Genomic DNA, 121400 nt, shown 5'->3' on the forward strand with positions numbered 1-121400 from the left:
AATCAGAATCAATCGATAATCAGAATCGGCAAATCGGTCACGTCAATCGAAATCAATCGATAATCAGAATCGACAAATCGGTCACGTCGATCGGAATCGGCAATCGGTCACGTCAATCGAAATCAATCGATAATCAGAATCGGTAAATCGGTCACGTCAATCGGAATCAATTGATAATCAGAATCGGTAAATCAGTCACATCGATCATAATCAATCGATAATCAGAATCGGCAAATTAGTCACGTCGATCGGAATCGGCAATCGATCAGGTCGATCGGAATCGGCAAATCGGTCACGTCAGTAAATCGGTCACGTCAATCGGAATCAATCGATAATTAGAATTGGCAAATCGGTCATGTCGATCGAAATCAATCGATAATCAGAATGGAGAATCGGTCACGTCGATCGGAATCAATACCTGGCCTCGGCAACTGGCTTATATACACGGTGGGATCCATGTATGAACGGCCGATCAAACCATAAAGATCGGCCATCAGCCATGGTTATATCAAATCCGATAGCACGGAGTCATCCATGTATAGTGAATGAGGCCCACTGATTAAGGTTAACCCACTAAGAGAATGATGAGAATGGGCCTAACATGACCTAAGGGAAGGTCACAATGAGGACATCTAACCATCATTGCCTATTAATGTGGGCATCTAACCAACATTGCTTCCAAGGAGTGGCCCATATAAGGGATTCATACACAATGTAGCGGCCACACATCCATCACATTGGGCCTCATTCATGGGCCTCACATACATCACATCGGGCTTCATATATAGGCCTCAAGTGTATGACAATGGGTCACGCCCACAAGCCTCAAATACATCACAATGGCCTCACCCATGGGCCTTGAATACATCACAATGGGCCGCGCTCATAGGCCTCGGATATATCACAATAGGCCTCGTCCCATGGGCTTCCAACCTATCGTAATGGGCTTCATTAAATGGGACATAAATGCATCACCATGGGCCTCATATGTGGGCCTTGTATACAACAAGTGGGCCGCATTGCTTGGGCCTCACCATCTATGCCATTCAACCATATGTTAATGATCATTTTAGAGCATTTTACAAAATAGCAAAAAAAAAAACATATCAAAAGATTACTTGGACCGCACACCAAGTAACAGTGGTGATAATGATTTCCACCATTAAAACCTCACGGTGCCACCAAAATATTTATGTTCCATCCAATCTGTTCATAAGGTTGCAATGACCTAATTTAAGAGGGAAAAACAAATAAATTTCATGTTGTTTCGAACTTTCGTGACACTCAATACTATTTTCTACGGTGTGGCCCACCTGATCATCAGCTCTGCCTCATTTATAGTCCCAAGCCTTAAATGAGCTTGCCAAAAAGGATGGACCATTTGGATAGAACACATTTATTAGGGGTGGGCTCCACGTACGTGGCTCATCAGATAGTTGAATCTGCTCCATGAAGTCTCAGCAGGTGAGTCCCACATGGGGCCCACAACCTACATATATATATATATATATATATATATATATATATATATATATATATATATATATAAATGCTTAATTTAATATAACATAATATACTATATTATATTTATTATCATTTATTTATTTATTTTGAAGATTAACTAACGTCCAGATTAATGGACCGCTGGATAGAATACATACATTGGTGTAGCCCACCGTCCAAGTAATGGATGGTGAGGATCCACACGTACTTCATGGTGTGGTCCACCATGAAATGGACGGTGTGAATATAAACCATACATCATGGGGTGGTGCCACGTAGATGGCCCACCAGCGTCCAACATACGTCCAGCAGATGATGGACGGTTGGATATAAAACATACTTCACGGTGGGTACCATAGATCTTGCTGACTTCAAATGGCAGATGGGTCCCATCATCTGGACGGATGAATATCACTTGGGACCCACGGAACTTGCTGATGTTAAATGGCAGTGGGTCCCACCATTTGGCAAATGGATGGTGTGGATTTAAAGTTGATGGACGGTGTGTATATAACACAGACCTCGCGATCAGACCCACCGTCCTAGCCCATGGACGGTGGGGATATACAACAAATGTCAAGGTGGGTCCCACGTTGCTCGGTAACGTCAGTACAAAGGTGGGTCTCACGTTGCTGGGTAACATCAGTACAACAGCTATACAGCTGCTGTACACGTACACCAGCCCATCCCCTATCATGAAACAGGTGGGTCCCATATGGGGCCCACACGTACAGATGTGTATCTGTAAGCATATATATATATATATATATATGTACATGTGTATATATGAGTATATATGTATATATATATATATATATATATATATATATGTGTATATATATATATATATATATATATATATATATATATATATATATATATGGATTTATAATATTGTAATGTATCCATATCATATATATATCCATATCTTTATATATTTATATAATATATATCTAGCATCCAGCCACCGTCCAGCAGGCTCGACATGCTAGATGATGTACATGCATCATGGTGGCCCCATGTAGTGGGCCACTAGTTTTGGATCCAGCTGATATTTATTTTTCCCTTTCATCCGGGCTTGTATGACCATCTGGTCATGTGGACCCCGAATCGGGATCAAGGTGGCCCACTAGTTGGACGGCATGGATAAAATACACACATCATAGGTGGACCATTTATCATAGAGAGAGAGAGAAGGAGAGAGATCGGCAATGACGGAGGGGACCCGCCACTATGGGCCCTCCCAATATGATACATACATCAAGATGGGTCCCACCATAAGTGGACCCTCAAATAATCAAAATCAAATCATAAATCACCCACCGTTAGATCTTGGACTCTTTCTTCCACCGATGTGATCTAGAGCTCCAAGGGCGCATTTTTAAAGGTTGAGATGATCTTTCGATGGTGGAGATGGGAGCTAAGAGGTGGGCCACACCAAGCTTTCTCTCATGGAGGGGTTGAGACGTTGGAGTTGCTTGGAGAATGAGAGAGAATGAGAGAGATGTTGTAAGAGAGAGAGGGATGGGTGTGAGTGATGGAGTGATGGGGAGTGAGTGATGGGTGATGAGCATGTACTTGGCATGTAAGAGAGAGTTGACATGGGGAATGACTTGTGTACTTGGGGATGGGATGGAGTGATGGGTTGTACTTTGATTGATTAATGGGATTGATTTGACATGTTGTAGAAATTCTCTTGAGATTGCAAACGTGCGGCGTTTCCTCGAACTGAATGCGGGCCCACATCTCCTAGCCTGGGTATCGCCTCGGTGCGCGAGATGCGGCGTTAGAACCGCGGTGACGACGCGGTCGCACTAGTAAAGTATCGGGTCGAGCCGATTCTGGAATACGGGATATGACTCGGGGTCACGCGCAACTTCGATAAGAGTTCGCGGGTCGCCGAAATTCGACCGGGAGGACCGCGAAAGCTTATGGAACTGTACGAGTTAGGATACGGGTCTTACAACATGGACCTGGATGAAAAGGAAAAATAAATTTCGTAATGATCCAAAGCTTCTGTGAACCGAAAATAGGTTTCAATGGCCGTCATTCAATCACCATTGTTTCCTATGATGTGGGCCACCTGAGCCACGTATATGGTTGAAATTTGGAAGGTAGCCCACTGCCCTAAGGGCTTACAAAATGAACGGCGTGGATATTGAAAACGCATCACGGTGGGGCCCACGGCTGGGACCCGTGGTCCTTGCCTGTCCGTCCACGGCCAGCGCAGGACGCTGCTGCGCCCTTGGGTTGTCAGCGACAGCAGCGCCTGCTGCTGTTGTATTATATATATATTTTTTGAAAAACAGAAATTTTGTGGTTTTTCGTAAGCTGGGCCTGTATCAGGTGAATCCACTCCAACCATTGGTTCCTATGAGTCGAGACGGACCAAACAAGCCCAATATTCAATATATTTTGGTGTATAAAACCATCAGGGTAGGTTTCAATGGTAAAAACCACCATTTGTTATACTATGGCCTGCCAGAAGCTAGGATTGACTCCATTTTTTGGCTCAACACCTAAAATGTGCTGGGGAGTGGAATAGACGGTGTGGATTTGACCAATACATCAAGGTGGGGCCTGCATAGGTGGCCCTTCCCAAAAGCCTTAAAACCCTTCCCTTTTCCTTTTTCTTTTGCAGAGAGTGCACCTCACCGTCTGTTCACTCTTCAGTGAAGACGTCCAGGGACGCTGGACGGACCGAGTACCCACATTAATTAAGGTGGGTCCCACCTAAAAGTGGCCACCCCACACGGCAGGGATGAAATACATCAATCATGGTGGGGTCCACACGGACCAAGTCGATATTTATTATTTCCGTCCATCCTAGCTGGCCTAAACGAGCAGCAAGACGGGCCCCATTCGCTGGACGTCTAGAAAATCTGGATAGTCCAGATTGTCGATCAGGTGGGTCATACACACATATCATCATATCATAAAAAGAAATAAAGAGAGGAGAGAGAGAGAGAGAGAGAGAGAGAGAGAGGGATCTAACCATAAAAGACACCCACCTTAGATCTTCTTGGACTTTTTCTTCCATCAATGCATGCTAAAGATCTAATGGATGGACTTCAATGGTTGAGATCGACTTAGGATAGTGGAGATGGGAGATAGGAAGGTGGGTCACACTAGCTCCCTCATGGGGAGCTTGGACGTGGGTTGTTTGGGAGGAAAAATGAGAGAGAGAATGAAAGAGAGAGAGAGAGAGAGATGATGGGAGAGGAGTGATGAGGTGTATAAGAGATGGGATGGAAAAGTTGACTTTAGGGATAGTGTAGTATACTTGGGGGATGAGATAGGGTACTTGACTTGATGGGTGTACTTTGACAAGTGAAGTGATTGATGTGATGGATTCTCTACGGATTGCAACGCGCGACGTTCTTCCTCGAATTGAATGCGGGCCCACATATCCTGGCACGGGTATCGCCTCGGCGAGCGAGATGCGGCGTCGGAACCGCGGCGACGGCGCAATCGCAAGATTATAGGTTTCGGGTCGAGCCGACTCTGGAAAATGGGATATAACTCAGGGTCGCACGCAACTACCGATTACAAATCGCGAGTCGCCAGAATTCGACCGGGAGGACCGCGTAAGCCAACGGAATAATACGGGCTAGGATACGGGCCTTACAACATGCGGTCCAAGCCATGTAAGGCAAGGCGCAATCCAAGCCATGTAAGGCAACCATGGACCGTAAGATGGCCAGACCTTAACATGTCCCATTCAGTCCATAAGATAATCACAAACGACTACATTTAATTAATTAACAAGCCCTACAACTTAAGATAGCACCTTGCAACCGATTCATTCATGTTTGCTAACATTAAAGAGACAGCAATTATTCATTACATGAGTCAGTCATATGACATGTTGGTAAAATTATATAATAAGATAAGTAAACTATAAGCTAATTTAGAGCTACTAACTTCATGGAATTAAAACATCATTTATGTCCAGATTGATGAATTTAAGTGGAAAGCTCAAAGAGTGAGTCCTCACCTTTGCTTCAACTAAGAGCTCAAGACCTTCAGGCTTAATTATAGAAGCTACAACGAAATATGGGAATCAGCTTTTAGAACAATTTAAACAACCTAGAACTTAATAACTCAATGAATTGATTAGATTTTACCTAAACTCAAACAAGCTTAATTCCCATAAGCCCCGAACTTGGCAGCTACAAGGCTCGAGTGGACCAACCCAAACTCAGCCCAACTCCACCGAGTTGACTCGGCGGGTGCAACCAAAATCCCAAATCTCTCTCTCTCTCTCTCTCTCTCTCTCTCTCTCTCTCTCTCTCTCTCCCTTTTTCTCTCTTTCTTCTCTTTTTCTTTGTTTTCTTATTTTTTTATATATATTTTTTCCTTTGCTGGAATCCCAGCTGGACTAGGCCACTCGACCCAGTCAACTCAGTTCCAAAACCGAGTCGGCTCGGTTTTTTACCAGACAGCAGCTCCAAGACTCTAGGCGCTCTCCAACCCTCTCCTTCTCCTCTCTTTTCTTCTCCCTCAGCTGGTTCGACCCGAACTCAGTTGCTGAGTCGGCGGTACACCAGCAGCAGGCGCACCTCTCCTTCCTCACGTTCATCTTCCTTTCTTCTTCTTCTCCTTTCTCAGGCTACTAAGCCAGCAAGAAAAATCGGACAGGAACCGATCTCAAGTTCGAGTGAACTTAGCTTGTCTCAACAGCGTTACAGTTAGAGGCGCAGGCAGCTCGCACCCGACCTTCGTGCACTGATCTCATTGAGTTTCATCCTAGTACGCATGGGATGGATATAGGGTTGGTTACATGGTGGAATGCTACCCAAACAGGCCATCTAATGATCTTTTCTGATCTCAGAATGGGGTCCTCATTGGTTGCACGGACTCGACCATCAAGCGAGGAAGAAGAAGGATGTTCATGGCAGATTCCATATCGTCGTGTTTTCCTTCGATCTGGTTATCATGGAGTGTGTGGATGAGGCCAAGGGAGCTCGGAGAATGCTTGGATAGAAGCTTCAGAGAGGTTTCTTCGGTGGGTTCAAAACTCAAAGGGGTGCGGCTATTTTTTCTAAGGTTTTTGAAAGAACTGGAGGGTGGAGAGATGTTCGATCCTCCCTCTCTTACTGTTTGCCCTAGCCCTTTAGAGTCATCGGATGAGGGATGGATGGCCTGGATTCGATCCTGCTATCCAGTTTCTAGAAACAGCTAGTAGGTAGTGGTTTTCTTGCACCAGTTTTCTACCAAAAGCCTAATCCATGTGGGTGAAAACGAATGGCTAAGATCAGCCTAAATGAAAGGCTAGGATGGACGGACGCACAGGCACACGGATTGCCAGCGTGGAAGAAAACCAGACTTTCCGTTTTTGGAAGGAAAAGAAGCACAAACTGCCCCCTTGTGCTGGCATTTGTGGTCACTTGAGTGCGATCTATGGGTGAACCAAACAAGGTTTCGATAGGTCTAGAGTTCCCTGTAAGATGGACGGATCAGATCATAGGACCGATCCATGATGGTGGGCCAAATCGCATTCAGACAGACACCATCCGTTTTAAAACATGCTGAAGCGGGAATACGGGAGAAGTACCCTTTTTTCGGACGAGCGCGGGTCGGCGCTCTTCTGGCCACGTTAGAGGTCTGGTGCACCTTGGGTGCGCCCCAACTGTGTTCACACACTTCTCATGTGGGGTCCACCATGATGATCCTAGCAATCTACTCCGTCCATTTGTCTGTTTAGCTCGAATCATGGCCCAGCCCAAAGAATGGGGTAGATCCATGGCTTGGGTGGGCCATACATGCCAAATTTATGTTCGATTGGTGGTTTGCGTGGCCCATGGTAATCTTAAGTGAAATCTAGCCCATCCATTAGTTTCAACCTTAGTATAAAAATAATATATATTAAATAATAATAATTACATTAGTATATATTATAACATATTTTATCAACATATATACAACTTATATTACATTTATATTTTATATTAATAATTATTTATCACTTAGTAATGTAATTAATTTTGAAATATTATAATATATATATATATATATATATATAAATATTAATTATTCAAAGTGTACTATAATTAATTAATACAATATTATTATATATACATTATAATAAATATTAGTAATTAATATTTTAGATTATATAATAAAAATACATTCACATGTTTGTTTAGCATAATACATTAATAGTTACAGATAAGTATTTATTTACAATCATTAATATTTATAATGTATTTTTTTTGTATGTGATTATATATGCATTTGTTAGTATAGCAAAATTTATGTTAAGTGATGTATATTTTATATATATAATATAATACAATAATATATGGTTAAAATTAAAAATGTAAATATTAGTCGATGTACATCAATTATATGATAATGTGTTGGCATACAATTTATTTTATATATAGTTTAAATAATATACATAATTTGAATAATTCAAGTAACATATGTATTATTACGTATAATTATAAAATTACTTTGTATTATAATATATATATACAATTACATCATATTTGAAATGAAATATTAGGGTATCAACTTAAGATAGGCCATTCATTTGACTTTGAGGTAGATCTATAGCTCTAGATCTGATGATCACCCCTACAATTAAGTTCCCCTACATCTCAGTTGGACAGTATTCTCAAATCTCGTAGTCGCTCTACCATCTCGACGGTTGGATTTTAATGACTTATTGATGAAACTGTTTCAGCTTCCTCCCTTCATAGTTCTAGATGTCCTAATGACAGTACAAGTAGAGATCTAACCGTTAATCCCATGTTTAGAGGGTCGGATGGCCCGATCTACGAATGCAAGTCACCCCTAACGGTTGGATTTAGGCCAGAGTGTGAATGTTCACATAAATCGGGATTGTATTTGTACTAAGTTAGGTTCTCATGGTAACACCCGAGTACAGAAAAGTACGAGGTGTTACAATCTACCCCCCTTAAAGAGAATTTTGTCCCAAAAAATTAATACTTTTACCTTAAATGGGAATGAGGATAATGTATTCTACCATGTCTCTCACCATTCACCACCTTCCTCGTGATGCATGTTTATATGCTCAAGGGTTCGTGATTAACTACTAGGACTGGGGTTGTTACAGTAACGTAACTGGATCAAAAGTTACCATCAATTTACGGTCCACCTTCTTTTGGTCCAATCATATTAGGAATGTATATGTGATACGTTCTACATCAGACCCCTCTGCTTGGAAAAAACTCATCCTCGAGTTACTCGGGGGACTTATTTTATGATTCTGAGACAACTTTTGATGCTTATGTTTATTAGCCCTTTTCTTGTACTTGACATTAAGCTCTTGAGTTGACACAATACATATACTCATGCTCTCCTTAACTTGGTTGGTATAGATCAGTTCCTTCACTTTTGCCTTCAAGATCTCACATTCCTTCTGATGATGCGGGTAATTAGGCAGACTTATCCCTGTGACGAGATCAATGTGGTTTTGTATATCTTGTATGGGAGGCAATTTACTAGGGAGTTCATAGAGCACAATTGTCTTGAACTCCTGCAACATTGGTTTCAAATTCCCTGGGATGTTCACAGGCTCCATATATTCTTTCTTTTCAACTAATACATATATATCTATTATTTCCTCATATCGTTTAACAAAAGTCTGTTCAGTTGTGAGAGACTGTTCCTCAACTTTAGAAGTCTTGGGTTGGTTCTCCGTTTCCATAGAGACAAGGCCAATCTTTCTACCATCTTTAGTAAATATAAATGCATTATCCCAACCTTTATGCTTAGTAATAGCATCAATATTATTTTGTCATGGTCAACTAAGTAACATATGACAAACTTCCATGTCGACTACGTCACAAAGTACTTGATCCTTATAATTTTTATTAATTGAAAATGAGACAGTGCATCGTTCGGTTATCTTTGTTTTGTTGACCTCCTTGATCCATCCAATCATGTACGGAGATTGATGTTTTTCTGTTTTCAGTTGCATCTTTTCCACCATTATTTTCGACACGAGATTCTCACTGCTCCTGACATTGATAATCACATTATAGACTTTTTGGCTTATAGTGTACTTCATTCGAAAGATGTTGTCTTGCTATAATTCTATTTCTACCTTTGGCATGTATAACGGCTTCCTCACGATTAAAGTGGTGGCCTGCGACTTACCATCATCTGATGGTGCTTTATACAAATCGGGTTGTGTCATAAAGCAACCACGGGCAGTTGAGCATCACGTTGAACTTGGGGTGGAATTAGCGCATTTGCAATATGGTTAAGGGCTGCCTGCAGCCCTTGCATGGTCAACTGACTCTCCCAGTGAAAAGTTTCCATTCTTTTTTAAAGATAACGAATCCATAGATCACCGTCCATAAGATTTTTGTTCATACATTTGTTATTTGCCATCAGCCCGAGGGGAGTCCTCACTCTGGTACCAATTGACGCAGGGATGAACATGATGAGGTCGATCATCGTCTTCCTCAAGGATAACTACTCCGAATCCACGGAGCTTCTCTAGACTCCTCATAGAGACTTCTCGAATTCACAAGGAAAGAAAGCAAGAATAATATAAATAAATTCTAATAAATTTGTAAATTAATTGATAGATAATAAAAACAAATTTACAACCCTTTAAATAGGATACCAAGACTTAGAATAAGTTTAGGAATTAAACTATAACTAAAACTCCCTACAATTTGTAACTTACTATATATCGTAAATTTACTATTTATAGTAAGTGTCCTATGTGGTTTAACATGTTATTCTCCTAATCTCGCAAATTCAACGTGGATAACCTGGCATGGTTCGCTAAAGTAGCTCGTCCTACCCCAAAATCATATATGGTACATCGAGTAACTCATTCCAATTTGCGAGATATGCCTGTTTTAAAGTTCTAACGGTCTTGATGACTTCAGCCTCTCATCTGGCATTCTCTTATCCATCATGGACATGAAAGTGTCCGCGACCCACTCTACATCACATGAAATAAAAATTTTAAAAAAAAAAAGGCAGATCCAACGTTAAAATGGACCACAACACATATGACTATTGCGTTTAATACAACTTGCTTTTAATTCTAGGTGCATTTAATGCAACCAAACTTATTATTCGATGTGGTCCACTTGAGCGTTGGATCCGACTCATTTTTGTGTTCATGCCTTAAAATGATCTGAGAAAAGGGATAGACGGCTTGGATAAACAGATACATCATAGTGGGCCTGCCCACAGAACTACCTGTTCAGGGCTAGAGACGGGCGAGGGTAGGACATACTCGAATGCGGATTGTGTCCTATCCCCTCCCGGATGGTAATTTGTCTAGGCAGAGCTCCGTGGGGCCCACCGTGATGTAAGTTTTTTATCCACGCGGTTCATCGCTTTTATAATATCATTTTAAGGTTTGATCCTAAAAATTAAGCAGGTCCACAGCTCCAATGGACCACACCAAAAGAAGCTACAGTGATAATGACACTCATCGTTGAAACCTTTCTAAGGGCCACCATGATGTTTTTTTACCATCCAACCTATTCATAAGGTCATGTAGACGTTGATTAAGTGAAAACACAAATATCAGCTTGATCCGAAACTTCTCCAACTCCTATAAAGTTTTTAATGGTGGAGGTTCAATCCCCACTTTGTGGTTCACTCGGGCCCTGGACCTGCCTCATTTTTTGTATAATAACTTTAATTGATCTAAGGAAAATGATGAACGACGTGGATAAAAAACTTACGTCACGGTGGGCCCCATAGAGCCCTGCCGGAACGGATTACCGTCCGAGCGAGGGTAGGACGCAATCCTCGTCCGACGTAATCTGCGTCTGAAATCCGCGTCCACTTACCACTGGATCTTTTGGAGACGGATTGGATACTCACCCTGCCACCAGCAAATGGCTGATGGTCAGTGCTTTATGGGACCCTCCATGATGTATGTGTTTCATCCATGCCGTCCATTTATTTTTATAGATCATTTTAGGGTATTAGACAAAAAACGAAGTATATCCCAATCTCAAGTGGACCACATTAAAGGAAACAACGTTGAATGAACTTCGACCATTAAAAACATTTTGGGGCGCATAAAAGTTTTGGATCAAGCTGATATTTGTATTTTACCTTCATCTAGCTCTATATGACCTAATCAACAAATGGGATGTCAAATAAACAGTACAGTGGGCCTTAGGGGGATTTTAATGGTGGATATCCAATCACCGTTGTGTTTCCTATAGTGTGGTCCGCTTGAGATTTATACCCCTCTAATTTTTGGGTTAAATCCCTAAAATGATTTGTAAAAATGGATGAACGGCATGGATGAAACACACACATCATGGTGGGACCACAGAGCACCGACCATCAGCCACCAGGCTAGTGGTAGGGGGAGCAGCCAATCTGTTTCGTACAGGCAACCTGTCAAGTGGAAGGTCTTTCCGCTCACGAAGGGTATAACTTATTAGAAGGTCCACGGGAGCACTCTAAAATGTGACTCGCCCTAATAGATAATGAACAAGGCCTTGTTCATGGTGTGAATGGCCTGCAAATGAACGGTCAAATTTGTTTGCATCACACCGTATGCACGTCTGCGCCCACATGATGAATTCTTCTCCCTGCCACGTGCTTGTGTTTTAAGATGGGAACACCTTTCAGATGCTCCCGCCTGACATATTATCAGTTCTCTTTATTTTCAAAGTCTCACATGTTCCCCTCATCAATGCTCACGGGGTAGGTATTATCTTTACCAAGGAGTAGTGTACATGCACTTGGGCTTCAAAGATGTCAGGTTACAATAATACCACCATTTGTCTCGAAATTACGTTTTTATTTTATGCTTCAACGGGGAATGACCTTAATACTCAGTCACTCTGAAATTGTACACATGGCATATGCTAAACCGCATTAAATGCAGTAAATCGTGGAACCTACTCCTAATTCATTATTGGTTGAGCAATTCCAACCATTTGATCAAGGACACTTTTAATATTGAAATTGAAATGGGACCTATTGTATTTTTTTGTTTCATTTTTAACCGTACAATAAATTGGAGAGTTACGCTAACTGTCATGACTGGATGGGATTAAGTTAATGATTTACACATTGAAACTAGATGAAATATTTATCGTGTAAATATTAAAGTCATGGGATGAGTGTAATAAAACTATAAATTTGGATTTGTGTTTGATAAATTGAAACAGAAAAAGCTTTAAAAATTAATTTAAGTGCTGAAAATTTAAAGTATTGAATTATAATTTCGAAATAATTTTAGAAATATTTTAGTCAAAAACGAAAAGATATCTTCAAGCGCTAGCATTTTCAGCATTCAACTTTAAGCACTTAATGAGTTGGATTTGCCAAATGATCTTTATCAATGAAAATCACTTAAATATCACATTTTAATAATAAGAGTTAAAAATAAGTTGTACGAGCAATATTGAATATTGAGATAAAAGAAAAGACCTCTACATGGTCTTTATTTGTTGTTGTGGGACTTATAAAGCTAATGCATTAATATTAATCATTGATTTGATGATTTTGACTATAGATCATAATAACCATTGTCTAGTATATGTATATTGTTAATATCATAACTAGTATACTAATATACTAATCTATTTGCTAATCAAGTGGTTCACATGTTTAAAATAATAATGATAATAAAATTATTGATTTGTATTCAATGTGCATTGGTTGCATGAATTAGAATAAATTTTACAAGATATAAGATGTGCGTATGAAGTTGTGTTGGGTCTAGTTAGGCTGGCTAAGTTGGGCTAAAATGACTTAGCCCAAGCTCATTTTGAAAATTTGATTAGGCCATGCTTGTTAGCCTAAGCTGTGCATAGAGGCCAAAATAATAAGTCCAATGCTAGTCTCGCATTGGGCTACTTAGCTATGGTAGAAGGTGCACCACATGTTGTGTACACTGGATCATTGTAGGGCCAGATAGGGTCGCATTTATTGGTTGAGATTTATCATCGTGAGGAAAGAAGGGTTATATTTGACTGAAGTCATCACTAGTCAATTACTTCGTTCCCACGGTCGGCTAGACCCTGTATAAATAATAAGAATGAGAATCCAAAGATTCCTTGTCTTAAAATAATTCCTTGATATGTGACTGAAGATTTTGTTTAAGGGACCACGGTTATAGAGATGAAACCTGTTAAGCACCTACTTTGTCCATACAAATATGCAATCTCTACTTCACATGATCAAATAAACTATCGAGGATCGAGATTAGTTCTGTTGTGCTAATAATATTATATGTGTGCAATGTCGTGTTAAATTCAAGGCCTGTGATAAGCTGCAGTCTCAGTTGGATAAATTCGCTTTGACTCTCTCACTTGTCGAATCTATCAACAAATCAACCTAAATTTATGATGGACAAGATCTAACTATATTGGCAAGTCACATAGAATACGTTTAGACATATTGGGTATTGAGTGCTATATATATGCTACGTAATAAAAGTTATGCATGTAAAACTATAAGTGTGATGCGGTGTTAAATGCACTGCCTATGACAAGTTGCAGCTCAACTGAATATATTCACCTTGACTCTCCCACTTGTTAAAGTGTAAATTAATTGACTATGGTTTCAATGGCCAGGATCCAATTATATCAGTAAGCCGTAGAGCATACGCCCAAGTTAATTAGGTACACAATGCTATACAATTCAATATGTATAACATGAGCAAGGGATTGAGGAGAGAATAAATGCTACACAATGCTAATATAAGTATTAGATAAAGCTGATCAAAGTTGATAGATGAGTATACGGGTTTATCGCAGGGATAGACTTGAGTGCCTGGATTAGGGTCTTGGTGACTCAGGGGACTAGAGGTTCGATTGGACTAGGCTAACCTGGGTTGAACTCATTTCCCACTATTCTTCTCTTTATTAGTGGAGGGATGGAATGGGAGATGGATGAGAAGATGGGAGGGGCTTCGTAGAGATGTGTTGGATGTTAAGGATGGTTTAAAATAGGAAATAAGGGGCTATTTATAGTGTTTAAGGCTGGGTTTTCAATAATTTTAGAGAAGTTCAGAGTTAAACAAGGGTTCAATGGCTGAGATTTAGGATTGACACATGGCATAATGTGGATGGTTGGATTAATGGCATAGATTGTAATTTGGGTAAAAGGGAGAGGACCAGGTGGTCTTTTCCTTGCCCACACGTTTTTATGTGAACATGAGCAACTCCACCTGTTGTGCACCCTCTCCTGCCAAAGCAAGAAAGTTGCCACGTGGCCAGTGGCGCCCTAGGCGGTGCCCACCACATGAAGTGACGTGGGTGGTGTCATTACCCCAATTGACCTCCCTTCAAAATTTGGAGAGATTCCATGTGGCATGCAGCACCCTGGTCGCCATTGAGATCATGGATTGACCCCAAATTTTGCAAGGACGCTCCTAAGGTGGTGTATTGCATCTAATTCACTTGAATTTACTTTATTGTGGTCCTAAATACTAATAGGCTTAAATTTGGGCTTCAACTGGGTCTTGTTTCAGTCTTGAAATTAGACTTTGTTTTGGATCAATTTGGTCGACTGGATTGATTGGGATTAACCGGGTTAGCCAAGTTTGACTCAATTTGATTGAGTTGACTGGGTTGACTGGGATTACTCTGATTAGCTTATTGATCCATCCTGGGTGGGGTATCTACACATGTATCCATGTAATTACGCCCATGGTTACATCTTATCCCATCCACTTTTCATTCTACATAATATGGTTATATGTGTGGATAACTACACCTTACTTTAATTTAACTTGCTAGTTCTAGTTGATATGTTCAATATACCTGCTAAGCTTAAAAGCTCATACCATAATTATTATCTTTTTAAAGTAAAAGCTAACTAAATGAGGCGAGATGAGTTTTACACTTAAAATTACATTTTCATGATGATGTTAAAAATTTTCTTTTAATAAGAAAATATAATAATAAATTAGTATAAACTTTTGAGCTAAGTAAATTTATATATCATATTTTGAACATTCTTTCATGCCTTGCTTGGATGCCTTGTGATGTCTTAGATGATCTAACGGGGTTAATAACTACACATCTTAAACTAATGTATTGCATGTGCGTACATCTTTATTTATTATTATTATTTTTATTTTTATTTACCATCATATATCAAACTCAAAACCTAAGAAATAACTTTTCAGGTTGCTGAACTTGAAGTGTGACGGTTCCACCCCTACTCATAACCATACATGAGAAATACACGAGTCAAAATTAAATAACCTAAATGACCTCACTTCATATAGATGATAAACTAAAGCCATGAGAAATATGTAACTCAGATTAAACCGTTCAATAGGTAGGCCTCACTTTAAATGGATCATAAATCAACATAAACTATATTTTAGCTGTTAGATTAATATACCTGTGATTAAAGTTACTTTGTATATTTAATTTCAATTCTAGAATTATATAATTGCATGTTATTTTCAAACAAAGTTTAAAGTTACTACTTATTAATATAATTAATTTACCAAATTGAGATAAAAAATTTATCAAAAATAAAACTTAATTATCATTTTTAGTTTTGTCTAAAAAAAAAAAACCGAGACAAAAAAAATCTTACCATATCCAAATAGTCCCGTGGAATTTTGGTCTACATTTTAAAGGAGGGGCCATTTTCATCATTAAAGTATAAACTCTCTTACACTTCTCTCTTGGCAACATTACTCCTCCAGTACCGTTACAACTTACAACGAGCCTGTCTATTTTTTAAATCTAACGGAGCAGCGCGCATGGTCATCTATGCATGCCTACAACTACGTGATCGCCACACGAGTGAATATGTCCACGAGATCTACGCCGTCCATAAGATTTTCTAGCTCATTTTCACCGAAGGAATAGGAAATTAGGTTGTTCTATGAATATCAGTCAGTGCAACCCATTAGGAAGAGTTGTGATGAGATGCTCACGGTTAGCGGTTTATAGGGCTCACTGACGTCTATATCCCCATCCAATCCATTCATATGATTTTAATAACTAAAATCAGGGTACCCAAAAAACATAAATCTATTATCAAACACAGGTGGACCCACATCGAGAGAATTATATGTTCAGGAAGATTTTGTTCCTTTTCCTACGGTGAGGTCCACCTGAATTTCTGATCACCGTGATGTTTGGTAATAAGGCATAAAATGAGATGATTTACCTGATGGACGTGGTAGATCTCAACTAAATGAAGCCTTACATCCACTTCAGCGAATAGTCAAGCTACTCGCATGACTTCATGCAATCATGCAAGTTCTTTCCGAACTCCAATATTGTCACGCCCCAAACTCGGAAATCGGGCTCACAAAATTCCCGATCGTCAAATCCGGTACCGACAGCCTCCGTAAAACCCCATTCTCGGCTTCCAACGCCCATTCGCCAGGTTCCGATCCTAGGATGCTACGAGGAGGATTTTCAACATCAGTTTGATTCGTAATAAGCATAACCAAAGGCATAACCCACAAACAACAACAAAAAACTCGATCACATTTCCACTATGATCAAAAACTTTACAAGTACAATGAGCATAAAAGGAAAATACAATGATGATGAACAAAACTCCAAAATAATCAGCCACGTGCCCAAGCCTCAGCGCTGCTGCGATCCAACGTCACCTGCACGCAACGGTCGTGCATAAGCTTATAGAAAGCTTAGAGGGTGGTGAAAGTATGTGCTCAAGGTGGTAATGCAGTTGTGCAGTATCAGAGTAATGCGAAATATGCTGATGAAAGCCAAGAATACCATTAGCCGTACCAAGGCCATGCGGTGTAAAGCATGAATGATGTCGGCCATACCAAGGCCATGCAATGCGAAATGTAACTCAAGCATACAAATCCTCATCTAAGTCCACATATCAATACAGCTCAAAATCTGAAATATCACCGGGGTCTAGTACACCCCAACCAGATTGCCGCCCCATCGCGCGCAATAAGGTGAGTGGAAGAGACCTCACTATCCGCCTGCCAATATCGGGCTCGACTCGTCAATAGCGGACCCATTCCTCGAGCTGGTCAGACTCAGCTTAGCATTGCCCCATACTCTCGGGCGGGTAAGGCTACACCCCCTTCCAACCGACCACGACACAGTGAAAAGCGCAACCGTCTGGTAATCAGCACTCGGCGCTCATGCACCCATTCGGTCTAGACGTTGGAGCAACATCTTGGTATCATAAGGGTTTAAGGACTTTCACCCAGGGATATCTATAGCACCCCATGTAGAACAAGATTTTCAGTATCCAATCTTGTCAACTACGATACGCCTGTGAAGGCTACGACCCTAATGTCGCTAGGGCATACGGTAACCATGTCACACAATGCGAATGCATGAATCACACTATCCAGTTATGCAGAAATTCTGCGCGTGTCGCGCGCTCATGTAGGGCAACACCGCCTATCCATGAGCCTCTAAACAATCTGCCCGAAGGCATATGCTATGATCAGTCATTTCTCATATCAAGCATACATATGATGTGTATGATCATGAATCATGGAACTATACTAATCATGTTATGAAGTAATGCATTATCCTTACAACGCAGATGGCCTAGACGGCCTACACACAACGAGTACAGGCCTATCAATGGGCCCTAGGAAGAGTCGTAATGTGGACGTTTAACCAACATTTAAACGTGCAATGTGGACGTCAAACCAACATTGCTCCCAAGGCACGATGTCATAAACATCATTACATAAACCATGTTGGGATCACATATTGCAGGGATCACACATTGCAATGGACCTTAGGTACATCCCATTCGGCCTTAAATACATCAAATGGGCAAAATCACATGGGCCTTATATTCATCAAGTGTGCCACATCAATGGGCCGCACCAATGGGCCTTATGTACATTGCAATGGGCCATAACCCGTGGGCCTTAGAATGCATCAAATGGGCCATAACCCGTTGGCCTTAGAATGCATCAAATGGGCCACACCAATTGGGCCCCATATGTACATCAAATGGGCCTCAACCCATAGGCCTCAATACATTGAATGGGCCTCATAACATGGGCCTTACATCCACATCAAAGTGGGCCCCAATGGACTACCACAGATAAATTAAGATGGGCCCCATCCACATACCAAGGTGGGGTCCACTTGAGCTATGGATCTGGCTCATTCTTTATGCCCATGCCATAAAATAAACTTTTTAAAATAGATGGACAGGTTGGATGCAACACCTGCCTCATGATGGGGGTCCACATGAAGGCCAACCATCAAATATTTTATATTTATATTATAATATATAATCTATATAATATCTACATACACACACACACACACACACACACACACACACATACACACACCCGTTGTCCCACACGTGGGGGATGGGTCCCACTATCCAACCCTGGACGGTGTGGTGAAGACACATCTACCATGGTGGTTCCACCGTCCATGGTGGACGGTGTGAATAAAACAAATAAATCACTGTGGGTCCCATGTGGGGCCCACCATAATGCTTATATGCCATCCATTCTGTCCATAAGGTCACGCAGACCTAAATGAAGAGTAAAAACAAATTTCAGCTTGATCCAAAACTTCTGTGGACCCCAAAAAAAGGGTTTCAATGGTAGAGTTCAATTCACATTATTTCCTATAATGTGGGCCACCTGAGTCTTGGATGGACCTGAATTTTTTGTTCTCAAGCGCGGCATGTGCCATTGTGCACATCGCATGTTTCAAATTGTACACGCAATGCATGTGCCACTGTACACCATCAGGCCCTTGTGCTACTGCACATCTTGAAACAGTGCATGTTTATATGCGTGCCATTATATATTTATATATATATATATATATTTTTATTTCAAGCCTTTTTTTGTGGTTTTCACAGGTGGGGTCCACATCTAGAGAATCCACTCCGTCCAATAGCCCTCCATGGCTCCAGACAAGCAAAATAAGCCCAATATTGGGCATATTTCGGCGTATAAAAATATTAGGGAAGGTTTCAATGGTGAAAACTACCATTTGCTACGGTATGCCCCGCCAGGACCTTGGGTTGATACCATTTTTCGGTTCAATGCCTAAAATGAGGTTGGGAAAGGAATGGACGGCGTGGATTGAAGACATACATCAAGGTGGGGCCAAAATAAGTGGGCCACCCCCATTGGCTTGGAACCAAGCTAATATTTGTGTTTTCCATGCACGTCCAGCGTCCCTGGACACTGGACGGTCTGGGCCTCACATGCACAAGGTGGGCCCTGTTTAGGTGGGCCACCTAAGGGTAGGTGGTGTGGGTGCAATACATATAAGGTGGGCTCCACTTGAAGATGGTTTAGATAAAATATATGTTTCAGGTGGGGTCCATCCAAGTAGGTCATACAACCCTATTATGATCACATAAAAAAATGAAATAGAGAGGGAGAGAGAGAGATAGAGAGTGGGACACGCATGATGGAGGGACCCCGACACTATGGGCCCTCCCTTGCAACCAAACATACATCAAGTGGGTCCCATTAAATCAAAATCCAACGGTGGAGATCCCTTCTCCACTAAAATAGACGGTCTAGATGACCCTAGGTGTGCAAGGAAAATAAACATCATGATGGGGTCTATGGAGAATGACCCCATCATGGAATGATCATGATGATCCAAGTGGGCCATTGGCCACATCTTAGGGTCCAAAGTGAGATCCAAACCATTGATCAGTTGGCCTCACTTGGCCCATCTTAAAAAAATAATTAAAACTACCCTATCAAAGCACCCACCGCTTGATCTTCTTGCTTTCTTAGCTTCCTTAGCTCCTTGTGCTTCTCTTTGATGGAGGAAGATGAGAAATGGATGACTGAGATGAGAGATCTAGGTATGGAAAGGTGGGCCTCACACATGCATTTTTCTCTCCATGGGAGGGCTTGGACGTGTGGAGTTTTTTCTTGCTTACTTGGGAAGTGAGTTGAGAAAAGAGAGAGAGAGTTGTAAAGAGAGATGGGTGATGTGTGATGGAGTAATGGATGGGAAGAGAGGGATGGGTGAGTAAGGCTTCTTTTGACTTTTGTGGTTGCTTGGTGTAAGAAAGGCATGGGTGAGTAATGACTTTTTGACTTTGGGGTTGCTTGGGGATGGGTGAAAGGTGATGTGTACTTGACGTGTACTTGACATGATGGGATAGATTGATTGAGGTGACATCTCGTAGAGATTCTTTCGGAATTCGCATGCGTGATATTTTCCTTGCACCGAACGCTGGCCCACATCTCCTAACCAGGGTATCGCCTCGGCGCACGAATCGCGGCATCGGAACCGCGACGACGGCGCGGTCGCTATGGTAAAGGTCTTGAGTTGAATCGACTCGGGTTGACGGCATGAGAATCAAGGTCGTGCGCAAATACCGGTTAATGGTTGAAGGTTGCCGGAATTCGACCGGAAAGACCGCGGAAGTCTATGGAACGGTACGGTCTAGGATACGAGGCTTAAAGATATAGAAGAAAAAAAAGACAAAAAAGAACAAAATCCTAAAATCCAAAGTGACGTAATTTCTTCCGCCATTACTCTCTTCCCAACTCATTGGATCCAAATGCATTTCCATCCGATCTCAAAACCGTATCTATATATCCCCCAAACAGACTCCTCCCTCCCTTAGATCCCTAATACCTAAAATCCCAATCCCTTTTTCCCCTCTCAATACCCTAAGGGCCTGTTTGGATGCCTGCAAGTTCTTTTAAGCTGTAAGTGACTTAACAGGTGAAAGTTACTTACAGGTAACTTGTTTGGATGTAAGTTGTAAGCCACTTACATATAAGTTAGTTTTTCTCTTTGGGTATCCTGTAAGTTATTTATAGGCAAAAAATTGTATATTCACATCGAGCAAAACTTGAATTAGGAAATTGTTTCAAAATGTTATAATCATATAAAAATGCATGGGATCAAATATGTAATTTTATTAAGCCCATCAAAATGAATATTTAAGCTAATTTTTAGGTTAAATTAATTATCAAGTGGGCCCATGAATTCAAAATATCTATAATATGGAGCAATAACACAATTTAAGCATTGATAAGAAACTTAAAAACATTAATAAGTTAAGAAACATTAATTCATCTTGAAATCCGAATTCATTTCGCAAATAAATCTAGAAATTAGGGAATTAATAAGTCAAGAAATACATACCATTAATTATAAATGGTCCATATATAACAAAATCATAATTATCATTACCGTCCAAATTTTAGAATCCCAATGCATGAAAATAATTAATTTTTTTTTTTTTTTTTATAAATGCATTAAAAGAATCCAAGGGAGTATATTAGGATAAGATTTGTGTGGCCCACCTTAATATATTAATAAATAAATGCATAAAAAGAATCCATAAATGGCCCACCTTAATATATTAATAAATAAATGTATAAAAAAGAATCCATCTTAGGTGGACCTCACCATTGGAAATACGCAAACAGCCCATGGGTTCATTAAACTAGTCACAACTGTTTCTGTGGTGGGGTCCACATGAGATTTGGATTGTCCTAAAATAATCATACACTCGTTTACTTGTAAAAAAACATGTAAATATTTTAAGGTAAATTGGAAGTTTGTTCTTAAATGATAGCAGCAACACAACATGTAACTAGCATACGATGTTGGTGCACCCACCATCTAGTGATCCAGATTATATTTCTGGTGCGACCAACTAAAGAATGGATCGTGAATAAAGGTAACCTCCTTCAAACAAACCAGCCTTTTGATGAGTGTACATTGTACCATTGTACATGGACTACTGGACATTTTTTAATTTAAACCATCCACAGACTTCACTATTAAAATTAACTATTAAAATGGATGGACGGGGTGGATCAAAAATATAAATTTCGGTGGATCAATCCTTTCCCTCAAAATGCTAGCTGCGCACAAGTTGGCAAAAGTTCTTGTGAGAACTTTTTGAAAACTCGTAATATGTGATGTTCCATGTGATGAAGCAACCCATGAAACTCCCGGGGCTTAACTTTTACATTGACCCAAAACTTTTGTAGGAAATGCCAAAAGAAAACAATTTTCTCTCTTGATTTTCATCTCACTTTTCTATGGCCCACAAGAGTTTTAGATCTGGGTGGAAATTAGTCCCTGGAGGTTTAATGGGGTGTTTTATCACATGGACCGTTCGGATTAGAGGCCCATGACACGTGTCGAAAAGTGCTCACGTGCGCACGTGAGCATACCTATGTACCTATGTACGAGTAACACCTAATCCACTCCCATTTTTAAAGCAGAAAAAAAAGGAAATATTGCGATCAAACCCTACCGTTTGGGAGGAGTAGAGAGGGAGGGCGGTCGTTGCAGACAGAGAGGTTGCAGAGACGGAGGGCGGCCGTTGCAGACAGAGAGAGATTGCAGAGAGGGAGAGAGAGAGATTGCAGAGAGGCAGAGTGCGTTTCTCCATCTTCCCTTCTTTTTAAAAATCTGACCGTTGAGCCTGTAAGTGGCTTACAGGGAAGTGACTTCTCACCCCCATTGCCCTGCAGTTTTTGGGTAGATTTGCGTGTAAGTGACTTACAGGTGAATTTTCTCCCCTAAACACCAACTGGAAGTGACTTCCCTGTAAGTCACTTCCCACTTAACCCAACTTACAGGCATCCAAACAGGCCCTAATAAATCAAATCCCAATCCATTCGAATTGAGGAAAAACCCTCACAAAAAGCCTTTTTTTTCTAGGGTTTCAAGCTCCTTCAGTTTCTTTCGAGATGTCATCGTCGGGTGGTGGGCCACTGGAGTGGGTGCTGATGGTGACCGCTCGATCGCCGACGAACATCGCAGTCATCAAGTACTGGGGCAAGCGCGACGAAACCCTAATCCTCCCTATCAACGATAGCATCAGCGTCACCCTCGATCCTGATCACCTCTGCACCACCACCACTGTCACCGTCAGCCCTTCCTTCACGTCCGATCGCATGTGGCTCAATGGAAAGGTAATGGTCGATAGGGTGGGATCGTAGTTCTTTCGTCAATTTTGGTTATTTTTGTACATTTTCTGGTTTTAAAGTCAACGATTTTGCTGCGGGGAAGAATGTTGTAGTGTGACTTGAACAGTATCTGTTGTGTAAAGTTGGCCATGGTTCGGTGATCCAGACCGTTGATCTGATGGTCCTCAGGTTGGCGGGTATGCTGAAATCCCCCTGATTGGAGGATCGTAACCCTTAAACCACTAACAAATAGATTGTCGGTTGAGGAGTACCTGCCATGATAACCCGTGATAATGAGTTGGAAATAAGGTCAAAGATTCGATGGCTTGGATCTCCTAGCATGAAGAACTTCTGCCACGTACCCGTTTGCGGGGTTGCCCATCAGATCAATGGTCTGGATTACTGAAAGTTTGGTGACCACACTTGGACGGATTGGGTTTATTGGGTACTTTCTGCACTTTAATGCATCAGGGACCTTTTGATACTTCTTATTTAGGCTTCCTAGGCAATCAGGTCCTGATGATTTGAGGAAGCGAAGCTTCATTATGTGTCCACTCCATACAAGTGGGGACCATGGTTTGGTGATCCACACCATTGATAAGGTGGGCCTAATCATAGATTGGGAATTCCTAAAAAAAATCGGGGATTGAAAGACTGTAGCCTTCCAATCTTTGGTCCTTTTTTACTGGTTGTTGCTCTATTTTTTTTTAATTGATTGTTTGGAGTCCACTAATGAAGGTTAAGAGACTTAGATTCTCCCAATCTAGGAGATTTTTAGGGGTATCCACTGTCCATGGTAGGGACCGATGGTCAGGGGGTGGCCAAAGATGAGTGGAGTTCACTGTAAAAAATATGACAGTTCATCTGTTTAACATGCACAATACTAATTGATATATTGTCATTATAAAGATGACCAGAGTTTGTCTCTGCTTTGATTTGTCTAATGATTCTCGAATCTTGTTTTTTGATCTGAAGCCTAGTCTAGTTGAAAATGACTTCATACCCTTCCTCTATGCTTGAAATAAAGAAAATACAAGAAAATGTGGGTGAAAGAGTGAAAAATTGGAAAAAAAGGGCCTTGTACAGGTGTATCACCCATGTTGGAAAAAAGTAGGGGTTGTATTGGCTCCGATATGGCTAGCATCGGCTGGTACTAGGGCTGGGAATGGGTGCCCGGACCATGGTTACCTGACGTACCCATCCGGTTTAACAGGCATGGGTCCTATTTTCAGATCTGTTTAAAAAATCAAGCTTGGTTCAGGTCCACCACCCTTTGACCCAGTTATAAATGGAGTTAGGTTGGGTCTAGGTCAAATACCTAGTTCACTTTAAGTGTGATGCATGCATATAACTTATTCTAAGCATTCAATGATATTTGCCAAGCCCAAAGGAAATACAAGAACCCATCTACATGCCAACCAATGTGTCGTTGTGGTAGATGAGTGCAATGTTTTAAATATCGACGATATCGGCCCGATATATCCCACGAGGCCACGATATATCTTGTATCCCACCTGTGCAATATGAAACGCACAGGTAGTGCCGATATATCTCACATGTTCGATCCGGTGAACATTTCCGATCCCCTTTTTTTTGTTGTTGAAATTATGTTAAATCAGTGTCAAATGGTTACAAATCTATTGGTTCTTCATGTTTTGCATGAAAAATCATGGAGTTGGAGCTTTGATTCGATATCCATTGGTTCTTCATGTTCTCCTTATTATTATTATATTTTTTTTTTCCAAAATTTTCCTTCAACCAGCTATCTATTGAGACTAATTTCGAAGTATTAGGAGCATTTGATGAAATGATCATCACATGCACTCTAATTTCGAAATTTGAGTGTGGATGGTCCGATTTGGGAAAAATTGAGGAAATTTCCAAATTTCCCCAATTTCTCCCAAATTGCTTGCAATGTTGCACTCCAAACATGAAATCAAGCATGTATGAGGGTTGATATACCGATTTGTTAAGTTCTTGTCAATTTTTGAAAAATAAAAATCAATTTTAATTAAAATTTAATAAAATATTATTTTTTCAAAATTTTTCTTCAACAAACTATCAATTGAGAGTAATTTAGAAGTATTTAGGAGTGTTTGATGAAATGATCATCACATACACTCTAAATGTTATGCATTCAATTTGAATATAATTGCATTAGTTCAGACAAACAATGCATAGCTTAGGACCTTATACAAAAGAAACCTATTATGTGCACTTTTTTTTTGAGATGATATGATTTAAAAGTGTGTATTAAGGTCTTTTTTAACAATCCCTGAAGTTGCATTGAAAAATTCAGCCATTTTCCATTGTTTCCCCATGTTTATCAAAAAGTGTGATAAATTACCTAATACAAACGATATATCACGTGCGATAACCGATACGTATCTGTATCCCAAGGATGCGATACGTAAAGCGATACCGATATTTCGAACACTGGATAACTGTAAGATCCAATCTATCCAATGGATGGGTCTGATAATGTAGATGGGCCTATTCAACCTGGACAAAGCCAAGGTCCAAAGACCCATCGGGTACTTGAACTTCATATGTTTGAAAGATGTAGGAATTGCTCCCACTATGGCTTCGCACCACTTCCCTTCACAGGAGAAATAAGCTTCTTCACAAAGCAAAGACTAAAAACTCAAATCTAAACAAAATCAGGGTTCGGGTTGGATGTTACCCCAATTCTCTATTTATAAGGTAATTTATGGAAAATTACAACCAACCCCCTACTCCTTAACAAAGTTACAAATAGCCCCCTACTCCTTAACAAAGTTACAAATAACCTCCTTATTTTTAGCAAAAGTCAAATTAAATGCTTCAAAGTTCCAAATCTAACAAATAAACACCCAAACATCCATAAATCTCCAAAAATTAATAAATAAAGCAAATAATAAATCCTACGACTACGATCTTATGATCAAGGGTCCACGTGATCCATTCATCCAATTGATGTGTAATAGCATGTGATCTAATGGTTTGATCAATGTGATATTCGACATGATCTAACGGTAGGAGCCGTGTGTGACAACTTGCTTTACGGTCCAAAGCTCCTTTGGGGTCCTCAACGTCCATTTGTCTTGTCTCCAAGCCAAAGAGAAACTAGGGCCGATCTCCTCCTTTGGTACACTATGTGATGGTCTGATGTCCTCATCAAATCTTCTTTCTGGTGAAGTGACAATTGACCTCGATATGCTTGGTTCTTTCATGATAGTCATGATTTGTTGGCAATGCGGGAAGCTGCTTGATTATCACAATACACCTTTGTAGGCGTATCCACTACAAATCCAGGCGAGCCCATTAATGCCTTTAGCCACATGAGTTCATACGTTGCATGAGCCATATCCCTATACACCTCTTTAGCACTTGAATGAGCCACCATAGTTTTTTTATTTTTTATTTTTACTTTTCTAGGTAATAAGATTATTCCCCATAAAAGTACAATAGTCAATAATCGATCACCTATCAAATGAAGAGCCAACCCAATCTACATCTGAATATCCTTTTACATGGAGATGACTATTCCTCTTATGTAGTATACCATGGCTAGGCATTTCTACACTCAACTTCTGACTTTGCATCCGTAGGACTTTCAACGGGTTAGCTCTTAGAAGACCTGTCTCCTCCAATAAATCCATTACATATTTTCTTTATGATAGATTAATTTCCAACTTGGACACTTCAGTTCTAAGAAGTACCAAAGACAACCTAATTCCTTTGTATAGAAGTGTTTCGACAAGAAACTCTTTTCCTTTTCAATTCCTGTACAACCACCGCCTATGATAACAATATTATCCACTTACACTACTAACGCAATAGTGCCTCCCTCACTCTTCCTTACAAACACAGAATGATCCACCTCACTCTTGGAGATTGCTTCAAATAATAAATCGATTTTTTAAGATGGCATACCTTTTTTGACTCTCCTTGAGCAACAAATCTGGGTGGTTACTCCATATATACTTTTTCAACCAAATCGCCATGAAAAAAATGAAAATTTTTCTCATTAAGCTGATATGCAGGTTAGTCCAAATTCTTAGTAATAGACACAATCACATGTACAAAATTGAGCTTCACAACTGGAAATTAGGTTCTTAATAGTCAACTCTAAGAGTATCCCTTAGCAATGAACTGAGCTTTCAATTGTTTAATTGAACCATTAGGGTTATGCTTCATTGTATACACTCATCTGCATTCCACAACACTCTTTCTAGTAGGAAGATAAGCTAATATCCAAGTTTGATTTTGACAAAGTGGAGCCATTTATTCTTCCATAACTTGTTTCCACCCATCACAATTCAGAGCTTCCTAGAAAGAATGAGGGATAGACATAGACAATAAGGACAAGGCAAATCTATGAAACGAAGGCAATAGGCCAATAAATGAAACGAAGTAAATGATCTTCATCAGGTGATGTAAAGAGAGACTCTGAAGGGTGATAATTTGATGACAGATAAGGAGGTTGGTAGAAGACATGCTTGAATATACTCCATCTCTATGGTTGGAAAGTCTAGAGTAAACCTATAAAGGTTTATCCATATGTTGCGCATGTATCTCTCTAACACCAGTTGAAACATCTGATATAACAGGTAGAGTAGTGGTGGAATTCTCTTTTAGTTGTAAAAACTTTCCTCCCTTAGAGAATTACAGAGTTTGTTTGAAAAATGTGATATCAATTGACACACCTTTTGCAGAAAATAGGATTGTAACACTTGCATAAGTATGAGAATACCTAAGAAAGATACATTTGATTGCCATTCGTTCAAACTTGTCATGAGCATGATCAAGTTGATGCACAAAAAACACAAGCAAATACTTTTGGAGGGGCAAAAAAAGTAGGGATGTGATGAAACAAAACAAAAATGGGGGATTTTCCATCTAAGACAAATGAAGGCATCTTACTTATTAAGTAACATGCGGTTAAATCTGCATTACTCCAAAATATTTTAAGAACCTTCATATTTAATAACAATGCACTGACAATTTCAAGCAAGTGATGATTCTTATGCTTGGCTACCTTATTTTGCTGTGGTGTGTGCACATGATGTTTGGTGGATGATGCCATGTGATGAAAGATTTGAATTAAAGTCATTGGATATATGTTCTCCGGCATTATTAGAATGTAAAACACACACATTAGAATTAAATTGTGTTTGACCTTCCATATGAAAATTTTTAAAACAAGAAAGCACTTCTGATATATCTTTCATCAAATATAACTAGGTCATTCAAAGTAATCATCCACAAATATAAGAAGTAATCGAAATCTGATAAACTAGTAAATGAACTGGACCTTGAATATCTGAATGTACTAAATAAAAAGGTTTATCACTCCTTTTTGTCAATGCGAGGAATAAATGACACTCCATGGTACTTGCTCAACTCACAAGCCTCACACTGTAACTTAGACACATGTGATAATGAAGAGACTAGACATTTCAAACTATATAAAGATGGATGACCAAGCCTAAAATAGCACTAACGTGGAGAGAATTCTGCTTGCACGACAGCTCCAATTAGACCATAATCAAGGTAGTAGAGTGTATTTGCTTTATGCCCTCCACCAATCATTCTCTCTGTATTTGGCTCTTGAAATTGATAATAAGAGGGATAGAACATGACAGAACAATTTAGAGACTTGGCTAGTTTACCAACTGATAATAAACTTAAAAGAAATTTAGGAAAGTAAAGTATTGTTTTTAGTGAAAGTGATGGGGTAGGACATGCAATTCTTAACCCAGAAACATGGTTTGATGTACTATCTGCTAATGTAATAGAAGAAATAGACGACAATTTGACTAACTGAGACAATGCATTTTGTTTACCAGTCATGTGATCAAAAGCATTTGAATCAATAACCTAGGGGGTACTATCAGTTGACGCAAGACATCGTATCTTACTGAGCAAAAGTTGCCAAGGATGATGATGCAAGAGTGGAACGATCCTTCAGGAGTCTGGCATATTCTTTTCTGGATAAAATAACCGTCTCACTTGAGGTATTTGGCTCAGAAACAGAGGGAATAATCTTAGGAGCATAATTTTTAGTGCCACCATTGATGTAGGATGTGACACAGATACATTCCTAGCATGGCTCGACCAAAAGAAGGCCAAATGGAAGCGGAAGTAATCCATCATTTCCGGGCCCAGTCCTATGTAGGGCATGATGTAGCCGGGCCCCAAGCGTGTTCGGTCGAAGAAATTCATTTTGGAAAGGGAAAAATTGCCGTTTGAAGTGTGAACTCGGCCATAACTTTTGATTTGGGTATTGTGACGGGACGCATGAGCTACCGATCTTTATGTAGTGGGCCATCCGGGGTCAATCGACTCATATGGTGTCACATTTATCCATTTCGCAAGAAAATGCATGCTTCCTATTCAAAATTGTAATTTTTAGAAAAATTACTATTTTTGGTATTTTCAATTTTTGTTGTATCTCCTTAATTTTAGAGTTTCGGATTTCTGTCTTTTTTAGCGATAGATTGTAGTCATGCTAGGAATGCTCTAGTAAAGTTAATTAAGGACTTTCTATTGTTGAAAAACTTACTATTTCTGGAAGGTTCTATTCTAGTTGAATTAGGACTTCTATTAGGGTAAGTTTTGTTATTTTGGGTAATTTCGAATTAAAGTTTTGTTTTTTCTTTATGAGTGACATAATTGGGAAGTTTAGGGATTATTGAATAATAAAACTTTGAATTTAATGCAAGGTCATTTTCACACCGGGCTCGATTGGGGTTGCCCGTGGGATGCAGGGGCACACTCGGGGTGGGCGGGCCCCACGGGCGAGGTCTCGTGTTCGAGACTCCTCACCGGGGGTGATTAATGCGCGTTTCACACCGGGCTCGAGTAGGGTATCCTGTGAGATGCGGGGACACACTCGGGGTGGGCGGCCCGTGTGAGGAGGTACCCATGTGATTTAGGGCCCACGAGGGGGGTTTGATCGAGGTCCTAATCCATGAGATGTAGGGCCTGGGCTATATGAGATAAAGGGATTAATTCGCCATGCTCTAACAGTTCGAGCTTTTAGAACAAGTGGTTAAGTGTCCTGCATCAAATTGGTATCAGAGCGGGAGGTCTCGTGTTCGAGACTCCTCATCGGGGGTGATTAATGTAGGGACATTTTCACACTGGGCTCAAGTGGGGTCGCTTGTGGGATGCAGGGGCACACTCGGGGTGGGCGAGGTCCAGAGGGGAGGTCTCGTGTTCGAGACTCCTCACCGGGGTTGATTAATGCGCATTTCACACTGGGCTCGAGTGGGGTAGCCCGTGGGATGCGGGGACACACTCGGGGTGGGCGGCCCATGTGATTTGAGGCCCACGAAGGGGGTTCGGCAGATGTCCTAACCCATTAGATGTAGGGCCTGGGCTATGAGATAAAGAGATTAATTCGCCATAATCTAACAGTTCGAGCTTTTAGAGTAATTGGTTAATTGTCTTGCATCAAATATTAATGCAGGGGCATTTTCACACCGGGCTCGAGTGGGGCCTGTGGGATGCAGGGGCACACTCGGGGTGGGCGGGCCCACGGGGGAGGTCTTGTGTTCGAGGCTCTTCATTGGGGGTGATTAATGTGCATTTCACATCGGGCTTGAGTGGGGTAGCCTGTGGGATGCGGGGACACGCTCGGGGTGGGTAGCCCGTGTGAGGCGGTGCCCATATGATTTGGGGCCCACGAGGGTGGTTTGGCCGAGGTCCTAACCCATGAGATGTGGGGCCTGGGCTATATGAGATAAATGGATTAATTCGCCATGCTCTAACAGTTTGAGCTTTTAGAGCAAGTGGTTAATTGTCCTGCATCAGAATTTCCCTATTTTTCTTGTGGATTCAAGAATAACTTTGTAGATTTAAGGTTTTGCCAACTTGAGGAAGACGGTGATCTTCTTCTCATTGTTTCACGCTCTTTCTTGCGACAGTTGGTATCAAAGCAAGGCTTTTCCTCGGTTCGATGGTATCTAACGATAGTGCAGGCAACAATCCCATGGACGACCCTCTAGGGAACAATCTTATGACAGTGGTGCCGTTTGAAGCTTTCCAGCGGAAGAATTTGCGAGCTATTGCGAGCCATGCAAGGACTGTAGACAATGATCAACCATTTGACGAAAGCCTTGGGACAGACCCGTGTTCATAATAATGAGCAACATGAGATCGGTGATGGAGCTCGCGATCATCATGCTTGTGGTGCGACATTGGTGATGAATCACAAGCCATCATCTAATAATGGTGAATCACAGGCCACCACTCTAATCGTGAGGAAACTGTTGTACATGCCGAAGGAGGAGATAGATCCATAGTGGCACAACATCTTTTGAACAAGGCGCACTGTGAACGAAAAGATCTATGTTCTGATCATAGATGGCAGGAGTAGTGAGAACATTGTGTCGAAGACTGGTTGAAAAGTTGCAATTGAAGGCAGAAAAAACACTCCTCCCCATACACGATTGGATGGATCAAGGAGGTCAGTGAAACAATGGCAACTAAGCAATGTCATATTCCCTTCTCCATTGGTAAATATTAGAAGGACAAAGTAGTGTGTGGCATGGTTGATATGGAGGCTTGTCACATGCTACTTGGTCGACCATGGCAATACGATGTTGATGCCATGCATAGAGGCCGGGATAACATATTTATATTTGTTAAAGATGGTAAAAAGATTATCCTCATCCCTATGAGAACGGAGAACCAACTCAAGACTTGTAAAGTGGAGGAGCAGTCTCTCATAACCATACTGGATTTTGTCAAAGAATCTGAGGAGACGGAGGATATTAATGCATTGGTTGTAAAAGGGAAAAGAAGTAGAACCCATAAACATCCTAGATAAGTTGAAACTGGTGTTTCAGGAGTTCAAGGGGATTATGCTCGGGGAACTTCCCAACAAGTTGCTCCCCATGTGGGATATTGCTCTTGCTCAGGTAGAGTTTGCCTTCAACAACATGCACTGTTTGAGACTTACGCTAAACATTGGGAAGCCCGCTATCCACCTTTAGGACAAGGTGTTGGAGAGAGTCGAAAGGAGGTTATCCAAGTGGAAGAGTCGTTATCTCTCCTTGGGTGGCTGATTGACTCTCCTTAAAGCTGTCCTATCCAACATGTTGATTTACTTTATGTCATTATTTTTGTGCCCCGAATCAATGCGGGATAAGCTAGAGAAGTTCTTATGGCAAGGCCCGGGGGATGGGTTCAAATTTCATTTGCTGAAATGGGAAGAGGTGTGCATGCCGAAGGATCTAGGTGGTGCAGGAATTTGATTATTGAGCCTAATGAACGAAGCTCTTCTTTATGATTAGGGTATTGTTACGATTATTTGAAGTGCGAACTGTAAATTGACCATACTTTTTTATTAGGGTATCGTGACGGGTTTTAAAACCTATCGATCTTTATGTACGGGCCATCTGGGGTCAACTGACCCACATAGTGGGCCGCGCCCATCTATTTCGCGAGAAAACGCATTCTTCTTGTTCAAAACTGTGATTTTCAGAAAAGAAAATACTATTTTTAGTAATTCCAATTTTTGATGTATCTCCTTATTTTTAGAGTTTTAGATTTTCGTCTTTTTTTAGAAATTGATTGTAATCATGTTAGGAATGTTTTAGTAAAGTTAATTTAGAACTCTCTATTTTTTGAAAAACTTACTATTTCAGGTAAGTTCTACTCTAGTTGAATTAGGACTTCTATTAGGGCTAGAATTGTGCTATTTTAGGTAATTTTAAATTAGGGTTTTGTTTTTTTTTTTTCCCCCTTTATAAGTGATGTAATCAGGAAGTCTTAAGGATTATTGAATAATAAAATTTCAAATTTCCCTTTTTTTCTTATGGATTCAGGAATAACCTTGTGGATTCAAGGTTTTGCCTACTTGAGGAAGATGGTGATCTTCTTCTCACCGTTCAATGTTCTTTCCTGTGTTAGTTCACATTAGTATTAGAAAGTCCTAACAATGGCGCAGGGAAGACACACGACCTATTGATCTTTATGTAATGGGCCATTTGGGGTCAACTGACTTGCAAAGCAAGTTGCGTCAATCCTTTTCACGAGAAAATGCACGCTTCCAGTTCAAAACTCGAGATTTTAGGAAAAAATTACTATTTTTAGTAATTTCGATTTTAGTCGTATTTCCTTATTTTTGGAGTTTTAGATTTTCATCGTTTTTAGAGATTCATTGTAATCATGCTAGGAATCCTCTCCTAAAGTTAATTTAGGACTTTCTATTTTTGGCAAAACTTACTATTTCAGGTAAGTTTTATTCCAGTTGAATTAGGACTTCTATTAGGGTTAGAACTTTGCTATTTTGGGTAATTTCAAATTAGGGTTTTATTTTTTCTTTATTAGTGGTGTAATCGAGAAAATATACACATTACACAATTATTCAATAAAAATATTCACGTTTTCTCTCTTTGTTCTTGTGGATTCAAGGAACTACCTTGTGGATTCAAAGCTACTACTAGAGAAAAATGGTGATCTTTCTCATTATTATTTCATGCTCTTCCCTGCGTCAGTTACAAAAGCAGGAATATTCAACATGCATAGGCTAAATAAGGAGAGCTAAACACATAAATGGGCTGAGTGATGGTCTGTAACAAACTTGATTGGATAGTCAGGGACCCAGCAGTTTCTCTAGTTAGAATAGGTGTTTCTATGTGAAGGTAAAGGCCTGTTTGGTTGCCAGGTGTTTTATTTTATCTTTTGTTCCTGCCATTTGGTTGCATGGTAGAGAGAAAAACAACCCTTCCCTTATTTTTTAGAAAAATAGTTGGAGATGCTTCTAATTCTACACCCTGAAGCCAAGGTCCAGATACCCAGTGGGGACTTGGACTTGTTTGGATCATCAGGGACCCTGTAATTCCTCTAGTTAGAGTAGGTGTTTTTCTAATTTCTATGGAAAGCTAAGGGCCTGTTTGGTTGCTTTTTTTTTGTTCCTGCCATTTGGTTGCCTGGTAAGGGCCTGTTTAGAAAACAACCCCAATCTGAACTGAAGCCAAGGTCTGGAGCCGCTGTGGGTACTCGAACTTGATTGCTCCTCTGATTCCTCCAGTTAGAGTAGGTATTTTTCTATGGAAAGTTAAGGGCCTGTTTGGATGCTGGGTGTTTTATTTTATCTTTTGTTCCTGCCATTTGGTTGCGTGGTAGAGACAGAACAATCCTCCCCTTATTTTTTTTAAAGAAAAAATAGTTGGAGATGCTTCTAATTATACACCCTCTCAAACTTGTCCATACATGGCACGTATGACTGATAAGAAAGGACCATTGAAGAGATCTCATTGGGACATGTTAGGCCCATATAAAGTTCTAAACCATACTCGCTATTTGGGCCAAAAAGTGCGGTCCATTTTTCACTGTTGAATGGCCATTTGAAGCTCACCTGACAGCCTGCTGACATCTTTGCAGACTGTCATCACCTGGTCAGGATGCAATTAGGGTGGGAACAAAAAATAAAACAAAACTCCTCGCAACCAAACAAGCTAAGATTAAGGGTTTCTGATGGTGTTGGATCGTAATTTTTTTAGTTTTGTTGGGTTGTTTCGTGTGTTCTGTTAGAGTAGGAGATTTCTCTGTGTGGAGGCCGGTACCAGAGCTGTCTGAGGGAGATCCGAATGCGAGCAGGCGATGTTGAGGATGAGGAGAAGGGTATTCATTTAAGGAAAGAGGACTGGGAGAGGTTGCATGTGCATATTGCTTCATATAATAATTTCCCTACTGCAGCTGGGTTGGCTTCTTCTGCTGCGGGGTTTGCTTGTCTTGGTATGACTGCTTTCAGTTTTTATGTGTTGTTTTTTGTTCTTTTTTCTTTTGTCAGTTTTATGGTAGCTGCAATTGGAGTTCATATGTGAATTTAGTATGGATTGGATGAAAATCCAATAAAATCTTGCTTTCTTTTAAATAAAATTTTTTCATCCAATAAAATCTTGCTTTCTTTTAAATAAAATTTCCATCATATACTTTAAAAAGGATGAAGATCCAACCATGGGATCTTGGTGATCTCCCAATTTGGTGAAGACCATATATAGGATCACGTAAAATGATCAACCTACAATATAGATCTATTGGTAATTACAAAAAATAAATGAATGTTGCAAGACTAGTATAAAGAGGAAGCTTCAATAGCTTTCCCAAGGACTAAAGCTCCAGTATGGTCACAAAATCCACAAATGAAAAGAGAGTTCCATAGCCACCTAAAGCATGAACAAACCATACAATTCACTGCTACTGCAGCTTGTTTATTTTTTATATATATATTTTGAATAGTAATTGGGTTATATTCATTAGAATATGTACAAAAATATACAATGGTGAAAGACATGAACTGACAAACAGTCAGTCTGATATCCAGCTAGACTAGGATTGACTGATGTGCAGAGTTCTATGTCGTCCATGTTTCAGCCATTAAAACAAGGAACCCCATATCCCAGAATAGCATATATTCTTTTGCTTTCTGAAACTCCAAAGATTTGGCTTCATGTTAAACACTCTGCTGTTTCACTCTTTCCATAAGTCCACAATGCTAAGATCACGAATCTCCATAACATCAATTTCTTCTTGCTGAAAAGGATCTCTCTCCCTGGCTGCAGGAGCTCCAGAACCAAAGCTGGCAACAACAATTAGATCCTGAATAGACTAAAAATCTTCCACCAAACAATAGTTGAGAACTCACTGTGTATGAGCAAATGGTTGGATATTTCTTCGTCTTTTAGGCATTGGGGGGAACAATTTGTGTGTTAAATCATCCTTTCCTGGAGCTGGTTAATTGTGAGCATTTTTTGTTTCGCTGACGACCTACTACGCACATAACTTTTGGTGGCCCCAAGGGGCTCCAGCTTTATGCCTTTGGTTTCATGCTCCTTGCATTCCCTCCCCCCTTTTGATGCGGAAGTAAAAAGTTCTAATTATAAATGGCCCATTAGAATTTAGCTTTGTTTCAATCTCTGTCCCTGTCGTCTTTGGTGCTATATTGTGTACCTTTTTTTGTAACCTGATAAAATTCTCTGTTTCCACCTCCAATAGAATTGTTGGGCCCATACCCAATATTCAGCAACCAGCGCATAAATCATAGATGCTTAATTCCTTATCCAATGCTACTTTGTAGAGGTTGGCCATAAATATCCACAAACGGGGTGTCCTTGAACCATCAATTCTATGAAAACCTAATCTTTCAACCATCTCCCAATACATAGGAAATGGTATTATTGTTGTCTTTCTTGCATCTTTGCTTCTAATAAGCTTGACTACCCAGTGTAGATTGGAATCCTTTGTGAACCATCCCCCCACTTCCAACCCGTACTTCACACTAATCTCTCTCCATAACGGATCATGGCTGCCATTGTATTAAAAAAATGTTACATAACAGCCGTTTTGTAATGGTAATGCTGGGGGGGTACCATACATGATACGGGTTTGAAACGTCCTGTTCTAAGAAAATTGACAAAAAAAGTTATTGTAACCATCCCCATGATCGTAATGGTGCCGTTGTAACACGTGTATTGCCCATGGGGCCATGGCTATTCCGTGTATATAAAGCTCCCAATGGGGGCTGCTTTCCGAAGATTCACATTTTTCCTTCTCCTTTCCTCATTTCACTATTGTGGATATTATAAATCCATTTTTGATTAGATTTACGCCTATTTGCCATATCAAAACACAAGATTTGAGCTCTAATCAATGAATTGAAGCTTTGGAGCTGGTTATGAGGAAAAATAAAAAAGAGGTAAAATCTTTTTTTTTTTTCTTGCTACTGATGTAGGAAATGAAAATTAGATATGATGTGCAAGATTTCAGGCTTTAGATCATAATAATTTAGAAACAATCACAATAATTTTACATCCCACATAAAGTCAAGCATTCAACAAGGGGAATCTACGAGGATCCAAGCCTACACATGTTAGGGCTGAATCAATTAAAAATTATAGACCAACAATGCTCAAAGGATAGTAGATTCATCCACACATGCAAAGGATCATTTCCCAATCCAAGGGATTCTTACGTTTCAATTCGGGAAAACCTAGGGTTTCAAAAGTGGAATAAAACTTGAGGATTTGAGATGATCTAGGGTACGGGTTATGGAAACAACGCGAAAGAGGAGTGAACTAGAGACGAGAGGGAACCTGTGATCAGCCCTCACGTGTGCACAACAAGCTGGCCTGACGCACGTGCGTGGATGGCGGCCCGCACATGTGTGGAGCCCACGAATCTGGAATCGGCAAGGTAGGGCCCGGTCGGCCAGGGATGGGCCACCTTCCCTCCAAATTTCAGGCCAAACAGATGATCGGTTTGAACACGGTGCTCCGCCGAAGTTTCAGCCCTTCTGTAGGGCCATATTTTGGAAATCTGGGGGAAAGATTAGCTGCAAACGTGGATGGATTTGATGAGGGGATGGCTGTAGGAGATGAGGAATATGGAGGGTAGGAGATGGGGGCGATTTGGGATGGGTGTGGCTTCTCACCATGGTAGTTAGCCCTTTGAAGAAGGGAGGGTTTTGCGCCCAATTAGGTTTCCACAACTCAAAGAATTAGAGAAGTAGGAAAATGCGGAATTTTATTAATCATCTTCAATGAGAAAAAAGACTACAAGGGGTATTACTTAGAGATGAAGTAACCACAAATAACAACTAATCAAAGCAATCTAAACCGTCTATGATGTTCTTAATAACAAAAATAACCAAAACTCAAAGTACTAGATCGTTTAGAATAGTGGGCCACAATCATGAGAACCCATAGTGGGATTCACATGACAATCGGGTCCACTCCAAGGGACCAAAACACAGTCCTCTAGCTAGGAAGCCCTCCTTAGACGTTGTTATCGATCCAGATCGATGGTGGGGCCCTCCTCCTTGCATACGTGCGTAGGGGCGTGCGTGTATGTGTGATGTCTCCATCAACTCTCCCCGGCTGCAAAGATTTCGCCACTGGCGAAACAAAACTCCTAAACTGCTCCAAGATGTCAGGATTAAGTCTTTGAAGCCCCTCAGTGAATTTCATGCGTTTCTCAGTGAGCCACGTACTGTCTGAAGCTGGGCGTGACTTCTACGTAACCAGGTACTTCTGAAATTCACTGTCTGACGTCGATATTATCTGATGGTCCAGAATATCCTTCATCTCCTCTCTGGGTGTGGGAAGGGTAGGTATGAGAGTTAGAGGCTGGGAAGATGGGTTGGGAGGGGGCCATAGATCAAGGGAAAGGTCTGGGAAAACAGGATGATTAGGTGATAGGCTGGACAATGTATCAGTGGTCTCCTGAAATGCAACTAAATCCTCTACATTGAATGTAGAACTAATTCCCATGGACGGTGGAAGATCTACTACACATGCATTGAGACCGTTTCGTTTTATAATTTTGAATGGTCTAGTGCTACGCGTGTGTAATTTATGAACGACTCCTTGAGGGTACCGCTCTGGCCTGGTGCATATCATCACAGAGTCCCCTACATTGAATTCCTTGAATCGTTTATGTTGGTCAGCAGAAATTTTGTAATGTTCATTACTAGTATTGATCTTTCGCCTGATTTCTTGATGCAATAAATGAATGTGATGTGCAAATGACTCTGGAGACTCTGATGACCTATGGAATAGGGACATAGGGACAAGATCAATAGGCTTCCTAGGTTTATAATCAGTAATGACTTCTAGGTAGTGCAATGTCCCACGTCTCGGTGTGCTCCCCCACTAAACACCTGAGCAAATTTCCCAGACTTCTATTGACTTCCTCAAACAGGTTTGGTAGAGTTGCCCCAGGGACTAAATCAATGGCGTTCTGTATATCCCTCACAGGGGGAAGCTCATTTGGTAGATCATCGGGGAAGACATCACGAAACTCATCCACTATCGGAATTGCCTCAGTGGGTAACTCTGCATTAGCCTCTGGTGTACTTTCCTTAGCCACAAGGGCGTACACCATCGAGTCCGACTCAGCCTCTCGCTTAAAGTCTTTGGTATTTAGAATATGGAGAGGCTTAGACTTAGACTTCGATTCCTCAACTAACTTCAAGTGATAAGAGAAAGTGAAGTATTTTTCCTTAAGAGTTCTTTCATTTCTCCCCAATGAACTATTGGGGGTTCCCTCAACTTCTCTTTCTTTCGCTCTATAGTTGCCCAAAACCTCTTTGCTTGGCCCACAAGTTTCATCTTGGCAAATCGGACTCGATGAGCATCCGACATGTCGTACCATTCAAAATTGTGGTCCATATCCGCCAACCAATTTAGAAAAGCTTTAGGGCCCAAGTGGCCATTAAACGTAGGGGGTCTTTACTCTGACTCCCTTGAGGAGTTGCATATCTGGGTCATAATGATCATGATGCCCCCGCGGGGTGGGTGTACGGGTGCGCGCCCATGTTTGTTTCTTTGGCCACCCCTATTCCCTTGTCTATCCTCCTGACCGCCTGCCTGAGATTGGGCATCTTCCCTAATGGTGGGGTTTGTCCAGGTGGAGGTTTGTAGTTGGGTAACATGCACATTAAGTTGATCCCAACGTTAGTCAATACGTTGTTCTAAACGCCTACCCAAAGACTCAAACTGCCAGGTTATGTTGTCTATTGACTCTTGTAATTGCTCCATGTTTAGTGCAGGGTGCAACCTAAAACTGCGACCAGTATGTGTGGGCATACAACTACTCCCCAACTCAAAGACCCTCTAATACAAATATATGTGTCTAAATAAAACTAAATCTGCAAGACTCTATGATGAGAATTAATGCAAACTAAACATGAATAGACCAAACCCTAAACATGCAATGCATTCTCCTATGAAAAACTTAAGCTCTGATACCAAATTTGATGCAGGACATGAAAATTAGATATGATGTGCAAGATTTTAGGCTTTACATCATAGTAATTTAGAAACAATCATAATAATTTCACATCCCACATAAAGTCAAGCATTCAACAAGGGGAATCTACGAGGGTCCAAGCCTACACTTGTTAGGGCTGAATCAATTAAACATTATAGACCAAACAATGATTAAAGGATAGTAGATTCATCCACACATGCAAAGGATCATTTCCCAATCCAAGGGATTCTCACGTTTTAATTCGGGAAAACATAGGGTTTTAAAAGTGGAATAAAACTTGAGGCTTTGAGATGATCTAGGGTAAGGGTTATGGAAACAAGGCGAAAGAGGAGTGAACTAGAGATGAGAGGGAACCAGTGATCAGCCCGCACGTGTGGACAACAAACTGGCTTGACGAACGTGCGTGGATGGTGGCCTGCATGTGTGTGGGGCCCACGAATTTGGAATCGGCCAGCTAGGGCCTGTTTGGCTAGGGATGGGTCACCTTCCCTCCAAATTTCAAGCCAAACGGGTGATCGGTTTGAACACGGTGCTCCGCCTAAGTTTCAGCCCTCCTACAGGGTCAGATTCTGGAAATTTGCTGTAGGGGAAAGATTAGTTGCAAACGTGGGTGGATTTGATGAGGGGATGGTTGTAGGAGATGAAGAATATGAAGGGTAAAAGATGGAGGCGATTTGGGATGAGTGTGGCTTTGCATTACGGTAGTTAGCTCTTCGAAGAAGGGAGGGTTTCACACCCAATTGGGTTTTCACAACTCAGAGAATTAGAAAAGTAAGAAAACACACTTTTATTAATCATCTTTAATGAGAAAAAAAAACTACAAGGGGTGCCTATTTATAATAAAATCCTATACTCCAAAACTTGCGCCATGTGCGCAACCTATTACTTAGAGATGAAGTAACCATAAATAACAACTAATCAAAGTAATCTAAATCGTCCATGATGTTCCTAATACCAAAAATAACCAAAACTCAAAGTACTAGATCGTTTAGAATAGTGGGCTACGATCATGAGAACCCATAATGGGATTCACATGACGATCGGGTCCAATCGAAGGGACCAAACGTAGTCCTCTAGCTAGGATGCCCTCCTTAGACGTCGTCATCGATACAGATCGATGGTGGGGCCCTGCTCCTTGCGTACATGTGTAGGGGCGTGGGTGTGCGCATGATGTCCCCATCAGCTACATTTGTCGATTCAACATGTTATGATCAAATTGGCCTTATCTTGCTGGATTTGTGTTCGATTTGAACTTTTTTGCATTTTTTTTTCTAAAATTTTCGATTTCAATTGTGACTTTCCGACTTAGTAGAATTCGGTGACCTTGTCCGCCTCGCCTTTCTGACTTAATAGAATTTGGTGACCTTGTCCACCGCCCAAGCGAGGAGCCCCATGAGTGTCGGTGCCATTGCTTGCCTACTTAGCACAACGCCCTTGCTTGTCGCTATAGCAGTGTCCTTGTCTGCCACCTAGGCACGATGCCCACGTTGTTGCTCCGTGCACACGACGCCCTTGCCCGTGCACATTGCCTCAAGGATATGTATGAGTGGAGAGACAAGTGAGTTGCCAATTACTGTAGGCTTGCACTAGGGGTCGGCATTGAGCTTGTAGCCTCTTGCATTGGTTATAGAGTGAGTTGGTACATGTTGAAGGCTCTAGAAGGGTAAGGAAAAGGTCTAAAAGGACTTAGGTGGAGGTAGTAAGAAAAGACTTAATGAATTATGGTCTAATTGAAGTTATGGCCCTGCTGGGGACATCACGCGCACACGCGCACGCACACCCCCCCCTACGTACATACGCAAGGAGAGAGAGGGCCCTATCGTCGATCTGGCTCGATGACGACGTCCCGGGAGGGCCTCCTAGTTAGAAGACGGAGTTTTGGTTCATTAGAGTGGGCCCGATAATCAAGTAAAGCTCATCATGGGATCTCATGATTGGGGCCTGCTAGTCGGATTGATTTCATATTTTAGGTTTTGATTAGTTATATTATTTACAATATTATGAACGTTTTAGATTTCTTTGATTAGTTTTTATTTTAGTTTACTTCATCGCCAAGTAATAGGTTGCGCACATGGTGCGAGTTTTGGGATATAGGGTTTTCCCAATAAATAGGCACCCCTTGTAGTTCTTTTGATTTATTGAAGTTTAATAAAAATTTGTTCAAGTTTTTTTCTATTATCTGAGTTTCTGAGTTGTGGAAAAATTCAAGTGGGTGCAAAGCCCTCCCCTTTCGAAGGGCTAACTACCGTGGTGCGAAGCCACATCTATCCCCATCCGTCTTTACCCTCTTCCATCCATATATCTTACCTTCTACAGCCGTCCTCGCCTTGAATCCATTAGTTTTGTAGTGGATCTTCTCCCTACAGTCAGTTTCTAGAATCTGGCTTTGTAGGAGGGCTGAAACTTCGGCGGAGCACCGCGCACAGCCCGTAGCTCGGATCGCCCTGAAACTTTGGGGGTTTGGAGCCCACCCCTGGCCGACCAGGGTCAAGGAATCGGTTTCCGAGTGTGGGACCCGCTCGCACGAGCGCCAAGCCCTGGCCCGCTGTCCGCTCGCGGGAATTGTCTTCCGGTTCAGGTTTTCTCTTAATTTTCCCTTTTCATACCAATTTTCATAAACCCTAACCCTAGATTGCATTATCCGTAATTTATTTGCCATTTTTTTTCACCCTAGGGTTCCTTGAGTTGAAATTAGTGAATCCCTTGGATTATGGACTGATTACTGTGCATGTGTGGATGATTATTTCTCAGCTTTGAGTATTGTTTGGTTCATAATTTTAATTGATCCAGCCCTAACATGTGTAGGCCTGGACCCGCATAGATTCCCCTTAATTGAATGTTTAGACTTTCATGTGGGATATGGAATTTGCGTAATTGTTTCTGAACTAACATGATCTTAAGCCTGAAATCTCCCACATCATATTTGAATTTCATGTCTAGCATCAGGCCCTTGATAGAGTGGAATGGCAATAAATGATTCATGTAGCCGATCCCAATTGGTTAGGAATAAGGCTTAGGGATGATGGTGATTTTGGATCCTCACTTTTTTTTTTTCTTTCTATTTTTGTACCATTTTTTTTAAATATTCTTTTCCTTTGAAAAATTTTCAAGCGCAGGGTCATGTGAGCCATTACGGGGTCTATAATGGCTGATATGGTGCGCAATGTATGAGCTAGTAAGGCGGCCAATACGCCAGCCATTACAGTTACTGGATACCTTGATCTCTGCACCTACCCTCCATAACCATTTACCTAGGAGGGCCTGGTTCATGACTACTAGGTCTTTCATGCCTTCATCTTTTGGACTACGAATCTCTTCCCACTTCACCACTTGGAATTTCTTCGTTGCCTTTGATCCTATCTAATAGAATATCAAACCCATGCCGGCTTTTGCTGCAACTTGTTTATGCTTATGAAGAAAATAAAAAGCTAAGTACCCCTCGTATCGTTGATAACATTCATCTTTATAAGTTACTACTAAGAAAATTAAAAAACCCTGATGAACTTTTAATCTTTTTCTTGATAAGTATTAAGTAAAAGAGAACTAACAATCTTTTTTTTTTTTTTTGAAGGTATGCTACACTAGAACCTGAGACCTCAATAATGTTGAAACGCATGCTGTCTACCATCGAGCGATGGGCTTGAACTCATTTGATTTAGTTCGATTAAGTTACCCACTCTTTGGAAATACCCTAATTGACCGACTTTTGCTGCAACTTGTTTATGCTTATGAAGAAAATAAAAAGCTAAGTGCCCCTCATATCGTTGATAACATTCATCTTTATAAGTTACTACTAAGAAAATCAAAAAACCCTGATGAATTTTTAATCTTTTTCTTGATAAGTATTAAGTAAAGAGAACTTATAATCTTTTTTTTTTTTGAAGGTATGCTACACTAGAACCCGAGACCTCAATAATGTTGAAATGCATGCTGTCTACCATCGAGCGATGGGCTTGAACTCATTTGATTTAGTTTGATTAAGTTACCCGCTCTTTGGAAATTTCCTAATTGACCGACTTTTCCTATTAAAATTGTTCACTCACTTTATCCCTTGGGTCTTTTCTTTGATGAATAACACAACTTTATTAAAATAAGACAAGAGGACACATGATCCATCAAGGCAATAGATAAAAGTCCCTTATCCTTTCTAAAGAGAAAAAAACATGATAAGAACCCCCTATATGAATATCCAATTTATGGATTCCCTCCTATGCAAGAGAATTGACAATACAATTGGCTTTTCTTGGCACATAAATAAATTTAACAGACATTGATTGACAACTCAATTCTAATCTCATTAGGAACAAATGCACAAGACTGAGGAGGAGATACTGGCCCAATAAGAGTATGCTTCAACAATCAATCAATGTCCTATGTATTGTCAAAATATTATGGATATTATTGACAATATCAAGCAATACATGCCGATATCTCGCAATATCGAAAATATCACGAGATGTCATGGAAAAATAAAAAATTTATAGAAATCCTCAGTTTTTTAGAAGTTTTTTTTTTGGGGGGGAATCTCTTCCTAGGGGTGTTTTAACAACACGAGTTGCTTGACAGCAAAACACAATTTCAGAGGAGAAATCGTGTTTTAAGAAAAACTTGTTTAAATTTCTTTTCTTTTTAAGCATTAGCATGGAGTCTAGTAAAAATACATCTGTATGTATGATTTCCATGCATAGAGGATTCATGCGTCTTTTAACATCTCCCGAAGTTCCACTTAAATATTCCATCATTTTCTGAATGTTTCCCAATGTTTCACTTGGATACATTCTCGATATGTGTGGTATTATTGACGATTTGAATACATGTCTCGGTATCCCAAGGGTGCGATACATATAACGATAATGATGCATAGAACACTGCAATCAAGGTGCCATTGAATCGATCGGTAAAATCTTTCCACCTGCTTTAATCGCCTTAAGTTCTGCTTGATTAGAGTTGCTGTTGGCCATTGGCCCAAAGAAGGATAAAACCTCCAAGCCATTCTCCATCTATTACAATTCCTCTGATCCTCGACTCCCTTGGATTACCAAGTGAGCCGCATCAACATCAAGTTTCCAAAAGCCTGAAGGAGAGGGACTAATGCATCGGGATGCATGCGGTGTGCTGAAAGTTATAAATAGTCCATTTCCATTCACGAAGAAGCTTGGGCATTGAATAGCCGTGGAAAACATCCGAAGTGTTTTCCCAAGAGGCTAGACGAGTCTTGATCTTGGCAAAGGATGAAATTGATAATTCCTTGGTTATAAAAATAAATTTTTTGTTTCTGTCATTCCATATTCCCTACTTCATGGCACAGGGTGACATTTTGCACAACACACTACCTTGGGGCGTGAAAGTGCCCCTTGGTCCAACCTTTCACGACCTCAAGAATAGTCCTCTGCATGACCCAATTAACTTATCCGTTTAAATAATTGTAACATATTAACATCGGTCAATCCCTTTCCCTTGTTTAACTATTCCCTTTTGGATGTAAGCTGGGGGTTTTGGGGGCTTGAGTTTTTTGTGTGTGGATGTAGTAGGACTCCATTGTTGGGTGCTAGATGACCTCTCATCATCTGTGTTTTTTGTTTGGTTTTGCTGTTATTTTCTTTTGAGCTTCTAACAAAATTTCAGTTGCCATTAAAAGAAAAACTATTCCCTTTTGGATGGCCAACTATTCCCATTTGTAAGCTCAATTTTTTTCTGTTTTTCCACACTTGTTCACTCAATTAAGTCAATCAACCAGTGTTTAAAAAAATGGCAAAAAGAAGAAGACATTTTAACCGACTAAACTAACTACCTTCATCTACTCCTAGATTAGCACAAATCATAGCTGTGGCCAGAATGCTTTTTAATTGTCATTTCTTCTTCCAATTGGCATCACCGAGATGTTTTATGCTCGTCTTCTCGATAATCTTCCAACATTACTTGTTTCATCAATTCCTTGGCGGATTCCAAAAATACTCCTGGGTGCTAACTAAAATGTATCATGAAGCCGCTGAACTATGCTGTTTCTGGGTTCGGTCCTTGCAGATACCTACCTTTGAACCCACATCGTGATCATTTGAAATACTTGCACATCAGGAATTTGCGTAGCACCTCTGCTTATAGTTATGCAAAGGGTGAAGCGAAGCAGCAACAGTTTGGGTGCAGGAGAGGGGAAGCATCTGTTTCAAAATGTTATTTTGGACAGACAACCAGGAGGCAGGAGTGTGAATGGGAATCCAAAGCGTGATTTGAAGCAGGAGCGAAACGTAGTTAGAAGGATCCTGCAACTAAGCCTCTACTACAAATAATGGCAAACATGAAGCTAGAGGTGTGTCCGTACTAGTATCCAGCTATAGAAATGTCCATCTGCTGTACCACTGCCTAAAAGCTCAAATTATGGTAGTAAAACACCGTAATGATTTCTAAACATGCCATTCTAGGGAAATTTTTATCAGTGAGATCTATGATAAATCCCTATATGCTTGTATCATTCCAATGTCCTATAAAAAACATACGGTAAGATACTTACTCATGGTACAAGATTTCATGGGATGTTTTTAATTGTCACCATCATCATAACCACTGTTGTCATATGCAATTGCATATGCGCATATGCATGAGGAGATCGCATATGCCATGGTGGCATATGCGATCGCATACGCTTTTTATGCAAGAATATGCGATTGCACAGGCAATGTATGCAGTCACATATTGCATATCCGATCGCATATTTGCCGACGGTCAGAAATCTGACTGTTGGCACTTTTTTTTTCTTTTGCCTATAAAAAGGTCAAATCAAACCCCCCCCCCCCCCCCCAATTTGCAACATTGAATCATTCCAAATTCTCTTTTACTCCTTAGTCTTTATAATCTCTCTTACATTCCAACTTCCAAGCCTAAATCCTAACAACAAATTCTCTTTTACTCAGTCTTTATAATCTCTCTTACATTCCAACTTCCAAGCCTAAATCCTAACAACAAATTCTCTTTTACTCAGTCTTTATAATCTCTCTTACATTCCAACTTCCAAGCCTAAATCCTAACATCTACAAATCCTTTACAAAGATCAATCACGAATAGATTCCAGCACTCATTCTACATCTCTCTCTCTCTCTCTCTCTCACATTCTATTTCTCTTCATTCATTCATTCTATATCTCTTCATTCATTCATTCTATATCTCTTCATTCATAATCATCATTCATTTCATATATCTATTTTTCTACCTACATTCAACATTTCTCTCTCTCTCTCTCTCTCTCTCTCACACACACACACACACACACACGCACGCACGCACGCACACACATTCTATTTCTCTAAATTCATACTACATTCTTTTTCTCTTCATTTATAAATGATAATCATTCATTCTATTTCTCTTACATTACATTCTTTCTCTACATTCACTCTCTTCAAGACAATTATTTTCTAGATTCTAGAATCTACATACATTATTCATTCTATTTCTCTACATACATTCTACATTTCTCTCTCTCTCTCTCTCTCTCTCTATCTTACATTTAACATTCTATTTCTCTTATATCTTATTCTCTCTTTCTCTTACATTCTTTGTCTACATTCATTCATTCTCTCTCTTTCTATCTTCAAGACAATCATTTTCTACATACATTCTACATTTCTCTCCCTCTCTCTTACATTCTATTTCAAGTGTAGGTTATAAGCTACAAGTTATAACTACAAGATTCAAGAATCTACAAGTGTAGGCTTAAAGAAACAACTAATAAGACTTAAGACTCAAGAGCAAGTTGTTCCAAAATGGTAGTGGTGGCCATTACCATTATGAGACAGGCTATAATGGCCGTTATGGCCCGTTTTTATTTTTTGAAAAAAGTGTTATAGGACTGTTACGGGACCATTACGAGGCATTTATGCGTGTTTTTTCTATAACAACCATTTCAATCCCGTAATGCGTAACGGTTATGACCGTTACCGTTACATAATGGCTGTTACGACCATTATGTAACTGATTTTGAATACCGTGATCAAGAGTCAAGAAAGTCTCAAGACAAGAATTTAGATTCAAACTTGTGTACTTCATTCATTGTTTAGTTGACTTTATTTCTCTCAAACGAATTTTAAATATGTAAAATTAATTATCTATTAACTTAGGGAAGTTTCCCCTAATTTCTTATATTTTTTAAAAAAGATTTTCCCTTATTTTATTATTATTATTATTTTTAAATTAAAAAAATTGCAGTTGCATATATGCACAGATGCATATGCAATCACACAAGATCACAAATGCGATTTGACAACATTGATCATAGCCTTGTCAAAACTCAGTAACTCACAACTATTCATGGTCAGCTCTATGGATCCTTTTTTGCCAATCATTTCTAAGTCACTATCCTTGTTATGTGAACAAACCTTCACGTTCTCTTCTAACCACCTTGATTCAGGTCCTTTAGCTCGTCCATTGAACCTCTTTTCTGGCCCTTCAACCTAGGCAATGTTCTCCTCACTAGAGCCATCTTCGTTCTTATTGGACATGACTGAACCATCTTAATATGCTATCCGTTTTCTCTTATTTGGGACTACTACTAAGCTGTGCTGGATTACCTTATGCTTAATTCAATCTTTCCTAGTCTACCCTCATATTCATCCCAATATCCTCATCTTTGGAACACTAAATTTCTGCTCATGTTGCTTTTTAACTGCCCCATATGGTGTAACCTTGAATAGAGCTGCATTGCAAAGTTTTTCTGAAGTTTCGTAGGCATTCTGTGGTTGTAGAACACTTCAGACATATATCCTTATGTCATCCACCCATCTTTAACTCTATTGGAGGCATCCTCATCAATCTGTCCATTCTTTTGAATAGTAGAAGCCAAGTTAATGAACAAATTGCTTTGCAATCTCCTGACCATCAATTTTAAGTGAAGCCTTGCTTTTATAACTATTCCTAAAAAAGTTGCATTCCAAATATTTTAATCCATATCTTAAAATATTTCATTGTTATAGCCATGTTCCTTAACTGCTAATGCTTGCATCAGTGTTTCCGTTCCCGAGATATTCTAAGTTATAGTTATATCTATATTTTCCATCATAGTTTAACATTTCTGCATCATTAGGTTCCAACAGATTTTGATAGGCAATGCAACTTCGATGCTTGTTCTCCTTTTTCTTCTTTGATATGCAATGCAACTTTATTAATTCTCTCTTCTTCGTAAGAAGAAAAAAAAATTGTATAGATTATGCAAGCTCAACTTATTATTATTTTTATCTGCAGTTTTTGCACTTGGAAAACTGATGAACGTGAAAGAAGATAATGGAAAGCTTTCCTCTATTGCAAGGTTATTCTATGGCAGTTTTTGCATAATACAGTGCGAGTCTTTCTATACCAATGACGCATATGCTTGGATGCATGCTTGCATGTGTGTTTACTGTTTAGACACCTGCATGCGCTATTTGGTTGTGCATGCTAGCACACATTTTCATATGCTTTTTTGTTGCTTCTGCATTTCTTTCCAAAGTATGTATTTTTCTTCTTCTTCATCATTGTCATCATTATCATCATCATCATCGTCTTTGTCTACAGTATATGCAGTACCTTATTTGTATAGAGAAGTCAAAATTTGTAATTAATCTTGCCTGCATATAGACAAGTAAACATTGAAAAATCAATCTTTCTCTAAGCTTTGTTTCATGCATTGCAGGCAAGGTTCAGGCAGTGCTTGTCGCAGTCTGTATGGTGGATTTGTCAAGTGGGCCATGGGAAATGTAAATTTCTGAGTTTTTATCTTCGGTGCCTCCTGAGTAGCTTTTGTGCTTCAGGTGTTTGCTAAGCCAGATGTGTATTAGGATACTCCTTTGCACGCTACCACATGAGCCAACATGGCAAATGGGTGTGAGATCCATCAATCCTATAGTTGGTTCTGTTGTGCAGATGCCTGCTCAAAAATCACTCTGGTCAACATATCAAGTGGGACAGTTTACAAAGCAAGTGGATGGCCAACAAATTTTATCCAGATTTTTCTTAGCTTTCCATTTCTTCCTAATATTGTGGTCCACCTGGTAAATAGGCAGGACAGAGGTTTGCTCCAGGACATCCATATAGCAGGACCTGCCTGATGGATGGTTTGGATCTCATTCTTGCACCTGTGTGCAATGCTGGCACATTGGTATCGTTTAGAGGGGCTGCCTGATGCTTCAGATGCCTCCTGGTAATATCTTCAGTCTATGATGCTTAAATCCTTAAGGGTGGAGTGTCTCGGTTGGATCCTCAGATAAGGCTAAGGATAGAGAATCCACCTTTCTCAACACTTGAACTCCATGTTTACCAGGAGGTTGAACTCTGGAGATGTCAGTTATTTCGGGCCTGTTTGGTTAGCTGTCAATGCATGTAATGGTGGTAAATTAGTAATGATGACTTCGGTATTTCCATCTGACAGTCACGGATTTTGAAAAGAGACTCCAATTGCTTCACATACACTCTGTGGGCCCTCTACCGTGATGTATATTTTATTCATGCCGTCCATTCATTTTGTCAGATCATTTTAGGGCATGAGCCCAAAAATGAGGTAGATCCAAAACTTCTGTAGCCAGCAAGAAGTTTTCAATGGTAGGCATTCAATCCCCACTGTTTTATGTAGTGTAGTTCACTCGAACTTTGGATCTGCCTCATTTTTTGGCTCGTGCCCTAAAATGATCCGAAAAAAAATGAATGGACGGCATGGATATAACACATACCTTATGGTGGGGCCCTATCTGTTACGAGGTTTAGTTTTGCCCAATTTTTGAGGTGAAATTCCGACTCTATTGCAAAGCAGCACGCATTTGTAATAATTATGATTTTACCACCATTTACACTAAACCAAACAGGCCCTTAGAGTTTGTAGTGTGTCATTCCCACTGGGAAACAAATTCATCTTGTGATATTGTCATGGCAGTGTTTTAACATGATTATATTCATGAGTGGTGACTGATCCTTGCCTTTCCCATATCCTATAAATTTGGATGTTGATGATTTGCCAAATTACTCGTATCCATTACCCCTGGTCGGGTAACATGGAACAGGCATTTCATCTATCCAGGAAGAAATCTAATTTTGGTTCTCTTTTGTTATGCATAGGATGCGTCTGGATGTGATAGCATTGCAGTTCAACTTGCAAGTGAAACACATTGGGACAATCTTGTAATTATTATTGCAGTGGTATGTGGTGTTCCTCTGTCAGCATTTTCTTTAAGTTGATATAGTTTTATTGATTACTCTTTCTATGTCAGTTTTTGCCCTTAAAAAAGGCCTGCTTGGATATCATGTTATACTTTTCCAATATTATGTCACTAGGTTATATTCCGTTCATGATTATTTATTTGTTTACTTTTTCTTTTTCATGTGTGGCCATTTCACTTTATGGATATGGTATCTTGGGGGTTTTAGTCTAAAATTTTAACATATTGATCTTGCTGCATACTTGTACATGCTGATTTCATGCAACTTACTGGTGGATGCTTAAATTAATACTACCATATCCATCACCCCTTGGGATGTTAATGAAGATTTAAGCCTTCATGCCTCATTTGTAGCCCCCTTTTGGTTTAATAGAATTTTCAATAACACTTCCAAAAAAAGAAGAAGAAGAATGTTTTAGTTGTGAATCCTATGCTATTGTCAAGTATCAATATTGGGTGGATGATCATTTTATTTCGCCGGAATCACATGAATCATAGCATTTGGAAGGAGATAAAGGGGGTGTTGAAGTAGAATTTATGATATTTTTAAAGAATTTTTAAAATAAAAAATGTGAAAATAATAGGCATAGAAGAAAAAGGAAGTTGGATATGATTAGGAATTTTAACGGCTTGGGTAGGCTCGATTGGTAAATGAGTGTGGGTGTATGTTCAGGTATTATTTTTGAGCCGATTAATAATCAGGCTGGGTATCGGTATACTCTTGCCCATACGCGGACCTAATTATATATATAGAGGTGGAAATGTGCTTGGCTTGGGTACAGGGATACCCATACCCACCAATTGGTGTTACACCCATTTCCATACCTAACCAATGCTGGGCCTGAAATAGGCACTAATATTTGTACCCATTAGGGTGTAGGGTGCCCATTATGATTTTGTGTATCCGTTTATGATTTGAAATTTCAAAATAAATAAAATTCTCACCAACAACTCGAAACATTAGACTTTGTAGTATTAATGAAATCAAAACTATGGTGTTGAAAACATAAAAACTAGCATGGTAACATGTGCTATTTTAGAATTAAATAAAAAAAAAAATCTATTAATGATGTTTTAATCCATCACATGACTTAAACGCAAGAAACCATTATAGTGAAAGACACCATCCACGGTGTGGAATAGTCTTATCGCACAATGTTGTAGAGGAACTAACCTCTTTTTTAGTTTTGTAGATTAAAGGTGCTAATTATTTTACTAATTAGTAATTACTGATTATAAATTAGATGGAGTATTGGGCATTTTTATAAACATATAGTATATAATATAATTGGTTTGGACCAGCGTATGGGTAAGGGTGTTTCCCACGCCCGATCCAATTATTTATTGGGCCCAAATTAACACCTGAACCTGCAACCCCAACCATTTAGCTACACACACCCGGCGTGTGGTAGGTGGATTGAGGAGATTTTTTCCCCACCTTTGACAAGTGAGGTTTTGGTACGGGTACAAAACGGTCTATGAGTGGGTTGTGCATCTATATGAGCAAGTTATAAACCCCATTCTTGGAAATAGCCCCGTATATTTTGAAGAAAAAAGATAGTTTTTTCTTCATTTTTTATTACTTCTATAAGATTTAATCTTTTGAGTTAATGGTGAGATTTTTCCTTTGAACATTTCAAATCATAAATGGGTACCCAACACCCTAATGGGTACCTGACACCCTAATGGGTACAAGTATGAGTGCCATTTCAAGCCTGACATAGCTATGGGTATGGGTGCTACATACCCGACCCATTGACACCCTTGGATGTGATGGAATAGCTCCCGCTTCTGTACAATGTATCAAATTTCTGTCATATTAAGGGGTCATTTGGATTCGGGGCATTTAGATTCTTGGGGATCACAATCTCCACTTGGGGTGGATTTTTTATTTTATTTTTTGTTTGGGGTTGCAGGGCATTGGAATAGCCTGGTATATTCAAATGCTCAATGGGCATCTCAAGGCCCCAAAATAAGGGAATCACAATGCCCAAGGAAAACTAGGATTTTCATTCCTGATTTCCATTAGTTGACCACCCACTCTTAAGAGGGATGCACATTCAAAGTGGGAAATGTGATGGCTAGGATCATCTGACCGGAGTGACCTTATGGGAATGATGAGTGATTAGAGGTAGGACTGACATGATGGAGGGTATAAATCAGTTATGGCACCATTTCCGTGGACTGTTTATCCAATCCATTGATTGGATGGTAGATCACTTGACCAAATCACTTTTGAGAGGGATGAGAATCGAAGGTGGGACACATGATGAATTGTGTAGATCAATGATCTTTTTTTTTTTAGTACAAACAATTTTGATTGTCCACTTTCCTAGGTATTGATTGGGCAGTTATGATCATCTGATGTTGATTTTTTAAGAGGGTTGGGCAATGAAGGGTGTAACCTACATGATGCATGGTCTAAATCAATGATTGAACCATTTGTAATAGGTTCAATATGGACCATCATTCCCTAGGCATTGATGGGAATATTAGGATTATTTGACCTAAAGTGATCTTTTGGATGATGGACAATCATGGATGGGACCTACATGATGGATGGTCTAGACTAATGATTGGATAGTTTATAATATGATCAACATGGACTATCCATTTCCATAGGCACTGAATAGAAGCATTGTTTTAAATAGCGAATAGCGTGTAGCGTTCACCCCTCTAAAGCATGAGGCATAAGACGCTACTTCTAGATTTTTAATCAAGGCTGCGCTTTGTTGTACCAATTCATGATATTTTGCACCAAATTAGACTGATTAATATTGAAATTTAACCAAATTTCTTGATTTTTGGTGCAACCAAATGCAACCTAAAGTAATAAGAAAGGCAATGATTAAATATTAAGGTAAAGAAAGAGCAACAAAATTGATTGAATATTGTTACTTGTATTATTTTACCAACAGCATTGAAAAGATTAACTAATTTTTATTTAGAATAAAAAAGTGTAACCAATTGTTGAAAACATCAATTGATTTGAATGTTGTAGTGAAAAATAACATATAATGGGAGCTATGTAGTGTGTAGTGTACGCAAAATATCATATAGCGTAGGCTACAAGCAACTTAAGCTATTTTCATGAGCTACGCAGCATTAAGGGTAAGCTATACATAGCGTAAGCTGCACACTACATAGCGTAGCTATTTAAAACACCAAATGGAAGGTTAGGACCATCTAGTAGAAATGGTTGGGACCCAACCGATGGATGGTTTAGATAATTGATCAAACCATCTGCAATACCCAACCCCAATTGGTTGGGATAAGGCTTAGATGATCATGATGATTAACAAAATGATTAGTATGGACCATCCATTTCTCTAACATTGAATTGATAGTTAGGATCATCCAACAAGTGATTTTTTGAGAGGGATGAGAACGAAAGGGGAGTACATGATGGTTGGTCTAGATCAATGATTAGACCGTTTGTAGTATAATCAATATGGATTGTCCATTTCCCCGACCTTTGAATGTATGGTTAAGATTATCTGAATTTTTTTTCCTAGTGATGGCAATAAAGGGTGGGATCCACACTTCTCGGCCAAGATAGAGATCCCACACTTCCTCAATATGATCAGCTACTCATTCGGGGGAACTTAGGAGCGTTACCAATAGGTATAAGATGGGGAGAAGTAGACTTTAATGGTTTGGTCATATGCAATGGAGACCAAGAACCATGTTGGTTAGGAGTGAGTTGGTACAAGTTAGAGGCTCTAAAAGGCAAGGGGAAGGCCCAAAAGGGCGTGGACATAGGTAATAAGAAAAGACTTGATGACCTTTAGTCTAACCACCTATGTAGTATGTAGCTTACGCTACATAGCGTAACTTAGCCTACTTCGCGTAGCTCATGAAAATAGCTTAAGCCATTTATAGCCTTACACTACATGCTAATTTTGCATACGCTACATGCTACATAGCCTATGGTATGCGCTACGTAGCTTATACTACACGTTATTTTTCACTAAAACATTAAAATCAATTAATGGTTTCAATGATTTGTTACGTTTTTCCTTTTTTAAATAAAAATTAGTTGATCTTTTCATTGATTTTATTAAAATAATGTAAGTAATAGTATTGATCATTAGGTTGCTCTTTTTTTTTTTTTCCCTTTATACTTAATGTTTGCCTATTTTTCCTTTTATTTTAAGCTGTGTTTGGTCGCACCAAATGTATTAAATTTCATTTCTAATCAAACTAATTTGGTGCAACATATCATGAAATTTCATGATATTTGGTGTGACCAACCACAACTGGAAATTTTGATAATATTGGAAAAGAATACGATCATGTCAATTGGGTTTCCCCGACTATGTGCTCTGTGAGATGGGGTTTGGTCAAACAGAGAGGTTGGATGTGGGCTTGTGTCCAATCGGTTTCCTTCTCTATCTTGATTAATGGGACTCCGAATGGGTATTGAAAGACTTCTAAGTATTCACCAAGGTTATCCGTTATCCCCATATTTGTTTGTGGTGGTTTGAGAGGCTTTGAGTAGGATGCTTCCCAAAGGTGAGGAAGTCAGATTAATCAAAGGCTTTAAAATTGCAACCGGGGTAATTCAGATTAGCCATCTTTTATATGTAGGTGACACTATTTTGTTCTACGATGCTGAGTTAGTTGATAATCTTCAGGAAGTTATTATTTGTTTTAAAGCAACTTCGAGGCTTAATATGAATGTCGTCAAAAGCGAAATGCTCAGAATTCAGGTGGGCAATGAGGAGCTTTCAGGGTTGGCGGAGATTTTTGGATGCAAGGCTGGCTTGTTTCCTTCGTCTTATCTTGGGTTGCCTTTTTGTATTGGGAAGCCGGCTCGGCACAACCTTTTGCATAATGTGATAGAGAGAATTGAAAGAAAGCCGTCTAGTTGGAAGATGAGGTATTTGTCATTGGGTGGCAGATTAACTCTTATTAAGGCCGCTTTTTCTAACATGTTGGTGTATTTCATATCATTATTCAAATGCCCGAAGTTAGTGCGTCATAGATTGGAGGAGTTGAGAATTGATATGCAATTTTTTGTGGCAAGGTTTGGAAGATGAAAAGAAGTTTCATCTTCTTAGTTGGAAATATGTTTGCAAACCGATTGCGGAGGGCGGAGTTGGTATCAAGGACCTTGAAACTATGAATATGGATCTTATTGGAAAATGGCTTTGGAGGTTTGGATATGAGGAAGGAAGGCTTTGGAGAGAAATAGTAGTGGCAAAATATGGGTTATGCTATGATGGATAGAGGGTGAAACGTTTGTTCATATATTGGGCTTATGAATTATGGAAGGCGGTATTCTCTATTGAACTTTGGTTCCGTGAAGATATTTCCTTTTCTTTGGGGAATGGAAGCCATATTTGTTTATGGACTGATGTTTGGTGTGGAGACCGGGCTCTCATTCAATCTTTTCCTGGATTAGCTCGTATTGCTTCTGATAGAGATATATTGGTGAAGGATTGCTATTCGTTTTCCAGCAAGTCGGTGGTGTGCTTTCCTCCTTATAGGAGGAAGTTGTCAGATGATGAGATTATGGAGATGGTGGAGCTTCTTGGCCTTTTGCAGAACACAATCGCTGTGGTTCAGGAAGCAGACTGTTTGACTTGGCATGTCTACAACTCGGTTGGTTCTCGATTAGATCTTTTTTATAGTTTGATGCATGATGCGCTTTGTAATTAGTCCTTCCTTTATTATTGGTGGTTTTATGGTGCTTCTCCTTGGGTGGCGGCATCTGGGTTGTTAGTGCGCGATAAGAGAGTGCTTACTATTGATAACTTGCAAAGAAGATCTCTTATTTTGGCCAACTTTTGCATTATGTGTATGGAAGCAATGAAATCAATGGACCACCCTTTTATTCATTGCACTTTTGTTCGTAAGGTTTGGGAGCATTTTTGGGATTGTTCAATATTGAATTGGTGATGCCAAGTGCAGTTGTGGAGCTGATTGGGGCCTGGCATCAAGGGGGAGTTGGAAAAGTAGGCAAAGTGCTGTGGAGGATGCTTATTTTGGGTTTTTTTTTTGGTCATTTGGGGACACTGTAATAGGAGGGCTTTTCACAGTAGAAGTTCTTTTGGCCAAGCGGTCATTAGGGAGATCAAATGGAATATGGTGGGCTGGGCTTCTTTTGTTAAAAACTCAAATATGTAAATCTGTTCTCTTTCTTTGAGTTGTAGTTAGCTTGTATTCTTTTGCGTGCTTGGTGCACTTCTTTAATGAATTGATGTTATCTCAAAAAAAAAAAAAAAAAAACCAAGCACAACCTCAACTAAAAATCTAGAAGTAGCATGTAGCTTACACTGCATGCTATGTAACTTAAGCTTCATGCTTTAGAGGGGTGAACACTACATTAAATGTTATTTTCTATTTAAAACACCGAGTCTAACTGAAGGTCTGGCCCTTGATAGAGTGGAATGGTGGAACAGGATTTCACGTAGCTGACCCCAATTAATTGGGAATTTGGGATGAGGCTTAGATGATGATGACGACTTTCTGAGGGCAAGAAATCTGTGGGCCTTCTCGACTGTGTTATTGGAATCACCTTCAACAATGATAAGGCTAGAGACATTCTTTATCGATTTTGCAAGCTTGAAGTAAAGCTGCTGCTTCCACGAACACCGAATCTTTGTTCTCTACCGGCGCAAAGAATTCCATGATTATGCATCCATTGTTATTCGAAGAATCCCCCCGACACCTGCAGGACCTGGGTTGCCCCATGAGGATCCATTGAAATCCAGCTTCATGACACCTGCAGCCTGCAGGTGGAGCTTTCCAGGTACCCACAATGCTGGATTTATCCCAGCCTCTATGCAGAACATCTTTCCACCCTGTAATGAGCAGCACAGTAGGCGACCTCTGAAAATTCTGATTCACCCTTACCAAATAGAACATAAAAGTCGCCATCCCCACCTGCTGCATTGAAATGGACCTTCTCATTAACTATATGATTGTTTCTTTCCAATCAAATGCTCCATAGCTCGGCAAATAAAGCCATAATCTGGAGTATTTATTTAACAGGGCCCCCAAGCTGACGATAACCAGCTCTTAATCGTCTCCCTGAATGAACATTGGAAAGTCCATTTCATATTGAACATAGCACTTGGATCCCACACTTCATTGCAAAACTGCAATGTAACAGCTAGTGGTTAACTGTTTCTTCTCGCAACAGCACATACTGAACCTGTTTGCTATCATCAAACCTCTACTCTTAATGTCGTCAATGGTGAGAATGTTTCTAGGGGAAGAAATCCAGACAAAAGCTCTGATTTTCAGGGGAACCAGCGCAGCCCAAATCTTGGAAAAAACTGGAGAATAGGCACTGTGATGACCAGTTAACTATCTAGCTATAGAGCTAACCAAAAATATGCTCTTGGGTTCCAACACAGATTCTTCTGTCTCGACTGAGAGGGCAGACACATTCTGCAGCAATGCTAAAAGATGCTGGAAGCTAGCAAATTCACTATCTTTGAGGTCGCGACAAAACGCAGGGCCCCGGACTACCACCCCTGCAGTTGTTGGAAGAACTGATCTAAGGTTCCTATCTCTTCTGAAATAGCATAGATCCTCAAACATCTCCACTGAAGGGGTCTCTGAGCACTAAACATCTTCCCAAAACCTGAAAAAGCTGGAACAAGGTATGGGTCTGTGAGATGGCTCTCCAAATTGGGGATCCAGATCTGATAGATTCCGGTTTGATGTCCCATCCATTCCCACCTACCCATACCTAGTGACAAGAATATCCTGAAGGACTGGTTTCCATTACGCAACCTCCACCACTACTTTGAGAGGATGACCAGATCAACTGCTGATGGTTCTGAATCTCAAAACCCCGGAGGCCATCACCCAACATATGTACCCTATTCCACACAACAAGGTGGAATTCATGCGAGCCTTCCCAGTTATTATTCCACAGAAAACATTTTGTAATTGATTCAATCCTAGTGGAGATTTTCACAGGGAATCTGAGAATCGATAAAAGGTGGATCGGAAAGGAAGCTGAAACTGAGTTGATAACAGCTTTACAGTCACCTAGGGATAAGGATTTCCCTTTCCAAGCTGCCAGTTCCCTGATATACTTCTCCATTACAAGGTCCCAGCAATTCAACCTTGCTTCAGAAGTTTCGATAAAAAAAGAAAGAGATCTCCACTAATTGGTGTTAATATAGGAAATTTATGGACCGAACTCTTAACCATGTGGCTAAATAGGACGAGTGCACCATACATTTGGTGATAGTGATGTGTCGATTGAGCCTATGGGTCTCACAGGTCAACCGTGCCACCATTAGGCCATCTGATTGAATACGTGGGCCCACAATCTAATTGAACCGCTATTTTTCCTTCTGGTTGATGGCCCCGCAGTTAGAGTTGAATACATCTATGGCCAATCATTATGTATAGGCTAGAAGGTGGGGCCCACTGCAGCATCACATGTGTACGCACATAGTTTGTTGCCTGGATGCATCTTGTGTGGATCATGTCATTGTTAAAAGGGTCTCAATTGATTGTGGATTTCCTCTATAGTCATTAGTCATACTGATATATGATTGCTAATCCATGCATTGATCATGCATTATCACAAATGTAACAGCCATCTTGGAATGTATTAGATGGCATTCATGAATTGTTTCCATGGTTATTCATCTCTCAAGACATGCATATTGTGACCTCATTAATTCTGTAATTTGTTCTTGAATTTATTAATTCCAGGTAAGTTCGCAGCAGAAGGAAACAAGTAGCACTGCAGGAATGCATGATAGTGTTGAAACGAGCACCCTTTTACATCATAGGTCCAAGGTATTATTTTCATCCCTATGTTTGATTTACTGGTGGATTTCTCAAGTAAATAACAGTTGCAGTAGATCTATCTTTTCAATGTTTAATTGAAAGTCCACATAATATTACTAGGTTATTGGTACCGCAGTTCATGTAGTCTTGCATCCTTTATTCAATTATTCTTGTCATAATAATTCATAATTTTTGTCGTTTGTTGCATTACATTCTGAGACAATTATGGTTGACAGTCTTTTACCGTTGATTGAGTTTAATTTATATGTACTATGTAGAGATTTGTAGTTTGATTTATGTAGTATTAGGCATATACAACATAATAGTTCTTAAATTTTTTTTTTTCAATATAATAGTTCACATGCATGATCAACAGTAATAAGAATCATCATTTACTTATATATATATATATATATATATATATATATATGTACCTAGTGTTTCAAATAGCGCCCGTAGCGTACGCTACGTGCGTAGCATAGCTGTAGCGCTACGTAGCGTCCCAAATAGCGTAAATCTGTAGCGCACTGTACGGTCGTAGCGTACTTATTTTTACGTTTCTTGTTTCCTAATGTTGAGGAATGTGACACTTGTATTATACTTGATACTTTTAACCTATGGGATTTTTATTTCTTTTCATAATTGTGACTAGTGGTTTCAATTAGACATTATTAATTAAAGTGGTTTGCTTAGGAAGTTGTTGATGCGATAATTATTTGATTTGGCTTATATATGTGGATTGGCTTTTGATAAATGATAACTAATAACTTTTTTGAACATGCTTATAATTGATAAAATGAATCATCTTTTAGGCATTTATATATTTTTTTCCCTTTTTTTTCACTATTTATTATATTTGTCTCATTTTTAAATTAAAAAATAAAAATATCGTGTAGCTTACGCTACACGCTACGTATTTACGCTACACGCTATAGAGGGCTAAGCGCTACGCATCACGCTACCGCTATTTAAAGCACTGGTTGTACTGGAGTGACTTATATGAACTTACCCCTGGTGGTATGTACCGAACGAAGTGTAGTGTGCTGCATACTCATTCCTGTGCCACATACCAGGGTGATCCACCATCTTGGTTGCTGTCAGAAGATATTTGGGGCATCTTTCATTCTCTGAGGGTTTATCACAAAAGTTGGTCATCGAACCCACATGCATGTCGTGGTGCATCAGCACCTGATAATTCCTCATACTTAATCCCCAAACACACATGCACACACACACGCGTGCACTCATATTAAGGTTGGAGAAAGTTAATGGCAGCTTGTTATGGTAACTCTTTCTTGTTTTATATTGTAACAGGAGGTGGTCCCAAAACGCATACTTCAAATGGAAGAAGCCATTAAAAATCGTGACTTTGCATCTTTTGCAAAGTTAACTTGTGCTGACAGTAATCAGTTTCATGCTGTTTGCTTGGATACTTGTCCCCCCATATTCTACATGAATGATACATCCCACAGGCATGTTCTCTCTATAGCCTTCAAATATCTGTCTTCAAAATTGACCATATCTACGTAACACGGATTTTGACATCCATTTTCAGACAGGCAACTTTAAGATGCTTGATAGGCTGAGATATCTGTGCAAATATTTAAATAAGAAACTTGAATATTCAAGTATAAAATACTCAAACTGTTCCCTAGTTCCATGTCAATATGTATTTACACTGTGTTTAATTGAATGTGGAGTGTCGTTCTTCTTGAGATGAACATCATTTGATTAGGCCCCAGGATTGTCAATATGTTCTTTAGATTGTTCAATTGAGGGCCTTGGTTGGTGCATTTGGATCTGGGACATTTGATCTCAATAAAGCCATTCTGTTTCAGGATCATAAACTACATGGAAAGATGGAACCGGTTTGAAGGAGCACAACAGGTACCATCCTACCTCTCTCTCAGAAGTTGGTTTATTTTTTACTTTATTTTCCTCTCTCTCTCTCTCTCTCTCTCTCTCTCTCTCTCTGTATAGAATAAGATCGATTGTTAATATCAGGTTGCTCACTATGCAATCGTCTAATGAAATGATTTTCACTGGTTGCAATATTTCTATAGATCTACGTAATAGAAGATGTGAAATGGGAACCTATAATGCCGGATAATTGTTCACTTATGTTGAACATTGCTTTTACATTAAACATTTTGTTTACCCATGCATGGTGAGAAGTAAATGATTTGGCCTGTGTGTTGGCCAAGATGGTGTCTCTAAATGTTTAATTTGTATCGGGAATTCATTCCCTTTGCTTTGATGCATCTCCTGTTTTTCTTTTAACCTAGTTATTTTTTTCTTAAAAAAGAAAAAAGAATAAAGAAAAACTTATTAAACCTCTAAAGGAAAAAAATTCTTTATTTCTTTGAACAGTAACAAATCATTCATTTATTGAAAGTTTATTTTGTCCAGAATGCAGGCCTATTGTGAAGCTGCTCATGGATTAAACATGCCATTTAGTTAAGGGATATAACTTGTAGGATTTAGTTATAGAATTACCAATTGGAAAGAAAAGAGTTATCGATGTGCTTGACCCTGTTGAAGTAATTACTTGGTAAATTGGATTTGTCTCTTACAAATTTTGGTTAATAACAATAGGTTTTAAAGTGGAAAAAAATACTCCATTGTACATTGTTACAGAGGCAAAGGTATTTGTTTCTTTCCCATTCATTGAAAGGAAAATCTGTCCTATGATTGCATGAAGTGGGAGTGGGGAAATATCTGCTTCAAAACATTATCTAGTATGATGGGCTGGGAATTGGGAGCTTGAGCACGAGTCCAAAGTGTGATTCGAAGTAGGAGTGACACCCAAGTAGAAGGATCCTGCAAACAAAACAATAAAGGAAAAGTTAGACGTTCAAAGCTATTCACAAAAAAACGTTCATGTTTCAAAGCCTCGCAAGCAACTAGAAACAGGGAAGATTTTGAACAATATAGAAATGCCAAAATGATTGCTAAGAAAGTAATGAGGCTAAACATAAGGCTTAGGATGATTTTTACAATAAATTGTGGATAGAAGGTGAGAAGATGTCTTCAAACTTGCAAAAGTGAGAGGGAGGAAGGGTAAGGACCTAGATCACGTTAGATGCATAAATAGCCAGAGGGTACTAGTAAAAGAATGAGATCAATGAAAGGTGGAGAAGCTATTTTTCAAACTTGTTAAATGACACCACTTTGAGACTAGAGTGATAAAAGGAACCATAAACTCAAATGATGTTGGAGACCATAGATCCTTTCATAGGATTAGGATCAGTGTTGTCATATGCGATCGCATATGCCATTTTGGAGGCATAAATTGCATATGCCATAGTGGCATGTGTGATTTTATGACTATTAGGCATTATGCGATGGCATATGCGATTATGCGATGGCATATGTGATTATGCAATTGAATATGCAATTATGCCATTACTTACGTGATGAAAAAATGTAATTTTTTTGGAAGGCTGTGCGATGGCATATGTGATTATGTGATCGCATATCTGCACATGCCCCTTGGGTCGCATATAATTGCTTATGCTATTTGACAACAATGATTAGGATAACTGAAGTGAAAGATGCTTTGCGAAAGATGAAAATAGGAAAGGTCCTTGGGCCATATGGTATACTAATAGAGGTTTTGAAGTGTGTGGGACATATCATATTATTTTAGTTGACAAAGTTGTTCAACAAGATTGTAAGATCGAAGAAAATGCTAAAGAAATTAGGAAAAGTACCATGGTATATATGTATAAAAACAAAGGAGACATATAGTGCTGCACTAACTATTGTGTGATTTAACTTATGAGTGATACTATGAAATTTTGGGAGAGAGTGGTTCACCAAAGACTAAGGCATGAGATGGATGTATCCGAAAATTAGTTTGGTCTCATGCCTTGGAGGTCTACCATTGAAGCTATTTTGCTAAGACAATTGATGGAGAAATATAGGGAGAGGATAAATGATCTCCACATGGTCTTTATTGACTTAGAGAAAGCATACAATGGGGTCCTTTGAGAGTAAATTTAATTGGTGTTGGGAAAGAAAGGATTTTTAAGAGGATATATTGATATATTTTGCTAAGACAATTGATGGACATATATAGGGAGAGGATGAAGGATCTCCACATGGTCTTTATCAACTTAGCCAAAGCATACAATAGGGTCCTTAGAGAGTAAATTTATTTGGCTTTGGGAAAGAAAGGATTTTCTAGAGGATATATTTACATGCTAAAGGATATGTGTGAGGGAGTGATAACAAATGTGAGGACTATTGGTGGAGAGACAAGAGAGTTGCCAATCACCATGGGCTTGCACTAGGGGTCAGCATTTAACCCATACCTTTTTGCATTGGTTATGGATGAGTTAATGATGCATTTGCAGGAAGAGATCCCATGTTGCTTTTTTTTTTTTTTTTGCAGATGACATAGTTTAATTGACAAGACAAGGTAGGGCATAAACAAAAAGCTAGATTTATGGAGGGGTGCTATAGAATTAAAGGATTTAAAATTAGTTGAACTAAAACAAAGTATATGAAGTGCAATTTAGTGACAATAGGAGTGAAAATGAGGAATTAGTTAAGATTGTTGACCATGAGGTTTCTGAAAATGACCACTCTCAATACTTTGGGTCAATAACTCGTGAGTGGAGAGATTGAGAAGAATGTTGGCCATAGAATTCAAGCTTGGTGGAAGAAATGGAGATGTGCCTTTGTAGTTTTTTGTGTTCATTGTGCAAACTGAAAGGGGATTTTTACAGGATAAATATAAGACCAGCCATGCTTTATGAGATAATATGTTTGAGTAGTTAAGGAACAACTTGTTCCTAGGTAGTTGAAATGAGGATGTTGAGATGGATGAGTGGCAAGGTGAGGAAGGATAAACTTAGAAATGAAAGCATTTAGGGGAATTTAGGAGTAGCACTAATAGGTAATAAGATGAGGGAAAGTAAACTTAGATGGTTTGATCATGTGCTACAGAGACCAAGATTTGCACTGGTTAGGAGTGAGTTGGTACAAATAAGTTGAAGGCTCTAGAAGGACAAGGGGAAGGCCCAAAAGGACATGGATGGAGGTAGTAAGAAAAAGAATTGATGACCTATGGTTTAATTGAAGGCATGAACCTTGATAGGTTGGAATTGTGGAATATGACTCGTGGCTGACCCCAATTAATTGGGATAAGGTTAGATGATTTTGATGAGGTGGCCTAGTTTAGGAAGAGACTGTCCCTTGACTAACTTTTGATAGTGGATTACCTAAAGCAACAAAATAATGCCCTTCCTAATATTTGCTTTATGTGCATGAATGAAGAGGAGTTGGTGACTATCGCTTCATTCATTTTTCATTGGTGACAGAGGTATGGAGATTCATCCTCAGTCGGTTCTGGATAATGTGGGCTTTTAATTGGTGACAAATTCTTAGCACGATGTTCTTGTCCGTTCAAAAGTTGGTTAGAAACTCTATGGAAGATGTTTATTTATTTATTTATTTTTGGAGTAATATGGGGATTGTGGAATGAAATAAACATTTTGAGGATGATGCTATTCAAATAGAGTGCCTAAAGAGGAAAATTCTCTCCATGATCATTGACTGCGAGTGTTGTTTTCCTTGGATGACTTCCATGGGGATTGGGCTTGTTTCTTTGAGGGTCGTTTAATGTTTTGAGTGCTGGGGATTTTTGGAGTCTTGATGCGGACATCAGACCCTCCAAAGTTTATCAAAGACGGCCGACAAATACATCTTTATGGCTCGATGATGGTTCATTGCACAACCGAGGATGATTTTGAAGATATGGTTACTTGTACAACTAAATGATGATTTTGAAGATTTGGTTAATTGCAAAACTAAGGATGATTTTGAAGACTTTACACGTGTCCTTGGATTAATTGAAGGCCACACATTAGGAGGGCATACGTGTAGGATGAGTTAGAAGACTGATTTGTTGCGCATGATTTTTTTTTTTTTTTTAGAAAGCTTTGTTTTGCGTGTTTATTTTTTTACTTTTGTTATAGGGGTATTTTAGTCATTTTCTTTTAAATTCGAATTTTATAAATAGGGTACTCTCTACCTTAAACCTAATGATATTTTTTTAAAGAAAGTTTGGTGCCTCCTTCCCCTTTCTCTTTGTGATAAGTTCTTCTCTTCTTCTAATCTATTCTCTTCTTTTAATTTCTATTTCTAGCCCTCCAATATTTTTCTTCTCTTCCTATGCCTAGTCTTTTTTTTTTTTTTTGGTTGCTATTGACCCTGAAATTCTGAGAATTGATCCCAATCCTCTCAAAATTTTCAGCCGTCCTTATTCCAGAAACCCTTTGATTTCATGTACTAGAGAAGCTGCATTGATTGTTGGATTGAAACCATGCAAGATCGGGAGGTCCCATCCCTCGCCGGATCCAATCTACACATGATTTGAATACGGTACCGCAGGATTGTGATGATGATCTGCCACCATTGTGTGTTCCCATTATTATTATCTTTACTATGATGTGGAATGTGAATATTTCAATTGATTTGCTTAGTTTATTTCGCTGGATCATTTTCGTGCTCACACATGCATTCTAGTTTAGACCGTCTTGCATCAAATCTCCTTTGCTTTGCTGTTTTTTTTTTGGCTTTTGTTCAGTGATGATCGGTCGCTTATGTTTTGGTTGTTGTTGTTATATTGTTTTTCTTCAATTTTTAATAAAATCATTGCCATTTAAAAAAAGGGTTTCGCATGGAGGGTCTAGACCCTTCGTTGATCGTTTTAGAGTATCTTGGATAATTCTCGGGCCAATTCTTATGAAGAATTTCACTTCAAGCAATTTCTTGGTGGTTATGGTGAGGAACATACAATGGGGCATTTTGGGGTTGTTTGGCACCTTGGGTTTGGATGTTTTATTATAGGATTTGAAACCACTGAGATTTTCATTCTATCAGTTATGCTTGGCAACTCGGATTTCCAAAAACCTTGTTTGGCAACTCGGATTTTCAAGTTGCAACTCTCCCTTTGTTATTAAAAAATTGAAAATTTTGACTTGTGGGGAAGGATCGGAAATCTTAGGATTTTGCAAGCCAACTTTTTTATTAGAATATAAAAATGGCTCAAAGTTTTGAAATCAAGCTATAATTCAAATTTGGGCAAAAACTAGGTTGCCAAATGTGAGAATTGGGGCCTTTTGGATTTGAAATCTAAATCCAACCCCTATTCGAGGTTGCCAAACTTTCCTTTTGGGAAAGGCATTCAACACTAACAATCATAAAAGGTATGGGATCTTATATCAAATTGAGGAAAAGTTGATAAAGAATTAATGGAATATCCAAGATAATGTTAGGATCCAATTGGTCAGAATTGATTATGTGATTTATGAGAGACTACATTTCAGAGAATGTTTTTTTTTTTTTTTTCCTTCCCTTTTTCCATTGATTGAGATATTAAAGGCCTTGGATTGGAGGTACTTATACCAATTTATCTACAAGAGACTACATTTTAGAGAAATGTTGTTTTTCTATTCTATTGAGAATGAAGAGAATATATAAAAGAGATAGGAGATCTGTAGAGATTTATAGGAGATCTTAAAAGATATACTTTTATCCATCCATATACCTATCCATAGCATGTACAACTATGCGTGGATATCCTATTCTCTAATGTACAATCATAATCATCTTCCCTTTGAAAGATTTGGTTGTTCTTACCATCACTTGAACCACATTGTTCTAGTGCCTGTCACTCCCCTTTTCAATATTATCTTTGGCATCATGTCCAATGCCACTACTATTTTAGGACTGGAGCATTTGTGAGGATTTTTTAAACCCATCTTTTGGTAATTAGGGGTGTTGGTGCCTTTTTCTTGTTTCCTTTTCATGGTTTGTGGGTGCAATGAATTGTGTGTGCACACCTTCTACTATAGACTTGTTTCCATGGTTCATTACTATTGCCTGCACGGATTTATTTATTGTATCAAAACATTTTAGAGCCATCGGAAGACCAATAGTTGAAATCCGAACCACGAGAATTGTTGTATTCACTAGAAGAGCAATGGTTGAAATCCCAACCACTGGAAATGCCACTGGATTCTTTGATAGTTATGGGGATTATCAATGGCTCACATTCTGAAAGTCATTGGGAGTGTAGTACATGTATCTTCAGTTGTTCGATGGTGCACCAAATGCGTAGAGATGATTGTTGCAACCGTGCCTACTTGCCTCACACTGCTTGTTATTGCCAAATTTCTTGGTTATGAAAATTTCAGTGTAGCTGAAATGAGGATGTTGAGATGGATGAGTGGCAAGACAAGGAAGGATATAATTAGAATGAATGCATTTGAGGGAATTCAGGAGTAGAACCAATAGATAAAAAGAAGGAGAGGGAAAGCAGACTTGATGGTTTGGTCATGTGCAACGGAGACCAAGAACTGCATGGTTAGAAGTGAGTTGGTACAAGTTGAAGACTCTTAAAAGGCAAGGGGAAGGCCTAAAAGGATGTGGATGGGTCTAACTGAAGGTTTGGCCCTTGATAGAGTGGAATGGCGGGATCAAATTCATGTAGCCAACCCCAATTAATTGGGATAAAACTTAGATGATGATGATGATGAGAGGTTCTCCATGCTTTTCAAACTCAAGCTACTTCTTAGAGCACCTTGAGTCCAATTGAAGGTGTTTGAGTATAGGATATGTACAAACTCAAGCTATGTATATGTATAGTTGTATATGTACAAATGTATATACTATAGATAGGTATATGGATGGATTCATGCATATCTATTAAGATCTCCTACAATTCTCTATAAATCTCCTACCTCTTTTATATATTCTCTTCATTTCCAATGGAATAGAAAAAACAACATTGTCGAAAATGTAATGCCTTGTAAATAATAGGTTATAGGGTGCATTGGGCGGTCTTAAATCTTTAGAGAGTTAGACTCACGACACTTGGGGTGGTTTAGATGAATTTTAATGGTTGCTCATTGGGTAATCTTGGTCATGTTGGGATTGGGAGAATTTTTTGGGATCATTTTGGGACTATCTTATCGAGTTCTATGGTCTAATCCATCCTTGTAATTGCAATTTAATTGAACCCCTGGCACTTATCTTGCGAATAAAGTCGCAGTGAATCAATAGATTGGCCCTCTTTTTTTCCAAATGTACTCGACAAATGCATCAAATGGGCAAAGACGGACCAAAATTTGTGGGGTTAGCGAATCTCAATGACAAAATTGAGGATTCGGGCTCCACAATCCTTGATCTCTCTCCCACGTCCATCGAGAGGTGAATGTTAAAGCAGATTCTCTTGTTGAGGGGGGCTCTAGGGTCTCTCTATGACATTGTGGAGCAAAAATAAGGATTGTTCTTGCCTACCTAGTTTTGTAGGCCGATGTAGGCTCATATGGGCTGATGGTAATTGGAATGATATGGGAGTTGATATGATATTTAAAACAATTACGTTTTCTCTCCTTGAATAAAATTTTAGTCATTCATCAAGAAGTTAATACTCATAAATTTGTCGACATTTTTTTCACTGATACTACATGCAATTATGATTCAATCCACACGAGTTGCTATGGTGGATGGCGTTTACTCTATTTAAATCTTTTCAACTAGTTGAAAGTGTTTTGCATTCCATTTCATGCAAGTGGGGCCAAAGTCCAGTTATCCGAACCATCGGTTTGATGTGCCTCTTTGTAGATGGCTAGATGCACCACATAACAAAAACCTGTTGAGAAGACTGCTGAAATGGTGGAAATTTCTCCAAAAGATTTGACTGTTAAGAAGAGAGAAAAATGTTCCAATAGATCTGGGAGGTTTTTGGGTATGCACAACAAATGATTGAATTCCTCAACATATCAGCGATCATGCTTACTGATCCATTTGGTCCACGTGCTAGACTTGAAGATACCTGTATAATATGTAAATATAGCTGCTCAGCTGGGGTTATTGATCATCTTTGCATGTCAACCCCATAAAGCAACACATACTGCGATCAACCAGGGGTCGTGATAAAACTAAACAATTCAAAACTCTATATTTCTAGCACACAAATTTGGAAGCCATTTGGCTTCTTTTTTTTTTTTCTTTTTTTTTTTTTTTTTTTGTTGTAGATCAAGAATTTTGAAACTTGCAACCCTTTCAAACTTAAGTTATTTGCTACGTCTTTCCCTTTTGTCCTATATCGGCCTACAGAACTAGGTAGACAAAAACAATCGATATCAACTTTCACAACTATCAATTATTGGCTGTCTTTTGCTTTTGCTTCATCTTCATCACAATCATCACACCCATAACAACCATATCTTTCCCTTTTTTCCTTCTCATTTTTTTACAACAGCAATCATTCTCTTCGATGAAATCACCCACATCTTTTGTTTTGACGAACCCCTCACAATTGGTGACGATGATGACAATGCCTACCATTGGCGTTCATTAAGCATGTATGTGAACCTGAGGATATTCAAGAAACTGTACAAGACTCAATATTTTTCAATCAAAATTTGATTTTTGGAGCACCCATGAGAGCCTGTCGCTTTCCAACAAGTATTCATATACAATGTCAAATTGATTGAATCGTTTGGGGTTGTTAAGACATTTCTGGATGAGCTCTGCCTCCACTTACTACCTAAGAAATCCATGGTCCATGCCACCCTTATGATGTCATCATGAACCCTGATCTGCAGGCCTGCACATTCTAACAATGAGCATGGGTGTCTGTGTGAACAATTTAGCAGAGTGGTTTAGGGGAGCGAGAAAGGAGTTATTTATTTTAAAGGTTGAGGTAAAGACATTGTTGACGGTGATGGTTGTGGTTTTGATATCGGTTGTGATACAGCTAGTATCATTCAACCTTCAAAGATATGGGGGTGAATTGGCCCCATTAGAAAATAGGTCATATCAGCTGATACAAGCTAATGCAAGCCGATATGTGGGGATCGAAACACAAGTTTTGTGCAGGATTCAATGAATTGAAGTAGACTGGATTATTTTGGGAAAAACTGAAGTGTAAACCATCTCTTTTTTGTTTCCATTTTTGTCTTCCTTTTGTTATATTTCAATGTAATGGGCCATAATCCACTAAATCATGCTTGATTTGTGTTTGACTAGGGCATATTTGGTTGACTCTCGGTAGGTCAAGTTGACAGATGTCATTCTTATCAAAGAATGGCATGAGACAAACATTAAATACATGTTAAAAAATGATACATTTTGGTGTTTTACATTTTTTAATTATGTTGATAATTATTTATTTATTTTTATTTTTTGCAATAAAAAGAGGCTGATATAGGCCTGTATGGTCTGATATGGTCTGGTACACCTAGTACCATATTGCTTTTTCATCCCAACTGGTACACTCCTTGATGCCGAACCTTGGTGATGGTGCACTATGGTAGAGAAGAGATGGCTTGGATGATGAGAAAGTCGGTTGAGTTACCTAAGCATGCGGGGTGGGGCACAATCCCCTTGTTGGGATCTTCAATCGAATGGTTGGATAACTCTACCTTGGAAAAAAGAGGTTTTAAGGGGAGTGAGCATGTGATGTATTTGTCCCAGCATTTTCATGTTGGGCAATAGGGTTGTCAATGGGTAATTGATATGCAAATACCGAGGTACCAAGCCCAGTTTAAATGGATCTGGGACCCAATATCTGACTTGTTAAAAATTTGGTTGAGTTTGGATCACCATTTTGGACCCATTAAGAAATTGGGTCAGTTTGGGTACTTGATATTGTAAACGCGCACACAACTAATTAAGAGTGAAGGCAGTTTTTTTTTTTTCAAAGATAAAGAGTGAAGGTGTTAATCAATATTAAAAAAAGAGTTAATGAGTTATTTATACTCATTTACAACGATGGTTGATACACAACTTTAAAATCAAGCATGTGGCTGTAATGTGCTCAAATCTATATATAGACATAATTATTAGTGCTAGTAATCAAGAACAAAGGTTTTTGGCTGTATGTATGCCCAAAACTACTTTTCCTACATGATAACCCCTCCTATAATTCCACTCGCCCTCCACTATTCTCTATATATCCGATGTGGGAACATGTGTTGACAAACTTAACTATTATGCTGCAGCCTCTATGTTGGTAAGATCTCTTCTAGGATTTCTTCCTTCCTTTCTTGTTTGGCTTGGTAGTAATGAAGGAAAACATGTAGGAAAAGGTTCTCTTTTTTCGAACAGACCAGCCCTTCTATAGTCATTTTTGATAGTTAACACCCTTCTTTTCCATCTCCATACCCCCATACTCTTTAACAAAACCTCCATGTAAAGCCCATAACAAAATCCCATACTCTTTAACACAACCTCCATGAAAGCCTCCTACAAAACAACAACAGCAATGATGATTTGGGCACAGAGGCAGCAGCAGCATTGTAAAATCTAATTTGCCGATCTCCAATTGCTCATGCCTAAGACCCAGTGAGTACATGATCTTGACTAGATTTGGGTTTTGGTAACTAGAGTGTGGTACCCTGACCCAAATTTGAGAGGACCTAAACTTAACCCCCTTAGTAGGGTCCAGGTATACCTGACTGTATTTGGACCCTTATTTGGGTCCAGATATGGGTACACCACTACCTGATCTGAACCTGACATGTGACAGCCCTAGGGCCTAGACAGCTGCACAAAAGTGACAGGTTTGAGGATGAGACACAACAGCAATGATGATTTGGGCACAGAGGCAGCAGCAGCATTGTAAAATCTAATTTGCTGATCTCCAATTGCTCATGCCTAAGACCCAGTGAGTACATGATCTTGACTAGATTTGGGTTTTGGTAACTAGAGTGTGGTACCCTGACCCAAATTTGAGAGGACCTAAACTTAACCCCCTTAGTAGGGTCCAGGTATACCTGACTGTATTTGGACCCTTATTTGGGTCCAGATATGGGTACACCACTACCTGATCTGAACCTGACATGTGACAGCCCTAGGGCCTAGACAGCTGCACAAAAGTGACAGGTTTGAGGATGAGACCATTTTCAAAATATTAGTGACATCATTTTAATATGGCAATTTGCATCATAATATACAGGGCCAGCTAGCGCAATATACATGTGTTGTCAAGCCTAACAAGTGGGCAAAAATTTGCACAATGTAAAAGTGTCTTAAACATCATCTTTTTTGAGAAATTTCAACGAGGTCGAGATTGTAATTTAGATGAGTTTTTATATATATATATAGACACATCAGATCAATTGTCTGGATTAGGAGACTCCATGCCTCACCTGCACAAAATGGAATTGGGAACTCAAGCATTGTACAGTCCACTTTCTAAAGCTGAGTGGGAAGCTTGAGATGATAAATTTGAGAACTGTCACAGTTAGAACATGGGCATTTTTGTCCCTTCGAGAAGGAACTTTCACTAGAGTCCAAATTTTGGACCAATATGGGACTATTTCTAAAAGAAAGCAGGGCTTTCTTGAATATATTGGATATTCGGTCCATTTCTTGTATTTTTCCAATTTTTATTGTGTTTGATGAGGATTTATAGATTGGACATGCTCACTCCACTTTAGTCATTTACATACGCGAGTGGATACTGCACAAGTAATATGAAGTTGCAGTTTAGATTACTAGTCACTGATAATGGGCAAGTGCCAAGTGGACAATGAATCGATAATGCAACCAACCTGTAAGTCTTCCTACATGTTATGGGCTTTATCAATGGCAGCCAACTTAGTTTATCTTAGACATGGGCTGGACTTTAATAGCTGAAAACTTTTTATAAAATGCGGCAGTTGCTCTTTTGGACCCCACTTGCTCTCTCGCATGATCCTTTTGCTTCCTGGACCTATTCTCTCCAGCCATATACTCCCATGTCCACCATTACTTGAGTACTGTTGTGATGAGCTTATACATTCTTGGAATCAAAATATTGTTTAATGCTGAACTACTTATGAGCATAGTTATTTATGAGGTATTATGCAATTCTTGGTCCAAGGAGAATGGGGTTTCTGTTGGCCATTCTTACTAGGGAACCAACATTCAATGACTTGTATAAACTATAACTTCAATATCCTTTATCATTCATCTGGTGAGCTGCACCATGGATGAACCATATCCCCTACATCTCTCAATTGGACTTCACCCCCGTGAATCTGAACCTTTGGCTGTGGCTATTTAAGTTGTACATTTGCAGGCCACCAGCCAATAATTAGATTGTCCAATCCTGGATAAATTTTGAGACATGGCTTGTCTATAGTGGATCTAGTAGATGAGCCGTCTAGATCCTGAAAGCATGGTTCTAGTTAAGGCATGGTTTATGAAATTGGTGTTGGTGCCAGATTCACCTGGACGCAAGGCTTGACTGAGCTGTGCAAGTTACCAAACTGGTTCGAGTTTTCAATAAAGTATTTAAAAAATCAGAAAAAGAAATCCACCCATTATAGAAAAAAGAGGTCTGGGAACATTATGATCAATATAAGATAGTTGCCAAAAGAAAACGAAAAATTAACATAGTTAAGGTTTTTGCCATGCTTAAGGTCCTGAATGCTGATATGACAAGTCAGTTGATGCTTAATACCACAGATTACATGCTGGCTTGTACCCTTGATTATTATTTTTATGTAGCAGATGATTGATTCGGATCTTACTTGTTTAGATCAGTCACATGGTTTATAAAGTTGTTTGGATGAGTCGCACTGTGTGATTTGTCCAGACTCGGACAGTATTGACTGGAACTGGGACAAGTCGGACCGAGTTGGGCACAGTTTTAACAATCAGTCATGTGTATCTTCTCGGCGTGGAACAAAACCAATACGACTCGGACTATCTAGTGGTATTGAATGATTTATGGATTATAGGTAAAAGTCTATTTTACTCAGGATGAGCACTGTGTATCACCTTGTAACTAAACTACATGCATCAATTCTAACTCCATGTAATAATTATTTATATTTAAGCACATTTTCCCCTTTCCTGACCTTCCACCCTCATCATCTTACTGTCTTATTGCATCTTACTGAGATTGGGACAGCATCATGTTTGGGCATTTCAGCCCCGTCTGCGTACTTAAAAGTTGTATATTTGATCCAATGGCTGAGGATCTAAGCTTATTCTAGTGGATTTTGGTAGTAAGAAGTCGGTGATGTCTAACATGGGATGCATGCCAGGTCGCTTACACTTTTGATGCGGGGCCCAATGCAGTTCTAATTGCCCGCGACAGAAAAACTGCTAGTCATCTCCTTCAGAGGCTGCTCTTCTACTTCCCTCCACCTGCAGACAATGAACTGACTAGGTTTGTATGTACATGTGGTTGAGTCTTTGGTTTTTGTTTCTATTCAGGATAGAGAAATGCCAAGGGTTGATAAAGATTTATGATTTTTGAATCCTCCTCTCATGGTGGGCACTGTTGCATGTTTACTAGATCTGGGCTGTTCATGTCTCTGTTACATTTTTTCAGGCCAATCCAGTTCTCAGATGGGCCACACAATCAAATGTTGAATTGGGCGGGCCACACATGTACAGCGAATTGATAGCTGCACTGGCTTGATTTTCGGGCAATAATGCATGATGTGGCCCACCTGATTGATAGAGCCCTTTCATGAGTACACATGGGAACAGTGGGCTTTAAAAAAGTACTCTTATGATTCTTGTTAGGCAAATTTCCTCATATCAATGCATGGCATTATTGGGGTGTTCTGATCCTGTTATTTTCTTATTCCAGTTACGTGTTAGGGGATAAATCAATACTAGAAGAAGCTGGTTTGCATGCAATGAAAGATGTTGAAGCCTTGCCGCCACCTCCAGAAATCAAGGACAATGTCCCTTCTAAAAGATATGCAGGTGATGTCAGTTATTTCATCTGCACAAGGCCCGGAAGGGGTCCTATATTACTCACTGATGAAGATAAATCCCTCATTGATCCCAAAACTGGTATTCCAAAGTAAGTTGTGTAGGATCAAATCCAATTTCCATTCCTTATTTAGACATTAATCTTTTTCATGGATTCACAGAATAATTGCTTGAGCCTGTAGCAGTCCAGTTTTTGCGGATTTTTTTTTTTTTTTTAATATGCTAGACTTATTTAACACTGGGTTCATGCTCTACTTTGATATCATTTATTTGTTTATTTTAATTTATTTTCCCCATTCCATCTTTCTTATGCTGTTGTAATCTTGGCATTTGCACATGTGGTTAAGATATTATCAAGGGTCGAGTTATCTGTGAACTATGTAGATTTTTAGCACCTTCGCTGGCATTTGCACAATCATGATGCATGCAGTATAGGCCTTTTACTGAAAATGGATCACCAAATTGGTTGAAAACAATCATATGGGGTTGTTCATATTTCTAGAAATTAGAAAAATTAGGCCACTCAAAATTATCTGAAATTGCTGAAAGGTTTATTTTTATGGATTAATGGCTGAAAGAAATAAAATAGGAGACCTACCACAGGTACTCTGTGACTCACCCTGCATGCGTGAGATCTGGGTTGTTTGTGAAATAGGCCCCACTGCGTATTTGCCCTGCTCACAAAAGTAGACTAGTCTGCTTGTTGGATGGACCCCAGGTGTACGAAATATGGCCAGCATTTCACATTCAATATACCTGTTATATGGCCTGCCTGATGAGCAGGGAACCTTTTCTTTGGGGCTGGGTACATATGCAGTGGGGCCTACCTGATGAGGCAAATGTATGTTGCCTGTGGGGCCATATGCCCCCTTGGCATTTCTTTCAGGAAAGAAAAAAAAAAGAAAAGAAAAGAAGATAACGCAGACCACTAGCATGCCCTTTTCCGGTGCTCCCAACTTCAAGGGAATTGATATATGCACCTACCCTTGTTTTCCAGACACCCATTTCCATTTGTGAATTGATAGTATCCTTTTGTATTATTTCAATTCCCATTATAGTATACATTTACTGCTCGTTTGGGAGCTTGTAAATGGAGGTAAATGAATTGAAAGCAAATAGCTTACTCAAAAGTGTTTGGATGGGAGTAAATGGAGGTAAATGGATAGTGGAAGTGGAGGTAAATGAATTGAAAGTAAATGAAGGTAAATGGAGGTAAATGGGAAGTGGAAGTGGAGGTAAATGAATTGAAAGTAAATAGCTTACTCAAAAGTGTTTGGATGGGAGTAAATGAAATGCATTTGAATTCCAAATATTCTGTTTGGATGGGAGTAAATGGAAGGAATTGGAATGCATTAGAACTTTTCAATATATTCACATGAACATGACATCCCAAATTAGTGTACATATGTGATATTTAATAAAATGATTGTAATAAGCCCATTCAAATATATATTTTTTGGCAAAAAATAAGCAAATTCCAAGCCTCAAGTGGTCCATAAATGTAAGAATTACAAATAAGCAACTTGCCAAAGCTGTTTGGATTGATGGAAAACAGGATTCAACCGTGGAAAGAAAATTAATTTATTGAAAGGTAACGTGTCCAAACATTTGCAAAGACAAAAGCACAAGCAGAAATTGGTTTTCCTTTCCACGGTTATCCTTACACAAAGGTCCATTTGCATTTTCTGAAAAATACAGACCTCATGCATTGAGATTTCCACATTTGTTTCATTGATAACTCTTCACTTTTAGACCATTGACCTCACATATTTCCATGAAAATCGTGCAAGTTAAAACAAACAGGTTATTTAGAATTCGTTTCTATTTTTCTCCATGTATTTATTTATTATTGTTTCATCAGATTTCTTCTGCGTGATGTTTCCTTTCAAATCTACTTTTAGATTCCTCACTTATCATGACCAATGTTCTGGATTAACAATCCATGCACCCCAATTGTTAGAATTGATAAACCCATCAAGGGCCCATTGTGTGAAAGGGACACGTGTCAGTGATCAAGTGGATGGCACATGTGAAAGAGATCTGGTCCATTCACTGGGTAGGTGAGGGTACACGGGATGTGTCGTTGACAAAAAACAAAAAAAACAATGTTATCTAGGCTGGACTCATAATGAGATACGGCCATTTTTATTTTTATTTTTTAAAGAAAAAGGTAAAAAAGAAGAAGAAAAAAGGTCCAACACTCCAGGTCTCAGTATCATCCACCGCCCTTACTTTCCTCAGATATCATCGTATGTATGCTTGACTTGGGTTGCTGGTGCAGTAGTTAGGAATACATAATGGCAGGATCAGTCACCCAAGCCAACGACTACTAAGAAGAAATCGCTTTACATGTATGGCTCACATGATGTGTGCGCTAGAATTTTTGGTTTATGGCATGATGACGGATTGCCTGTATTTCCCACGGCTATGCCATATTCATGAAAAACTCTTTACACGTTCAGCCTCCTCACATGAGCGGCTGTTCATTGAATCATATACCTTCGGAGAGAGTGGAAATGCTTCATAAAAAATAAAATAAAACCCTCACCGTGTACTATTTGGTTAATTGCTTCTTAATAATTAATTAATCTGGCCTTTAATTAAACACATCTCACGCCTAGGGTTTGTTTGGGTTAAGTAAAGGCTGTTACGTGTTCGTAACAATTGTAACGGCGGTTTTGAAAATAAAGAACACCTGTAACTGTCATTAACGGCCTGTTACATTCCCTGTTATGAGGTAGATATAAGTTTTTTGAATTTTTTTTTTTTTATCAATATTATAGGGTAGATATAGGTTTTTTAGTCTTTTTTTTTTTTCTCCAATAAAAAAGAAATCGTAACAGCCCTTATAGGGATGTAATAGTCAATAAGACCTGTGGTGGCCTTTATTGTCACTGTTATTATTACGGAATACCTTAATTTTAAGAGTTCATGATTGAGCATAATCCTGTTTTTTGGCAGGCCTCATGGTCTCTTAAAGTTCATGATTGAGCATAATCCTCTTTTTGCAAGGCTTCATGGTCTCAATTTAAGATTTGCCGACTGCTAGTTGCATTTTTGTGAAGGAAACTGCTGCTTTCGTGTAGCAAATTCAAAGTGGATTGCATGGGGCCTGCCAAAATCATGATTTAGGCTTAATCCTAATTATGCACGATCCTCTACCCAAACAGACCTTTGGGGGCTTTTGAGAATTACGATTGCCTTTCTTAAGCTAAACCACGGAGGCCCTTAGCTATGGAACGAACAAGATCAACATGCATTCCTATAAGTAGAAAGTGTTGTGTTTTTATAATAAAAAATAAATTTTAAAAATAAATTTTTATTTTTAGTAAGTAATTAAATATATTAATTATTAAAATTTTTTATAAATAGTGTGCATGGCTAGATGGTAAGAGAAGAGGTTTTTGCTTCTACAACTAGGGTTTAAATCTCCTTTTCACCGTCCGCGCTTGCACGCGCGGCATGGGCTGTACGGCTGCTTGGGCACTTTTTGGCGCTTTATTAAGTGCACTTTATACTTCACACGTACGCATCGTCGCATGGAGCAAAAAAAGCCTTAGTCTTTTTAGCATTGGTTCAAATCTTTTTTTAGCCATGATGCAACTTAAAGTGAACTAGGGTCTACCGTAAAGTATTTTAACCTTAATGGTGACTGAGAGTGACTATGAGATGGTTGTACATGTGGCACCTATGCCATGTGTCAGTCATGTGGCTACAGTTTTATTCTATTGGATAACTATTTCTGTCTAAAAAGGTACATAAATAACTATTATAGGACAAATGGTCATATCCTTTAATGGAAGAAAATTGTTTATTGTGAATGTGTGTGGATGTCTTGAAGAGGTACATGAGCATCTCTTCATAAAGAACTCCATGACCCTTCAATTGCTATAAATCTTGGGTACTATAATCCAAATGAAATATTTTTCATCTTTTAGATAAAATCATCTTTCGTACAGTATTCTTAAATATGGTCCATGCTATGTTTTTTTTTTTTAAAAAAAAAAAAGTCTTAAAGGCATATCAATGCCAAAATTATATATCTGTTCAACACTAAAAGTAATGTGCAAATTTTCGTATTGAAATTCGGAGTGAGAGTTTATTGTATCTTGAAGATAATTTGTAGATTTTTTTCATTTGTACTTGTTGGAACTAAAAGAAAAAGGGTAGCAAATCTCTCTTGAGAAATTGACTATTCAAGTCGAGCCTTGAACTTGATAGATCTGATTGTCTCATTATCTGTCTTCTATCCTTTGTTGTGTACAAGATTCATCATTTTTTATTTCAACATAAAGGTGTCAGAATGAGAATTTAAAAATCCCATGGTGTACCTTAAAAATGCAATGTATCTTAGAGATTCTACGAAAGTTACAAATTCCATTAAAATTTACTACTTAGCCAAATATGATTTGAGGGTTCTCCTAGTAAAAGTGCTCTTAGCACTGCATTGCTCACACCATGCGACCGCCTTCCGGGAGCTCATGATATTGGATCCATGGAGGATGTTTTGAAATGTAGTGTTGTAGGGTGTAGTGAACGAGCCTATCTTCGTAGCCCTGCCATGGATGGACTGAGCCCTCCTTGTTCTGGAATGGGTTGTTTACATCTATAGGATCAAAGTCCCATGTTCTGAAGCTAAGCATCATGTCTCGATGGCAGGACTCAAAATCGCCTTGCGGCTGTGCCTTATCCTGCAAATGCAAATAGAGAACATAAATGACTTTGTGATTTACTGATATTGGAAATATCAGCGAATGGAAAATTTTTATTCGATTGAATATTCACTGTTCTAAAACATTTGCCAGTCTACCATTTGGGGCCTGTTTGGATGCACCATGATTTTTATTTATTATTTATTTTTTATTTTTTTAAGTTACCTTGCTAACATATTAGCTCAAACTTAATTATGACCATAAGTAAAAATAAAACATAAAAAATTGTTTTTTAACTTCTTACTTTTTTACTCTCTTTCTCATCTCTCCAGGTTATGGACGGTGCATATCCTACCATGATAGACAGTCCACATTGAATGTGGAACCCACATGATGGACGGTCCACATCAAACATGGGGCCCACATAATGGATGGTCCACATCAAAGGTTGGCCTGCCGTGATGAATGCCCCACATCCAAAGCAAGCCCCATATGATGGACGATTCACTTCGAAGGCACGGTCCATCAGAGGTGGGCTCCACATGCTAGGTAGTGGACATTAAAGGTAGGCCCCACAAGATGGACGATCTTCATCAAGGTAGCCCCTACATAATGTATGGTCCATATCACAGGTGATGAATGGCCCTACATCTAAGGCGGCCTCTGCATGATGGATGGCCCACTTCGGTGGGGCTTACACTATGGACTTTCCACATCAAAGGTGGGCTCCATATGATGGGCAGTGGTCATTGAAGGTGGGCCCTATATAATTAATGATCCACATCAAAGTTCGGCTCCTTGTTGATGAATGGCCTACATCCAAGGGGGGCTGCATGATGGAGACCCACTTCAAAGTTGGGTCTTTCATGATGAAGGGTCCATGTTAAAGGTGGGTCTGCATGATGGATAATCAACATCTAATGTCCGATAGAATGGACTACCAACATCCAAGGTGCTCGCATGATGGATAGCCCACATCGAAGGTTAGCCTTAATAGGTGGATGGTTTATATTGAAAGTTAGCCCCACATGGTGGATGGTTTACATTGAAGATAGGGGACCTCACACAAATATATAAAAATTGGAAGAAATTTTAATAAAAGATATTAAAAAAAAATAAAAAAATAGAAGAGCAAAAGAAAGAGAAGATATATATTAATGGAAGAGATTTGAAAAATATTTATATAATGTTAAAAATCAAATAAAGTTTTCTATTTTTTGGTTGATGAGTATGTTATTTAACAAACATACTCATTTGTTGGATAAGTAGAAATCAAGATAAGTTACAAGTTATAACTAACTTAAGCAAAATGACTTACTATTCAAATGCAAGATACGCTTCTAGAGAAAACAAAAAATGATGTTAATCGCATTTATGCAGAGGAAAGTGCCATTTTAGTGCAGCAACATAGGGCCTGCCACAATTGGGATTGTACCTAATCATGATTATGCAGGATTCCCTGCCCAAACGGACCCTAAGATGATGATGGCAATGGTGATGATAGGTAATGTAATAAATGATCATTGTTAGATGAGGAACTATTGGTTCTTAATGTGGCTTGGATAATCATAGCATCCTAATCCTCTCATTCTGTACATATAGGTACATTGTGTTCCTGACCGTTCTATCTCATAGGGCTCCCTGTGGCTGGGGTATGCCCCAAAAATCTCCTTGATGGGAAGATCTTTACCCTTGATTAGTGTCCTACTATAAATGATTAAGGTTAAGAAAAACAAAAAAACAAAAACAAAAACAAATCTGTACAGTACAGAAAGAAAATAGAGTATGTAGAATGCTTCCCCCCCCCGGCAGAACAATATGTTGAAATTCAGTTATGTTTTTACGCTGCTCTAAATGCTTCCATATGGTCCTGTTTGGATTCATGGAAAGCATGAGAAAGGAAATAATGTTTTCCATGAAACTCACTTTCCTTTGTTTGCTAAGCCTTTCTTTCTGGGAAATTGTGGGAAACACTATTTCTCACTTTCTATCTTTATTGAAAAATAAATAAATTTATTTTTCCACATTCACTCCTAAGAAATGCATTTTCTCGCAATGAAAAGAAAATGGGTTTATCAATGGTTAAAGCCCAAATGCGCCACTATCCATGTTCAATAGCCTCATATGTGTCACATGTGCTAATGTGCCAAATGAGACATTGTCCATCTTCGATCATGCTACACATGTGCCAATATGCAACATATGCCACTATCCATCTTCTCTATGAAAATCTTGTTGAAAAGAAAATAAGGAAAATATTTTTTGCCTTTCCGACAATTTCTTAGAAATAAGGTTTCCTAAGAAACACTATTTCCTTTCTCGTACTTTTCATAAATCCAAACAAGTCCAATTTAAAATGAAGCCACCTCATGGACATTTTTCAACTAAAATTTCATGGGTTACTCCTAAATACTAAAGTTGCATTTGGATTGAATAGTGCAATGGATTGTGATTCTTTATTTGGTAGAAAAAGAATGACTAAATTGTAAATACCTTATACCCTGTAAGGAAGTAGCCTTCAAATTGCAATGACTCCTTGTTTGAATAACACTAAAAGAAGAGTGTAGCATTTTTTATTTTTTATTTTTCATGACAGGATGTTTCACTATGTTCGGATATAATTTTTTTTTTTTTCATGATAGGATGTTTCACTATGTTCGGATATCAATTTTTTTTCATGATAGGATGTTTCACTATGTTTGGATATAAAAAAATAACAGTGGATCCACATACCAACCATTATACTTCTTCATAGTCAATTTCTCTACCACAAGATTGAAAGTCAGCTAGGAAGGGTGGGCCTACAGGATCTGACCGTGTACTCGATTAGGAACCTTTGCAATAGTTAAAGATGAAAAATGCATATCCGGTGGTCCACCTAACCACCATGGGAGCAAAGATGTTTGATGACCCCTCTGATTCTATGGTTAAGATAACCCTCATCATGATCTACGACTTAGATCGTATAAGGGCGGGCCAAATGGATATACAAGATATGCAATCAGTACTCTGTCTATTTTCTTTCTTTAAAGGAAATGCTCGAGAATTTGGATAAGGCTGAAAGTTATCCAGTCTCATTCGATCTTACCCTTTTCCAATCTAAGTTTGAAGTTGAATTTGAAATTTAACTTTAAACCATCAAGAGAAAATACAAATAAGAAAATGAGGAAAACTCTTGGACCCACCTCCTAGTGGTTGCCCACAAGTGAGGCCCATGGGCCTATGTCCAACAAAGACATAAGCTATAAGCATTGTTTCGAGAAAATGAGACTTTCACTTGATATTCAAAAAAGGCACCTAAATGTGGAATATCTTAGAGTCATCTTTTAAATAGTGCTCATGAAATCATCATTGGGTAAATATTACATTTTTCTAATCTAAGCCTTCACTTAACTTGGCATATAATAATTGAGTTTTGCTAAAGTCCCTACCTTCCAAGGGGACAAAGACGTTAGCAATGTCCACAAATCATTTTAGTGACATGTAGGATGCCCAAAAGTTAATTTGGATCTATCCTGTTTCATACAAATTAGGGAGGGGCCATGGTAAAAAAAACATGCCTATTGGACGATCCTAAGCATCCAATCAATAACATTGAAAATGTATAGTCGAGATTGAGTGATTAAATAAAATAGGTCCAAGCATCATCTTGAGCCATCTATTCGGATAAATTTGATTTTGTATTCTTATGATTTCAGAATAGAACTTTGGTTTGATGATTATAACCATAAGATTTGTGGCTCGCAAGAAACAGATGGTTGTAACAAATTGGCCTCATTTGTCAGGTTAGGATCATCTGATTGGCATGATTCTTGCACCATGGATTGCTCTCAATGGTATTATTGAATGAATGGTCCCAATTGATGATTGGTGTGGGTCCCACGTGTCATTAAAAGAGTTTAGGAACATTGGTAACTTACCATGAAGATGGGGATGTTAGCAAAACCCATAATAATTAATTTAAAAATATAAAATTATTGTGTACATTTGTACTATGTATAATAAAAATCTTGGGTTGCTTTTCATATTAAAATTTTCAAACCACATGACCAATGAGAGAAAAGTTTCAACGGGGCAATTTTGCAGTTTCCTCTTAAAATGTATTTTAATGTTTTGAAAAGGTTGGCTTCACAAAGGCCATAAATGGTATATTGGTATGGTAATCACTGGTCTTTGGATTGTTAATAAAGGTTTTGAGTATGAAACTCATTGCCCATTGCTTAGTTTCTTAACTGAGTTACTCAGGCCTGAGTTAAGTTGACTGAGATGAGTTAAGAATCAAGTTACTGAATTTTAGAACTATGCTTGTTAGTAATATGAAAGTAGACTTTAAATGTCATTTGGCTCTTTAGAATCTTAATGGGGTTGGGGAAATAGTTTCCCTGTGAAATAAATTCTATCTATGGCTCCTTAGAATTTTTATGGGTTGGGGAAATAATGTTGTTGGGAGAGGAGATGACTTTTTCGTCTTTTTGAAAAATATGACTGTTGGATGAAAATCTATATATATATCCCAAAAGTTCACAACTCATTTTAAAATAGTAATCATAAAAAGGTAAATTCTGGAAAATGGATTTGCATAAGAATTCAGTTCTCACCCTTTCACAAATCCAAACACAAATTCAACCCCCTCACTAGTGCAATTCATTTCAGATTCCCAGGAGCCAAACAATCCCTTATTAAATGGTGTATCCAAACACAACATTAGGATATCAGTCCAGAAAGTATGGGAAGAGAAACTACCATAGTGGCCCTCCGGCCGCCAATTGCTTCTCAATTCATCCACCAATAAAAAAGATGAGGAGTGTAGTGTGCGATCCGCAATGTCCATTGGTCAGATAAAGGTTGCAATTACTAGGCATTGTTAGATAGATTAGCCGGTAAATACGAGCCACACCAGCTAGCCTGAAAGAAAATGATTTGGGATGAAAACCATGAAAATGTGGTTTAATAACTCTATTTATACAAGTTTAAGTCAACTCAGTATTAAATTGAGTCATGGATTAGACTTAGGCATCCAACCTCATTTCGGAGATGGCAACAAAATATTACTAAGAAGAGGAAAATTGATTAAAAAAACAAAATAAAAAATTACTCAAATGGTGAATGACTTGCTAAAATAAAATAAATATGAGAAGCCATCAAGATAACATCAATGCTTAAAAAGAAAGAATAAAAACCCCATTACTTTCTATCCCTAAATATAATTGAATCCAATTGCTGATGAAGAATGCTATTGATTACATCTTAAGGGCCTATTTTGATGCACCCTCTCAATGGAGGTTTGAGGCCTAAACACTATTTTAATCTAAACAGTAGTTCATGTTGTGTGTTTGGATTCACTTCTCAAAACCCTATCTCATGTTGGGTTTTTTCAAAATAAGACAAGAATTTTTTTAAAAAAACTTATAAAAGAAAATTTAGGAAAAGGGTTGTGGCTTTTGGTGATTGTTGGTGACCATTCATTTGTGAATGGTGGTGCCTCTTGATAAATAGAGCATCATTTGAAATCAAAATGGTAGTGAAAAGATGCCATTAATGGTGGAGGGATGCCATTGTTGAAAAGACACCATGTAAGAAGATGTCTTTCGAAAGGGATTCTAAAGAATCTCTTGTGACTTTATATAAACTCATATTTGGGTCATTTCGAAAATAACAATTCCAACAATCTCCTATCCATCTTCTTCTTCTCCATTTTCATTTTTGGATGTTTTTTGAAAAATTGTAGTTTTCAGGCACTAAACTGCAAATAATTTTTCATGCATTAAATTGCAAACATTTTTTAGAAGGTAAGCTATAACAATATAGAAGTCAGGGGTGTACACTGTAAAAGTGTGTTAGGGGGTGTGGTTTTTCGAGCCCACGGTTTTCCAATCTTGTAGAAGATACTTATCGTATCTTGAAAGTGGATTTGTTGTCATCCTCTTGCAAACTGGTTTAATTACTAGTAGGGTGTGAATATCGCCTTAAAGATAGAAACATTGTAATGCGCCTTAAGCATATCTTTAAGTGATTAATTTTCTATCTTTCCACTTCAACCCTTACAATTTTAAGGCGATATTATGGCCTCTTCTATAGGTCATCCTGGCTTTATTCGAATTATACCATTTGACGGCTCAAATTTTCTTTTATGGCAATTGAGGATGCTTCTCTTCCTCACATCACTTAAGTTGGATCTCATGCTCATTCAAGATTCTCTTCTACCACCATCTAACAATGATACGATGGAACAAATTCAAAAGTGACAAGATTGAGAGCATAACGACTACATATGCAAAGGTCATATTTTCAATGCTCTTTTTGACTCGTTGTACGTTATTTACTGTTAAAAGAAGACCGCTAAGGATTTGTGATAGGCCATGCTCACCAAATACACGTTAGAAGAAAAATGCAACAAAAAATTTCTTGTAAGTCAGTTTTTAAAATTCAAAATATTGGATGAAAAACTTGTCCTTGATCAAGTACATAAGTTACAGGTCCTCATCCAACAGATTATTGTTGATGACACTAATATCTACAAATCCTTCCAAGTATCTACAATTATAGCTGAACTTCCACCTAAATAAAAGGATGCTAGAAAATCTTTGAAATAGAAAAAAGAGAAAATGTACTTAGAAGATCTACTAATGTTTCTTCGAATAGAAGAAGAATTTAGATACCGTGACAAAAATGAAGAATAACAGGAGGTCCTACGTAACGCTAATATAGTCGAGAATAGTGTGAATTAGGAATCGGAGAAACCACCTTTTAAGAAAGATAATTGGTTCAAACCTAATAACCAAGGGTTCAAAAAGAACATTCCGAGAAGGGTACATGCTTCTTTTGTAAAATCCTCAGCCATTTTAAGAAAAACTGCCGAAAATACAAAAAGAAAATACGAGAAAATGAACGACAAGTCAATATGACAGAAGACATGAATCTGACAATTGTCGCCTCTGAAGTTAACATGGTGAATGAATGGTGGATAGATTCTGGCGCTACCAAACATGTTTATAGAAATCATAACATGTTCAATTCCTATGAAATAGTCGGGGATAATCAAGAACTATATATAAAAAATGCATCCACATCCAAGGTTGTAGGAAAAGAAAAGGTACGACTTAATCTAGCTTCTAAAAAAGTCCTTAATTTGAATAATGTGTTGCATGTACCGGATATTGGGAGGAATCTTATATAAACTAATCTACTGACTAGGTTTGGATTCAGGCTCCTATTTGAATCTGATAAATTGATTGTGTCTAAAAATGGGGCATCTGTAGGGAAGGGCTATGTATCCAGTAAAATGTTCAAATTGAACCTTATGAATGAAAATTCTTCTTCCATTTATATGCTTGATTCATATAATGTTTGACATGCTAGATTATGAGATATTAGTTACCGTAGTATGGATAATATGCATAATCTTAATCTAATTCCTTAGTATACAAAACTTAATGACAAATGCATTATTTTTGTACTATCTAAAATAACTAGAAAACCGTTTCCTAGGATGAAAAGAAAATCATAACTCCTAAACTTAGTTTATAGTGACATATGTGAAATGAGCGGTCTAATAACAAGAGGGAGAAAGATGTATTTTATAAAATTTATAGATGATTTCTCCCGTTACACTTTAGTATACCTATTAAAAAATAAAGATGAGTCACCACAAAAATTCAAGATATATAAGGCGGAAGTAGAGAACCAGTTAAACCGAAAGATTAAAAATTTCGGGTCAGACATGGGAGGAGAATATCTATCCTTAGAATTTTGAGAGTTTTACAAAATGCATAGTGTAATTCACCAAATTACGGCTCCATATTCACGCCAACAAAATGGGATAACAGAATGAAAAAACAGGTCTCTTATAGACAATGTAAACTCCATGCTCAATAATGCAGGTTTAAGTTTAGGATTTTGGGGAGAAGTGTTCACAACCCCAAGTGTAAGGTCACGATACAGTAATAATCTCGGTGAGATCGAGGTTAAATCCACAGGGACTAATCTCGTGTGTATTCTGAAAGCAACTAGAAGTAGAACTAGAAAAACATATGAATCTAAATATCGAATTAAAGAGAGTAATTGTGAAGTGTGTAATTAAAAATTTAAGAATTCAAAGGTGGAAACTAGGGTTTCAAGGATCCACTTGTAGCAACCAGGGTGATTCCTTACTTGATTCAAGTAACACAATTAGAATTGGAGTCTTATCTTATTCAATTAGAAGATATAGCAATTAAGATCAAATCTAAACTTTCTTTTACCTAATTATCAAGAGAGGAGAATTATGATAATTGGCAGGGATTCTATCACCAAACCTTGCCCATGAGACGATGGCAAACAACAAGATTTACCAATCCCATAATTTCAAAACAAGAAAAAAAGATACTTAAAGCTATTGCAGAGCCACTGTAATTTAAGTCATAATAAATCATTAAAAACTGAAAGTATTCCTTAAATATCAAACTAGAATCAAAGTAAGTTCAACATAACATGAATCAAAGCAGTAAGAACATCCCATCACGCTACAAGCTTTACCTCTTAGCCCTAGTTAAGAGGTTTAGCCAACTACAGACATGATTGGATTAAAGTCTCTTAAGAAAAACATGAAAACAACTAAGGAAGAAGAAGAAAAACTCTTGGCGATGGTCTCTCCACCCTTTTGCTCCACTCCTTAAACCGTAAAAGATGCCTAGGAACATCTTAGGGAATCCTATTTATAGTTGTGGAACTTCAACTTTCACACCTGGTTGGAAAACTCTAGAAACCGCCTCAAATTTATGAAGTTTGCTAAAATAAACTTCACTCTGCGCAATTTCACAGAATGACCCAGAGTTTCAGAATATGCTTTTTCAGGACGATTTCAGGATTCCTTTTCTTCACTTCAAATATTTGATTCTTTTCATTCCTCACTTAGTTTTCTTGAATTTTTGGCATGTGAATTCTTTAATCTCGGTCTCCTAAGATCCACCCCTTGCCTTAGTGATTCTTGAGCATCAAATCCATGCTTTTAGCACCCTTTTCAATCCAAGCTCTTAAATTCACCTTGCAACACAAACATGAGTAAAATAGAACATTAATCATTATTATGTTAATAAAACCAAGATATAAATGGAAGATAATATGCAATATTTGACCCTCAACAAGAAGCCCTATTAACTTCCTGTCATATCTTTAATATGATACTCACTCTAAGACTTGTAAGACTCCTTATGAACTATGTAAGAATAGAATTCCAAACATCTCATACTTCAAGGTATGGGGTTGTACAGCCTTAGTTAGACTTATTAAGCCTATAAAAAAACTCAAGATAAAATTGAAATTTCTTGAGTGTATTTTTATAAGATATGCACAAAATAGTAAGGCTTACAGGTTTCTAGTTGTAGAATCTAATCATGTGATTGCGGTAAACACTACAATAGAATCTAGAGATGTCAAGTTTTATAAAAACTTATTCTTCTATAATTAGAAAAGAGACAATATCTCAAAATCCTAGTACAACCAGTAGTTCTTAGATACCTCAATATATCAATAGTCTCGATAAAGAGGACATAATATTTTGTCCGACCGAAGTCATGTTTGATGCCACTGAATGGAGGTTCGGTGCGACCAAAGGAAGACCAAAACTTCAGATGGAAATTGGAAAAATTCGGCTGTAACCGAGAGGTTAATTCAGTGCGACCGAAGGTCACATTTAGCTATAGTCGAAGCGTAACAAAAGTACATAAATTGAAGTTGGTAGTAAGTTGGTGTAGATTTTTCCTACTTAAAGGGATGTTTTAGGCTTTCATAGATACAAATTAGGGTAGAAGGGATAGAGTAAGGAATTGTGGAGCTTCTTCAGAGTCTTCCTTCTTCTTTAATCCTTCGGTTTTTATGTTTTTCTTTTTGAGTTTTAGTTTAACCATGTCTTTGATTGACTAATTTCTAAGCTAGGGTTATAAGAGTTGAAGCTTGTAGTTATTCTTAATGCTTAGTTTACTTTGATTCAAGTATTTGATTTGATTGTTGAATAATTCATTGGTATTTAGTTTGAGTGAAGATTTATTTTTAGTTTACTTTGATCCATTGTCAACTCCGGGCACATTGGATGCTTAGGAAAGCTAAGAGTAATTCCTTATCTATTTTGCAAAGGATTGATCTGTAAAATCCATTGATCTATCATAGACTACGGGTACGATAGATGCACTAAATTTCACGCGATCAATACTTTAGTGCATGATGTGGGAGCCAATTCAATTGAAGATCAAATTTATTTGGGTTTATAAATGATGATTTAACCACTCCATTATCTGGTTGGATAGGATAGGACTTCAATTCTAGTTGAGTTATATGATTGAATAAAGTGAATTAACATTAAGGATGGCTATAAGTGGATTCTTAATGCTCTAGTATCTTATCTCTATTAATTTCCTTTTCAATTACAACATTACTGTTTAATAAGATTTTAGAAGTGGTTCTAGTTCTAGTTTTAAAGTGTTTATGAAATTACACAATCATAAGTCCTTATGGGTACTTTGGTCTCACCGAGTTATTACTACATCGCAGCTCTGCACATAGGGTTTGCTCTGAACACTAAGTGATGAGGATGCTTTGAAATGGGAGTGGATGAGTCCCTTTTGGATGTCTTGGATGCTTTGGATGCCTTGGATGCTTGAAATGAGAAGGGTGGAGGGCTATTTATAGCCTTAAAACCTGATTTTCTGGTAATTTCTGGTAATCCTAGGGGCAAAAGGTGGCTGAAGGGCTAGGATTAGAGATTGCCACATGACATCATCTCATGGGTTGGATGAGGTGGTAAAATGGTAATTTTGGATAAGGAGATGGGCATTGGAGTAAATATACTTCAATTATACACTTAGAGTCTGAAAAAGAGTGATTTCACATGCCTGAGGGATGCCACCCTAAAGAGGGGGAGTACTACGTGGCCAGCGGCAGCCTCCTTCAAGCGTGTGGAGGCTTTACTATGAAAGTTGCTACTTTGAGGTTTTGCCTATTTCTCTAATTGGGCTTGCTTTTAGGTTTAGGTTTGGGATTGATTTTGGGCTTAATTAGGTGAGTTGACTGGGTTGTTGGATTAGGTAGGCTTACCGAGTGAGTTGACTCAACGAGTTGACTGGGTGAGTTAACTCACCGAGCTTACTCAAGGCTCTAGGGTTTTAGGTTCTTAGAGTTTGGGATTAGGCTAACTGGGTTGATGAGATTTATTGGGTTGAATGGGCAGAGTTTAGGGTTTAGGATTGAGATTCCTAGGGTTTAGGCTTCTAAGATTAGGGTTTGGTTGACCATCCATTAGTTTAAATTCAGTAAGCTTATTAGCCTGGGATGAGTTGTCTACAGGCTCCCTTAAAAGAGTTGCACTAGTAAACAAAGGTGCCACACGCACATGTTGGCCATACACATGACACACTGATGATACTCTGAAACAATCCAATTATAGGATATATTACTAAAATCACAATAATAGAATGATCTAAACCATCCAAAGATTGGCCATCTAAATGGACAGTTAAAGATGTTCACAAGTTGCTTGTTTGTGATTCTTACGCGTGTTGGCCACCTGAGGTTCGAAAATTTCTCATTTTTGCTGAAGTGTGTAATTCAATGAGCTTATTACAACCATTCTGTTAAATATCATATATGTACACTAATTTCGAATATTAAAGCCAATTTGGGATATCACATATATTCCAATGCATTCTAATTCCTTCCACTTACTCTCATTTAAATGGAATATTTATATTTGAAATGCATTTCATCTACTCCTAACTAAATACAATTGAGTAAGCCATTTACTCCTAATTCATTTACCTCCAACTCCGTTTCCCATTTACCTCTATTTACAAGCTCCCAAACGAGAGTGTGTCCCACTTGAATAACAAATCATCCTATTTTTGGGCTATCAGCCCAGGATGGGATTAGACATATAATATTTAGAGTTGATTTCACATACACATCAAAGTGGGCCCATAAAATATCACTGGTGGGCATCACCGGTTTTGAGAAAATAGCACTAGGTTCCAAGAAGAGAGCAAAATCTCTGAAATACCATATAGCAAGAACGTACACACATGGCAAAGCTATGTAGGCCTCACTATATGTTTTACCCAGGCCGTCCATCGTTTTAAGCCATGGACCTAAAATTGAGGCTTATCCAAAGCTTAAGTGATCCCCACCATAGGAAACAATGGGGACAATGATGCTCACCGTTGAAACCTTTCTAAGGCCCACCATGATGTTTATTTGCCATCTAACCTGTTCATAAGGTCAGACTAGGACAAAGGAAAAACATAAATATCAGATTGATCTAAAAATTCTGTGAACCCCAAGAACTTTTCAAAAGCAGGCATTCAATCCCCACTTATTCCTGTGGTTTGGTCCACTTGAGGTTTGGATTGCCTCATTGTAGGGCTTATGACCTAAAATGATATGAAAATATGGATGGATGATGCAGATAAAACATATAAATTTTGGTGGGCCCATAAAGTTTTACCACCTATACACAAAACCACCAACATGGTGATGTCTTCTAGGCTATGCATTCGACATCCCTATAGAAGAGGAGTCTTTTAAGTTCAGTTGGTTTTCAACCATATAGTAACTTCCAAAGTATTAAGTACACGTGAGAAATCGAGACCTTCCAACAGGTTGATCCTGCCAAAGGATAGTCCCGACCACACCATATAAAAGTCGTCCAAACATTGTTAAATAGTGAAATGGGATTTTGATCGTACTAGCATTGTGTTATGGTTAAATTTTCGAAAAGGAAGGGAAGTTTCAAATATTCTGAGGGTAGTCTGTTGACAGGTTTTTAAAAGTTTTTTAGACTAAATTGCCTATGTCCTTGGATCAATAGCTATACGGATTTTAAGTGAAGAAGTTACGTAGTATCCAATCACGAGAAAGTGACGCGGATTGGATTTATTATTGGGCCTATTGAAACTATATCCAATCCATTCGTTTTCTTTTAGCCCTCTATTTATATGGGAAGATTCTAACTTTTTGTTGACACGATCTTTGTGTGGTCTACAAAACCTAATAACCTATAACGGTGTCCATTCGATACAAACTATTTTCTTGTGATGCGGTTAATGTGACCGACGGATGTTGATTATACTTCCAACCATGGCCTTCTATGAAATTTTGAAGTTAATGGATGGAGTGGATTCCACACATGTGCGATGGTGGACCCCACAGACGATGTACGAACACCCTTAGAAGTTTTCTTGTGGTGTATTCCATGTAAGAAGTTTTCGACGGTAAGAGTTCAATCACCATTGTTTTTTGTGGTGTAGTCCATTTAAGCCTTTGGTTAGCCTCCTTTTGGGGCTCATGTTCTAAATTTTTCTGTTAAGATATTTATACGACATGGATAAATTATATATATCACAATGGATCATAATAAACAATAACAATGGTTGGTGGTTGTTCACTCTTAACTATTTTCTTGTGGTGGGGTCCACCTTATATGTGGATGTAACTCATTCTCGACCATAAAAAGCAATGAGATTGAAAACCTACCATGGAATTAAATTAAATTTTGAATCCAATGGACGAAACAAATCTTTGACACATATCCCATGGTGGGCCCCACAACCCTTTACACATGGCAACCTAGGCCCTTAACACATTACAATCTCGGCCCTTAACATATGCTCGATAGTGAGCCCCACAGACGATGTCCTTATAGTATTAAGGGTCAAGGTCAAGTTTATCATGTGTTAATGATTGAGGTTACATGTGTTAATAGTCGAGGTTATCGTGTGTTAAGGGTCGAGGTGGTCACGTGTTAAAGGTTGAAGTTGTCATGCATTCACTACAAAAAATGGACCAAGGGCTACATACTAAATTCGTAGCGAAGAGAAAATAGCTATGGTTTTAGTCCGTAGGCATTGTTACCGTAGACATTTCTTTTAAAGGATCGAGGTTGTCATGTGTTAAGGGTCGAGGTTGTCAACCATTGACTACCAAAAATGGAGCAAAGGCTACGGACTAGATACGTAGCCATTGTTACTGTAGTCATTGCTTTTGAATGGTCAAGGTTGTCATGTGTTAAGGGTCTAGGTTACTTTGTATCCACCTCAACCCTTCACACATGACAACCTCGACCCATAACACATGATAACCTATACCTTTGACACATGACAACCATGACCCATGCCCTTAACATATGATAACCTAGATGCTTAACACCTGACAACCGCAACCCAAACCCTTTAATACATGATAACCTAGACTCTTAAAACATGACGACCTAGACTCTTAGCACATGATAGCGCAGATCCAAATCCTTAGTACATGAAAACCTAGACCCTTAACACAGACAACTTAGACCCTTAACACATGAAAACCACTTCAACCAAGGTAATACATTAAAAAAATTCAAATTCTATCTCCTTCATTGTCTTCCACATGACAACTAAATCATCCTTATCTACCTTAAATCCCTCTCCACAATTACTTGTCCCCATTATAACAACAATCACAACTATCATTCTCTAAACACAATCAAAAGTGGCTTCCATCTCTAAAAAAATGTTATTATACAACAAAAATAAAATAAAAAATCCATTTAAAATATCTTCCACATATCAGTGGCTTTTATCTCTAAAAAATGTGTTCGTCGGAGCAAAAACAACACTTTTTTAGGGCTTTAGAAGTTGTTACTGGTGCCCATCGCAGAAAAAGTTGATGGCGGTGAACGTACACTGAAAAATGCAGTCGAAATGGGTGATGGTGGTTCCTTTAAAAAACATGTTTGAAAAGGAAGAAGCTCTAAGAAAATAGTAAAGAAAGAAGAAAAAGAAGCTCCGTACGGGACCAAGTTCCAAAACAGGGGTATTTTTGTCCATTAATTCTCTAAAAAAGTTATCAATGAAATTGCGGTAAACCGTTATAATAGAAGTATAGAGTTACGTCCAAGTGTCCTAGAGGGGGGTGAATAGGACTTTTAATGTTTTAATCTTACTTAAAAATTAATGCAATTGAGTTATACAAAATAAAACAAGATTAACATAAAACCATTCACCCTCAAAAGTAAGGATTACAAAACATATAAATGTGATGTGTTGTGTCAAACATGTAGTGTGCATGAAGTAAGCATATCATAAATCAACATATATGAAAAAAGACAAGCAGCACAAACACAACGATATATAGTGGTTCGGCTTCTTGCCTACTCCACTCCCGTTCACTACTTAATGGTTTTAAATTAGGTTAACCATGAACTTTCAAAGCCCTACACAAGGACTCTAGATTATGTCCTACATAAGAACTAGCAATTTAGGCCACACAGGCCAAGGTCCTACACAAGAACTTAAGGTTTAGGCCACACAGACCAAGGTCCTACACAAGGCAGTAGGTCCTACACAAGGACACTACATGTAGTCTCCTATCGGAGGCTTATGAAAGGTCTTAGCGAGTTTGAAACTCAAACTCTAAATTCCAATCCTACACAAGGAAAGGACTTCAGACTCAATGAACTCTATATACTTATTAATAAGTGAGTGAGCCTCGCTGTAACATTTGTTGTTGAAAATCTTCTTGCTGATGAAGAGTCTTCAGCTCCCTTAAACCACAACCACTTATGGATGCTCCAATCGACGGTGCAAGGTTGTTAGTTTTAGGGTTTGATCTGATCTTCTCTAATGAATGATATGCAATTAAGATCTAGAGAAGATTCCCATGAGCTTAGCATTCAAAGATCCCAGCATAATAATTTGTCAATAAAGAGTGCTGCTATAATGACCCGGAAAATTTCGTGCCAAGACCCAAGTACTACCTCATATTTCCTTAGAAGTTATGTATGGGTTAATTAGCGTTAAACTCAATTGCTTGTGAAATTTGTATCAATCACTTTAAATGTAATCTGCAAGACTCAAAACCTATACAATCGTTAACGCTATGTTGCCCTAAAATCTAGGATTCAACGCTAAAGCCAGTTACTCTCGGGAGTACTGGGAAACTTTCTATCGGACCTAGACCGCGCGTCGAAAGTCCGATAGCGTCGATCTTAGACAATTTTGGTTATCTTGTTGGGCTTGACCATCACCTCAAAAATCAAGTCCGGATGATGTCCTGGATCGATTTTCTTGAGTCCGGAGTAAAGAGTGTGAGAAAGCTGAGAAATTAAATATAATTTATGAAATTTGAGTCCGGTCGCTTACATGCCGATTCTAAGCTTTCTGACCGTTGGATTTTGACCCAATTTTACCCTCGGATCAGGGAAGATGGCCCTGACATGTCCAAGTGCCGGTGGACCTGATCGAGTTTCGGTGACCGTTGAATTGAGTGTGGTCCGCTACGGCTGATCTATAAATCCGATCGGTACGAAAACTCAGCCTGACCTAGATCCATGGTCAGTGAGCTTAAGTCCGACCCACGTGGAGAAAGGACCACCAGAAGTGTTCCGTTGGATCGAAATAGGCCTGATTTGGTTATAACCTAAGTATACCTTGGCCCTGGGGCTATTTTCATCAATGTTAGGCCTATATAAAGACCTTATATCCCTCACTATCTATTCCATACGAATTTTCTAACCCTAGCTAAGAAAGAGAGAAGAAAAGAGAGAGAAAGTGAGAGAGAAGTTGGTGAATCATCTTGAGATTCTTTTCTGTTACTCTGTATCCCTAAACCATCACTTTTGAATCGTTATTCCAGCGATTCTAAGTTCCTTCTTGGGTAAGTTAATCAAACCCTAGCCTGTGATAGAGCTTAGACTTGTCTAAGTGTTGATGTAGCTCATTTCTATTCTTGCCTTAGGTTTTTTAGTTGCCGTTGACGAAGACCTATCGTCTGAATCAGATCTGTGTGCTTTTTCTGGTTTAAGGTGCGGACTATATTCGTATAGGTTATGGTTTTCAAGGCTTTCAATGTTGGGTAATGGTTTATTATTGTTGTGGATGCAATTTCACATGCCAACTGTGATGTTTATTTTGCGTTCCTGATATATATGAGTTATATTGAGATTTGTGTATTCTATGTATATGTAAGAAGTATCGTATACGTATAAAATATGAACATGTGTTTGCCATGATTAATTGTCGTGTACTTATGCTAGTTGTATGTGTGTCAACTCCTTGACGAAAGGAATTGTCCAAATGTGTGTTATCACCAATATACATCATGTATGTTGGACTATGTAGTCTAAGTGTTTGTAGAAATGTCTGACTAGTTAAGTGTGTATGATATTAACCTATTTATGGATGTTGAGAAGAGATTCTCAACTACCTTATGGATGTGTATGATTTCCTACATGAAATTTACATTCTTTGTTGTTTAACTTCAAGTACTACTTATGTGTAAATCCATGTTAAGTTGCTATTCATCAAATGCTTCCACATTGTATAATGAGAATTGTTGTTCCATTACTATTCTAAATTGTTAATATGAATATCTGTTGTAATTGAAGATGTTTGGGACTATGAAATAGTCCAGGAAATCGGTAACAATCCTTGAGTTCATGGCCGAGGTTGATTTCGCCACGTAAGACGTGTTTGACGAAACCGAGTCGCATTAGGGTTGTCGGTAGTGGTTTGGCCACACGGAGTGTTTGCGCACTCTATGTCGTTCAACTCAACGTGCGCTCGTGCTAGTTGAGTTCGTCAAGTAACTCGATTATCCCGGTGGATGTACACCATCTAGGGACACTATTGCTTGAATCTAGGGTACCAAACTTACCAATGTAATTCCGCAACCATTGTACCTTGATCTGCTAAGACTCATGAGCCGAGCATGGTGGTATGGGACACCGTGGTCGAGCTGTCAGCTTACACTGGGGTGGCGAGCCTCCCCGTAGTGACCAGTGAGCACACCAGACTCGTGAGCCGATTATGGTGGTATGGGACACTATAATCATGCTGTCGGCCTACATTGATTAGTGACGAGCCCTTTGTAGTGACCTCGAGCATACCTTGCTACTGCATTGAGGCAACGAGCCTTAGGGTAGTAACTAAGGTATGATAGGCATGCATTAATTGGTGATGAGCCTTTTGTAGCGACCTAAAACCATATGATCGTATGAGATTGTCTAGGACTGACAACCCTAGAATGGATCACTGTTTGGAAAGTGATATGAGGAAGGTACCTTAGCTTCCAATTCCTGCTGTATGAAAAGGACTAATAATAACTTGGTAATCATGTTCATGCACCGCATTGAATGTGCGTAGGAGTTGTTGGCACTGCGGGAGGTTGTCATGCGTATCGTAAGATGAAGACGCTGAGGAAGTGCAGGCGAGGGCATGCATCATTCCTACATACATCCTTGCATTAATAAGAGTAGTTAGGATGTGTTTGATTGTATTGCCTTATCATTACTACTTGATTGCTTTGATAATATGTTAACTTTTACTATATAGTTCCACTGAGTTGATCACTCACTCCCACATTCTGGGACAGTGTTTCAACACCAACCAGACCCTGTCTTAGATACAGATGTTGACGCGACCCCTGAGGCAGAGCAGGAGTACGAGGATGATGAGGACGCATTTTCTTTCATGCAGTTCTCAGGCGGGTTCATGTGAGCCATGTCCTGATGTGCGGGGATTCTGGGTTTTCTTTTGTAATAATGTTATTTTGATACTTGTATTTTGAAAGCAACACCTGTAATTATGACTTGACATGTATACGTATTTCAGATACTTGCATATGTACACATATATTTCGTTAAGTCTTTCGCTTGCGTCTTTCACTTATCCCTAAATTATGTTTGCAGTTTGGCTTAATCTATTCTATGTTTTATGCACTCATACAAACAACATACATCCATCATTAAATATGTTGCATAAGTGATGTTTTGAAACTTGGGAGCTGAGTTATGCTCGACCCCCAATTTTCAGGACGTTACAGCTGCTGGAAGATCAATAAATGCTGGAGTTCATGGTTCAATCCAAGCTATTGAATATGCCAATAAATGCTTGAGCAATGGATTGAATAATGAACTCCTATGGAAAAGAGAGCTTGAGGATGAGGGTATTAACTACAGTAATAACTCTCTCAAAACTCTCTTCAATACAAGCTCAAAAGTCCAAGAAGCAACCTAACTGGTATATAAAGACAAATTCCAACGGTAAAAAAAATGGGTAGAAATCTGACATTATCGATGTCATCAAAGTTTCTTTCGTTGTCATTGAACCTTCTTCGATTGCATCGACTTCCTGCACAAGATATTCAGTTAGGTGCTGGACAATTTCTGTCTGATCCCATCGAGCAACCTTTAATGTCATTAACGTGCATTTCGATGCCATCGAAATTTTCTTGAAAAATACAATTTGGTTGCTGGACTAATTGAGACCATTTTTTATGCCATCAACCAATGTTTCGATGTCATCGAAGATGTCATCGATTATAGATCGATGCTATCGAGAATAAAATGATTTACCTATTAAAACTCTTTGGACAGTTTGTCCCATATTTCGATGACATCGATCAGACCTTCGATACCATCGTAATTTGAATTTCGATGTCATTGAACAACCGTCGATGTAATCGAAGATATATGATTTTCCTTGAAAGCTTGCTGGACAAACTAGTCTATATGTTGATGTTATCGAACCGTCTTCGATACCATCAATAACTTACTTCGATGTCATCGACAGAGGTTCGATTGCATCGAAGAACACTTAGAGTATTTCAAGTATAGTGGAGGGAAGAGGCCAAGGTCGATGCTCTCGAAGTGGGTTCGATGCCATTGAAACTTATGTTTCGATCGATTGCATTGAAGAACACTTAGAGTATTTCAAGTATAGTGGAGAGAAGAGGCCAAGGTCGATGTTATCGAAGTGGGTTTGATGCCATTGAAACTTATGTTTCGATGCCATCGAACATCACTCAATGCAATCGTCAATGCCCAACATATATTCATTTTGTTACTGGACTGTTTGGCCTTGGTTTCGATGTAATCGAACTAGGTTCGATGCCATCGAAATTTTCCCTGATTGCATATCGATGCTATTGTCAGGACATGAAGTTTACCTATATAGTTCATCTTTCTACCAATACTTAAAATATTCTAAACTAAGCTTACCAAGGGTTTTTTAAATACATTTGTGGGTAAGTTTAGGTTTTTATGGATGGGGTCATATACCTCAAGGGTTTGGTTAGGGAAGTGAGGATTTGTTTACCTATGTGGAGCACTCGAACTTCTTCAATTGATGTGTTTTTGATCTTGTAGTCTTTAATTTGAGGGTCACTTGACAAACTGACTCAACACTCACGTATATTGGCAAATAAGGGTACTTTCAATCAAAAGGTGAACCAAACAATATATTTGAGAGGTCGAGTTTTCAAGGCATTTCGCAATACTATGAGGCTAGTACGATCAAAATCCCTATCGAAATACATGTGTGGTCCTCTTAATAAGTGACTTTTGTGTATTTTTTTTTTCAAAAGATGATGATCACGATAGAGCCAAATCATTAAAAGATTTAGATTTCATAAGCACTTAACAATCTGAAAGTTATCGCATGATGGAGTATAGCTGGTACCCACTTAAAAACTCTTTAAGAGTATTATAAATTTTCTGGAATGCATATATAGGGCACAGGACACCTGCCTTCATTCTTTAAGGGGCCAACTTGATGTGTATGTGAGATTCACTTCGACCATTAGATTTGTAATCCCAAGTTGGGCCTAAAGCAATAAAAAAATTTAGGCCTGCCCCTGAAGGTGCCCTTGTTTGTCAATTAACGTGAAAGTTGAGTCTTAGAGTCCAGTGAGCCCTGTATGAAATTACAAGACCGAAGACTCGCCAAGTTGAAGAGGTTCAAGTGTACATTAAAGGTAAATTAAGCCTCACATCCCTAACCTAACCCTATCAGGTATTTAAACCCCTTTAAAATAAAATTGGTTCATACATGCCCAAAATCATATTTGCAAAACCCTTGGTAAGTATGTTAAAAGTTGTAACTTGAAACTTGTGGAGATTGAAACATATTGGTAAAAATTATGTGTTGTTGATGTCATCGGAGTGCAATCAAGACATTTTCGATGCCATCGAAGACTGTCTAATGACATTGAAACAGTGGCCAGTTATTCCAGCAACTAAATTGTTAAAATCTGAAAATTGTCAATGGCATCGAAGGGAGTTCGATGACATCGTAAATAGGCCAAAACACTCCAACAAGCTTTGAAGGAATTCCAAAGATTCTCCATGCAATTGAACCACCTTCAACGGCATCGAAGATAAGTTGTCGATGACATCGAAGCGGGTTCGATGACATCATATTAGAGGCTAGATTGTCTAGTGAGTTTTCAAGGTAAATCCATATATTCTCGATGACATCAAAATTCAAATTTTGATGACATCGAAAGGATGTTCGATGATATCGTAATGAGAACAAAAATGGTCCAGAGATTTTTTAAAGAAAAATCATTTAATTCTCGATGGCATCGAAATGCCTTCGATGGCATCGAAATTCAAACTTCGATGGCATCGAAGGATGTTCGATGACATCGAAATTGTGTTCAATCTGTCTAGCAACTTCAATGCATTTTTCAGGAAAATCTCAATGCCATCGAGTCATCTTTCAATAACATCGAAGGGTGATCGATAATATCGAACAAAATTTGTCTAGCACCTATTTGAAAACCTTAGTGTAGGGATCGATGGCATTGGAGAAGGTTCGATGACATCGAAGAAAATTTCGATGGCATCTAAGACCCTTCAATGACATCGAACCCGATAGATTTCTGCCCATTTTTGGACCGTTGAGATTTTACTTTATATATCACTTTGGGTTGTTTCTTGGCTTTTTGAGTAAGCATTGAAGAGAGCTTTGAGAGAGTTATTGCAAGAGTAAAAACCCTTACTCTCAAGGCCTCTTTCCCATAGGAGTTCATCATTCAATCAATGGCTTAAAGGCAATCATTGGAACATTCATTGCTTGGATTGAACTATGAACTCCAACTTTCGTTGATGTTCCAGCAACTCTCATTAATGACAAATCTTTGTTTCAGAATCTTCGAATGCTTAGCTTTGGGAATCTTCTCTAACTCTTAAAAGACCTTTCATTGACTAGATTAGATTTACCCAAACCCTTACCCAACAACCTCGACATCTTTGATTGGAACATCTACAACTGATTGCGGTTCAAGGGAGCTGAAGAATCTTCATCATCATGTGCTGAACAGGGCTCACTCACTTCTAGGTAAGTATTAGAGTCTATTTTTGTCTGAAAAACTTTCCTTTATAGGATAGAGATTCAGAGTTTGTTATCTTCAAACTTGTTAAGTCCTTTCGTAGGCCTCCGACGAGAGAGTACATGTAGAGTCCTTATGTAGGATCTATTGTCTTGTGTAGACATTTTTTATAACCTTGTGTAAGTTGTAAAGGTTCATGGTTAACCTGATTTAAAACCATTAGATAGTGAAATTCGATACACTCATGAGTTGCGTGGGTCCGCCAGGAGTAGAGTAGGCACGTAGCCGAACTATTATATATCGTTGTGTTTATGATGCATACTTTTGCTTATGTTCTATGATAATTCATGCTATGCTTAATTTCTGTACACAACATGCTTGATTAAATGAAGCTTTCATATATTTCACTATCCTAGTTTTTGCTTGTTCTTCCTTCTCATTTAATCATGTCTTATAAGTACTTAGAAGTTAGTATTTGTATTTAGTAGGATTAAAATTTTGTCAAATTCTATTCACTCCCCTCTAGGACACTTGGACATAACTCTATACTTTACTGGTAACGGTTTGCCCACAATTTCAACCTCTGATTAAAGTGGGCCACACCAATAGAAAATTTTGGAAGAGACCTTCACCCATTTATTTTTATAGGGCCCATCGTGATGAAGACGTGAAATTCACTCCAACCATTAAATGCCACCCAAAAGCCTAAGTATAAGGCCCAAACTTCAAGCCCATGCATGATTTAAGTGGGCCACGTCAAGGAAAATAGTTTAGAGGGTAAGCTTTTTTTGTACACTCTTTCCAATCTTGTGGTCCACCTGAACTAAACATGAACCATCAGGTGAGATGATGGGGCACCTTTCATTTTTTATAGGGTCCACCGAGATATATACATGAGATTCACTCAAACCATTTGATGTGTAATCCCATTCCGAGACCAGAGCAAAAACGTCCACCCTTGATTTTTAAACAGCTCACCGTCATGAGCATGTGAAATCCACTCCAACCATTAGATGCCACACCAAAAGCTATTCCTAATGCCCAAAGTGAGCTAAACCAAAGAAAAAAGTTTGAAGGGTGAGGTTTCCTTGTACACTGTTTTTAATTGTGTGGTCCACTTGAACAATGGATGAAGCTGATTTTGGGCCCTAGGTCTAATATGGGGTGACTCACCTGATGGTTGGAGTGGATTTCATATTAACACTAACTGGACCACCTGATGGTTGGTCCACTTGAACCACAAATGAAGCTGATTTTTGGGCCCTAGGTCTAATATGGGGTGACTCAGCTTATTGTTGGGATGATTTCACGTTAATGCTATGGTAGGCCCACCCTATCCAACCACTCCTTTTCCTCTTGGGAATAGTTTCCCTCCTGGCATTTAGTAACATTAAATAGTCCTTTTAGTTAATCAACTAGCTGGAAATACTACTAGTTGTGTGTGAGCATCTCTCCCCATATTGGAAATTTCCCCCATCCAAAGGGGGAAGTGTCTTGCGCACTGACACTGCATTTAGCCGTAGCTATGGAAGGTTGCTCTGTGGGCTCCGCCAAGATGTATGTGTTTTATCCACACGATCCATCTATGTTTCCAAGCCATAAAAAGATGTATGTGTTTTATCCACACGATCCATCTATTTTTCCAAATCATTTTATGGCGCGAGGCTACACTGGAACATGCCATGGATAAAAAGTAATGTTAGTTAGGCCAAACTAATAATGAGAAATGGCCATTTGAAATTTATTATATATATAAAACCAGTTATGGCCATTTAGGATACGTTTGGGTAAGTGATCCTACAAAATAATGATTGAGTCTAATCCTGATTTTGGTAAGGCCCCATGCCCTCTATGTCAGATTCGATACATTAAAAACTGCTTTCTGAACAATTGCAATTACTAGAAGTTTAGAAAAAGACTTGAAACACTGCTAATTGCAGTTTATGTGAAGGAAACCGCCACTTTAGTGTAGAAAATTCAAAGCGAAAGGCACAGGGTCTGCCAAAATCAGGATTAGGCCAAATCTTAATTATGCAGAATCACCCACCCAAACAGACCCTTGAGTGCTTTTGAGAATTACAATTACCCAAACTGCTTATTTAAGCAACACCAAACAGGCCTGCCCTTCTGTAGAAGCAGTTCCTTGGGCTATTTACCTGATGGAAGTCTCCCAATTAAACGGGTGCTGAATTCATTTCTTGTATTAAACAAGATCAACAGACATTGTGGTGAGTAGAAAGGCGTCGGAATGAGAATTTAAAAATCTTAAAATGCGCCTCATTTTCTGTGTAGAAATTCAATGTATCTAAAGGTATTATCAAAGTTACAAAAAACATTAAAATTCAGTAATTAGCCAGATATGATTGAGGGTTCTTCCCCTAGTAAAAGGGCTCTTAGGACTGCATCGCTCACACCATCGGCATGCAAGAGCATGTGACCGCCTTCTGGGAGCTCATGATATTGGATCCAAGGAAGATTTTTTGAAATGTAGCGTTGTAAGGTGTAGGGAACGAGCCTATCTTCGTAGCCTTGCCATAGATGGACTGAACCGTCTTTGTTCGGGAACGGGTTCTTTACATCCATAGGATCAAAGTCCCATTTTCCGAAACTAACCATCATGTCTCGATGAAGGGACTCAAAAACGCCTTGCTGCTCTGCATTATCCTGGAAGTAGAGAACATAAATGACTTTCTGAATACTGGCATTGGAAAATCTGAGCAAATGCAGAGATTTTACTCTGAAACTTTTGCCAATCTACCATTTAAAAACCAATCCCAAATTGCTGGGAGAAAGACCAAGGATCCATTTGTGTAGGGAACCCAACATCATCAAGATTAAGTCTAGTCAGGATTTTGGTGGGCCACATTCTCTCCATGTAGGATCCACCATACTAATGCAGCACTTTCCTCCACATAAACACAATTAAGGAAGTTTTGGAGAAAACCAAAAATTTTGTTAATCATGTTTATGCAGAGGAAAGTGCCATTTTAGTGCAGCAACATGGGGCCCACCAAAATTGGGATTGTACTTAATGACGATTATGCAGGATCCCCAATCTAAACAGACCCTAAGACGAAGACGACGACGACGATGATGATGTGTAATGTAATATATGATCATTCTTAGACAAGGAACTATCTATCGGTTCTTTGTGTCATGGATATGTATTGTGCCTTAATCTCCCATTCAGTACATGTGGACCGCATTGTGATGCAGACTGTCTATCTCATAGGGCTCACTGTGGCTGGGGTATGCCCCAAAAATCTCCTTGACCGGGAGATCTTTACCCCTTGACTAGTGGCTTAGTATAGATGAGAAAAAAAAAGAAAAGAGTGTAGAATGTTTTGCCCCCCTGTAATACAGTATGCCGAAATTGGGTTCTGTTTTCATGCCGCTCTAAATCTTACCCAAGTTTAAAACGAAGCCACCTTGTGGACATTTTTCAACTAAGATTTCATGGGGTCCTCCCAAACACTAAAGCTGCATTTGGATGCAATAGTGCAAATGCAATGGATTGTAATTCTTTGTATGGTACAAAAAGAATGACTTAACTGTAACTACCTTATCCCCGACAAGTAGCCTTCAAATTGCAATTAGTGCTTGTTTGGATAGCATCAAAAGAAAGGAAAAGAATGGAAAATGAAGCACTTTTTTCATGATGGAATGTTTTGCTATGTTTAGATATCAAACATAGGATTCCACATAGCGACCATTACGCTTTTCCATAGTCAATTTCTCCACCACAAGATATGAGCTGAGCATTGTCCCACGAAGATGAGATTTCCACTTAATTTCTGAACAACACCCCAGAAAATGGAATATTCGGGAATCTATATTTTAATAATGCTCATGGAATCATCATTGGGTAACTATTACATTTTTTTTTTCTTTTCTTCCCACTATCCAAACAGGCCTTTACATTCATTTCAAGTCCAACCTGAAAGCATGTATTGAAGACCCAACATCTCGACTCAACTCAGTTTTCATCTGGGTTAGGTTGACTCAAAGAATAATATGAGCCTTCACCCAACTCAACTTTGTATATATTAATTGAGTTTTGCTATAGTCCCCACCTTAATCAAGATGGGGATGTTAGCAACGTCCCCAAATTCTTTTAGTAACACGTAGGACGCCCAAAAGTTAATTTGGACCTTTCACTCGTTCATATAAATTAGGGACAGGCCATGGTGCAAAAATCATGTCTATTGGATGATCCTAAGCATCCAATCAAGAGCATTGAAAATGAACCGTCAAGATTGAGGAGATAAATTAGGTCCAATCATCATCTTAAGCTATCAATTCGATAGATCCCATTTTGTATTGCTTATAATTCCAGAGTAGAACTTTGATTTGATGATTACAACCATAAGATCTATGGCTCACAAGAAACAGACGGTTGTAACAAATTGACCTCATTTGTTGGGTTAGGACCATCCGATCGTTTGATTCTTGTGCCATGGCTTTCTCCCAATGGCACTATCGAATGAATGGTCCCAATTGAGGATTGGTCATCCGGCATGTCACTAAAAAGGTTTGGGGACATTGGTAACTAGTCATGAAGGTCGGGATGTTACCAAAACCCATAATAATTAATTTAAAAATATAAGATAATTGTGTACATCTGAATTATATATAAAGAAAATACTTGGGTTGTTTTTCATATTAAAATTTTCGAACTCCACAACCAATGAGAGTAAAATTTTAAAGGGGTTTTTTTTTTTTTTTCAATTTTCTCTTAAAATGTAGTTTAATGTTTTGAAAGGGCTGGCTCCGTAAAGGTCTTGGGTAGTATGCTAGAATAGGAGTCACTGGTCTTTGGTTTGTTAGTAGAAGTTGCGAGTTTGAAAGTCATAGCCCATTGCTCAGATTCCTGACTGAGTTACTCAGGCCCAAGTTAAGCTGACCCGGATGAGTCAAGGGTCTAGTCACTGAGTTTTAGAACTATGCTTGTAAGTAATACAAAAGCAGGCTTTATGCGTCACTTGATTCCTTAAAATCTTAGAAGTGATTGTGAATTTGTTTCGGGGAAATAGATTCCATGTGATGGCTCCTTACAATCTTACAAGCTGTTGAGAATTTGTTTCAGGGAAATAGATTCCTTGTGAAAGAGATTCTATCTATGGTGTTTGGTATTGGGATAGCTATTTTTAAGAATAGAGTTTTTGAGTTCTTACTAAAAGTGTTGTTGGCAGAGGAGATGCCTTTTTTAATCCTTTTTAAAAATATGACTATTGGATAGTAATGTATTTTCAAATGGGAATTGTAAAAAGGGCAAATTTTGGGAATCGGATTCTCATGGGAATTCATTTCTCATCCTTTCCCAAGACTCATCACAAATTCAAACCCTCCCAGTGCAATTCATTTCCATGGCCTAGATTCCCAAGAAGCAAACAATCTCTTATTTGAACTAATAATAATTGAATGGTGCATCCAATATCAATCCAGAAAGTATGGGAAGAGGAACTACCTTAGTGGGCCCTCGGGCCGCCATTAGCTTCTGAAGAATTGCTTTGTCTTGATGGCTAAAGATTTCAGGTCGTCTCTCCACAACGCTTGATGTAGGGAACCATTTCTGAGTCATCCACCAATATAAAATGCGAGGAGCGTGGTGCGCAATCCGCAGTGCCCATTGGTCACGTAGAGGTTGCCATTTATAGGCATCATTAGATAGATTAGCCGGTAAAGATGGCCACCAATAGTTGACAACTGGAACTACTAGTGCCGCACCGGCTAGCCTGAAAGAAAATGATTTAGGATGAAAACCATGACAATGTGGTTCAATAACTTGGCTTATGTAAGTTGAAGTCATCTTGGTATTGAATTTAGTCATGGATTAGACTCAGCATTGACCTCATTTAAAGAAGGCAATAAAATATCACTAAGAAGAGACAAAATGCCAAAAAAGCCTAACAAACAAGGACCCAAATGGCGAGTGACCTGCTAAAATAAAATAGCACAACACTTAGAAGCCATCAAGACAACATCAATGCTTAAAAAGAAATAACAAAAAGCCCATTATCTTCTTATCTATATATATGATTGAATCAAATTGCTAAGTAAGAATGCCATTGATTGTGTCTTAAGGCCTGTTTCGATGCACCTTCTAAAGGGAGTTTTGATGCCTAAACACTATTTTGATTCAAACAACAGTTAATGTTGTGCATTTGGATGCACTTTGCAAACCACAATCTCATCTCCCGCTCGACAAAATAAGTACCGACTCAATAAAAAACAATTAGAGTGGTTTTTATCAAGGCGAACAAAAAAGCAGGCTTGAGAGTTGAGACCCCTTTTTGGAAATTCCCTTTCGAGGAAATGTGACCAAACGCACCCTAAATTCTAGCTTTCGAAGATTGTACTGAGAAAACCATAGAGGAAACCGATCGAATTATAGAACCAATTTCATAAAACCTTCATATCAACGATTCTAGGGACTTGTTTGGACTCACTTCCTCGAAAGGGTGTCTCAACCCTACTTTTTCGGTTGACTCATTGGATTGGTTTTCGTAAAGTCAGCATTTTAGTATCTATTTTGTCGAGCGGGACAGATGAGATGGGGTTTTAAAAAGTGCATCCAAATGCACAACATCAACTACAGTTCGGATCAAAATGGCTTTTAAGCCTCAAACCTTTATTCAGAGGGTGGGTCCAATCTAATCATTTGGACCAGTCCATTAATACTCCATAAGGGTAGGTTGGGTCATGTAGGGTTTAACCCAAGCACTATCCATTTACTTAAAATGAGCCACATTTTCTAGTCTGAGCCCAACCCACTATACGTTTAGCTTGACCCCAACTAGGGGTGAAACTTAGGCAGGTTGGGTCCAACCAGACCCTAACCTGATGTGCCCAACCTGAATTCCTCCAGTTTCAACCTGACCTGACCCAAACTGACCTGAATCTGCTCAACCCAAACCCAACCCAATTTAAAATCAGGTTGGATTTCTCTAATCCTAACCTGACCGAAAGGACCCAGACAACCCAACCCAAACACGGGTTGGATCAGCTGAGTCATGACCAGAGTCTGAGTTTCAAGTCATTTGACTCGACAGAAGGATATGAACAAGATCATGCCTGTGTGGTATGTATTTGAGACAGCCCCAAATGTTAAGACCTCCCATAGATATTCCAATCGTGTAAAATCTCGACCCGAGTTCCAATCCATCAGCTAGATCTTGGACGTCCAATGCATGGCTCTTGATCGTCCTTTTCGGGTCCGGGTCGCTCTCTCCATACCCGGGTCTGTCAAAGGCCACAAAGTAGATTCCAAGTTCCTCAACGAGCTCCTGACACCCACAACACAAATCAATCAAAACCCAGTTCCACTTGTGGGCACACGTGTGGGACATCTGAGCCGTGCATCAAGTGGGCCTCACTTGCAAATATCCTGGGCTTAAAAAATCATGATAAGTGAACTTTTAAAAAAAAATACCAACGGTCCACTTTCAATATGGGGCCATCTGAGCTGGGTGCATCAGGTGGGCCCCACCATGCAGATGGCTCTGCCCCACAAATCAGGCAAGTCAGCTCATCAGGTGGGCCACACGGCCACATTCAATGTATGCATATGGCCTCTGCTCAATTCACACTGGTGGGGCCCACCAGATGAAGACGGCTCTGATCAGTGGGCCATCAGGCAACACGACGTACCGGAGAAGCAGGTATGATGATGTCTTTCGATCCACCGAAGCCATGAACGATCACGATCTTGTAGGTGGCCTTCTCTTTGGGGACCCCACTCTCTTTATAGGCCAGATACCTTCCATCTCTCAGCTTGATTCTGGGTGAAGTAACAGGTGGGCCATTTGGGGAGCCACAAATCAACGGTGGAGGAGGTTGGATGGATTGGTAGACCCAGCCCAGAAGGCCCACTACCAAAACCAATCCTACTTTCACAAACATCTGCATAAACCAAGAAATACAATTTCCCTGCTTTAAAAATCGGACAGATAGAAACCAAGAAACAAAAGAAATAAAATTCGTGTACATGTTTGGCTGTACATAGATTGTGATTTAACAAAAAGAAATACAATTCATGTACATGTTTGGATGTACACAGATTGTGATTTCCAAGAAACTTAGAAATACTCTCACCTGAAAAGATGTCTGAGCTTTTCTCCTTTTCCTTCCCTCTCTCCTACTTTGGGTCGTTGGGGGAGTTGGGTAAGGCACTGCTTTTAAGTTCTCCACCGTCTAACAAGTGGGGCCCACAAGGGCCCACTGCGAAGAATATTTAAAAAAAAAGCACGCCCCATGTTCCATTCTCTTATCTTTATTCGCCGTTCAGTACGGTGATTTGGTAAAAGAGCCGTTGACAATGTCACTACCTTTCACGTGCCAATGTCAACGTTTATGCCCGATCCGATCCGTTCATCGGGTTGCAACTGATGTACAAGTCTCGTCGGACGAAAATCAGATCGGTCCAGTTATCGCTTGGGTCCTTATCAGTGAATTAATTATAAACGTCTGTTCACACGTGTGGTATGCATGATGGTCTTCCTGATCTGATTTTCTGGTCTTGACACATGTACGTTGGGACCCACCTGATGCATGGACCGGATCTCTAACACGTGTTCCCCAAGTGTAGGGACAGCTTCGGGACCTGCTTTCACCATTAGCCGTTGCATTCTAGATTGCATAATAATAGGAATCCTCGTACAGATTATGGTCCGTGCACGCCTTTCTCGTGGGTTCACTTGATGAATGGTTTTGATCACAAAGGATGGGTGCATTTTACGGTGGAGATTACTTGGACTACAATTTCAGGAAGTCCCAAAGGACCACACGTCAAGTAAGTGAGATAATCCGCGCGCGTATATTTTTGACAGGAAACGTCCACAACGCCTGTTCTACTCATCGCGTAAAACACCCCAGCTCTTTGGGGCCCACTATATTGTATACGTAAAATCTACTCTGTCCATCAGGTGAAAAAATGTATTTAAATAGTATATAAAAAATATCAGATGGATAAAAAATTCATATGCTTCACACCATTGGGAACAATGGTGTGAATTTCAGCTCAAAACCACTAAGTTCATGCCTTGTGGCCCAACTGAGTATTGGATCAAGACGATTCTTGTGTTCCCTTCATCATGGTGATGATTCACATCTGTGGAACATGTTTGATGAGAGATACACAATATGGTGACTCCACACACAAACCTACGGTTGGCATCACATCCCCATTTTCACATTAGTTTTGCGGATCTTGTTGATTTTTTGCCCATTAACTAGCATCTATCGTACTGAGTAAACTCAGTTGGGCCCACCGTAAATGTATATGGTTTATCCACGCCGTCCATCCATTTTTCCAGCTCATTTAAGGGGTTGAGACCAAAATTGAAGCAAATCCAAGGCTAAAATGGATCATACCACAGGAAACAGTGGGAATAATGATTTGCACCGTTGAAACCTTGCTAGGCCCCACAATGATGTTTGTTTGTCATCCAACCTTTTCATAAGATCATATAGACATGGATGAAGGGAAAAAAACAAATATAAACTTGATCTAAAACTTCTGTGGCCCCCAAGAATTTTTCAATGGTAGAAGTTCAATTCACACTGTTTCCTGTGGTGTGATCCATTTGATCTTCCTACATTCTTTATTTTTTGGTTAAAACCCTAAAATTATATGGTAAAATGGATGGACGGAGTGGATACAATACATAAATCATGGTGAACCTGAAAGAGTTTACTCAGTACGCTAAGCGATTGGGTACTTTACGCGCTGCAGAAAACAGTATGGTAACAGATTCGGAGCGTTAATTACGAAGACAATGGGCGTGTGTTCTCTACACATGCACATAAAAATTGTGCACGTGAGACACGTGCCACACATTAACCTAACGTTAAACCGTCCAACCAGTGGACCCCAGTATAGATGGATTACCATCCAACAATTACACTCAATATATGATCTTAATTCGTTAATTAATAGGCATGTAATTAACGGTTATGATAGAAATAACCACAGGTCCAAGTTGAACAAACAAACATCAAAAGACAGGCTCATCCGTGATTCAAGTGGACCACACGAAATGAAACATGAGTTCACAACCCTTTAAATAGGGTACCAAGCAATGGGAAAGAAATCGAATCAAACTACGACTAAAACTTCGAGAATCCGCAACTTATTATAAATAGTAAACTTACTATTTATAGACGGTCGTGATGTCTACTAGTGCGCAAGGTTTTTGGCCAAAAATAGTAAGTGTCCTATTTGGCTTCACCAAACCGTTCTCCTAATTATTCTAAGCTCTTTTCACGTTGGGCGCAACTCCTAAAGCCCGACGGATGAAGAGTTATAATCAAACTAAAACTTACTATTTATAGTAAAAACGAAATTAAAACAGGAAAACGACCGTCGATCCAGGGGTTTTTCGCAATTCCGGGCTGCGCAACCCGACATAGCAGGGTTGGTTGGCTAAAGTAGCTCGTTCTACCCCAAAATCATATATTTTACGTCAGATAACTCATTCCGGATTGCGAGATACGCCCGATCTAAGGTTTGACGGTCCGGATCACTTCTGTCGTCAACCGGGCCTTTTCTGATCCATCTTGGCCATGAAACTGTCCGCGACCCACTCTACATCAGTCCCCTCCACTTCAAAAGAACTCATCCTCGAGTTCTCATCCTGCGCTGGTTCATGATACTCGGTCAGGTCCGTGACGTTGAAAGTCTGTGAGATAGCCATGTCATCTGGAAGATCAACAACATAAGCGTTGTCATTGATCTTTCGGATGATTGATACCGGTCCAATCTTTTTATTCTTCAACTTGTTGTACGTTCCGGTCAGAAATCGTTCTTTGCGCAAATGGACCATTACTTGGTTGCCCACCTCGAACACTTTTTGTCACCGATGTTTGTTCGCTTGCTTCTTATACTTTTCGTTCGAGGATGTAGCTTGGCCAGCAATTCCGCAAGGATGTCTCTGATCTTGTCTGCTATATGTTCTGCTGCAATGCTCATGCTTAGGAGCTTGGGCAGATGGACCAAGTCTTGTGTGTGGCGAGGTACTCATCTGTAAATAACCTGCAATGGAAATTTTTCTATTGAACGGTTCACCATGTTGTTAAATGCAAACTCCGCTTGAGACAAAGCTAAATTACATTGCTTCGGTTTTTCTCCTGAAATACATCGAATGAGGTTTCCCAACGTGCGATTCACAACCTCCGTTTGCCCGTCAGTCTATGGGTGGTAGGCACTGCTGAACTGAAGTTGTGTATTGAATCGAGTCCACAAAGTCCGCCAGAAGTGGCTTATGAACTTCGTGTCATGGTCAGAAGTAATAGTCTTGGAAACCCCGTGTAACCGCATAATTTCTTTAAAGAATAGATTCGCCACGTGTGTTGCATTGAGAGTCTTCTTGTATGGAATAAAGGGTAACATCTTGGAGAAATGATCTACTACCATGAACACCGAATCCATGTCCCGTTGTGTTCGTGGGAGACCAAGTATAAAGTCCTTAGATAAATCCTCCTAAGGGCCGTCAGGCACGGGTAACGGGGTGTAGAGGCCCGTATTATGAGATTGCCCCTTGGAGGTCTGACAAATATAACAATGTTGGACTGCCTTTCCCACATCATGTATCAATTACGACTAGTAATACTGTTCTTCTATAACAGCTCGCGTTTTGTCTCGCCCAAGGTGTTCACTAAGGCCACCTCCATGTAGATCTTGGATTATCTGTTCCTTTAGCGAACTGTTCAGGATGCACAATCGATTTCCCTTGAAAAGGAACCCGTCTTGCATATGGAAGTCGCTGGGATGACCTTCTTGGCACCTAACCCATGCGTCCTTGAAGTCGTTGTCATCGGCATAGATGTCTTTGAGGCGCTCGAACCCTACAACCTCATTGCTCATAGTGACTAACAAAGTTGCACGGTGACTCAACGCATCAGCTACTTTGTTCTATTGCCCTGACTTATGTTTTAGTATGAACGTGAATTCCTGCAAAAATGAGATTCATCTAGCATGCATACGGTTAATGTTAGCTTGAATATTAATGAAGTTGAGAGCTTGATGGTCCATGTAAAGTATAAATTCCTTTTGAATCAAATAATGTCGCCAGTGTCACAGTGCCTGTACCATCGCGTATAACTCGATCTCGTATGTAGACTACTTGCGTGTATCACTAAGTTTCTCACTGTAGAAGGCTACCGGCCTACCTTCTTGAGACAAAACTCTCCCAATTTCTACATATGAGGCATCACATTCGACTTTAAATAGTTTGTCGAAGTTGGGAAGTACAAGAACCGAGGTCGTGCATAACCTGTGCTTAATTTTGGCAAAGCTCCTGTCGGCTTCATCAGTCCACTTAAACTGCTCTTTCTTTATGCAATCTGTTATTGGTGACACAATGGTACTAAAATTTTTCACGAACCAGTGATAGAATGTCACCATTCCATAAAAACTTTACACTTCGTGAATATTTGTGGGAACCGGCCATTCTCTGATTGCCTTCACCTTCTCCTCATTCACCCGAATGGCCGTGGATGTTACAACAAAACCTAAGAACAATAGGCTATGAGTCATGAAGCTGCACTTTTTTCAAATTGAGATGCAGTTTATTTTTAGTGAGCACTTGAAGGACCTTCTTGAGGTGTTCCATGTGGGTGGTTTCATCTTGACCGTATATCAAAATATCATTGTAATAAACCATAATGAACCGCCTAATGAAAGGTTTCAGAACTTGGTTCATCAATCTCATAAATGTGCTAGGCGCATTCGAAAGACCGAAGGGCATGACCATCCATTCGTATAATCCTTCCTTGGTCTTAAAGGCCATTTTCCACTCATCACCCGGCCGTATTTGAATCTAATGGTAGCCGCTCCTTAGGTCCAATTTAAAGAATATTTTTGCACCCTCTAGTATGTCCAGCATATCGTCCAACCGTAGTATAGGAAACCTGTATTTTATGGTGATTTTGTTGATGGCCCGGTTGTCGACACACATGCGCCAACTCCCATCTTTCTTTGGAGTTAATAGAGCTGGTACAGCACATGGACTCATGCTTTCTCGAATAAGACCCTTACGGATCAACTTCTTTACTTGTCCCTGCAGAATCTCGCACTCATTCGGACTCATTCGATAATGAGGACGATTAGGTAAACTGGACCTAGGGACAAAGTCGATATGGTGTTAGATATCCCGCATGGAGAGTAACCCATCGGGAAGGTCATCGGCCCAGATTTCTTTGAATTCATGTAGAGGGGCTTTAGTCTTTCAAGAATGATGGTAGGCTCGAGTTCTTTCCCTTTTACAATTAATGCATAAGTTTATCCTGTTTCTTTGGATTCTTCTACGAAGTCCCGTATGGTTAAGAGAAAACGGCCCTCCACTTTAGAAGTTTCAAGTGGTCCCTCTGGATCCATAAGGGCCAATATGATCTTCCGGCTGTCCTTGACAAAGATATATATATTATCTCGCCCTTTATGAGTGGCGTCACGGTCAGATTGCCAGGGTCGACCGAGTAGTATGTGACATGCTTCCATGTCAACCACATCGCATACTACTTCATCCTTATAATGTTTGTCAATTGAAAAGGATATGGTGCATTGTTCAGTTACCTTTGTTTAGCTGACCTTCTTAATCCAACCGATTGTATATGGAGAGAGATGACGCTCCGTTTTCAATTACAAATTTTACCATGACCTTGGAGATGATGTTCTCGCTGCTCCCATTGTCAATGATCACGTCACAAACCTTTCAATTCACCGTACACCTAGTGCGAAAGATGTTATGCCGCTATGGATGCACTTCTTTTCTTGGCGCATATAATAGTCACCTCATGACGAACGACTCGCTGTGATCTTGCTGAACTCAACCTGAATCACCTGTCTTGTCCTCAGTGCTATGCTCCTGTTCTTCAATATATGGATCTTCATAAGCATTATTAGTACTACCATCATTGATGGCGAGGTTTGCCACTTTTCGCTAGGGACAAGTATTTGATGAGTGGTCCGGTTCGCCATAACGATAGTAGTTGTTGAGCCTTGGCAGAGCATAGGGGTTTGGGATTCTACTTGGACCAACAGCAGTCGATATGCCCCTTTAGGGTCTAGCTTGTTCGCTTCCCTGATCTTGGTTCTCAGACGTAAGAGGTTGAGTGCGTGCTCTTACGGGCTCCTTTCCGTGGAGCTCCCTGGGGCGGACCTGCCGCAATGACCCTTACGATAGGATAGGTCCGTATGTTAGGACGTTTAAGTTGTGCTTCCCCTAGTAGCCAACTTGATCGCATCATTCATCGTCCCAGACGGATTGCATCTGGACCCGATCCTCGGATAGCCATACGCAATCCACCGCTGAATCGGGCGACTTGCTGCAATTCAGTCTCGATCAAATCGTTACGCGCCGTGGTAAAATTCTTCTATGTATTCTCTCACCGACCGACTACCTTGTCGATAATTTTGATATTGTTGGAATAATACCCGATCATAATCTCGAGAGAGGAATCGCATGCGTAGCTGCTTCATCCGCTGCCAAGTGCGAATTGGTGCTTTCGTCTACCTAGTTCGCGCGAGTTGAAGTTGTTCCCACTAAGCTTAAGCTCCTCCTTTCAACTTGTACGCCACAAGCTTGACCTTATTTGCTTCAGGGATGTCCATATAGTCAAAAATCGCTCAACTTTAGAAAGCCAATCGAGAAAATCCTGAATGTTTAGTTGGCCATTGAAGCTAGGAATATCAACCCTCATCTTGAATTTCGATCCATTCGATCTACTTGATCGCCGCTTTATCCGGGGTGTTGGAAGATTATGTCATCAATTTCCTCCTCACTAGAGCTCCCTTCCTCACGAATGACCCTTGGATGCACTGTCGGTACTATCCTGCGATCCGGGCGATTAATTGGGGGTGGAGGATTGCCACCAGAACACGAAGTTGCCTTAGGTTTTTCGCCAAGAGATCCGCTATGCGGTCCTGGAAGCCTGCAACCCTTGCATGGTTTGCTGATTCTTTCGTTGCGCTACTTCGAATAGTCATTGTTGAGGGTCAAATATTGCATATCGGACCTAGTTATTGCCTAGATTTATGAACATAGTACCGTTTAATGGCCCAATTTAATGGTGTTTGTGATGCAAGGTGCAATTGCAGCTTGGATTGAAATAGGACGCTAAAAGCATGGATTTAAAGCTCAAAATGCACCAAGGCAAGGGATGGACCCTGGGGACCAAGATCGACACCAGAGATCTAAGAAAATGGAGAAACTGAAACTCAAGTGGCCTGAAAGATGTCCAGGATGCAAGATCACAGGGTTCCCACCATCCGTTCAGCTCGAAACTTCATACATGCTTGAGGACCATAAATGAACTGTACACGTCAAATTTCAGCTCCTGGATCTCTATGGAAGTGGCCCAACTAAGAGATTAGCCACCAAAACAGTGATATGGGGCCCACCCGATATCTGAATATTCTTCAATTTTGGTCTCAACTACTTAATTTACAATAGGAAAGGAATGAGAGGAGTGGATTGATCACATGCATCACACTGGACCCCACGTGTGACGTGCGTGTACACAGCACGTCCACATGCGAGCCACACCGGACTGGGAATCCCAGTCAAAGTCGGCTGACCCGACTCCTTCCGCACCAGCAACAGCATACGCACCAGCATCCGTCGTTCTCTCTCGGTGGGGCCCACCCCTCATTCAAATAATCGATCTGAGCCGTCCAATATTTCCATGGGGTGACCAAGACTATATCAATGGTGTCTTGTTTCCACCATGCAAGAAATTGTGCGAACGTCTCAGCCGAACGGAAGATTGACGGTGAAATGGAAAGAACGGTGGACCACACCTAATCCAAGCCGAACAATCCATTTCCGAATGGTTTTTCGTCGTGAATCTAATGGACGGTGTGGATTTTTAAAACAAAATCTAAGTGGGCCCCACCAAACACGTCAGCCCATCTGCGTAAGGTTTACGCACGTCCGGGAAAACCGGAATTTCGGGGAAGTTGTGGGCCCCCATCTGGAATCAATGGTTTGATCCGGACCGTCCAGTAGGAGCCCAAGAGCCCTCTTATCTAAGCCTAGGTGATAAATTTGTAAGAAACAATGGAGATCCATTGTTAACCGTCTAAACGAAGGACCAGCGATAGAAGCATAGGTCTCATGGGCCAAGCCGAATTCAAGCCTAGTCGGTCCATTCCCGACCAAAAATTCGACATGAACCCACTGGACGGAGTGGATTTCCTATCTGACCCCAGTCAAGGGCCCACCAATCATGATAGATGCGTAAGAGTTTCCAGAAATTTCCGTTGCGTAAACATAATGGGTTTCCGACTCTGTTACAGCAACCACTCCCACCGACTTCTATTACCTATAAAAGGGGAAGAGAGAGAAAGAGTAGGGACATTCAATTTCTAGGGAAGGCAGCCGTGGAGCAGACAGAGAGAGAGAGTAGAGTATTGCTTATTCTACTATTATTTTAATTCTATTGTTTTTATTTATTTATTTGAGGATGTTTAGCCTAATCATGTCAGGCTAAAACCTCTTAGCTAGGGCTAAGAGGTGAAGCCTGTAGTGAGATGGGAGATTCTATTTTATGCTTTTAATTTAAATTCATGAACTGAATTTGATTTTAGTTGATTATTAAAGGAACGTTTTTTTAGTCTTTAATGGTCTGTTGTGACTGAAATTACAATGGCTGCGATAGCTTTGAGCGTGTTCCTTTCCTTTTATGTTTATGACGTCGAAGCCCGTTGCGACCACGTCTCATGGGCATGGTCCGATGACGGTACCCTTCCTAACCTTCATACATTGTTGATTGATTGGTAATTAGTTTAATTCGTTGTTTACTTTGTCTCCGGGCATGGTTTGGTGATGGAATCCATTATAATTCATATACCTTTCTTCTCAAAACTATATCAAAGGAAATTCACTTGATTTCTATGGTTACACTCTTCAACTTGGATGAAGATGGGACTCTAAGTCCATTGAGTTCTTGAAATAGGCATAAGATCTCCCTAATCTCTACGAGTGGATCCTCCGAATCCCTAGTGTCCTTTCCCGAATTTTTAAGTTTTAGATAATTATTTCTCAATTTACACTCGATTTAGATTTCATCATAGTCTAATTCTAGTTTTACTTAGTTTCAGATTACATACAGTTATGTCCCTTGGGATTCGATCTCGGTCCTCACCGAGTTTATTACTACATCACAACCCTATACTGGGGAGTGAATACCGCCATTAAAGGTAAATTCCCGAGGCACCGCCCTTGAGATTGTTGCCTGTCGTTAGAAGTCATCTATCCGAGAAAAAACCTGACTCTGATACCAAACTGACGCAAGGGAGGACGTGAGGTCGAGCACCGTCTTCCTCAAGAGGATAACTATTCTGAATCCACGGAACTTCTCTGAACTCTTCATAGAGACTTCTCGAATCCATGAGGAAAGAAAGCAGAAAATACAAATAAATTCTAATAAATTTGAAATTGATTAATGAATGAATAAAAACGAGTTGACAACTCTTTAAATAGGGGTACCAAGTAATGGGAAAGAAATCAAAACCAAATTATAACTAAAACTCCTAGAATTCGCGACTTACTATAAATAGTAAACTTATTATTTATAGACGGTCATGATGTCCACTAGTGCGCAAGGTTTTCGGCCAAAAATAGTAAGTGTCCTATTTGGCTTCACCAAACCGTTTCTCCTAATTATTCTAAGCTCTTTTCATGTTGGGCGCAACTCCTAAAGCCCGACGGATGAAGAGTTATAATCAAACTAAAACTTATTATTTATAGTAAAAACGAAATTAAAATAGGGAAACGACCGTCGATTCAAGGGTTTTTCGCAATTCCGGGCTACGTAACCTGGCATAGCAGGTTGGGTGGCTAAAGTAGCTCGTTCTATCCCAAAATCATATATTTTACGTCCGATAACTCGTTCCGGATTGCGAGATACTCCTGATTTAAGGTTCGGATCACTTCTGTCGTCGACCGGACCTTTTTTGATCCATCTTAACCAGTGGACCCCAGTATAGATGGATTACCATCCAACAATTACACTCAATATATGATCTTAATTCATTAATTAATAGGCATGTAATTAACGGTTATGATAGAAATAACCAAAGGTCCAAGTTGAACAAACAAACATCAAAAGACAGGCTCATCCGTGATTCAAGTGGACCACACGAAATGAAACAGTTTAGAGGTTGAGATTATTTCCAATCATATGGTCCACCTAAATAACGGATAAATTTTCCTTGCCTAGGTGTGACATAAGGCAATGCAATTGATCCACCAAGGTGGGTGGGACTCCCGACTGTGGGGCCTACTGATGTATGTGACTGTATTGAAAACTCATTTTAAGACATGATATAAATAAATAAATAAATCCAAATCCCAAGTGGACCATAATACAGGGAATAGTGGTAATCAACCGTTAAAAACTTCCAGTGGGTGGCAAAAGTTTTGAATCAAGCTGATATTTGTGTACCCTAAAATTCAGTTTTGAATTAAGATTTGAATTTGCTTATTTTTTGGATCATACCCTAAAATGAGATTTAAAAAACAGTTGAACGGTGTATATTTAAAACACTTACGGTTAAAGTGATCTCACCTAATCGGCTCCCAACATCATTGTGGGGTCCACCCGAGCTGCACCCATTTTTGAAAGTAATGTTTAATAACTCTTCATCTCCCAACATTTATTAACGTTAAATAATTCATTTGATAAGCTAGTTGTACAGTACAACCGAAGAATAAATACATGCCACGTGTACAATTCTTTTGTTGAATGTGGAGAGCATCACCTACCAAATAAACTCTTATATGGGTTGGTGGAAGATGGTGATAGCCTATCTACCTGACCTGCGTGACTTCTAGGTGGTCA

The 121400-nt window shown here is 39.2% G+C and overlaps 2 protein-coding genes across 3 annotated transcripts; one reads left to right on the forward strand and one right to left on the reverse strand.

Moving 5' to 3' along the window:
• Nucleotides 1–22710: 22710 nt before the first annotated feature.
• On the forward strand, nucleotides 22711–76094 carry LOC131235641 (diphosphomevalonate decarboxylase MVD2, peroxisomal). Of its 2 annotated transcripts, none has more exons than XM_058232903.1 (11): nucleotides 22711–22735; nucleotides 22796–23353; nucleotides 34882–35080; nucleotides 49346–49409; nucleotides 49773–49836; nucleotides 51188–51268; nucleotides 59977–60063; nucleotides 61369–61526; nucleotides 61893–61941; nucleotides 75114–75238; nucleotides 75668–76094. In XM_058232903.1, exons 2-11 carry the CDS (start codon nucleotides 23129–23131, stop codon nucleotides 75888–75890), a joined length of 1275 nt encoding a protein of 424 aa, XP_058088886.1. In that variant the 5' UTR covers nucleotides 22711–22735; nucleotides 22796–23128; the 3' UTR covers nucleotides 75891–76094. The 2 variants fall into 2 exon arrangements, with proteins under 2 accessions (XP_058088886.1, XP_058088887.1); XM_058232904.1 differs by lacking the exon at nucleotides 22711–22735 and having other exon boundaries at nucleotides 22761–22813; nucleotides 23100–23353.
• Nucleotides 76095–104734: 28640 nt separating this feature from the next.
• LOC131235664 (uncharacterized) lies at nucleotides 104735–110772 on the reverse strand. Its single transcript, XM_058232947.1, has 5 exons — nucleotides 110655–110772; nucleotides 110211–110462; nucleotides 109635–109846; nucleotides 108028–108295; nucleotides 104735–105224 (listed from the first exon to the last, which is right to left on the reverse strand). Exons 2-5 carry the CDS (start codon nucleotides 110460–110462, stop codon nucleotides 104910–104912), a joined length of 1047 nt encoding a protein of 348 aa, XP_058088930.1. The 5' UTR covers nucleotides 110655–110772; the 3' UTR covers nucleotides 104735–104909.
• Between the last annotated feature and the right edge of the window lie 10628 nt (nucleotides 110773–121400).

This window comes from Magnolia sinica, chromosome 19 (genome assembly GCF_029962835.1).
Source record: "Magnolia sinica isolate HGM2019 chromosome 19, MsV1, whole genome shotgun sequence".
NCBI classification, from domain to species: Eukaryota; Viridiplantae; Streptophyta; class Magnoliopsida; order Magnoliales; family Magnoliaceae; genus Magnolia; species Magnolia sinica.

Excerpts from the sequence above, each read along its gene's own strand:
- LOC131235641 (XM_058232903.1), top strand. The coding sequence starts at position 23,129 with ATGTCATCGTCGGGTGGTGGGCCACTGGAGTGGGTGCTGATGGTGACC. Across the intron at positions 61,527-61,892 it reads ATGAATGATACATCCCACAG|GATCATAAACTACATGGAAA; the intron begins GCATGTTCTCTC and ends ATTCTGTTTCAG. Across the intron at positions 61,942-75,113 it reads GGTTTGAAGGAGCACAACAG|GTCGCTTACACTTTTGATGC; the intron begins GTACCATCCTAC and ends GATGCATGCCAG.
- LOC131235664 (XM_058232947.1), bottom strand. The coding sequence starts at position 110,462 with ATGTTTGTGAAAGTAGGATTGGTTTTGGTAGTGGGCCTTCTGGGCTGG. Across the intron at positions 108,296-109,634 it reads CTCAAATACATACCACACAG|GCTAGCCGGTGCGGCACTAG; the intron begins GCATGATCTTGT and ends ATTTTCTTTCAG. Across the intron at positions 105,225-108,027 it reads CGGCCCGAGGGCCCACTAAG|GATAATGCAGAGCAGCAAGG; the intron begins GTAGTTCCTCTT and ends CTCTACTTCCAG.